Consider the following 144,179-nt stretch of genomic DNA (forward strand, 5'->3'; position numbering starts at 1 on the left):
AAATTTGAAGCATACATGCATACCCCGACATAAAATTCTAATATATACTAGAGCTGGAGTAGGATTTTCTCCATCTCTGATAATTGATCCATCGAGTAGGATCAGGAGTCAGAGAGCTGAACCATTATCTTCCCAGACCTCCTCTTTTAAGACCTTAGAGATTCCTTTCGATGAGGAGTAGTACCATAGGAGATATCTGCTTAGCAATCTGATGTATTAGGCTTATATCTATTTGTTTGGACTTATGTTTGTATTAGCTTATCTTTGTATTAGTGTGTGTTTGCTCACTTATATGACATTGTATATTGGTGCTATGACCTAGCACATTCATTTTGATGAATGCAATGTTATATTATTACTTTTTCTTATTTTTTGTGTTTTGGGGTATTCTAAAGTATTTTTATATTGCCCTTTTTGATTGATGGCAAAAAGGGGGAGTAGCAAAGAATATGAGCATATGAGCATTGCTTACTTTAATATGTGCCTCATGTGAATATGCCTCATGAATGTATCATGAATGTATTGATATGTGCCTCATGAATGAATCATAAATGCATTTATGTGCCATAAGTATCTATGTGTCTTATGAATGTAATTTTTGGCTTTAACATATAAGCATAACAATAGGCCTTAATGTGTATTATATGTATGTGCCTGATGTCTCATTTTCATATGAATGAAGAATATTGCATACATGGCACAATAAATGAAATTGAATGATGAACAATTCTTAAGAGAGCACATTTGTGAAAATCTTACAATTGTGATTGAAGAAACATACTGAAAATATAAGCACAAACTAAGGGGGAGAAAAGTCTAAACTTGTGGAAAAACTTACACCTTTATTGACTTAAGCATATCTCTTGAAATTTATGCATGCTTTATACCAATTGCTCATATACTTAAAGTTTTATCATCACCAAAAATGGAGAGATTGTTAACCTCAAGGATTGATTTTGATGAACAACAAAATGTTTGAATATATGTTTGGACTAATGAGCTCTTCAAGATCATATTTCAGGAGAAATTATAGAGCAACAAAAGAAAAATCCTACAATACAAATTGAGAACAAATAAGAGAAATTTAGAAGCTTTTAAAGTATGTTACAGATCTCAAACATGGCTGGAGGAAGATAGTAAAGATATGGAATTAAAGAAAATTCAATTGAAAAAAATCATAAAAAATTCGATGGAAGGACCTTTGAGTCGACTCAAGGCTATTTCGAGTCTATTCAAGCTAAGACGGTATGCAAAAAGTATTTTGACAAGTAAGAGTTTTAGTCGGTACACTCTCAAGTTGAATCAAGTTGGGCACAAGTCGACTCAAATAAATAGTGACAGAAAAAGTAAAACTTTAGAGTAGAAAAGTTTCAATCGAGCTGAGGAGTCGAGTTGACTTAAGTTGCTCGAGTCGAGGTCTCAGAGTGTGAACAGAGAGCTATATTTTCGAGATAAAAGACTCACAGACTAGTCAAGTTGATTTAAGGACAGTCGAGCCTACTCGAAGCTCAAATCGAGTCAACTCAAAGATCAGTCGAGTCAACTCGAATTACCATGGTTAGTTCTACAAAAATTTCAAAACTATGTAGAATTAAGTCTAACGGCTATAATTCAGATTCCAATAGCTTGAAATGACTTTTTGAGATTTCAAACGATGAGTTAAAGTCTCCAACAACCTTTTGAAGTGACAAAATAAGAGAATCAAAGTAAGGAAGCAAAATTCAAGAGCAAGAAATCCAAAAAGCATTGAAAAGAGAGCATTCATTTTCTAACTACTTGAATCATCAAGTCAAGATATTTTCTCTAGCAAGAAGACAAGTTCATCTGCTTAAAAACTTCCACAAAAGAAGATTCGAAAGCCTCATCGATATTTTTCTCATTAAAGAAGCTTTTTGTTTTCAATTATTGTTTTACTTTTGTCTTTATTGTAACTAGCTTCAATAGGGATTTGAAGCTAGGGGATGAGCTTATCCAAGCCTGGAGATTGGATTGTGAGTTAAGGGTTGGCTTGTTTATTGGTTGTGGTTAGTAATCTAGTGTAAAATCAATTAGATTTTGGATAGTGAATCTGAAAAACTATCTGGCTGTAATCTTGTACAGATTATAGTGAAATTCTCAAGTGGATCTTGGGGAGTGGACGTAAGTGCTAGGGCACCGAACCACTATATATCATGTGTATTTGTACTTATGTTTTTCTTTCTAGTTTTTCTTACATTTATATTTTTGCACATTTGAAGTCTGCACTTATCAACACTTCACTCGTTTTTAAAATAGTACATTACTTGTTTAAATTTTGAAAAATCCAATTCACCCCACCCCCCCTCTTGGGTTGTCTTACTGGGCAACAATTATACAACTGCTTATTTATTTACTGCTAAGCACTGCACAAATACTCTCAAATTTATTTTTAGGCACAAGTGTTTTGAATAATTTTTAAGAAATCCAATTCACCCTCCCTCTTGGGTTGCTACCTCTGGATAATAATGTGTATATGATTATTTATATCTATGGTCTCAAATTAAATATAGCCAATAATAGTGGGAGCTAGTTAATTTGATGAAAAAAGGGGTAAAATCTTCAATAGTTAATGCACATTTCTTTTTAAAAAATTTTTTGATTTGATTTTGCAAAATCCCTGATAGATAATACATTTGCTAATTTATACATTTGTGTGGATGATTATACCATTTGCAAAATCCCCAATGAATAATGCAAATTGTATAGTATATTAAGAATAATATATCTTTAGTAATTAATCACGTTCTTATATTTTTCAAGTGATTTTCATGAATCTCAATGGGTAAGTGAATTATTTTTTGGATGTATCATAAGATATATGAGTTTGTAATTTCATACATTTATGGATATTAGGAATTTATTTGTCTACACCTAGTGGTGGATCGGCATTTGATGATATTAAATCTAAGGTCTTAACTAGCACTAATTATGTAAACTAAAAGTAAAGGGTTGATATATTGAGATTTTATGGTTACAAGGATACTATCTTTGTTGATCAACTTCTTATCAAACCAAATCCAATAATTGATCAAGCTGAGATAGCCAAATATGAAGAAGAATTAAAGACTTATAATAATTGAAAGGTAGCTAATTATGTCACTAAATCTTGTGTCCTTGGTGGCCTTAGCAAAATTCTTCAAATAACTATATTCATACTGAGACAACCAATGAAATATTAGATAAATTGGAGGCAAAGTTTGAGAAAAAATCTGATTCTTATATGAATAACTTGCGAAAAAGTTTTCTATGGACCCAAATATAAAATAGGGGCTGATGTAAGGAAGCACATCAATGATATGGTTGCTATGGTAGATGAATTGGTATATCATAGCAGAACTCTAGATAAAAAACTGTTGTCTCTACTACTATTAACTTTTTGCCAAGATCCTATAAGTAAATTGAGGATTTCTATACTTTAGTCAAGACGGAGTAGAAGATTGAGAATCTTATCAATAAGATTGATCACCAAGAAGATAGAAGATATATGAAAATGTTTGAGAATGGTGGTACTTCAAACCCATTTGCAAGTAATGTGGAGTTAAATTCCAAGATCAAAAGGAACTTTAAGACGAAGGGGAAGAAGCCTCAATTCTAAGGCTATAAGCCAAAGACTTCCAATTAAAAAGTTGAAGTGAAAACTCAACAAAGTTTATGTTTCTTTTGCAGTAGGCTTGGTCATTTGAGGAAGGATTGGAAGGCTTATAAGAATTCACAAAGTTAGAAGTAAACCAAACCAAGTGAGCCTTTAATTATTGAATCTTATGTTTCTTACATTAAACTCTTTAGTTGGTGGGTTAATTCTGATGCAACTGTTCATGTGTCTAATGACTTACGAGGGTTTAAGGAAATTAGAAAAATCGAAGAAGGAAGGTCGAGCTTTGTTTACATGGGGAATGATAATAAAGCACCAGTGAAAGGAGTTGGGGCTTATCAGTTGAAGTTACTAGATAATAAAATCTTTGATGTAGTGCAAGGTTTTACTCAACAATATATGATGTATTATGATGAAATCTTTTCTTCATTTGCTTAGATCCAATTTATTGAGACAATTTTAGCTTTGGTGGCTTACAATGACTATAAGGTATTGCAAATAAATATGAAGATCACTTTTTTGAATGAAAGTATCAATGAAGATATTTACATGGAGTAACCTAAAGATTTCATTAAGAGAATGAGGATAAAGTGTGTAAGCTGAAGAAATCAATTTATGACTTAAAACAGGCATCTAAGTAGTAGAATATCAAATTTTATAAAGAAGTTGAAGAGTATGAGTTTGTTTAAAATTCAGAAACTCATTGTGTTTCCATTAAGATAGGGGGAGTCAATACTGTTTTTCTTATTTTATATGTTGATGATATTCTTTTGGTTGATGACAACATAGTTCTTTAGATAGATATTTAAGATTGGCTATTCCACACCTTCGAGATGAAAGATTTAGGTAAAGCTTCATATATTCTTGGCATTAAGATCGCTAGTGTGTAACCCGCACTTTGCTACGGATTTAACTTGAATCAAAATAAAAATTTAAAGTATTTTATCAATATATAAATTTTCGTACAATGTGACATAAAATATTTTCATTAGCTAATGAACGTATATCTATACTAATCTTCATCTATCTGAACCTCTTCATATAAACTAAAAATACGAATATCAAAAAATTTTATTAGAGTATCACTAAATTGAGTTCCATAATAAAATATAAATCAAAATGATTGAAGAAATAAGTCATAATTTTAAATATTCAATATTTGATATTTAAATATTGAATATTAAATCTTAAAATTAATCAATAAATATAATTCATAATTTTAAACTTATTTTTTAATTATTAATTTAAATATATACATGCATATATTGTAATTTCATAAAACTGAAACTATCAACTTTATTTATGTTGAACTTTGGATATTTTTCAAGTATATATAATAAATTTAAGTATAGGATTCTAAAATTAGTCTTAAAAAATTTAAAAAAAGTTGATGAATTAATGTCATCCAATTAATACCATCAAATTTTTTTAATCTTATAATTTTTTCCATCTGTATATAATAAATCTAAATATTTTATATCTTTGGATGTATAATCTTAAAATCAATCTTAAAAAATCCAAAAAAATCATGTTAAAACACAACATATGGGCCTAAAAATGCAATGAGCCAATCTTGCATCTACTGTTATAATGAGCTTAAGGATGATAATCGGATGAATTTTTTTGAATATTCAATCTATCTCAAACTCTAATAGGATCCATTTAACAATACCCAAATAGAAAAAGGATAGCTTAAGACAGAGAATATAGCCAATAGATATTATGTTCTGACTTCATCTATCTCTCTGTTTATAGCAAATGATAGATATATTTAGGCTGCATTCTAGGGTTAAGTTATAATGAAAGTTTCTTAACCCATCTATTCCATCTTTGCAACCAAACAATCATTCATGTAGCTAGAATATACCACTTCTTCTCAAAGGCAAAATAAGTTTTCTGAAAATTTAGTATACGATAAATGCTTCACTTTCTCTCCTCCTAGCCCACATAACCCACTTGACTGAGGAATAATCCTTCTTGAAAATTTAAAAAGGCAGAATAGTTGTAGCCTCTATTTATTCGTCCAACTTATTCCACTTAATTTAGCTAGCTTTGCTTTTTTGTTCTAAAACCTAAATACCAAATAAGTCCTTAAACATTTATTGAGATGAAATACTATAGTTATTCATCCTCTTTTTAGACATTTAACAAAGAGTCTTAGACTCTCAATCCATTAGTTCATAACTCAGCCTGAAATGCCAAGACTTTGGTGCAAGACCATAGTGAAAAATGGACTATTTATTTGACTTGGATTAAATTATAAATTAATTTAAGGGATTGTTAGATGGTTCCCCTTTCATGGTCAAAACTAATATAGGTTTCATGATCCATGTTATTATTTACAATAAGAAAATCCATGCACAAAAAGACTCAAAAACACAAATTTTTTCCAACCAAACATTATTTAAATAAAGAAAAACTAAACTTCAATTTTAGATAAGGTAACAATCTTATTAAAAGTTAAATCTCAATGAAACCAACATTTAATATTCAAGCTAGGCTCATGGAGAAATACCTGCAGAAAAATTAATATATTAAATCAAAATTATGTTCCCAAAGCAACCTCACTCGGATGTTCATGAAAGATGTGATGCTGGAATAAATATTAGAAAAAACAAACATCCTGTGTTCCTTTTGCTCTCCTATGTTGACATAGCTTGTGTTAAAAATATCTTCTTTAGCAGTGTCCATTTCATTAATATCCTACAAAATGCAAGATATCAAAAGTGCATTCATAGAAACACCATAAATTATATTTTCTATTTAGATAATGTAGCACTCACATATTAACATATTTACTCTAATATCAAATTTTTCAAAACCAATCAGCAAAAAAAATTATTCTACATTTCCACAATGATATTGAATTCAAAATTTCATTCTCCACTAACACATCAAAAACATTATTTTCTTTTGAGATATCTAACCATGCTCCTATCTCCTTGTTGATAAAAATATCTGCAACTCCACTATCATATGCTTAAAACTCACTAACCTATTCAAAAAGGGAGAAAAATCATCTTTGTTAGGAAGAACTACTTAGTTTGTTATGAAATCTCCTTCTATTAATATGCTTCCAGATATGCTCCTCCGTTTTATTTATTATCTTCTATCATCTTGCAAACATGTTGTGACTTACAATCAATCCACTTTCATAAATCAAAAATTTTTAGAAAGAGGCATCTATGTTTTTTTGTCATTTAGTCGAATAATTTTCATTAATTTCATTCTTAATGAGACAATATCCTTTTGTTTTTTGCTAGATTTATCAACAAATGTATCTTGGAAGTGGTTGTCATGTGGAGTTTTTCATCCGAAAATATACCCCACATTCATTAGTATAAAATGTTTGGTCTATAAAAATCTAATGGATAGCATTTGACTGTGCTTGTAGATAAAGAACATGAGGTTCATTTTTGAGGTCAATCAAAAAGCAGTGAGACAATATATTACTATCAGAGGGAGCAATCAAAAAAATAGAATATAAGAATGGAATGAACTCCAAGATAGAATCTATGAATGGATGTAGAGTGATTGGGAGTTTGTTGTAGCATTCCACCGTTTAAATCATGTGTTGTATCTTCTAGTTAAGAGATAGATTATATTATACCATATTCTATATCAAGTATGTGCTTTGAGATTTAAGCCCCCTTCACACACATAGATTAGCTAAAATTTCTCTTTTGATAAATATTGCACCATGGAAATACCCCACACAAAACCCCAGCTATCATCTAAGCTTCCCTTTCGGCAACTCTAAGCCTCCACTTGATTGAGACTCCTAAGGATGGGAAAATAGAGGAAAAACAGGAAAAATATAGAAAAAATCAATGAAAATGAAGCAAAGATGAAAAAAAATTAAGGGTTAGACCTTCCCTCACATACATAATCATTCTTTTTCCTTTTCGCTTATTTTTCTCTTCATTTCATTATCTTTTTCGAAAATCTATGGGAAAGGAGAGAACTTGTAAGAGATTAAAGGGGTTTCTTAGGTTCCGATTGGATTTTTTTTTTAAGCATATGGGATTTAGTGCGAGATGTGGCAAAGATTTGTAGGAAAGAGAGCATTTGAGAGGGGGATTCTTAGGTTTCGATTGGATTTTTTTCTCAAACACATGGGATTTTGTGTGAGTTGTGGTGGTGTGAGTTGGTCCCCTGACATTTTGAAGGCTTAATCTAACTAGAAGCATGATATTTTGTAGGGTTTGAGAATTTTTGGTCGAAAGGATTCTTCTTTAGTTACAAAATTTTTCAATTTATGGGGCTGTGTTCTCATGATAAAAATGGCTCTCCAGAAGGGTTCAAAGCCAAAAAAATAAAAAAAATATTGCCACTGCTTGGAAAAAAAACACCCGGAGGCTTAGATCAGCTAAATAGGAAGCCAAGACGATGGCTGGGGTTTTGTGTTGGGTATTTTTTTTCTTTTTTCTTTTCATTTCTTTCTCTTTTTTCGAGATATATGAGAAGAAACCTGAGGGAGATCGGAGGGGAAGGCCAATGCTAGTGATGATGGAGAGAAAGGTGATGATAGAGACTGATAGGATGTGATGGCAAGGAGAGCAGGGAAGAGGTCAACATCTCTCTTTCTCAGAAATCTGTGGAAAGAAAAGCACCCAAGGGAGATTGGAGTGGGAAGCCCAATGTCGGTGATGACGGGGAGGAAGATGACGGCAAAGACCGATGGGAGGTGGTAGTGAGGAGAGCGAGCAGGAGGTGGATATCTGCGAGGGGTCGGAAAGCTTCAAGAGGGGTCAGGGATGGTCCAAAGAAAGAAAAAAAAGCTATATCGGAGCAAAAAAAACTATCAGGGAGAGTTCAGAGCTCGACGCATGGCACGCAAGGGGAGCTCTCCACTCTCCTTTCATATATTGTATAGATTTGAGATAGATTATAAAGAAAACTTTGTTTGTCTCAGATGAAATCTATTGATTTGATACTCTCTTACATCAATTTAAAATAGATTATTGTTCAAAGTATTCAATTCCCTATGTGGAACAAAGTCATTGTCTTAGAAGGATTGTCCAACCTTATTAAAGGTTAACTTGATGAATCCAAATTTCCATATGCTTCGATTGTGGAAAGTCTCATATATGCTTTAATCTGTACAAGGCCTAATCTTGCTTATGTAGTAGAAGTCCTTAATAGATCTTAGTCTAACCCTTGGAAAAGTCTTTGGGAAGAGGTTAAAAGAGTATTTCACTATTTAAAGTGGACTAGGTCATATATTCTGATTGATCAAGTTGATGAGTTACAATTGTTTAGTTACTCTAATTTCGACTTTTAAGACTGTACAGCCACTAAAAAATCTACTTTTTATTTTGTTTTCACATTTGGTGGAAGCATAATTTTTTGAAAAAATAAGAAACAAGATTGTATAGAACAATCTACTATCAAGGCTGAATATGTAGCTATATATAAACTTAGCTGCAAAAAAAGATATGTGTCTTAAAAAAATTCTAAGAAGTCTTCAAGTGGTACCTTATGTGTAACGGCCTATAGTGATTTTGTGATAATACTTCAGCAAATACTATCATCAAAGATCCTATGTATTATTCCAAAGCAAAGCATATGGAAGAAAAATACTACACATTAGAGATATGCTGAAAAAGCAAGAAGTTTTTGTTGGAAAGGTGTCTTCTAAAGATAACCTAGCAAATCCATTTACTATGTATCTTGCTATAATAGTATTTAATAATCATGTTTAGAACATGAGTTTAATACTCTATTGATGTATTCTAAAGTTTAAATCGTAATAAATATTTTGAGCATTAATAATAATTTCATAAAATGGATACTTTGTGATATCTTTTATTTTGATTATTGTGACTAGTTACTAAATTGGTTTGGGTAAGCACTCACAATTATAACCTGAGATTCAACTTTCTTATTATTTGTATTTGTGGGTGTATACATAAATGGCTCGATGTGAAATAAGATTGAATCTGAAAGTGTTCAAGCTTATAGAATGTTTAGGGCATATCTCCTCAATGGCTAATACTCAAACTGGAATAATACTTTATCTGAGTTTTTAGGTTCTAAGTATGATATGAATGGTGGACCATTTAATTTTGATGTTCCTATTCCCTAATCCAAAAGCATATATATTGTGTAGGCCCGAGTTAACTATACAAGTAAAGATTTGAGATAATGCCTACTATTTTGGTCTCTATTGTACTAAATAATGGTACATATTTATTTTCAAAACAAATAAGAGATTGTTTGATTTATGATTTCAAAAATAGATTTTAAACTAAATTTATCATCTAATTTTATATTTAATTTTGAAACATGTTAGGCTATGGTTTTAGGTGTAGGAATTAAATCATATACAAATAAGAATCAATTCAATGCATGAATTCAATACAAAGAATTTATGGCCGGTGAGTTAACCTTGTGTGAGAGGTAGAAGGATATGATCCTTGGGATGTTGTCTCTTAGAATTTGTAATCTTCATTTGTCATCTTTATTTAGTTGTTGAATATGGTCTATGAAATTCAAAGACTCTTGGTAAAATATTAGATGTCTATAAATACTTCATTAGATCCTACAAGTGAAGGATACTAAAAAATCTAGTCTAACTAAAAGGAGGAAGCCAATCAATTATAGATATCTTTTATTGCTATGCAAAGAAGGATTTGGAGCTGAGTTCTTGTGGCATCATGATGGCATGTAGAATGAATTTTTATAATTTTTTTATGAAATTTTATGAAATTATATGTTTTACCTAACAATGTGGTCCATGATATATGATATATGTGTTGGGAATAGTGTCCCAAAGCCAATCATCAGCCTGTTGACGGTTGTGCTCCTTTTGTATTAGTACATGAATTATAAATAAATAAAAGTTATTTTGGTATTTTTTCATCACAAATGTTTCATCTTCTAATGAACTCCTGTGTTGTGGTGAAGTCCTTAGGACTATTTAGACTCGACAAAGGAGGATTTGTCGTTTAGTCCTTAAACATGTTCGCGACCAAATGATACGTTGTTACCAAAGACGACAATATTTATCGAGCATAGGTCGTTGTGTGCCATATGGGTTGGTTGTCCTCATAACCAAAGAGTGTGGAGACACTGGTATGGCATACAGGTGAGATTAATGGTACATCTGCACTGAACGTGACCAACTCCGGAGCTATTTCTGCTGTCAAGATTTGCTCCGATGGGATATGGGTATAAATGTCCCTCCGACCTGAGACCGCCATGGTGACTTGCAAGCAACTCACTGCACTTAGGCACTGGACTACCTGAATTTCTAATTCAGTGACGGAAGGTTGCTGGGTGTAGTCAAGTACTTGACTTGTCGGTGCGTATGTCAAGATGGGATTGACCACTCCAGTTTAGGAGCTGTGTACAGTCGTGTTTCAATTTAGCAAAACCTTGGCAGGGTAGTCCTAGTGAGAAGTCACAGGACTAATTGAGTTGAGCACGATTCGGATGATATCATCAGGGTTGACAGTTTAACCCTGAGTCATCCTAAACACAGGGGTCAAAAGGGAGAATTATACGGTAACCATATTCACGTAGGTTCTGAATGTTGCGATTGCGATTATTCGACCTATCCGGTCGTCGGGTACCATTGCTAGATGGTCACTTCGATTAGTACAAAAATTGGTTCCTGTGCTACCGGCTTAGGTTCGAACCTGCGGGGTCACACACGTTAGAGGTTCCTTTCTGATCTGATGGCTGATTATGAGTCTTATCTATCTGGGACTCTATGATTGAGAATTAGGATTCTCTAATCATGAGTTCCACACATTTTAGATACCGGGGTCAAAATTTTGAATTTCAAATTTTGAATTTGAAATTTGAACTCTTTGATCAGGGTTTCATATCGATGGTCTCTGATGCCTGATTGCCCATCGAATTTGGACTCAATATTTATGAGAGATTTAATTAGTGATTTAATCACTAATTAACTCAATTTGATTGAGTAATTATTTTTGGATCAAGTCCAATTGAATTGGATTCAGTTTGGATTGACCCGATTAGGTTAAATGTTGACCTAATCGCTAAGGTGGTTTAGTCTCTGATTTGATCAGAGTTAGGTTTAGTTAATTCCTGATTTGATAGATTTTATTAAGCCTAATTAAGCCTAATTATGTTAGGTTTAATTTGGTCTAATTGTGCTCAACCTATTTTAAACTAGGTTGGCTCAATTTGAATCAAACCACCTTGTTTTAAATTCCTTGCGTCACCCAACTTCCTTGCACCCATTTGAATTCACGAGAAGAAACTTCTCGTGAAATTTTTCTCACGCAAAACCCTTCCCCACGTCTTCATTTGTGCACCATATGGATGGATAAAATAATTAGTTAGCCATTCAAATTCAAAGCATGTTGAATTTGAATGGATAACTTATCACTTGCCCTTTCATCCTTATCCATTTTGTGCGCCACATTACTTACACGAGAAAAGGTTTCTCATGAAACTTTTTCCACACACAAAGAGCCATGCCCCTTCTCTTCTCATGCCCAAAAGGATAGGGATAAGTTGGTTTTCGTTTGAATTCAAATTTGATTTGAATTCAAATGTGTAACCTCTTGTCTTTATCCTCTCACGCGGATAAGACACGTTTGACGTTGTTTTAAAAAGAGGAGAAAGGTGGGACGTGCGTAGAAAAATTAGGAGAGAAACTTTGGGGCGTGAGGAAGGCTTCTGCGTAAGGTGAAGGTCCAAAACCTTTCGAAAGAAAAAGAAAGAAAAGAGAGAAAATTGGGCGCAGGGTTTTTGGTGTGTACCCTAGGGTTTCTACCTAGGGTTCGGGAAGTGAGTTTGGTGTGCCACGAGTGTCGTGAGTCCACCAAATTTTAGAGAGAGATCCATCAGCCTCTCAAGTAACTGTGCAGATGATCCAAGCATCCGAGAAGTCGGCACACATCGATCGAAGGAGTTCGATCAACATCTGCCATCAAAGGGTGAAATCACGAACTAGCATTCGTGAGGAGCTGATCAGATGGGAGCTTCGTGTGGACGATCCGCAGAGGCCAGACAGTTGGATGGCTGCGATGTGATGATCAGAGCTCTCCGATGATGATCAGATTGCGGTGATCGACTACCCGCAAAAGGTGATGTGTTCTGAACACAGTACTGTAAAACGTTTACTGATTCAAATTTGAATTTCAAATTTAAATGTATGCTGTTGTATCATATTTAGATCCTAGTGTAGGGTTAATTAGTATTAATTAATAGATTAATTAATAATTTGCTGTAAAATAGTAATTTTGAAAAAGTTTTAAAATTACCATTTTGCCCCTGCACTAAATTTTCGCTTCAATTGGTATCAGAGCAGGTTCTAGAATATGATATACATATGCATGCGTAGATTAAGGTGTAATCTATAAGTTTAAATTTGAAATTCAAAATTCAAAATTCGAAATTCAAAAAGATTTGAAATTTGAAATTTGAAATTTGTTAGAATTTCAAATTTGAAATTCAAAATTTGAAATTTGAAATTTGGTTGAAATCTCAAATTTGAAATTTGAAATTTGAAATTCGAAATTCGAAATTTGAAATTCAAAATTCAAAATTTGAAATTTGAAATTTGGTTGAAATCTCAAATTTGAAATTTGAAATTTGAAATTCAAAATTTGAAATTTGAAATTCAAAATTCAAAAATTTAAAATTCAAAGATTGAAAATTCGAAATTTGAAATTTGGTTGAAATCTCAAATTTAAAATTTAAAATTTGAAATTTAAAATTTAAAATTTAAAATTTAAATTTTAAAATTTGTATATTTAGATATACAGGATCCAAGTAGCAAGTAATCTAATTGGGTTGGTTGCCATGGCCGTCCGGTCATAGGAGAAAAGTAGGGTTTAAAGCCCTCTCTTCCCATTCGATGGGTCTCCTATGGCGGTAGGGGTGCCGATGCAATTATATCCCATGCCGATGAAGCAGCGAAAGGACTTAATTAAGAAATTTATCATGAATGTGTTAGATTAGATCTAAAAAAAAATTTATGATTTATTTTGAGTTATTTTCTGTTATGAAATGAGCAATAGAATTGCTGTTTATGAAATGTGCTGACCCGTTTGTGAAATGAGTTAACACATTTGGTGAACAGAAAATAAAATCTTTCAAATTTGAAAATTATTTTTGAAATGCCAAACCCTGACCCATCAGCCCAAGTACTTAATTAAAAGAATTAAGTGTTGTCTAGTAGGTCTAGAATTGTGAATTAAGACCTAAGATAATTGCATAAACTTTTGAGTCAATGGGTTAGATGAATTAGGTCCATAATTGGGTTAGACCTAAGGTTAGTTTAAAAAATAGACGAATTGGAGTAATTGGTCAAATCTAATCAAAAGTTGAATTAGATTAGGTCAAGGATACTCTAGACTCAACTTCAATAGTTGTAGTTGAATGGGTCCATATCTTTAACTAGACCAAGATGGACTTAATTCATGGCTACGCGGTGGAGCTCTATTTACTAAGTTGATCAAAATTAAAACTAATAAACCGGTTGGTGTCTAAGGTAAGTTCGGCAGTTTTGACCAGTGGTTCTTAAGCGGGAGCTACTCGCATTGATTCGATCATTGACGAGTTACTGGCAAATCCCCACCACTGATCTCACTTACCTGGCCAATCTGGTAAGTTAGATTTTGATTAGATCACTTGGTGATTAGAGCTCACCCATGTCATTAGGTAAATCAGTATGACTGATTTAGGTGCTCCTAATGCCAGCTTTAATTAAATCCTTTTTTAATCTGACTTAGTGAAGTCAGTGGGAGGATTGAAATTGGCTGGATGATTTTTTCTCTACTATTCTTTAATAAAATCCTCAAAATTATTAGGTCTCTAAAATGATTAAGTTATAATGATAACTAAGTCATAGCCTCCCATTAAGTGAATGATAATGAGTCCATTAGTTCAATGATCATTGGAGGCCCAAAGGCCTGGTGCTCATTGGCTAATGGAATTATTATTCATAATATGATAATTTGATTGAGTCTTTCTGATGGTGGTTAGGTTGGCCGGCCAAAGTCGGACCTGATCATTTATTGGTCCGATTCACTAAATTAAGTCATGTTAATGGTTGGACCTAACCAGATCTTTTCAGTGGAGGCCAAAGCCTACTGATTAGGTTCTGGGGCAAAATAAATTACTAGAAGTTGTTTAGAGAAACAACTGGTTAAGAACCTACCCATAGATGCACATGGGTTGACCAACCAAAGTTGGGCTCGTGTGTAGTCTGTGTGGATTCTAGTACCCATTAAGGAATTAAAGTAATTTCTCGAATTGGAGGATGAGGCTACCAGTTCGTAAAAATATTGGGAAAAATTTTAGACTAAAGTCCAAGTCTTGAGTATTAATTTATGTACTAATAGAGGTCTCGTTTTCCTTTAAGCAGCTATGGCCACTACCCTATCGCTCCGATCATTATTAGATAATGACAAGCTCATGGGACCCAATTTCGATAGCTGGTATCGAAAATTAAAAATCGTCCTTGAGCATGAGCGGATCCTTTATGTAGTAACGGATCCAGCACCTGAGGAGCCAGCTCCGAACGCTAGTAAAGCGATCCGAGACACTTACTTGAAGTGGCTCAATGACCGCACCACCGTTCGATGTATTATGCTAGCAGTAATGAATGACGAGTTCAGCCGAAGGTTTGAGAACGTCCAGCCACAGGAGATGCTTCAAATGTTGAACGACTCCTTTGGCACGCCTGACGATGTTGAAAGGCACAAAACTAGTTGTGCTATTTTCAATGCTCGGATGAGGGATGGGGCCTCAGTCACTGATCATGTACTGTATATGATCGAGATGATTGAGCGCCTAAGCAAATTGGGCTTTCCTCTGCATGAGCAGCTCGGTAAGGATGCGATCCTTAATTCCTTGCCCAAGTCCTTCCTCCCATTCCTTACTCATTTTCGAATGACAAAGCCTGCAGTAAACTACCACGGATTGTTGGGGTTGCTGCAGAACTTTGAGAAGGATCACCAACTCCATAAGGAGTCGGTGAATGTAGTGGGAGGGTCTTCTTCTCGTCGTCAACCCTTTGGGAAGGGGAAGAAGAAGAAGAAGAAGAAAAATAAGAAGGTGCAATCTCATGCTGGGACAGTAGCACGGGGTCAGACCAAGAAGTGCAAGCATGACCAGAGCCAGGCGGAGTGCTTCTTTTGCAAGAAGCACGGGCATTGGAAGAGGAACTGTCCTCAATACATTGCCTCCCTGGACCCGAACAGGCCAAAGAAGAAGCAAGGTAATTATATGATAACTCCTTGCAACTTTTCGATTTGTGATACTACTGCCTGGGTATTGGATACCGGAAGCCCTTATCATATTTGTAATTCGATGCAGGGTCTGCAGGTCAGTAGGAGATTTGATGAAGGCGAGAGGTTCCTGAATGTTGGAGATGGAAGTAAAGTTCCAGTTCTAGCTTTAGGAATCATGAGTCTTGTAATCAATTTTCGTAATGTAATTCTGAGTGAATGTCACTATTGTCCAAGTTTTTTATTAAATATTATTTCTGTAGGCCTTTTGGCCATGTACGGTTATGATTTTTTAATAAAAAGAAATATTTGCAATATCATTTTGAATGGTGTTACAATATTTGTTGGACAATTAAATAATGAAATTTACTTACTATCACAGCCTGTTAATGTGGTTCAAAAATTCGGTAAACGCTCTAGAATAGATAATGTGTCAGAAGTCTACCTTTGGCACTGTAGGCTAGGTCATATCAATAAGAACAGGATAAACAGGTTGGCTCAAGAAGGAATTCTTGAAGTTAGTGATTGTGAATCACTTTCAACCTGTGAGTCCTGTCTTCTTGGAAAGATGACCAAGTCACCTTTTACTGGAAAAGGTGAGCGAGCCAGTGAACTCTTAGGTCTGGTACATTCTGATGTATGTGGACCCATGAGCTCAAGTGCAAGAGGTGGATTTTTCTACTTCATAACCTTCACAGACGACCTATCTAGGTATGGGTATGTCTATTTAATGAAGCATAAGTCGGAATCATTTGAAATGTTCAAACTATTCTGAAATAAGGTAGAAAAACAAACTGAGAAGTATATTAAAACTCTTCGATCTGATCGAGGAGGTGAATACCTTTCCAATGAGTTTCTGACGTATCTAGGGGAGAATGGGATTCTCTCTCAGTGGACTCCTCCTGGAACACCACAGCATAATGGTGTGTCTGAAAGGAGGAATCGGACCCTGTTAGACATGGTTCGATCCATGATGGGGTTTGCTGGTCTGCCGATCTCTCTCTGGGGATATGCGCTCGAATCGGCTTGTTACCTTCTAAATAGAGTTCCGAGTAAGTCTGTAGCCAAAACGCTATATGAGATATGGATAGGACGTAAGCCAGTACTCTCGCACCTTAGGGTTTGGGGGTGTCCGGCTTATGTTAAACGTTTAATTACAGACAAGCTTGGACCTAGGTCTGACAAGTGTAATTTTATAGGGTACCCAAAAGAGACCAAAGGGTATTATTTCTACCTTGCTGATGAGCAAAAGGTGTTTGTCAGCCTTAAGGCAATCTTTTTAGAAAAGGAGTTCCTTAGTGAAGGAACTATTGCCTCTAAAGTCGAACTTGACGAAGTTCGACAGGTGGAAAAACCGACACATGTTACTGAACCTGAACCGGATTTGATTAGATCAGATCCGGAGCCCATTGATTATGCACCCTTAAGACGGTCTGGTAGAGTACCACATCAACCGGACAGATATTATGGTTTCTTGGTCCGGGATGGTGATCCTATCGAACTTGATGAAAACGATGAAGATCCGATCACCTACATGGATGCAATGCAGAGACCTGACTCTGAAAAATGGCTAGAGGCCATGAAATCCGAAATGGAGTCCATGAAGGTCAACGATGTGTGGACATTGGTTGACCCACCCGAAGGAGTAAAACCCATAGGGTGTAAGTGGGTCTTCAAAAGGAAGAGGGGCGCAGACGGAAAGGTGGAGACCTATAAAGCCCGTCTGGTTGCCAAGGGATATCGTCAACGTTATGGTATAGACTATGATGAGATTTTTCTCCTGTGGCAATGCTCAAATCCATTCGGATTATGCTTGCGATAGCTGCCCATCTGGACTATGAAATCTGGCAGATGGATGTGAAGACAGCTTTCCTAAACGGAGAGCTGGACGAAGAGGTGTATATGATACAACCTGAAGGGTTCACATCCACAGATGAGTCTAAGGTGTGCAAGCTACAGAGGTCCATTTATGGACTTAAGCAGGCATCTCGGAGTTGGAACATACGTTTTGATAGGACGATCAAAACGTATGGCTTCGTTAAGAACGGAGAAGAACCCTGCATTTATAAGTGGGCTAATGGTCCAGCAGTAGTATTTCTTGTATTGTATGTGGATGACATTCTCTTAATCGAGAATGATGTCCCTGCATTACAGGGAATAAAGATTTGGCTATCGTCACAGTTCTCCATGAAGGATTTGGGAGAAGCTTCCTACATCCTAGGGATGAGGATCTATAGGGATAGATCCAAAAGTTGCTTGGCTTATCCCAGTCCACGTACATTGATACTATGCTGAAAAGGTTCAGCATGAAAATTTCAAGAAAGGCTATCTACCGATAGGCCATGGAATTTCTCTCTCAAAGAGGGATTGTCCGACAACACCTCAAGAGAGAGAGCGTATGGGTAGGATTCCATATGCTTCGGCAGTGGGATCTATCATGTATGCCATGACATGTACACGACCAGATGTGGCATACTCACTAGGGGTAGTGAGTAGATACCAATCTGATCTAGGAGAGAATCACTGGAAGGTTGTTAAAACCATCCTGAAGTATTTGAGAAATACTAAGACCAGTGGCTTATATATGGTGAATCGGACTTGAGACTTATAGGGTTTACAGACTCTAGTTTCCAGTCTGATCGAGATGATAGCAAGAGTGTGTCAGGATTTATTTTTACCCTTAATGGTGGGGCTGTCTACTGGAAGAGTTCCAAGCAGCACACTGTGGCTGATTCAGTATGCGAGGCGGAGTATATTACTGCATCAGATGCTGCCAAAGAAGCGGTGTGGCTGAGAAAATTCATCACCGAGCTCGGAGTAGCACCCTCCTTGTTGGTCCAGTTCTGCTCTACTGCGACAGCTCTGGAGCCATTGCTCAGGCGAAGGAACCAAAGGCACACCAGCGGACGAAGCATATTCTGCGCCGCTACCATCTCATCCGGGAGATCGTGGATCGAGGTGATGTCGACCTTCAGAAGATCGACGGAAGGAGAACCTGGCCGACCCATTCACTAAAGCCATTGCGGTGAAGGAGTTCAACGACTACAAGTCGAAGATGGGTATTAGATACTGCACCGATAGGCTTTAGGCCAAGTGGGAGATTGTTGGGAATAGTGTCCCAAAGCCAATCGTCAGTCTGTTGACGGTTGTGCTCCTTTTGTATTAGTACATGAATTATAAATAAATAAAAGTTATTTTGGTATTTTTTCATCACAAATATTTCATCTTCTAATGAACTCCTGTGTTGTGGTGAAGTCCTTAGGACTATTTAGACTCGACAAAGGAGGATTTGTCGTTTAGTCCTTAAACATGTTCGCGACCAAATGATACGTTGTTACCAAGGATGACAATATTTATCGAGCATAGGTCGTTGTGTGCCATATGAGTTGGTTGTCCTCATAACCAAAGAGTGTGGAGACACTGGTATGGCATACAGGTGAGATGTAATGGTACATCTGCACTGAACGTGACCAACTCCGGAGCTATTTCTGCTGTCAAGATTTGCTCTGATGGGATATGGGTATAAATGTCCCTCCGACCTGAGACCGCCATGGTGACTTGCAAGCAACTCACTGCACTTAGGCACTGGACTACCTGAATTTCTAATTCAGTGACGGAAGGTTGCTGGGTGTAGTCAAGTACTTGACTTGTCGGTGCGTGTGTCAAGATGGGATTGACCACTCCAGTTTAGGAGCTGTGTACAGTCGTGTTTCAATTTAGCAAAATCTTGGTCAGGGTAGTCCTAGTGAGGAGTCACAGGACTAATTGAGTTGAGCACGGTTCGGATGATATCATCAGGGTTGACAGTTTAACCCTGAGTCATCCTAAACACAGGGGTCAAAAGGGATGAATTATATGGTAACCATATTCACGTAGGTTCTGAATGTTGCGATTGTGATTATTCGACCTATCCGGTCGTCGGGTACCATTGCTAGATGGTCACTTCGATTACTACAGAAATTGGTTCCTGTGCTACCGGCTTAGGTTCGAACTGTGGGGTCACACACATTAGAGGTTTCTTTCTGATCTGATGGCTGATTATGAGTCTTATCTATCTGGGACTCTATCATTGAGAATTAGGATTCTCTAATCATGAGTTCCACACATTTTGGGTATCGGGGTCAAAATTTTGAATTTCAAATTTTGAATTTGAAATTTGAACTCTTTGATCAGGGTTTCATATCTATGGTCTCTGATGCCTGATTGCCCATCGAATTTGGACTCAATATTTATGAGAGATTTAATTAGTGATTTAATTACTAATTAACTCAATTTGATTGAGTAATTATTTTTGGATCAAGTCCAATTGAATTGGATTCAGTTTGGATTGACCCGATTAGGTTAAATGTTGACCTAATCGCTAAGGTGGTTTAGTCCCTGATTTGATCAGGGGTTAGGTTTAGTTAATTCTGATTTGATTAGAATTTTATTAAGCCTAATTATGTTGGATTTAATTTGGTCTAATTGTGCTCAACCTATTTTAAACTAGGTTGGCTCAATTTGAATCAAACCACCTTGTTTTAAATTCCCTGCGTCACCCAACTTCCTTGCACCCATTTGAATTCACGAGAAGAAACTTCTCGTGAAATTTTTCTCACGCAAAACCCTTCCCCACGTCCTCATTTGTGCACCATATGGATGGATAAAATAATTAGTTAGCCATTCAAATTCAAAGCATGTTTGAATTTGAATGGATAACTTATCACTTGCCCTTTCATCCTTATCCATTTTGTGCGCCACATTACTTACACGAGAAAAGGTTTCTCATGAAACTTTTTTACACACAAAGAGCCACGCCCCTTCTCTTCTCATGCCCAAAAGGATAGGGATAAGTTGGTTTTCGTTTGAATTCAAATTTGATTTGAATTCAAATGTGTAACCTCTTGTCTTTATCCTCTCACGCGGATAAGACACGTTTGACATTGTTTTAAAAAGAGGAGAAAGGTGGGACGTGCGTAAAAAAATTAGGAGAGAAACTTTGGGGCGTGAGGAAGGCTTCTGTGCAAGGTGAAGGTCCAAAACCTTCCGAGAGAAAAAGAAAGAAAAGAGAAAAATTGGGCGCAGGGTTTTTGGTGTGTACCCTAGGGTTTCTACCTAGGGTTCGGGAAGTGAGTTTGGTGTGCCACGAGTGTCGTGAGTCCACCAAATTTCAGAGAGAGATCCATCAGCCTCTCAAGTAACTGTGCAGACGATCCGGAGCATCCGAGAAGTCGGCACACATCGATCAAAGGAGTTCGATCAACATCTGCCATCAAAGGGTGAAATCACGAACTAGCATTCGTGAGGAGCTGATCAGACGGGAGCTTCGTGTGGATGATCCGCAGAGGTCAGACAGTTGGGTGGCTGCGATGTAACGATCAGAGCCCTCCGATGGTGATCAGATTGTGGTGATCGACTACCCGCAAAAGGTGATGTGTTCTGAACACAGTACTGTAAAACGTTTACTGATTCAAATTTGAATTTCAAATTTAAATGTATGCTGTTGTATCATATTTAGATCCTAGTGTAGGGTTAATTAGTATTAATTAATGAGATTAATTAATAATTCCACTGTAAAATAATAATTTTAAAAAATTTTAAAATTACCATTTTGCCCCTGCACTAAATTTTCGCTTCAATATAATACAAGATATATGGTTCATCATACACATTATATGAAATATGAAACATAATAGATATATAACACACAATGCAAGGTTCGATTTGAAGATTAAAATTTTAATTTGAAGGAATGAAGAGCAAGAGTTAAAATTATTGGAATTTAGGATTTGAAGCATGCATATGTATTTCAAAAACTTAATTTTCTAAACACATTAAGAGAGAATAAGATTAAAATAATTTTAATCTAAATTTTGCATGCATAAAAATATAAAATCACATGGATCTATTTCATATGCTGAAATTGATATATGCTGAAATTTAAATTATGATCAAATCACATACTTTTTTCGCAATCTCTTTCTTCAAATCTTGATCTGAAAGAGACGAGGCTATCTGTTAACCGTACAAGTATCTGACCTCTATGAGTATCTACTCGAGATCAATCTGGAACAGTCCTCTAAGATCTGAATTTTGATGCTCCAAAATTTAGCCTGCTGAATCTGAACGAAGTCTGAATCGCGATTAACATTTGATCTTTCTCCTTGATCTTCTTCTTCTCTTCTCTAATCTTTTTTTCTTGCTTATGTGCTGCTACCAGCACTAGAAACCAGCAATCAATGGATGCCCAACACCTTGGGCATGTGCAAAACTTGGGACGCGCATCCCAAGTAGTATGGCGTGGGGATGCCTAAGGAGAAGAGAAAGAGGGAGGAAGAGAGGGCGTGGGAGGATCTCTTGGGGTGGAGAGGGGTTGGCTTGGATGATCTTAGGATCTTAGGGGAGGTCCCCTTTTATGGGCACAAAGATTGAATCCTATTCAATCATATAATACAAGTCCTACTTGCATTAGGATTCCTACTAACTTAAATTATCCAACTTACATTAAGAAGCCCATTAGGTGCCAACTATTAGAGCCCTTGCATCCATAATTAGACACTCTATTTTGTACCCAAGAGACACCCCATATGAGAACTAAAGGCCCTCTAATCAATGGACATGCCCAAATTGAACAATTCAAAGTGGCATCCCATAATAACTATCAAGAAGATTCATAAGGGACTTGCATCCTTAATTATTGTGATCCATAACCTTAGACACCCAACAATTGGAGTCTCATGAATCTTATTTATGTAGGTAATTAGCAGGTAATTAAGTTAGAATTAGCTTATCAAATAAGTAATCCCAACGGAAAGAGAAATTGAGACCAACCATGTGCTAGCAAGGTTACCATGAATCCAATAGATTTTTCTAAACCCAATTGATACTTTATAAGCTCAATTTCTTATTTCAGACCTAATCCCTTCATTGTGTGACCCATAGGTTCAATTCTATCTGGTAGTGAGATATACAATGATCTCTATCATTATATCATTAAAATTTTTTCAATAGGTCGGAATAATTTCACTCTAACTCAGTAAGGATTGTCGATCCGGAACAATCCTAGCGACTCTCACAATCCACCAATGACACTTAGCAGTATGTAGTGGCAACCTAGTAGAACTGAAATGAACCTTTAGATATAATTAACGTATGATTCAGTCCCTCTATCATGAGTCCCGACTAGATGGTAGGTCATGGATAAATCGTCAAACCTCAACATCAGTCATATGATAGATTCGATTAGCTCAAGTTCAGATGTGAAGTCTATGGAAACTCTTTTCCATCAGTCACTCTACTGTGGCCACAGATTCATGGACTTAGCTTCTCAAATCTCATAGGACTACTCCTCTCTATCAAAGTTGATAGATCCTATCATGATGCTCACCCTACTCCTATAGTGGATCAACTGTCGTCAATATCCACTATAAGGGCTCATTGAGACCCATATTTATATATCAATCAAACTCTAGCAGCCTCACTGCGAGCAGTAGTACCATCTCAAGTCAAAGAATCAGTCACATAACTACAGCATCGAGATAATCATTGATGATTGAATAGAAATCTAAGTGATCTCTCATATGGTCATGCTCAGTACTAGTTGTTCTTTAAAACCACCTATACTCATCGTCCTATGTCTCTACACAGTAGATTAAAGACCCATCTATCTCGAAGAAAGTAATTTATGTGCCAGTCTATCTGAATCTGTCACCATCCCCATGATGATCCTATGATCAGGAGCCTTTAGGAATTAAATACATATCTCTAATTCTCAACACTTTGAGAGTATGTATCGAAACTAATTTCATAGACGATTCAAGGACACATTACACTTGAATGAAAAAAATTTATCCTTTTATTGATCATATCAATATATTAAGTACAAAATTGTATCCTAGATTAATTATAATGTGTCAGCCATATTGGCTTCTAGGACATACATCTAACAATCTTCCACTTGGACTAAAGCCAATTGGCCATAAATCTAAGTCTCATCTTTTCAAGGTGGACTTCCATTTTCAGTTGGCTCAGCTACTTAGTCAATGGGTCTGCCATGTTATCCACAGAGTCTACTCTTCACACCTTGATATGAGGTAGTCATGTATATTGGTGCTCTATGTGTTTGGACTTCTGATGAGATCTTGGCTCCTTAGCAAGGGCTATGGTGCCATTGTCTTTACAGTACTGTATTATGGCATGACATTCAGTTTTACAACAAATATTACAATTAGAATTCGTCCTATACATCTATAGCACACTCAGCCTCCATTGATTGATTACTCAGAACCCTTCTAGTAAATCGAACAAAAATACACCCTCAAATCGCAACTCAGAATCAACTCCAAAAATCAAGAACAGATCCTTAGTCCTTCTTAAGTACTTAAGGATGTTCTTCACAGCTATCCAGTGCTCCTCATCTAGATTCGACTGATACTTACTCTTGATACTCACAGCAAAGACAATATTAGGTCGAGTACATAGCATGACATTCATGAGGCTTCCTATTATCGAAGCAAAAGAAATCCTACTCATGTGCTGAATCTTCTCAGATGTGGTCGGACACATCATCTTGAAAAGACGAATACCATACCTAAGAGGTAAAAGACCTCTCTTAGAGTTTTCATGCTGAACCTTTTTCGACACCTTCTCCATGTATGGCTTTTGTGATAGATCAAGCATCCATTTAGGTCTATCCCTATAAACCTTTATTCTGAGAATATAGGATGCTTTCTTTAGGTCTTTCATGGAGAATTTTTTGGACAACCATCTTTTGACCATAGTCAGTATGGGAATGTCGTTCCCAATAAGGAGAATATCATCCACGTATAATATGAGGAAGGTGATCGTGCTCCCACTGACCCTCTTGTATACACAAGGTTCCTCTTTATTTTTGATGAAATCAAATGATTTGATTGCCTCATCAAAATGATGGTTCCAACTTCGAGAAGCCTACTTTAATCTGTATATGGATCTTTGCAGCTTGTAGACTCTGTGATCACTATCACTGGACGTAAAATCCATAAGCTGCTCTATATAGATATCTTCTTCAAGATATCCATTCAGGAAGGCAGTTTTCACATCCATCTGTCAGATTTCATAATCATAATAAGCTGCAACAGCAAGCAGAGTGCGGATGGATTTCAGCATAGCTACGGGTGAGAAGATTTTCTGATAGTCAATGCTTTCACGCTGACTATAACCTTTAGCCACAAGCCTAGCTTTATAGGTCTCTACCTTATCATCGGTACCTATTTTCTTTTGTAGATCCATTTACACCCAATAGGTACAATGCCCTCAGGTGGATCCACTAAAGTTCAGATTTGGTTTGAGTATATTGAGTCAATTTTTGACTTCATTGCATCTAACCACTTCTCGGAATAGATGTCAGACATCGTCTCGTCAAAAGTATTAGGATCATCAGTATGACCCCTATCTACCATAAGGAATATTTTCTTCACTTTCTCTGTAAGCATACCTATATACCTTTCAGGAGGTCGGGAGACCCTGCTAGATCTATAAGATAGTAGAGGAACATCTTTTAGGAAAATTCAGTGCAGGGATAAAATGGTAATTTTAAAATTTTTTCAAAATCATGATTTTATAGTGAAAAAATATTAATTAATTTAATTAATTAACATGAATTTATCCTACACTAGGATCTAAATATGATATATAGCATGCATGCATTTAAATTTGAAATTCGAATTTGAACAATAAACACTTTATTGTAATGTTTCAGAACATAATACCTTTGTGCGGATAGTAGATCGCCGCAATCTGATCACCGTCGGGAGAGTCTGATCATCACGATGCAACCACATAACGTGTCTAGCCTCTGCGGATCATCCACATAAAGCTCTTGATCTGATCGACTCCTCACGAGTGCTAGCTCGTTGTAGAGCTCTTTTGACGATCGATGCTGATCGAACTCCTTCGATCGATGTCTGTCGATTCTTCAGATCCTTCGAATCATCAACAGACATATTTGAGAGGATGTTGAAAATTTTTTGAGATTTTGTGGGCTCACACACTCATAGCTCACTTTCTCACTTTCCGAACCCTAGGCTAAAACTCTAGGAAACTCACCGGAAACCTTGCACCCACTTTTCTTTCTTTTCTTTCTTTTTCTCTTGGAAGGATATGGACTTCCTTCTCACGCACAAGACTTCTCACACCCCAAAATTTTTCTTCAAAAACTTCTTCTTGCACATCCCACTCTTCTCCTCCTTTTATAACAACGTCAAAAGTCTTATCCAAAAGAAAGGATAAAGATGAGTAATTGCACATTTGAATTCAAATCAAATTTTGAATTCAAATGGATACCAACTCATCTCTTATCCACTTAAGGCATGAGGCGTGGCTTAAATTGTGCATGGAGTGATTTCATGAGAAACCTTTTCTCATGTAATAAATGGGACGTAAAAAAAAAGGGATAAGGTGCAAAGATTGATTGCCCATTCAAATTCAAACTTTATTTTGAATTTGAATGGCCAACCAATCATCCTTATCCATTCATTTGGCAATTAAAGTGGGGTGTGGAGAGGGCCTGGCATGAGAAAATAATTTATGAGAAGTTTCTTCTCATGAATTCAAATGGGTGCAATGGAAGTGAGGTGGTGCATGAAGATTGGGTCAAGGTGGTTTCATTATTTAAACCAACCTAATTGAACCAAATAAGTTAGATCCAATTAGACTAATTTAAACCTAACTTAATTAGACTTAATTAGACTAACAAAATCTTAATCAAATCAAAAATTGACTAAGCCCAACCCCTGATCAAATCAGGGACCAAACCATCTCGATGATTAGGTCAACTCTTAACCTAATCGGGTCAAACCAACTGAATCCAATTTAATTGAACTTGATCCAAAAATAATTACTCAATCAAATTGAGTTAATTAGCGATCAAATCACTAATTAAACCTCTTATAAATACTGAGTCCAAATCCGATGGGCAATCGGGCATCAGAATTCATCGATATATAACCCTGATCGAAAAGTCCCAACCAGTGGGACTCATGACCCCGGTGCCCATAATGTATGGAACTCGTGATCAAAAAATCCTGATTCTCGATCACTGAGTCCCAAACATGAAGGATTCTACACCAGCCATCAGATCAGATAGAAACCTCTAATGTGTGTGACCCCGCAGGTTCGAACCTAAGCCGGTAGCACAGGAACTAATTCCTGTACTAATCGAAGTGACCATCTAGCAATGGTACCCAACGTCCGGATAGATCGAAGAGTCGCAATCGCAACACTCAGAACCTACATGAATATGGTTACTATATAACTCATTCTTTTGACCCCTGTATTTAGGACGACTCAGGGTTAAACTGTCAACCCTGATCAGATCATCCGAATCGTGCTCAACTCAAACAGTCCTGTGACTCCTCACAAGGATTACCCTGGCCAAGGTTTTACTAAATTGAAACACGACTGTACACAGCTCCTAAACTGGAGTGGTCAATCCCATCTTGACACACGCATCGACAAGTCAAGTACTTGACTACACCCAGCAGCCTTCCGTCACTGAATTAGAAATTTAGGTAGTCCAGTGCCTAAGTGCAGTGAGTTGCTTGCAAGTCATCATGGCGGTCTCAGATTGGAGGGATATTTATATCCATATTCCATCGGAGTAAATCTTGACAGCAGAAATAGCTCCGGAGTCGGTCATGTTTAGTGCAGATGTACCCTTACATCTCACCTGTATGCCATACCAGTGTCTCCACACTCATTGGTTAAGAGGACAATCAACCTATATGGCACACAACGACCTATGCTTGATAAACGTTGTCATCCTTGGTAACAACGTATCATTTGGTCGTGAACAGATTTAAGGACTAAACGACAAATCCTTCTTTGTCGAGTCTAAATAGTCCTAAGGACTTCACCACAACATAGGAGTTTCATTAGAAGATGAAATATTTTGTGATGAAAAAATACCAAAATAATTTTTATTAATTCATAATTCATGTACATATACAAAAATGAGCGCAACCGTCAACAGACTGACGATTGGCTTTGAGACACTATTCCCAACAACATCAACTACTGGCTCATGAATTACAGGTTCCTGAGGATCTATAGCTCTGGACTCTTCAGAGACCTTCTCTTCGAGCTCTACTAACCTTCCACTACCGCCATCCTGGATAAACTATTTTTTAAGAATACGATATTTTGACTCACAATCATATTGTGATCTTATGGAAAGTAAAAATAGTATCCCATAGATTTTTTTGGATACCCTATAAAATGAGCTATAATAGATCTATCCTCTAATTTTTCTGCCATTTGTCTCTTGACATAGGCCAAACATCTCCAAGTCTTAAGAAACCCAGACTCAGCTTCTTACTTAACCATATTTCATATGGTGTGGTAGGAACGGACTTTAAAGGAATCCTATTCAACAAGTGAATGACAGTTAACAAGGCATATCCCAAAGAAATAAGGATAGATCAGTGAAGCTCATCATGAACCAGACCATATCTAATAGAGTCATATTCCTCCTTTCGGATACCCCATTGAGTTAAGATGTTCCAAGAGGGGTCCACTGAGAGACTATACCGTTGTCCTTAAGATATTCCAAAAATTTTTGACTAAAATATTTATCTCCTCGATCCGATCGAAGAACCTTAACGGATTTATTCATCTGCTTCTCTACTTCATGCCTGAATTTTTTGAACTTTTCAAAGGTCTCAGACTTGTGTTTCATTAGATACACATATCCGTACCTAGACAAATCATCGGTAAAGATAATGAAGTAAGTATAACCACCCCTGGCCTGCACATCAAATGGCCCACACACATCGGTGTGTACCAGGGCAAATAGCTCTGTGGCCCTTTTCCCATGTCCTACAAAGGGTAACTTAGCCATCTTTCCTCGAAGATAAGATTCACAAGATGAATATGGCTCGGGCAAAAAGAGCCAAGGATCCCATCTTTTTCTAGTTTGTTTATCCTATCTTCTCTAATATGGCCTAGTCTATGGTGCTACAAGTACTTCTGGTTAATTTCATCTCTGGATCTCTTTTGATCTATGACACTCACTATTTGCTCGTTTAGATTCACATTCGCATCAACATGCAAGTGATAAAGACTGTCAATTAAAAGACCTCATGCAACCAATTTATTTCGTAAATAAATGGAACAAAAGTCTTTATTGAAACTAATTTCAAAATCTTCCCATGCTAGCACAGACACTAAAATTAAATTTCGACTAGCTACAAGAACATAATAACAGTCTTTCAAATCTAATCTAACGCCAGACGGTAATCGAAGAAGATAAGTGCCAACGGCCTCTGCAGTAACTTTTACTTCATTATCGATCTGAAGGATCATGTCACCTTTCTTCAACCTCCTACTTTCTATCAGACCTTGCATTGAGGTACATATATGAGCACTCGAGCCAGAGTCTAATACCCAACTAAAAGTAGAAGAAATCGTAAGGTTAGATTCAATTACGAGCATACCTTCGAAAGGTTTATCACCCTTTTTGGTCTTTAGGCTCTCCAGGTATTTTGAAAACTTTCTCCTCCAGTGGCCTTCAGCATGATAGTGGAAACACTTTCCTTTTGTCTTAGCCATCTTTGGACTATCCTTTTTCGATTTGCTCTCTTTCTTCTGCTTCTTTACGGATTTAGCTTTCTTTCTTCCAACAAACTTTTTTTTGATAAAAGAAGTCCACTTTACAGCAAGAACAGAGCCCCTTGAACTCTTCAAGGTACCCTCCGTTGTGACCAACATGTTGACAAGTTCGGAAATAATGCAGTCAAGTTTGTTTATATGAAAATTCATAATGAATTGACTATATAAACTGGTAAGAGATTGAAGGATCAGATCTATCTAAATTTTTTTTGCATATCCAGCCTGAGCTTTTCAAGCTCCTCAATGTTCTTGATCACTGTTATACAGTACTCATGGACAGACTGTCCTTCGCACATCTTCAAGTTGAAGAGTCTCTTAGAGACTTCGAGGCGTGCAGTATGGCTCTGCTCACCATACAACTCTTGTAGATAAGTAATCATGGCCCGGGCAGTAGACATTTGCTCATGCTGGCTTTGCAATTCATTTGACATAAACATCCGCACATAGCACTTAACCTAACTATCTTCATCCATCTACTTCTCAAAAGCAGCTCTCTGCTCAACAGTAGGATGGTTTGACAACACAACAGGATCCTGATCGAGAACATAGCTTAACTTTTCTGAAGTCAGGACAATCCTGAGGTTTCTGAGCCAGTCTTTAAAATTATTATCGATCAAATGATTGGCTCAAAGATATGAGCTAGAGGGTTTAAGGCTGATATAATGGTTTAACTGCAAGAGTAGAGATTCAAGTTAAATTTTTGTACTTAATTTTTTAATTTGCTTCTAGAGACTTTAAGATGCAAATAATAACTTTCACTAATTTTTTGGATCCCTCCACTCTTCGAGAAGGAAACGAAAATCCTGACATGGCAAAAGATTCTTAATGGGTGCGGTCCCACCGATGACATGCACCTCACCTAACAGTTATTGGTAACATGTACATCGATGCGTAGGCAACTCCTTGCCCAGATGCTTCACTAAGCATGTTGCAACAACTTGGTCTCTAAGTTATGTGGGCTCACCTAACAGTTATTATCCACACTTCTTAGTTAAGCCCGACCCACCGTTCACAAGCAGATGCAAGACCGTCATTGGATCCCTCACCTAACAGTTATTGGGTCCAACCCCATCCTTACTCTGGACCAACTCTTTGCTAATAAAGTGGTTGCATGTTTCCAATACAACTGAACGACCAGTCGAGAACAATCAACGTCGGTAGCACGTCCGCATATCTACAATGGTGGAAGATCTATGGATTTAATATTTATGGGAAGATTAGAGTTTAAGTCTTATCTAATCAATCATCATATGACTGATCTAACTGGTATGGGCTAAACCAGATTGCTAAGCAACCTAATTCAAGATCCAATCTACCAAATTGGCTAGGTAAGTGGAGAACGGTGGGGGTCCTCCCGTTGCCTTCCTTAGAACCAATAAATTGGTCAGGTCGACTAATGGAACCACTTAAATAATCACGTCTCATTAATTTACCTTAGACACCAATAGGTCGATTGATCAGAATTGGTTAGCTCAAGTGAATCAGACTCAAACCAATGAGCCAAATTAGGTCCTTAGATTAATCGATTCTATATATAGGACTCAATCGATTTGAACAACAACTATTATATGATCATTAACTTAATTGATCTAATTTAATTCAACACTTGACTCGATTTGACCAATTACTTAATCGAATTAGATCCATATGACTCAAATCAAAAATCTTAGATGTAATCCTATTACATGATCTAATTTTTGATTTTTTTTATGACCAAAACTCTTATGCACAAATACAAATTTCAGATTCTAAAATCATATTTCAGATTTAAATTCTTTGCATTAATATAAGTTTTAAAATATGAAAATAATTTTTAATTTTAACATACAAACATATATCATATATATGCATGTATATTTAGATCTAAACAAAATTTCAGATCTAAGCATGATATCATATATCCATATACTAGTCATGAATAAGATTAAAAATAAATTTATGATCTAAATATGCTATCATATATCACATATATGAATTAAAATTCAGATCATAAAAAATTTCAGATTTCATGCATACATCTATATTTCACATGAACATTAACTGGAACTCTTTCTAGATCAAAATTTAGATCTATGTATGCAACAACATATCAACTATATGTTCTAAAACTAAATCCAAAATTAGATTTTAGATTTGAAGATCTATCCATACATCTTATGTATTAAAGAAAAAATTAATTTTGAAATTTTTTCAAAAATATGTATATCAAAATTCAGCATATGAAAACCCGTGGCTTTGATATTAGTATTAAAATTTGGGGTTTGAAGCATGCATATGTGTTTCAAAAATTTAATTTTCTAAACATCGCAGTGGAGAATAAGATTAAAATAATTTTAATCTAATTTTATATATATAAAAATATAAAACTACATGAATCTATTTCATATGCTGAAATTGATATATGCTAAAATTTAAATTATGATCAAATCATATACCTTTTTCGCAATCTCTTTCTTCAAATCTGAATTTGGAAGAGACGAGGTCCTCTGTTAGCTATACAAATATTCAGTCTCTATGAGTATCCACTTGGGATCAGCCTGAAATAACTCTCTAAAATCTAAATTTTGATTCTCCAAAATTCAGCCTGCTGAATCTGAACGAAGTCAGGATTGCGATCAATATTTGATCTTTCTCCTTGATTTTCTTTTTCTTCTCTTCTCTAATCTTTTTTCTTACTTATGTGCTACTACCAGTACTAAAAACCAGCAATCAGTGGATGCCCAATACCTTGGGCGTGTGCAAAACTTGGGACGCGCATCCCAAGTAGTATGGCGTGGGGACGCCTAAGGAGAAGAGAAAGAGGGAGGAAGAGAGGGCATGGGAGGTTCTCTTGGGGTGGAGAGGGGCTAACTTGGATGATCTTAGAACCTTAGGGAAGGTTTCTTTTTATGGACATAAAGATTGAATCATATTCAATCATATAATACAAGTCCTACTTGTATTAAGATTCCTATTAACTTAAGTTATCTAACTTACATTAGGAAGCCCATTAGGTGCCAACTATTGGAGCCCTTGCACCCATAATTAGACAAGCTATTTTACACCCAAGAGACACCCATATGAGAACTAAAGGTCTTCTAATCAATGGATACGTCCAAATTGAACAATTCAAAGTGGCGCCCCATAATAACTATCAAGGATTCATAAGGGACTTGCACTCTTAATTTATGTGATCCATAACTTTAGACACCCAATAATTGAGTCTCATGAATCTTATTCATGTAGATAATTAGTAGATAATTAAGTTAGAATTAATTAATCAAATAAGTAATCCCAATGGAAAGAAGAATTGGGTCCAACCATGTGTTAGCAAGGTTACCATAAACCCAATGAGTTTCTCTAAATTCAATTGACACTTCATAAGCTCAATTTCTTATTCTAGACCTAATCTCTTTGTTGTGTGACCCCATAGATTCAATTCTATCTGGTAGTGAGATATACAATGATCTCTATCATTATGTCATTGAAACTCTTTTCAATGGATCGGAACAATTTCACTCTAACTCAGCAAGGATTGTCAATCCGAAACAATCCTAGTGAGTTCTCACAATCCATCAATGACACCTAGCAATATGTAGTGGCAATCTAGTAGAACTAAAATAAACCTCTAGGTATAGTTAACATGTGATTCAATCTTTCTATCGTGAGTCCCGACTAGATGACAGATCATGAAAAATCGTCAAACTTCAACATCAGTCATATGATAGATTCGATTAGCTCAAGTCTAGATGTGATGTCTATGAAAATTCTTTTCCATCATCACTCTACTGTGGCCACAGATTTATGGACTTAGCTTCTTAAATTTTATAAGATTACTCTTCTCTATCAAGATTGATAGATCCTATCTTGATGCTCATTCTAGTCTGACAGTGGACCAACTATCGTCAATATCCACTACAAGGGCTCATTGAGATCCATATTCATGTATCAATCAAACTCCAGCAGTCTCACTGCGAGCAGTAGTACCATCTCAAGTCAAAGGACCAGTCACACAACTACTGCATCAAGACAATCATTGACAATTGAATAGAAATCTAAGTGATCTCTCGTATGGTCATGCTCAGTGCTAGTTGTTCTCTAACAACCACCCACACTCGTCGTCCTGTGTCTCTACACAGTAGATTAAAGACCTATCTATCCCGAAAGAAGCGATTTGTGTACTAGTCTATCTAGATCTGTCACCATTCTCATGATGATCCTATGATCAGGAGCTTTTAGGAATTAAATACATGTCTCTAATTTTCAACACATTGAGAGTATGTATCGAAACTAATTTCATGGATGATTCAAGGACATATTACACTCGAATGAAAAAGAATTTATCCTTTTATTGATCATATCAATATATTCGGTACAAAATTGTGTCCTAGATTAATTATAATGTATCAACCATATTGGCTTCTAGGATATAGATCTAACAAAAATAACTCTCATAAATATTATGATACATGATACACGATATATAACACATGATACATGATACATGTATATGATACATAATTTCATCAAGAAGCATTAGAGTTTCTATATAAAACAAATAAATCTAATTATCAAGAGTTTGTAACATATAAATTTGTTTCTATATCTCATGTAACCTTCGAGCTTGATGTGTGAGGAACCGACCGAGAGGATCATGCAGCTCTGCCAATATCAGAGTACATCTACCATATAAAGTAAGCAATATGATAAATCTTGTATAATTATTTAATTTATACTAAGAATATATAATAAAATTAATATAGATTATATACAACTTGTCCTCTCATGGAAAATCAGTATTATACAAATTCCCTACACTGATGAGGGTATACAATAGGAGGATAATTACGAGCAACCTTTTCCTTTGTCATACCCTCCCTCCTATTGTCTTTCTTCAACCTCTCCTTATATTTTGTTCATTTGCAATTAAGGGACTTTAGTACCTAATCACGGCTGTATGGGGGGAGCATAAATTTACTTAACAAAGTAAAGAAATTTACAAATGTTAGATCGAATTAAATACTTATGATCATCAGCAAGTTAACATATAATATTAGCTCTATTTTTTTACCCGTACAACTCGTAAAATCTCAACTTTATATAAAAAAATCATATCATTCGACCTAGCATAGTTGAGCAAACACATTTGATCCTTCTACGTAACTGGTCCTAGAAAACTTGCTAATAGGCTTCCCAACCTCTTAATGGTTGCCTCAAGTGTTGCATATAATAATGATCCTCTCACCCTCATAGAGTTGCCATACATCCCTATCTTGTATGGATCCCCATCTCATTTTCTCTCTCCTTTGACCGTCTAAAAAAAAAAAAAGAAGAAAAAGTTATTCAAAAGTATTAAATATACATCATACAAAATGAAATAGTTTTGAAATAAAATATAAAAATGAAATATGCATTGAATTTATTCAATTATATAATCCTGAATCTACAAGTCATCCTCAACAACCTTCTCTTGATCATCAGTAAGAGACTCATGTTGGGGCTAAGGCAGCCATGAAGATGAAGAAGATCTTATCCAAGAATGTTGAGATTGTTGGGACTTATGGTGCTGTTGTAGTATTGAAGGGCTAGCCTTGGATTGTTGAAGCTCATGGGGCTGACTAGAAGATAATCTAGCCTGAGAATGCGAGAACTTTATACCTTTGAAATGTGTCCAAGATATAATGTTCCTAATCTATACAAATTGAATTCAATATCAATTAATATAATAATAGATAAATTTCTAATAATATATACTATTTATTAAGTGAACATATATATCTTAAATGTTTCTTATCAATAGGAGTCAAGCATCATTTTCTTCTTGAATGTCCGTTCTACCCAATTTTGTTGAAGTATTTAGTTCATTAGTCAGCATAATATTATAAGACATACATTGAGTATAAGTCTTCTCATCTTCCAAAATTGTTTTTTTCTTCATATCATACAATCCATAGGTTTCATCTGATAATGGCAATCTATTTCCTATCTCTTGTTTATTGAATAAAAAAATACTTATTGAGCTTGAGATGAAAATATAAATAGATCATCTTTTAATAATACATAAGTATGTATCAATATTGAAAAATTTATAAATATATAGCTATTTATGTCTTGTTTCAAATATCTTGGTGAGTTTATATACATCTAATCACATCGAAATAATATTATCTTAAACTTTCCATAATAATCTAATTTATAAATATTCCTCTTTTTGGATGGTAAATATTTCTCAGAATATGGAGTGTGAATCAACAATGATAGTTAATTTTTCTGTCCGCTTCAATCAAAACTCTATTATTCCGAATTATTTTAAATTTTTTTTTACTTTTTAATATAAGATTTAGAACTATTGATGATAAAACTATTATATCTATTGATAATATTATTAGGACTTCGATCACTAGTTATCAGCTCATTTGAACAAATGTTCTCTATCATCATTGATACCTAAAAAATATGACACAATTAACTATTAATCAATGGATTGTAATATTTATCTAAATTAATGTACATCTTCTAGTTTGAAAAGTCATTCAAGGAATAAGTTCACTTTCTTTGTTCAATCCTTAAATTCGGATGAATATTATCATTGATTCATTGTTGAGCAACCAAGAATTCACTATATAAATATTAAATTATTGGTCAGGTAGTGTTTGGCAGCCATTTTGGTATCCTAGAATAGGAATACCAATTCTCCAGAATACCTATTCACCATTCCTATTCCAATTTTGTGTTTGATTGAAAATTTGTGAGGCCCATCGGAATTATGCATTGTTATTCCCTAAACTAGAATAAGGTGAAATTATTTCTTATCATTTTCCTAGAATAAGCTATTCCATGGATCCCTACGTCGTTACATTCTATTTAGGATTAGGAATAGGCATAATCGGATCTGCTTTTGATATATCTATCATTATTTAGATACCATATTCACTTCTTTAGGCTTCTATTGAATCGAAAAAAAAGTTTAATTGTACATCTTTTTGATATATAAGGTATCCTCCGAATAATTCAAATCGAAGCAATTTGAAGATAATTAAGGAGTCTTGATAGTCTTTCGTATAATCTTTTTTCAATCCTAGGAGCAAAAATAGAGTGTCCTTTAGGAATCTTTGGATACTAAGATTTCCGATCTCTTATTTTCGTAGTTCTGAATCCCAGAATTGACTCTCACTATTTATTTGATTCATTTGATATCATAAATCAAATAAATGTCCGAATCAATCATTAATTAATAAGTAAGGGTTACTTCATACCTATTGGTTTAGATCAGCAGAATAAAAAATTTCAAGTCTTTTGTTGATCAAGCGACACCCAGATTTGAATTAGAGATAAAGGATTTGCAGTCCCCCACCTTACTACTTGGCCATGCTGCTAAATTTGATCCAAAATGGATAATTTTGATGTATTGACTTGACTAGGAAGAAATAGTATTTACAACCTCTACTCGTGTCTTAGCTCATCTGAGAGCTAGATTCGCTTCAATTACTCGTCTCTTACCCTCAGCTCTACTCAAGTTAGCTTCAGCTATTTCAAGAGCTTGCTGAGCTTCTTGCGGGTCTTCAAAATTCGATGTCCTAGGTTCAAATCCTGCAGAGCGTGATTCCGTTTATATTATGTCGAATCATAATAAAAAAATTTTAAAAAAAAATTTAATTGAAACTTGAATTTGACCTTCCGCATTAATTGTATTTTATTCCCTTTTTAAGCTATTCCATGTTGAAGTTTAAGCTATTCCATATTTTAACATGGAATAATTTAAATTAGATAAAAAAAATAAAATAAAATAAATATATTTTTTATCAAAATTATAAAATTTATAAACTCTACTATCATTTTATAGTATATCGAAAAAATTAAGATAAAATAAGTTCTTATTCCACCTTATTTCGAGCAACTAAATCCTTTGCGAACAGGATACCATATTTTCGAGTAGGTCTTTTACTAGATTTTTGTAAAAATTAAATTAACAATATCTATATTTTAAATTAGAATATATGTACTCGCATGTGTCGGTAGCGAAGTGCAGCCTCGAAGCAAGGCAGCTACCGCCCCGTTCACAATTTGTCCCGCTCTGATAAAACGTTCCTTTTTCTCGCTCCTATCTCCTGCCTTGCGGAGCTCCGCCCCGGGGGGCCAGAGTCATCGATCGATCTCGACAGGCCGGAAACCCTAGGGTGGGGTGCGGCGATCCATGGCGGGTTGCATCTATATTCCGGTGCAGAACTCGGAGGAGGAGGTGAAAGTGCCTCTGGATTCGCTCCCGCAGGACGCCAACGACATCCTCGACATCCTTAAGGCCGAGCAGGCCCCCCTCGACCTCTGGCTAATCATCGCGGTCAGCCCCCTTTCTCCCTTCGTTCCTCTCCATCTCTAAATAACTCTATCTAATGATTTTTTTTAGGCTTCACTTCTTGGTCGGATTAGAGTGGTTTCGCTCGTCTGATTGATTGCATTAGAGTTCAGTCTTTTGAATTAGGGTTTCCAAGTTGATTACCCCTTTTAGGGTTCTGTAGCCGTAGCGTTTGTTGATTGAAGCATTCGAATTCGATGGTCCAACCTATATTGCGATCATCGAACAAGGAGTGCAAAGACGGGAGACGTTTTATTTTTAGGGGCATAATACAGAGATTGTTATCTTGTTTGATTATTCTTTAATAAGAATTCTCTCCTCTTATTGGAAGATCATCCACTTATTAGAAACTTTTAGTATGCTTTATAGTATCCATCTAAGTTTAGAAGTATCAGAAACGCCCATGTGATTGTTCAAGGCAAAATTGTAATTACTCTTGGAATGCAAAAAAAATTATTTGAATACTTGATTAAGTCTTCCATTTTCAGGTTTGCAGGCAAACACTGCATGAAACACATAAGCAATTATAATATTGACTTGCCCTTTTCTGATTCGGTAAATTGTTGTTTGGACTGACACTAATACGATCATGTGATGCTTGTTGGTAAGGTTTAGCTTCCTGTTATAGCCCGCAAAAAGCCTTTTGAACTTGTTTCTCGTTGTATGTTGCTTTTTTGTATTTGTCTACATCTTAGTTAATCCTTTTGGATGTCCACCTATTCCTGTGCCATCAACTGACTTCATTCCTCTTCTTTTTTTTCTTTGTTTTTTGATACAAAGATGGCAAGTCCATTGTCCAATATATTAAGAGAATGAAAAGGAGTACATCAAAATGGCATAGGGGCCAATGTCAACCCTCGTTTGTCTTCATGCTTCTTTTCTTTGTTTGGTCTCTTGTCTACAGAGTTTTACTTTTCATATACTTTATCATTGACATTTTGTAATTAAAGACATGAAACCTGAAACAATTAATTTTACTTCAGTAGTTCCAAAACAAATGCATTAAAAGACTGTAGGCAGTGGATGGGTGACTAAGGGATGCTGGAGCGCCTAGGTGCAAGGTCGCACCTAGAGGTCAAAGCTGTCCAAAAATAAAAAATAAAATATAAATAATAAATAAAGGGAAAACCTAAAAAGGGATAGTTAAACCCAACAAATGAAACATGACTAATCAAATAAGATTTAGGAAGTCCATGAGAACTATCAACTTGGCAACATCTGTTACCAGTTTATAAATTGTTCTCTTCCTCTGTACTTGAGCATCTTGCAAGGCACTGGAGTGGGTGCCTGCAACCCTGCCTGTGCAGACTGTCTATGTGGTTAAGATGGCTGTCTTAAAACATTGTCAAGTACATTGTTCCTGACTTTCAGTTGATTTATCTTAGTTTTTTGGCTTATGTTTTCTTTGAATTTAAAATTTGATTTCAGAGCATCTCTGTTATTTGTAGAAATATTTCTGTTTAAGATGGTTCCACTTGGGAAAATTATCTTTTTCTGAGAATCGATAAAACATGGAATTATTATAAATACAAAAAGAATCTTAGAAACTACAAAAAAAAAAAAAGCTTGAGAGATGGATGCAATGCAGACTACTATATTAAAACTAGTCCTGTAACAAATGTGCATGCTGCTGTTTGTACATGTGCTAACCAATCAGTAAGTATCATTCTTTATGTGCTGTTCATGACTGTATTATTAAATATTACTGTTGTTCGTGTGCAGGATACAGTTGTTATCTTTATATGTATCTTCGGCTTCATGCATGGATAGAGAGCATTAACAGACTTTAATCAAGAGAACAAAAACTTTAACCTGAAGGCATTTGTGTTCAAGTGTTTTAAGCTTGTGTCCTAGAAGCTAGAACTGGCAAGTGAATAGATGTCTTTGTTAACATTTAATCTTTTTAGCCACCAACAGTGCAATAGTTGTGGACATTTTTCCAGTATTTGTCCACTTCATAGGAAATAAGAAATCTTTTGAAAATGCAAAGCGTTTTCATGTTCATTGGTAACAATTTTTCATGTGGAGGTACTTACCTTGTTGGAAAATGTCATTGGAAGGTTTATTGCAAAACATAATCCACAATATGTTGAATCACGGGGTATTCATTTTCTATTTAATAGCTGAGTAACTGACTAGACTCTACAACAAGAATGGTGACCAGGTAATGTGAGGTTGAGATAATATTATGATCTGTTTAAATTCATGGACTAAGTTAGTAGACTCTTGATATGTTAATTATGCTGTCACTTGTCAGCAAAGTTTGTCATACCTGTCGGTCCCATGCCGTACGACGTGTATTAGACCATATTAGTATTGAATTGGTATGTAGTCTTGTATCATACCGATACTTGGTACACCTTGCCATCTCGTGCTGTACCATATTACCGACATTATAATAGGATGGTACTGGTACAATGTCCGGTCCCGAGATGGCGAATGTTGCTTATCAATGTTAATTATTATTTACCTAGGGTGTGTCTTCTTGTGTGACTTATACATATATTGAATCTTGAATCACTAGTCGTTTCATACTAGATGTGACAGAATCCATCCCTCCATCATCTTGTAGTTGCTTATTGCAATTCACTTTCATGAGCCTTTATGCTGTTCCCAATTTGAACATCACTGTTGGTGAAGTGTGAGATGAATCTCTTTTTATATCTGTTTGGTATCTCATAAGGTCACATTTTCAACCTAATGAAACAATAACACAATGCAGGTGTTACTTTTAAGCATTATTCTCCCATATTAGCATGCAAAATTTTATATAATTGCATGTGATGAAGAAATATATTTCTTTGTCAACATACTTTCATCAACCTGCAATGCTTAATACTAGAAGATTCATCACAGAACATTTGTGTGCTAGGTAACACATCATCAGCATTAGCTGAATTTGTGCCCACCTTTATGTTAAGTACTTCATCTTGAGTTTGAGGCTGGAGATTAACAGTTTTATGCCATTAGATCTGTGAGTTTGCTGCTTTCATTCCAGTTTTCCTTCTCATATGTTGTCTTTGCATGGTAGATTTAATTAACTTGCTTCTTCTACTCTTAACTTTGCAGAATTAGACTTTGAAGCTTGCTTGCTTTTTAGCCTTTCTCATGCTTCTTGAACGTAATATTATTCATTTAAAAAGCACAGAATTTGATTTCTGTTCTCATTTTGTATTCTGTGTATGGTGACCATGTAATATCTTGCTGAAGCTGTATTTCATTTGCAGTCCTGCTTGGAAATGATCAAATGAATGTTTGTCATATTCTACATCTTTTCTAACCTTCCATTTACCATTCATGTTGGGATGAAGTTACCTCTTGTTTTTAATTAATTTGTAAAAATCTGTGGACTAATAACTTCTACTAATTCTTTATTGTTATGTAATCAGAGAGAATACTTCAAGCAGAATAAAGTTGAACAGTTTCGGCAGGTTTTGCAGGAAGGGTCAAGTCCAGGTATTTTTGTTTTTGCTAATGTTATTCTTTATCTCAATTGGAGGAGGCTTTTTTTTTTTCTTTTTAAATGCACTAAGAAGAGCACAAAACTATCTCGAAACATCCAGCATGTTTTCCTTCATTTAACATTGTGATAGTTTAAGCCAAGGGTTTAAATCCCATTGGAATGGGATGGTAGTTTGGTATCCCACTGTTTTGATAGGAAAATGGAACGAATGCGAGACAGTAGCTTTCTCTTGAGCTGGGATGTCCTAATCGTGCTATTCCATCCCGACTATTCCAGTTGCATCTTGATGCTTGGGATGCACTGGGATGGATTTAGATTTTTTTCCCCAAATCTATCCTTTTTTGTTCTTGTTGTTTTAGTCTATCCCATCCCAATACTCTACCATCCTAGGAACAAACTGAGGTGGGGCCTGATATAGAGATTTAAACCCTTGGTTCAAGCTAATTTTTCATTCTTGTAGCATAATTAGATTTCTTGTTTATGTTGCAGAAATTGATGAGTACTATGCTGATGTCAAGTATGAACGAATTGCTATCCTAAATGCATTGGGAGCCTATTATACTTATTTGGGGAAGATGGAGACGAATAAAAGTAAAAAGGATGAGCATTTTATTTTAGCAACTCAATGCTACAATAGAGCGTCAAGGATTGATGTCCATGAACCATCTACATGGATTGGGAAAGGTGAAGATAATTTGCTTAAATCTTTTCTATTCATTTTGACATAGATTTTCTTACACTATACTGTGAAGAACTTGATATAGATCTTTTTCGCTTTTTCAGATGCTCTGTTAGATATCACTTGAAGTCATTAGATAGGAAATATGCAATAACTCTGGACTTCAATTGTTAGTATACATTTTGCATTGAAAGCAGATATATGTGATGCAAACTTCAGTTAATATGTTTTAATGTATCCTTCTTGCGCTTGAGAAAAACTGTGTTCTGAGGTATTTCTCAGCTAGCAGAAAGTCTTGACTAGTCATTTGAGTGCTTCCATGCAAACTTCATCTGAAGCTTATAAACAAACTAAGTGTTTCCATGCAAACTTCATCTGAAGTCTATAAACAAACTAAGTACCCACCTAACATACAGAAAATATAGATCAGAGAGAAATCTTGCAATTACATAAAAAAGGATAACTAAAAAATGTATAATATATGGAAAAGTTTCTTCTTTCATTACAAAGCATCAAAAACCCCCAAATTCTCATTAAATAAAAAAAAAAATTTAAGCACTCGCAGATACCAATCTAAGTATTAACTCTTAAAACCACTGCATTGACTAGATCGTTCATATGGGACACTAGATATTTCTTACCATTCGTTAAGCAACTTTTTGGGCAATATAATGTAAATTGCAATCTAAAACCACAGTGATATAAACCAACATCGAAGTAGCAGCTTTTTTGATTGACCATAACAAATTTTAGTTACTTATGCAAGAATAAATGTCAAGATTAAAAGCAAAACGCCAGATTTTCTTTCTTCTTTTTTTTTTGTGGGTATAACCAGATATGTATTGATAACTAGAGAAAAAACTCAAAAGGTTTCAGATCCCTACGAAAGCAGTTTGCCCTTTGCCAGTATTTATATCAACTAGCCATTATCTGCTTAGGAACAATTTCACTACAAAAAGCAGGTGTGTAGAAACAAGTTAAGACTTTGAAAAAAATCTTATTTTTTCTGGTTCCTTTTAAATATAAACAACTAATAAGATAGGAAAAAATAAGCATGTTGAAGTTGCCTCTTAAGTTTTTAAGTCATAAAATCTAGTGATGTTCATTTGAAGTTCTGGTTTTCTGAATTTGTATTGCCATGAATGGTAATTTTAATTCTGGTCCTAGTCAATGGCTGAATCAATAGTTGGATGGTCTAACATGTATTCAAAGTCAAAATGTCAGCTCCTAGATACGATGAATTGAATAAATCTTTATAGATCTACCCAGGATCTATCATTCTTTACTATGCAATTTGAGCAGTATGGGTCATAGAACAATAAAGTGGAATGCTTAACAAAGTATTATGGCTATGGACATATGCACCAAATCTAAGGAGGCCTAATTAAGTTGAGGGCTTCATTATTGGGCCATTAAGTTAGAACGGCCGAGAGAAGGCTTAAGAAGGAAGTTACAAAGAAGGATCCAAATATGCTGTTATGCTTATCTCTTTGTAGCTGATATTGTTGTATTATATGGAAATAGATGGCAAACGAACTCCTTATGCACTCAGCCAGCATCCACTTAGAAATTGTGGTTTTAGCATCATCTATTGGTGTCTTGCCAGTTCACAACATGCACCAGCACATGGTAGGCACGATCCTTTTACGCTTACTTTTGGCATGCAACTTTATGCTTTTGTTTTTTTCAAAAAACTAAGGGTACTTTTTAACTTCTCTCTAACAATGTATTGAGTTCTTTCATGCATTAGAGGTTTTATTTAGAAAATGTAAAGATACTTATGATGTTATAATCGATAGGAAAACATGCAGTCCAATGGAAGCTGTTTTATGTATGATTTAAACTAATATGACACCCTGGCAATGCACTATTACCACCAAATTAGTCTTTGATAAAAATACATTGTAGGTTTTGTTAAAACTTAAAATATCAATGCTTTTATCTCTTGAAATACTAAGATTTGCTTCTATTTTATGCTAGTAATGATGTATTAGATGTTTATAGTGTCAATGCTAATGCTAGCTAGTGAAATACATGTGCTGCACTCCTCACCTCAATTGAACATAAAATGCCCAATGAGCTTGTAAACATCCTTGATAGGGATTAAGTTCATTTTATGGGGTTAATTATCTTAGGAAACTAATGTACTGATAGTACCACTAATCTTATCATCTCATGTAATCCATGTACTATACCAAATTATGTGAACCTCAACAGTGTCTAGAGGAGGCATTGTTGGAACTTGGAACACTAGCTGCAACAGTGTCATGTTAAGGGGTGTGGCCTTTGCTCATTCACCAACCATAATGCTATCTATAACCATGATGGCTTGAGTCAAATGTTCTCTGAGTTGACTGTCTCATAACCATATGAACTGTATGTATAGCCCTTTACATGTTGTCAGAGACAGTAGAGGATGATTCATAGGCTGACCGTGAGTCAAACATGCTGATGCTATCATAACCTGCCATGCTGCTTTTGATGCAGAATCAATGAACCATGAAGGCTGATAATTATCGCTTCTCATGCTACTCTAAATCAGCTCAACTCTGTTATGTCCATCAGGAGCTTAAGGATGTCTCATAGAAGATCTAGCAATTTACAATGCCCCTTCTGGTCATTAGCAGCCTTCCTTTTCCATGTCCTTCCTTCTCTTGTATCTCTGAATGGGAGTTGGGCAACTACTTTAGGCACCATGATCGCATACACTGTGCAATAATCAGAGTCAGTCTTGCAAGTGAATGGACACAATTGTCACTTTGACTTTATTTGCATTGGCCCTGTGCCTACACTACCGTTTCTAGTAGTTTCCACCACAAGCATTGCTAGCAACCTTGTCAATAATGTCACTATCATCATCATGGTGCTGCTATCTCAGTTAGATTTCTGCAAGATACAGGCTAAGGGTATTGGGCTGTTGCTATTTTCATCTCACAGTGACATTTTTTGATGCCTCTAGAGGATTGATAGGTCCATCAAACTTTGCCTTGCCTTCAATGCTACCTTTGTTTCTTCTAGCCCTGTTGATGTGCACAGCCTCACTGCAATAGCAGGCTCTGGTGCCATGATTTGTCTTGCCCTGATTGTCATGCCTGCAGCCAAGAGATGGTCAAACTGAGTTCTCATGTTTGCCATCCAAAAGATGTCATGGTTGTTGAACCTCCGGTACAACTCTCATACCAGATGAGGATCGCCTTGCGTGGACCTAAGTGTTAATCCAGAAATTGAAGAAGAAATGCGGAAGCAAACCATGGAGACACTAGGAGACGCTAGGGTTTTTGGCGTTGGAACCACAGAGAAAGAGAGAGAGTTAGGGAGAAAAGATCCATTGTATTCCATTGTTTTCCAACCCTAATATAACCTATGTATATATATACACAGTTAATAGGCTTGCCAAAAACTCTCTTGGCTAACTCATACATGAAAGTACTCACTGAGCCCATGTATACCCATATCTCACGTGCTTTCATCCCATGAACTTAATTTCAGTCCAAATCTTGAATTAGCCCCCTTAAGACCTATCAAACTAGGCCTCCTAGGATCAAACCCGATCCTAAATCTACGCAAAAATCTCGTGCAGCTCTGCCCGCGCAATTGAGCCGACCCAGTCTGAGATTGAGTCGACTAATCTGGGACTGGATCGACTCAGACTGAGACTGAGTCGACTCACCTGCATACTGTGCCAGATTTCTCCAGACGCTGCCTTCTATTTGGCACCTCCTTTGAGACTTGGTCGACTCAGTCTCAGTCTGAGTCGACCCAGTACCCTGAAACTACTTTTCTTCCACAGTCTTCAGCCTTGGGTCTGGTTTTTTGCTCCACCTTGTGTCCCTAGGTATCCGGAGCCCCAACCAAGCCCCTCGAATTTCTGAACACCCGGACCTCAAGTCCGTGGAGGGCTACACACCACCTCCATCTTAGGATCACTCCTATCCTAGTCTTAGGACCTAAACCTGTCCTAGTCTCCAGAGCCAATACCCTGACTCCTGTAGTCTCCCAAAGCTTGGAGCATCACACCAACTCCTACAATGGTCCCTGTGTGAACATTATCCCATTCATCAACTTGTTCAAAGCCTCTACAAACCTATTATGATGCATATCTTGCCTCTCAAGGAGATCCATATGCTTACTAATGAGGGTTAAGAGAAATTTAATGCTATCAATATCTTCGTGGCCAATATGTATGCCCAACAAGTAGGCATTTGGTGTATTCAGCAAAATTTTCTTATTCGAAGTATGGGCAACTTCTCATGCTAGGCCACCCACCATCAGTTTAGTACCATCTATTAGTAGCCAGCTTTTGCCAAAAAGGAACCATTTGGACTGTCTTTGTTGCATTCTCGTAACAATGAACAACCAGCATGTATTACTGCTTACAACACACTATTCTGGGATTGTGAAATTGAATTTTGTATCAGTATCAGCATCTTTTTGATGCAGAATTCATTATGGTAGGATTTTCAGATTGTTAATTGGACAATTTCTTTTGCCTAAGGGTATGCATTGTACCGTATCACACCCTAGGTCTGTGTAAGGCTAGTTTCTGTTTATTTGTTTAATTCCAGCTTTCCAGCTTCCAAGTCCTAGTGCTTATTATTTTGATTTGTCATGGCTGGTACGTGCACAAGCTTATTTGTCAATCAAGATTTCTATTTATATTTCTAATTTTTGGTTTTCTTGGTTGTGCATCATTTCATTAATATCATTTGTTAAGACTTTGCTAATTTGTACGCAGATATTAGTGGACAAAAGTCAAAGTATCCATTATTTGTTCTTCATTTTCTCATACAGGTCAACTTTGTGTGGCAAAAGGTGAACTACAGAATGCAGCTAGTGCATTTCAAATTGTTTTGGGTGATGATCCTAATAATGTTCCTGCGCTTCTTGGTCAGGTAAAGATGCAGTATTATGAATGAATTCCATACTTGGAAAGAATTAACTATACGCAGATTGATGAGTTCCGGAATTCTCTTATGCCACATCAATCTTGATAATAATAACCTCTTGCTTTTGCAACATTGTTGTGTTTCTGTAAGGAATGCTGTAACAAATCTGCTGAGTTTCAATGTTTCAAGGCATATGGTCATATTCTTTTATCAGCATTCAAGTTTGTGCTTTCCCACGACTAACTATAATCATCAAGCCTTAAGGCAACCATATGGTCTTGGCATTACCTCAACTAATTGCTTTTCTTTTTCTTTTTTGTAGCATGACCATAGCTATGACTGATAGCAATCCTCTTTATTTGGAATGGTTCTACAGAATCTTTGCTCTGTACCACAATTTTTTCTGTTACATTTGTCATAACTTGTTCTAATGGCAGTTTCTAGGTTGGTGACTGTTAGAAGATTCTGCTCATTAGTTTGTAAATAAACAATTAAAAAATTTTTATGTAATCTATTTTAAGTTTTGAATTTTATAGGCAGAGGCATATCCTATCTGAACCATTTTATAGTATTTCACTCTAATAAAGTAACAGATAATATATGAAGAAAAATGTTTCTATTGCACAATGTTCTTACACCAGGATTCTGAGGATGTTCTTAGGATGTTAGGCTAAATAAAACCTTATGCAATCACATTACAGATGTTGTTGTGTCACATCATTGACCCAAGACAGGCACTGTTCAAAGGCATTCTTTTAGAGCTCAGTGTTCTCTAAGCCAAGCGACAGTCTACATGTCTATCTTTTCAATGTTTATTACATGGTCTTTGTCCGACGATATAACTTGTGTATTCATATTTACATGTAAATAGCATCAGGAAAGCATACCTAGATATGCATGTCCTCAACCTGACCTTGATGTGCCGGGATCTTAAAGGACTGAAATGCTAACAACTAGATCTGTTTTCTACTAGGATTTTTTTTTTTTGTTTTCCAGTAACACAACCAAATGCCAGGCTTGAGTGATTTTGTGACTTCTGTTTTTGACTAAAGAAAATCTAAGATAAGAGGCATGAAATGGCAGTAACTTCAGTTTAGCATGTCATAAATCATAAGCTTCATTTGACATTCCCTTAATTTCAAATACTGTGTTTGCTTTCTTTTTCTGTTTCTATTTTTTTGTCATTTTTTCAGGTTAAAGTCAGAATGTTAGATTAGTAGCTTCGCTTTGAGTAGTGCCTAACTTCTGGGCTGCTAATAAAAACTGTCCAAAAAGCTTCCCAGAGAAGGTTATATTGTCGGATCAGTGCACTTTCTCAGTTATGGTCAATGTAAGAAACCGATTGCTCAGGGTTTGTAATTTGTGGACTGTGTATCACAGTAAGACCCATGGGTTGTGGTTAGGTGTGCAAAAGAATCTATCCTACCTGCGTATCAGACTGTTTGGGGTTGGTTCGGTCTGTAAGGTAGCTGGACGAGCTTGAGCCAAGCTTGACACTTCTTGTTCAGGCTCGGCTCATATAAGCCCTACCCCAAGCTTCTAATGAGCCACGCTGTGCTTCCTTTTAGTTCTGCAACTCATCCCTGTTTAGGCTTGGCATGTTTAGAAGGCCAGCTCCAAACCCTGTTTGAGCTCTGCTCATTTTGTGAATGAGCTGAGCCTGAACTGAGCTGTAGTTGAGCCGACCCCCCACTGCTTATGAACAGCTCAGATCCTTTGTGACCCTAATCACTGTGGTTAATAAATTTAAGTTATTTTATAGTCACATGAAAAAATGCAAATTGTTATCATTATTCTTAATTCATTCTAATATATCAATATTTGTGAATTTTTTAACTTGTTTCAATAAATTCAGTTAGGATTGTATTTAGTGATTATTCAAGAAGGCTGAAATAAAAGGATAAGAATGGTGAAGAAAATGGACTCTAGTAAAACAATGATGTGTCCAGTTCAATTATATATTTATGTTAACAATAGTAGAATGATGTAAACAAAGTTATAGACCTACTTGTATCTTACATTAAACATATTATATCACTGCATTTTTTGGGAAATTGGCTTAAATTACTAATATTTATGGTGCAGGCTTGTGTTGATTTTAACACTGCAGAGAATGAAGAACAATATAAAAAAGCTATGGACTTATATAAGAGCTCTTTAGAGTTATACAAGGTTTGATTGTCTTCCTATTGTTTTCAAGGAAACAATTTCCATATGTATTTCCTCACTTGGCTTTGCAATCAATTTGCTTTGATATTGTTCAGCGAGCATTGCTAGCAAACCCGAACTGCCCTGCTGCTGTGAGGCTTGGTGTAGGTCTCTGCCGCTACAGACTTGGTCAGTTTGAAAAAGCTCGACAGGCTTTTGAGCGAGTTTTACAGGCAAGTCTATCATTCACCAGTCATGTACATCTAACTACGTGATTATACCTCCTCTTTTGCCCTAATTCCTTGTTTTTTTAATTAAATTATGCAGTTAGATCCAGAAAATGTCGAGGCTCTAGTGGCTCTTGGAATCATGGATTTGCAAACGAATGAAGGTAGAAGCACCCATTCAGTAGTGTAAATCAATATTTCAATATATTCTCCATGAGAAGTAAATGTATTCTTTGGAAAACTCTGCATCTGAAGCATCTTATTACCCTTATTTCTTTAATGCCTACAGATCATGGAGTTCGAGGTGGAATGGAGGATATGCGAAGGGCTTTTGAAATACACCCCTATTGTTCAATGGCATTGAATCATTTAGCAAATCACTATTTCTTCACCGGTCAGCATTTTTTGGTGGAGCAGTTAACTGAGGCTGCTCTCGCTGCGACCAATCATGGGTTGATGAAATCTCATTCTTACTATAACCTGGCAAGATCATACCATAGCAAGGTGAATATCATTATATGAGATCAAGGTTTTAAACACCGGTACCAGACCCTGTGCTGGTTGCCGATCGGTATCGTACCGTACCATACCGTACCGATAATAAGAATCAGAAAAATCTCACCCTCTAGCACCAAAAAAAAAAAAAAAAAGAAAACCGGTCCGAACCGGACCGAACTGTATCGAACCGGGCGGTTTGGGCCGAAACAGTATCAAACCAACCAGTTCGGGCTATTTTCAAAAATCCGGCTGAAACCGTCCCGGTTCTCCGTTGGTCCGGTTCGGCACGCCCTGAACCGTCTGGTTCGGGATGGTTCTGAAAACCATATATGAGACAACGTTTTAATTTAGATGTTGATTTTTGTACCTTTGTCATGTTCTTGTGCCTTCAATTGTAATTTTATATTTTGGTTTGTATAAGGTAATTACAATTTTTTTTTTTTTTGCTATGCTATGTTATTACAATTTTAAAATGTACAACTGTAGGGAGATTTTGAGAAGGCTGCACGGTATTATATGGCATCTGTCAAAGAAATCAAGAAGCCACAAGACTTCATTTTACCCTACTATGGTGTGTGTTTTGGCTCCTTTTTCTGTGGCAATTATTTTTTGTAAATAAATAGCTTGTTATGCTGCCTGTTTGCTGCTATACTTTAACATTAGCTGCCATGTTTTGTTAAGCATTACTATAACCTTTTTTTACCTTCAGAAATCACTTTGTTCTTTCTTGGTGATAGTATTTATATTTTTAGCCATTAATTTCATATTTCATTCAAGCGCTACTGACAACTTTTTTGTTCTCAAACTGTTGGTGGACATACTTACTAACAGAAGGGTCAAAGGCTACATGCTGTAGTTTATCGTGCTGGTTCTGTTCTTGTCCATCTTTAATGATTTTGTTAATTAAGATGCACGCCATGGGTCAAGGGTAGCAAACATGCATACCTTGGCAATTTGTTTAAACTGTGTCCTTAAAGCATCTTGCCACATGATAAGTAAAACAACATCATGTTGCAGATATTGAAGTAGGAATTTATATTCTTCTAGATAAATTTAGTGTTCCTAGCTAAGGATGAGTAATTGCAAGTATATGATCAATGTCAAGGGGGCTAATTATGCATAGTCGAGGATATGGTTCCGGTGGGTTGCAAGCATTATGCTTTGACTATGTTACTTGGAATTGTTTTTAGAATGAGCATGTTTGATCCTTGCTATGTCTTAACGGTGCTATTGTACCCGTAAACTGTTTGATCATATCTTGCTTGGCCATTGGTGTGATGACCATCATATAAAACTAGCTTGGCAATAAAGTGTTATAGATTTATTAGTTTGCCATACTAAAAGAACAAAGCTGAATCTTTCATACTTGAGAGAATGGATACTTCCCTATAGAATTACAGTTTAGCCTCAAACATGTGGTGCTTGTTCCTCATTTCAGTATGACCATCTTATAACTTTTACCTTATAATGGAGTCACTTCTATTTTGATCCCCTTACATTGGATTATTCACTACCATGCCTTTGTTTTAAAGTTGTTTCAAAGTTTCCACTTATTGGTTAGGTTTTGTTGGTTTCAAAGGGTTTTGGTCTATTCTAATAGTTTCTTCAAGAAGTTTTTATTGTATGTGGATCTAAATTAATTATGCTATGACATCTTTGTAATTCTTATATTATCATATCTAAGGTTTTAAATCCTGTGGGATGGAGCTATCCCGATACTCCCATGGAACGGGACGTGCTGTCGTCCCTTCCCGTCCCGACATTTGGGATAGGAGATGTTCCGAGATGTTCCAATCGGGATACCGGGATGCTGGTGGGACGGTTCGGTCTCGACACATGGGATAGTATCCTATTCCGATATCTCGCGGGACGTCTCGCCGGGACTTGAATCCTTGATCATATCTTTTGAGTCTCTCTTCTCTCACATTTTTGGGAGTTATATATATATATATATATAGATAGATAGATAGATACATGTATGTATGTATGTATGTATGTATGTATATATATATGTAGATATATACATACATACATACATACATGTATATATATATATATATAGATATATATATACATACATACATGCATATATATATGTTGCAAAAGTTTGGGGATATAGAAGTGGGCTTAATAATGTTGGTTGCATCCATATTCCTTAAATATGAAGATCATCAGGAGCAGCTTAAGAATACAATGTTCCTACAACAACTTTGTATATTGAGGGTATTCTTTGGGGACCTTACTTTCATGATTAATGCCTCAAAAGGCTTCTGCATTATGGGCACAAAACTTTAAGCAAGTTAAGTGCGGTCATGTTTACTGTTGATGTCATGTGCACACCTTTCACAGCATCTGTTAATCCTGCATCTTCACCTTGATATTTATGTTATCTTATCAATGGATTATGATGTTTGTTGCTGCTGCTATACCATGGAGTAGGACTCGGACAAGTCCAACTGAAGTTAGGGGATTTCAGAAGTTCTCTTTCAAGCTTTGAAAAGGTCTTGGAGGTTCAGCCTGAAAATTGTGAAAGTCTAAAGGTGGGTGAAGTTACAGATGAACGATACATAGCTTCCTATTTTTATGATCTTTGTTTGAAATTGACAGTTTGGCTACTTATGTGATTGATTTATTATTTATTTCTTAAAGGCTGTTGGACATATTTATGCTCAGCTTGGTCAGCATGATAAGGCCATAGAAACCTTTCGGAAAGCTACACGAATCGACCCAAAAGATGCTGAGGTAATCCATGTTCTCTTTTGTGTGTTCTGTTTTGGTTGATTGCAATTTTTATCATGATTTAGGCCAATTTTATAATCACCACTGCTTGCTAGACCACTTATAGCTATTCGAATAGGGGTCAGTTCTTTGTCACTAAAGTGAAAACAGTATACTGAGCGCTCTGGCAGAATAGTTGATGGTGCAATTTGATGCATCAAATTTACATGCTTGCTGAAGACCTCAACTTTAGAGTAGGTTTCCGAACCGAGCTTTGGGAATAAAAATATTGAGAGATATTATTAGTAAATTCTGCTCAAAGATCAAGTTAACTTAGATTACCAAAGTTCATGCATTTTAACATGGACTCTACAGCACCTATTTACAACTAATCAAAAATGATCGAAATGTTTCTCGCAAACATTAGAAGCCTAATTGTAAAAATTAAATTAAGAAGAAAATAACAAACGTCACATCAATTACATAAGGTATGATGAAAGGGAGGTTGCGCTAACAGTGCCAATGATGCTCAATGCCTCTAAGAAATAGTTTATCTTGCGGAGTTCTTTGATTGCCATGCAAGCATACACAATGCATCTATTTTGTGCTTTCTGTAGTATGTCAGTCAGCCATTATTTGGTCTTTCTTTGTATTTGAAACTTCTGCTTATTGATTAGTGTCAGTAGTTATCTTGTGGTTAGTGATTTAATCATGTCCATGCTTAATATTTTTCTTGTTTTATTCTTTATTTATTATGGGGTGTTGGTGAGCTAAAAGGGGAAGGAATAATGAAGGTAATACTAACCAAATACCAAATGAGTTGTGGAAACATCAATTGTTTGGTGCACAGCATTTGGATTTGGTAGTATTTTGTGTGACACTGTAGGTTTGAATTTGGATCCTCTCCAATTCAGGATGGAACCGGAAAGGTCCAGTTCTTACTCACCAATCCTGTGTGTATTATGAAGTAGCTGGTATTGAGTGGAATTGGGACAACATAGGGCATGTATTGCGTAGGCCCCGCTCAATCATGGCGGCTCTGCAATATATGAAGATTTGGTGATTTGGAAACCAGATCTCTCTAGTTTAGTCCTGCACTGGAGACGATTTTGACTCGTAGTTTATCAGGCCATATAATCATTTTTTTTCCCTTATGATTAGTTCGGAATTTGAGGCATCGTTTTAAATCTGTCAGCATCTATGACATGTTTCAGACACTTAGGTTGTGTTTGGTAGCTAGCAATCTATCCAGATTGCTAGCAATTTAATGTGGTAATCTAGATTATTGCGTTTGGTATGTTTTTTGGGTGGCAATCCAGATTGTTTTGGCAATCTAGATTGTCTCATGGGAGGCGATTTGGATTGTCATGGGGAGAGGTGGCTATCCAAATTACCAAAGAATAGATTGCTAGCAATTTAATGTGATAATTTAGATTACTACATTTGGTACGCTTTTTGGGTGGCAATCTTGGCAATCTCGATTGTCTTATGGGAGGCGATCTAGATTGCCATTGTAGAGGGATGGCTATCTAGATTACCACTTCTTTGGCAATGTCGCAATAAAAATTTTGAACAAACTTATCCCTCAAAAAAATCACACAAAACCCATTGCCCAACCCTTTTCCTCCCCCCACCCCCCTTCGCGTGCGTCCTAGGCTTGCGGCTCCTCCATCTCCCTTTGCCTGTCTGCGGCTTCTCCGTCCTTGTCCCCCACCCCCCCCCGTGGCTTCTCCATGCCTGTCCCCACCACCCCCACGGCTCCACACGCGCTCGTCCTCTCGCCACCCCCCCAGTGTCTGTGATTCCCTACACCCTTCGGTCCGCCACTTCTCTGCGCCACCACCACACCCACATCACTCTCGTTACTTCTCACCAGGAAAAAAGAAGAGCACTAGGATAAAATTATTGGGGGTATTTTGAAAATTTGATTTCACATTACCGGTAATTTGATTGTTATACCAAACATGTCAATTAAGATTTTCAATAATTTTACTGCAACATTACCTGTGTGTACCAAATACGGTAATCAATATTACTGGCAATTTGATTATGGCAATCTATTCTGAAGGCAATCCACATTATCTTCCAAGATTGCTTGACGATGCACCAAACACAATCTTAGTTTTTTTTATTCTTAGGCTCTTTTTTACCCTTTCTGTTATGAAGTGATAGATTTCTTCTCCATTGAGGGCACTAACTCTTTTAGATGCACCGTGCCAGTTGGTATTTATGAGAAAAATTCTAAGTTCCTACTAATCAGTCAAATCTGCTTGTTTTATTTCTGGTTTTGTTTGGATTTCTTTCACATTAATTACCACAAGCAAGTAACCCATGCTACGCAGGCAGAATTTAATTAAATAATAAAAAAATCAGTAAGAAGTTAAGAATAAGCAAAATTTATAGTTGTATCGAACATTATATGATGCATAAGCTGCCGATAAATTTATTTGAAAATGGTCATTCCATAATAAGTTGTTATTATATCTAGTTGTAGATGATATCTAGATATAAAAGATATTTTTTCTTGCAAAAATATAATTATAATTAACACTTTTATTTAGATGTAGATGATATTTATATGATATCTAGTTTGTTTGAAATGGTCATTCAATGAAAAAATTGTTGTTATATCTGGATGTAGATGGTATATAGATACAAAAGTTGTTTTTTTCTTCGTGTATAGTTCTAAACTATGGAAACTACATCATTTTGATATTTAAATAAACACCTGTTTAGCATTTATATGAGCATCGATATGAATAAATGCAATAAATTCACAATGATAATCCAAAACAAAGTATAGAAGAAATTCCTTAGCAAATTTTTCCTATTGTGATGAACAATTTTGTTCCCTATAAGTTAAATAAAATAATTCAGCACACTTAGGATTGTTGGTTTAAATCTATCCATGAGATCATTAACCATGAACTCATCTCCTGCAAAGCACTGAAACAACATATTGATTTATTAAAGATATATAGATAAACTACAACTTCTCTTTATCAAATATATCTGTTTAACAAACCATTGACCAAGAAAAAAATGGACTTCCACAAATCTAGTAATCCACTGCAGCAAACTGTGTGTGAGAGAGAGAGAGAGAGAAGAAAAGAAACATATCAGTATTCTACAAAATACTGATAAGTTTGTTTGAGATGATCATGAAAAAGCTAATATTATATCTAGTTGTAGATGGTATCTAGTAAGTTCATATATCTAGGATGCTTCTCTCATGTTTTGGATAGCTCTGAAAGTCTTGCTTAGCTTTTTCTTTAGAAAAATTAAGGATACATTCAATTAGTAAAGTATTTTAACACAAATCTGCAATGCAATTCTTGGTTACTTTATCTTTGATCATTATGATATGTGTTCACTTCTTTATCTTTGCAAGGTTTTCACATTCTTCCTAGGGAAAGTTTAGTCTCTTCTTCTTTATCACTTCCATGTTATACAGACTTTTCTACCCTAAAGTAATGTGTCTTATCTCTTTGGATCACCCAAATATCACGTTTGTTTTGCTAACCACTAACAAAAAACACATGGTTAAACTATACAAATTCAAAGGCCCAAACAAATCCAAATAAAAAAGAACTTCACATCATATAAAAAACAAAGCTAGAAAACCACAACTCAAGAGACTGCGATTCTTGACAGAATTCATCAAGAATCCAAGAAGTCATCAAAGAGAACCCCATTCTCGACAATAAATAATGAAAAGAAAGAAAGGGTGGGAAAGAGCAAACACTTGGGACTCCTTTGCTGAAATTGTGTGGTTGGAGGTGGGAGCAAATGATGGCAAAGCATAGCTCTGCCATTAGCAAAGAAAAGCCATCGAAAAATCAGCAAGAAAAGCCCAGAAAAATACCACCAGTCACTATATTTCATGATGCTACCCTCCTCGTCTGCTCCTTCCGCCAATCCCATGACTCCCTCAAGGCTGCCTTCCTCCGTTCCTGCTCCACCTTCATCTATTCCCACCTCCCTCGCCATTTTCCTCCTCCCCGCCATGTGGGCTGGCTCGGTGGCGTTTCCCTCTCCAGCTCGATGCTTTCCCTTTTCTTCCCTTCATCACATTTGAGCGATACACGATCCTCCCCTCTACGGTCCTCTTCATCTTCATGTGTCGATTTGACTCGAAGGTACCCTCCTCTTCTTCCCTTCGTCACATTCAAGTGAGAGCCGGCCATTCATTAAATGGGAAGCGCGAAGAGGAATGTAGCGAAGCTAGAGTAGAAAGAATAGGTATGCATACACTATACACACACATATTTATATATGTATATGAGCATATACATTTATATCATGTCATGTGAAATTAAGACTGCTTTAGTGTGTATGAAAGCAAGGTCCAAGGAACCAGAACTGGAACCCCTGTCGGTTGGTCGGTAGTACGAGTTGGAATGGATTTGGCGTGAATCGACACAGAAGCAAAGGAACTGGGGAGGAGGAAAAGAGAGAAAGAGGGGAGGTGGAGGGAGAAAGGGGAAGGAAGGGAGAGGCTGGCCAGAGGAGACATCAACGGTAGCCACAGGTGGACCACGGGCATGCTTGGAGGGTTGCCAAGGCCTCCACTTCGGCCAAATCACGATCGAGAGAGAGAGAGATAGAGAGAAGGGGGAGAAAAATAAAAGAAGGGGAAACCGACGGAGAGGCTGTCAGAGGGCCTCCAATTGGCCTCCGTGACCGTCGGATGATGAAATCGCAGCTCGCGGCTTTGTGGGCATGAAACAAGGGTGATCGCCCTTGTTTCATGGGATTTTGTTTTTAAAAAATTTCGACCACAATGAAATCGATAATAGGTGTGCCGGCTTAACTCACTGTGTCGATAATGGGTGTGCCGGCTTAACTCATGATGTCGGTAATGGGTGTGTCGGCTTCACTATTTCTTTGATTTTTTAAAAAAATTCTGAAACAGTGAAGTAGGCAAACCTATTGCTGGCTTTACTATTCATCCATTATTTTTTTAAAAAAAATATGATGAATAGGGACGATTGCTCTTGTTCTGTGGCCCGACTCTGTCTGTGCCTTTCTGGTCGCTCAGTGACTACGATGGCTATCCAGCGCTCTTTGGTGGCCTCTCCATTGGCTGTCTCCCTCTGGTATCCTTGCTTCTCTCTATCTCTTTCGATTAAACGTCCTATCGGATGACATGGAGCCACGGAGGTCTCCGTCTGCCCTCCGGCGACATCTCCTCTTTCCCTCTCCTCCTCTCTCTCTCTTCCCTCTCTTTCTCTCGCTTTCATCTGGTGTTCCGATTCGAAAGGTCAAACCTTCCAGTTTGTGGTCAGTACGGCTTGGAATGCCTTGAACCGTCCGATTGGAGATAGTTCGGCAAATCATGTATGAAGGTGATAAGATTCTCTCATTCCAATGCCACTGTATTTTGACTGGCCAGCACATCATAATTTATTGTTTAAACTTCAAACTATATCTCAGAAAAAAAGAAAAAACCCTTAAACCATGTGATATCGCACTCATTTTAGTTATATGCCCACTTGTTGAGGATGACAGAATATTGCCGCCTTTTGTTAATTGACTTCTCCTTTATGCTAGTGAAAAGTATTCCATTCTTTTTCATCAAAGAAGGAAAATATTCCATTCTAGAAGTCTAGCGTAAGACTTGGAGCCCCAATTTGTGATCTCACTTCCATTTACTTCAAGGCTTGTCCTTTTCTTTGACCATAAATTCGGTTTAGTGCTGCATATATCCTTCCATGGCTTGATCGGGTGTCAGCCCTCCATAATATTTGAAGATTGATATTTTTTTGGGGGAATTTTATTATTTTAGTATTTTTTATTCTCCTAACAATCGGGCAAATCCATTCTGCTAGCGGGTTGTGGGATGTTTTCTTTTTCTTTGTAGCTCGGTCTCCGTAGTGCATTCCTCTCTCTATTAATCTTTTCTCGATCTTTTCATTTTCTCTATCGCATTCTCTCTCCTTTTGTAGACAATAAACACTGAAATAGAAGAAATTATTGAAATTTATCAAGTTTGGTGGTGTTTTATCTTGATGCTCTCTACTGTGCCAGTTGAGGCTGAGAACGGTGGTGATCAAGTGGATGGAGATGGCTTCGCAGAGGAGGGCAGTGAGCAAGAAGGCCAAAGAGGCAAGGGGAGCATCGCATAGATCTTCTAGACCATTGTCGGTAGAAGGGGGTTTGGGCTAATGTGGCGAGGCTAGCATCTCCTAGAGCACCAGCTGGAGGCGTTCATGCCACTGGGGGGGAGGGATGTGTACGAAGAGATAAAGAAGGGTGGGGGAGTGGGGAAGCTATCTGGAGGGATAGGGGGATGGATGGGAGATGCGTACGGTAAGAGAAGGCCAATATAGCCTGTTTCGCTCGAGTTTGAAGAAAAAAAGAATACGTGTGACATGTGGTATAGCTAATACCTAACATTTGGCGGCCTATGAGAGCTTTGGACTCTCCTTTAATGTAGTGCATAGATTTGTAGTTTACATTTACATTTTGTTTGACTTTTGATGAGAAAAATTTTCCATCACCATTTAATTTGGCTTCAAAATTTGTCCTGCAATTAATTTTATTTTAAAAGAAAGAAACCACTTTCGTAGGTGGAACGAATAGAGATCGAAATGGAGGAACATCTTCGTGAAAATTCACTTCAATTTTAGAAATGCTTGTGAAAAAGCATTGCCTCTTGCAAAAGTTTAGCACTACCATCTTCAGACTATATACTAAGGACCGCTGTGCTGGTATCGGGGCCTATACTAATTGCCCAACGACATGGTATGGTATTATGCCTTTTTGTGTCAAGCCCTTACTAACATAGTAGAGCTAGGGGAGGGCGGGGTAGAGGGAGATGGGAGAGGAAAAGCGAGAGAGAGAAGGGAAGGGAGGGAGAAGGCTGGTGGAGGGGTGGAGGAAAAGCTCCACCCTCCATTTCCTTGTTTCTTTTGAAATAGGGGTACGAAATAGGGTCTTGGAGGGGGCCCCTTTTTTTATTTTGAAAAAATTAAGTGAAGCTGACAATCCTCTTGCTGATTATATTTAATTTTGTCAAAATAAAAAAAAGATTGAAAATTAAGTGAAGTCGGCAACCTCCTTGCTGACTTCACTTAATTTTTTCAAAATAAAAAGGGGGGCCCCCTTTGGGATTCTTGTTTCAAACAAAACAAACTAGAGGATGAAGCCGTTCCTTCGCCCTGTTGCATTCCTTCATTGGTCTTCTCCCTCCCTCTCTCTCTCCCTTGCTTCCTCTCCTTCTCTCTCTCTCTTCCTCTCTTTGATTCTCCCTCTCCTCTGCCCTCATTGGTATCTTGAATGGAGGCGAAGAACCATGTCGGTCTACATCCAATATAGCTTGGTATGCCCTGAACCAGATGGTTCAGGGCGGTAAGGTGAACCTTGCTCATATAAATTATTCTTCATGATTAAATATCATGCTATAGTCTCAACATCAAAATTTTGATTATCAGCATTGCAGTGGATACCGCATCAACGTATATTAACTGGTAATTATAATTGAGTTATTTAGTATGTAAGCTAAGTAATATCTGAAATTAGGAGTTACTTAGCCTGGTTCTTTTTATGCATTGTGACATACTTGTGTAAGCTTTGGATCAAGGTTTATGGGTGCGGTGTTGGAGCTCGTGCCGATCGATTGGCGGTACAAATTGGTACGGATCCATATTGGATTGGATCGGCACGACTGACGTAGAGGAGAAGAGGTGAACCAGGAGGAGGAAAAGAAAGAAAGAGGAGAGGGGTAAGGAGAAAGGGGGAAGGTAGTGGCTGGAGGAGATGCCGGTGGTGGCCACAGGTGGACCGTTGGTGCGCTCGAAGGGCTGCGAAGGCCTTTGCTTCATCCACCACTCGGCCGAGAGAGAGAGATAGAGAGAGGGGGGAGGAAAAGAAAAAAAAGAAGGGAAAACTGTTGGAGAGGCCGTTGGAGGGCCTTCGATTGGCCTCTATGGCCTTCGGATGGTGCAATCGCGGCCTCCGACGCTGCGAGCATGAAATAGGGGCGATCATCCCTGTTTCACAGTTTTTTTTAAAAAAAATCCTGATTACAGTGGAGTCGACAATGGGTTTGCTGGCTTAACTGTTTCTTAGTTTTTTTTAAAAAAATATCAAAACAATGATACATTGCCGGCTTAGCTATTTATCTTCATTTAAAAAAAAAGCCGACGTGTGAACAAGGGCAGTTGGTGGCCACCTGGCAAACTCCGGTAGCCCCTCTGCTGGCTGTGCCTCCCTTTGGTTTGTCGCTCCCCCTCTCTCTCTTTCTTGTTCAATTAAGTGCTTTATCGGGCGACACCAAGCTGTGGAGGCCTCTACGGTCTTTCGATGGCCTCAGTGGGCCACTGCTGGCCTCCGACGGTGTCATGCCGTGTCTCCCTCCCCTCTCTTTCTTCCTCTCATTTCCTCTCTTTCCCTCTCCCTCCTCCGGTGTACCGTTTTTCTCGGCCGAACCATCCCAGTTCCCCGCCGATCCGGCTCAGTACAGGGTGTTCCGGCCAGTACGGAATTTCATGCTTTGGATATTAGAATACATACATATTAGGTGCACATTGTTAATTAATTAATTAATTTATAAACTTATATTTTATATATATTTATTTTGTGTTTGTATGTGTTGAACGCTCTCGAAAGATGAGGTTCACCATTTCTTTAAGCTGTTTAACTGTTCTTGCTTCTTTTCAACACCTTTATCATTCATTTTGCTCATAGTAAATGTTTTTTTTTTAAACCTTTGAGGGTCATTTTGTTAGTTAAAACTTGATGCAGGCATTTGTGGAGCTTGGGGAATTGCAAATATCATCTGATGCAGGGGCTGCCTTGGATGCCTTCAAAACTGTATGAATGTTTCTATTCTGATTTTTTAATCTCCTATAATTCTTGCATTGCTTTAACAATGTGAGTGATAAAATATAGGTTTGCACGTGCATTATATTATTGGAATGTTTAGACATGTTTGGTACTTTTCATTCTTTGTCCAACATTTACAGTTGATTCAATAGTTATGGTGCTATGTTATGTCTTAATGGTGGTTTTGACTGTTCTCATGTCTTAATTGAATTTTATAAATTGTTCTAATCTTTTGATGCTTGTAGCTAAAAGAACATGCTTTGAGTTGTTTGTGGGCCTTGTTGCAGGTGTTTAGCTACCTAGAGGTCACTATTTATATGCATCTGACTTCTAAGAGTCCGCTTGCAACCATTAGTTGTAAGTGGTTTTGGGACTTGGTTGAACCCCTTTTATTGTTATATCACCTGTTCCTCTCTTTGAATGTCCCATCACAACTGAGAGCAGGGGGTGCTTGGTTGCCCTCTCTGGATGCTTGATCACCTTTAATGATTCTTTATGAAATTCTCTCTCATCCTTTTATAAAGGGATGGCCCTCCCTCCACTCTCCTCTTCCTTTTTCTTTCATTCCCTCTCTTTAGCAATAACTATATTTAGCTAGATTTTGATAGATTTAACTGAATCTATCCATCTTTCACTCTTATCTTTTCCCTCCTGGTTAAGGCCAGTTTTCACTTCCTTGATGGCCGAGGCGATTGCCTACCCTCCTTCATCTCTTTCACCCTGTGTCTTTCCCTCACCTTCTCCTCACTCTTATTGTCATCTCCCCCCCCTCGTCTGTGGAAAGCTATCTTCTGCTTGTCCTCCCTTATCTAGGCAACCATCACTCACATCCTCTCTCTTTCTCCCTCTTCTTGTCTATGGATAGGCACCTACCTTTGGTGCCTCCCTTGTCTCCACCACACATCTATTGGTCTGTTGTTCCCAACACCCACCTTTTTGTCCCTTTCTTTGGTCTTATCCTTTCTGCCTCTCTTTCCTTAATCTTCTTTGGAGGGTCACTCACCATCAGCCCCTCCCTTGTATCCGCCACCAACCCTTGCTTCTCCTTGTCTCAATGCACATTCCCCTCTCTTTGACTCCCATACCCTCTCTCCTGTAGTTCAACTTTGGAGAGCCAATCGTCACAACACGACATAGGCAATCAAATTACCCCTAAGTGATACTTAATCATCCTTGAATGATATATGGCCTTATCATAAATGTACTTTTTGACAAGTTTAACAAATAAGGATTCAAGGCAACCCATTACGCATGTTGATAATACGGTAACTACTAGTATGTTCTATTCAGCTAATTATTGTTCTTGCATGGTCTTTGTCAATACAGTCTTAATTTAAGCATTACATACTGAATTTTCTTGTTTATTGGCCATTAAATTAATTCAGAAATTTCATATCTCATTCTAGTTTTATTACTCATTGCTTGGTACATTAGCATAGCAAGTTGATTGGTTGAGAGAGAGGGAAAATTAGGGGATGAACCAAAATTCACTAGCAAAGCACCAAATGATTACTAAAAAGAAAAATAGTTCTTTTTTAAATTATTTTGGTGGATGACCTCGCCCCTTAATCTTTTGTTCTTTTCAAAAAAAGGTTGTTAAGAAACATATATAAAGCTGGATTCCTGATCTAATTTGAACTAGTTTAAATTTCTTGGCATAAATGATCTAACACTATTCTAACATAGCCTTGAGATGGCCTAAATACATAAAGGTATCATCATGTTGTAAAGATTGTTTTCCAGATAGTTAACAACCCTAATTTTATAACTTTTTGAAGCAGAATCTTCTTCAAAAAAAAAACTTGTGGAAGCACAATCTTGGAAGTTGCAACTATTTTCTTATGTTAGTCTATTTTTCTTGATCCTTTGACCTTAATGCCAGATGATCCTTGATGGTTTAGTGTGGCAATGTAGTTGCTGAAAAACAAGAAAATAATTAAGAGATGAATAAGGAAGAAACGGATAATCTGGTAACTGCTAAAGAAGGGGAATATTTGGGACCCAGTAGGCCAAACAATTAATTCTATTCAAAATATATATTGCTCTTTAGGTTTTGCCAAGTCCTTTGTGTATGAGCAGCTTCAACCCTGAAAATGTCAAAGCAAACTAAACCTTTGATTTTTTACCAAAAAAAAAAAAAAAAGAAACCTTTGATGCAGGGAGACTGATGCTTTATTTTAATGCAAAAGCAACCACTTTTCCAACATAATCTTCACAACTTAGACTTATCCTTGGAGTATAACCAAATTTTTTTTTCACGAATAAACTGAATTAGAAAAAAGTTGAAGCTTTCTCCTAAGAAGTGGTCACATGCATCAAACAAAATTGTATTCTAGTGAGTCACATCTACAAAGGTACCAAATGCAAGAAACCAGAAAATAGCAAATGTTGTTATAGTATATGTCATGAACCTTCAAGCTTATTTGGGACTTATGATAGCATCCTTGGATCCCCTATTTTTTCAATATTTGACCAGTACCGCTAGTGCATCGCACATGCTAAAATCTAGTGCTAATTATAAATACCATTTTAATGCACATGGTATGTATTTGATAACATTTTACCAAATCTAAATTGGAGTTGCATTATTAAGGAAAGTATTGTGTCTTTTGTCAAATTGCTGCATCTGGAGTGTATTGACCATAATTATGGCATATTTCAAAATTTGCTCAAGAAAATGTATGACAAGCTTCTTTGGCAACAAGATTGGCTTTTTTTCTTCTTTTCTAGTGCACAGCCTGTTGATATTATCCTTTCTATAAAGGACTATCCTTGTAAGTAAGTATCAACAAAAACTCACAAAGAAAGGAATTTATGTACATGCGAAATTGCGAAGTGAACACACTTATATTTTAGTCTAGGAAATAGTATTCCTGGGATAGATTAGCTAGCATTAACTAGTATTATTTTATAATATGGAGTGTTATCAAGTCATTGGGTTGAGTCCTTATCTCTATCAATGCAGAACTTAGTCCCTTTGGAATTTAGAGTCTAGTTTTACTAGTGCACTATCCATCCATCATTCAGGTTTAGGTGTGGGTCCAGAATAGTGAAAATTTGTATGACCCATTGGATCTATGGGTTGGGATTGGGCATGTTAAGACTCATACATTGCCCAACTCTTAGCTGTGTTTGGACTAGGTACATATTGAGTTTAAGTCCAAACCAAGGTTTGTGCCACTATGTTAGAACAAGGGGCATATCAAAAGAATAAAAGAATGGTAACTTTGCTTTAGGATGGCCATGTATTGGAATTGGGAGCTTGAAGCTGATCATTATTACAAAACAGGAGTGAGAAGGTTTCTGTGTATGCTTAAGGTATGCCAAGTCTTGAGGATTGAGTTCTTGATGCTAAACTTGCACAAATTTGTCCTACTGGGTTTGGGCCATTGGTGCTTAGAGGTAAGCGATTGTGCAGTCTTTAGTTGAAGTGTTAAAGGTGGTGTTGTGTGAGGGTGAGGCTTATGTGGGGGGAGGGGGGGGGGGGTGGCGCAAAACTGGTGGTTGGAGCTTAGAAGTAGCGTGCATGCAGGGGCAAGGGCCCGATTGTGGGAGAGGTTATAAAAGGGATTTTTCATTTAGAGATTAGGGAGTTGATTTGGTGGAGCTTTAGGAATGGTGGGTGCAAGGTGTGAAAAAGGGACGAGAAAATTCTCATCTTGAAGGTTTTAGATTTGGTTATGGAAACTGGAAAAAGTTTATGGGGCATAGATAATGATGATCTTTTTATATAGTATGAGCCTTGGGTTATATACATACTAATTTGTTGTACATCTGTCAGCATAGTGCAAGAAAGATTAATTTTTTTGATTGTGAACCAAGGTTTGCTGAACCGGTGGTATCAGGAGTCGTACCGGCCAACAACTGGTTTGGTATGATATTGGTACGTACTGTATTGAACAGCGATGTATCGGAACCAGAGGGGGGGGGTGAGGGAGAAGGAGTGGGAGGGAGAGAGGTAGGGCCCTTCGCATCCGATGGTAGGGATGGAGAGAGAGGACTCAATTAGTTGGGATGTTATCATCATTATCTGACATGGACGAGATGACATGGACGAGATGCTGTTGGACAATATTGTCAGATGCTAGAGACTAGAGGAGGCAGGAGAGGGAGACGAGGGCTTCACAAGGGCTTCAAGGGCTTCGAGCCATCTGATAGTCTGGATCCAATTGGGGGAAGAGAGAGAGAGAGAGAGAGAGAGAGCTCACCTGGTTGGGATGTTATCTTCAATGTTGGACGTGGATGAAATGCTGTTAGACAGCGTTCTTCAGAGGAAAGAGGCTTGAGGAGGTGGGAAGGGGAGACGGCAGGTGAGGCTTTGACCTTCGAGAGTGTCGGGAGAGCTGGAGGGCTTTGAGGAGGGATTTAATAAAAACGGTATGCCCTCAAGCAGCTGGTTCGGTACTATTCGCCGATACTTGTTGTGAACCCTAGAGCATGTTTGATATAGCATGTATTATATTGTACTGTGCCAATGCAGGACTGCAACAAGTGTGGTACATGGTGCTTTAATCCTTCTTTGGCACAATCCATGGGATTGTTGACGTCAACTTGGTAACAGGTCATTACCTTTTTTCTTCTGAAAGCCTTTGCATTAGAGTTCTGCTGCATAGCTGACCTGATGTTGGTAGGATGCAGGTTGGTTCCTGTCGTACCTTCCAGCTAATAATGAACAATGTTGAATATACGTATTGCGTGAACTTTATGTATTCCTTGGAATCATGTGTAATTTTTGGATTACTTGATCATGGCTTGTTTATGTTGCATGTTGATTCTCATGATTAGTTTTACTAAAATTTTCTATACATTGTGCTCTTTCAGACAATCAACCCACTAATTTCAATTTTGGTGGAGCTATATTGATTTTTCACACTGATTTGCATGTTTAGTTCCTTACTTTCATGCTTTATTTTCTTGAGACTGGTTTTAAAACATTGTTATATGACAGGCTCGCAATCTTCTCAGTAAAAGAGGTGAAGAAGTACCGATTCAATTGCTCAACAATATCGGGGTTCTCTACTTTGAAAAGGGAGACTTTCAGGTTTGTAAAAGCAAGCTATAGTATAACTTGTATAATTTGCAGAAAAAGCCAATTATTTGTAGTTGTGCTTAAGAGTTAGCTGGTTTATGAATTTTTTTATGTAAAGGGATAAACTCATGCAAACAACAACTTATAGTGTAGGCTTAGAGCTAATGCATAGCTGTATCTTTTATCTGATTTTTCAGTTGGCTGAACAAACTTTTAAGGAGGCATTGGGTGAAGGCATCTGGCTTTCAGTTTTGGATGGGAGAATAGGCAGTTCCAAGGTTGATTGTAGTGCCTATTCTGTGCAGTACAGGGATTTCAGCTTGTTCCAGCAGCTTGAGGCAGAGGGTACATCTTTAGATTTGCCTTGGGATAACGTCACTACACTATATAATCTGGCCAGATTACTCGAGCAGTTACAAGAAACCGGAAAAGCAAGCATTTTGTACCACCTGATCTTGTTCAAGGTATCATCCACTCTCCCTCTTCCTCTCTCTCTTTCTTTCTCTTTGCATGCATGCATGCGCGCGCGCGCATGTGCCTGTGTGCACATGTGCTCATCTCTTGCCTTTTTGCGTATAATTATGTTCACATTTGCATACACTCGAGGTTGCATGCTAGCATAGTATTCTATACCAGTCCGAACCGGTCGTTACACCCTATACCGTACTGCACCGGCGGGGAACCGGTCCGATTCAAGCTGGTTTTTTTGAAAAATAGCCTGAACTGGTTGGTTCGGTACGGTATCGGCCCGAACCACATGATACCGGGCGGTTTGGTCCGGTATGGTATCAGTTCGGTCTGGTTCTGCTTGGTTTTTTTACTTTTTTTTTTTTTTTGCCATTGGGTGGGATTTTTTTTTATTTTTTATTGTCGGTATGGTTCGGTATGGTATGGTACGATACCGGCCGGTAACCGGCACAGCTTCCGGTACCGAGTCTGCAAACTTTGCATGCTGGCAAGTATGCACAAGTTGTCAAGTGAAATGCTAATAAAAACCAGTTGTTAATCTTATGGTATTTTATATGTTCTTTTTTTATATAAAGGGCATACGGCACGGTTTGCTCACGGTGATGGATGACTAAACTGACTTTGTTGTAGTTTACACGATAATCAATTGGGTGCTGCATGTCTATATAAGGGGCACATAGTGCAGATATGGAGTGCAATATTTTGTTTAAAATTTTGGTATGCTCTCTTTTCAGATCCAATCATTTGCTTTCCACAGAGTCAGTCTTGTCTAAGTATTTACTTTTAAGAGCCCATGAATATTAATATGACCATCTCTTTTCTTCATTTGTTGCCTCTGCATGTTATATGAACTTTATGTTGTTGTTCTCCTGCTTTCTTCTTTATCCATTGTGGCTTGTTTTTTCAATATGTGCAACTGTTCTTACTTTCTAGTGACAGATTTTGAGATTTAGTCCTTTTGTGCATGAACTAAGTGATTACCATATCTGGGCTTATTGTCAAGTTATTGCATTTCTCTGTATTTATTAAATATGAAAATAAGTTGAACTCTAGAAGGTATTTCACATGTATGATTGAGTGATGTTGTTAAAGGATGTATGCTTTGTGTAATTTATAACGTATTCATTCATGTGCTTGTTTGCTTGTGTGCATGCATGTGTATGTTGCTGCTGGAAGATGAAGCCTGTAACATGTTCGGCCTTTTCTTTTCTTTTTTAACTTTTATTTATTAGTTGCTACGGAGTATGTGTTTAAAATGCATGCTCACAACGTGCATTGCATTATGAATGTGAAGAAGGGCATAATCTTTTGGCAGTTCTAACCTGGATTGCATGTGTGGGGAATATCTTTTTTAGGTGGGCCTGTACTGCAGCAAGTTAGAGAATCCACATTTTTTTCTTTAATCTGAGCATCTTCTTCAATATTAGTTATTTCGTTCACAATGGCTCGGACATGCTTCTACTTTGCCTACTTATCATCTCCACATATGATGGTGTTGTGTGCATGCATTATCTCAGCCTCTTTTCAGTTATGGTATTTCAATCATGACACTAATGTCTTATGCATCCATTATGGCTGAAGAAAAAAGGAAAATAACAATATTTTGGGTTAAATGAAGTTACCATATCTCATGTCTGCATCACTATCTGCTGATTTTCTTCTGAACCTTGGCATGTCTCAACCAAATTCTGTTTATGGTTTTCCTATTTCATGATTTCAAGTTTTTTGGACCTTTCAGTTTCTTCTTTTTGGTCCTCTCCAACTGTGTTCTGAGCTGCTTCTCTTAGAAAACATGCCATTTGGTCATACATTATATTTGATTTTTTTAAAGGGATTACTGTTACTCTGTAAGTAATAAATAACAGAAGGATGTCAGTGTCCCTATTTCACTTGTTTGGGTATACCTTTTCCTTCCAGCATCTTATTTCCAAATGAAGTCACAAAACCTCCATTAGTATCATTTTTTTTTTCAGATTTATATTTGAACTTTACTTTTCTCATACCTTTTTTTAAACTGCTCATGATGCTTACAGTTGTTACTAACGTCCTGGGAGATCTCCCATTGGAAATCTGGACAATGTGCAAGTGTTTGTTCTCATTATTATATGAAAAATTTATTCATTTATAAATTTATCAAAACATTCTTGAAATTCTAGTGTTTCTATTTATATATATTACTTGAAACAAGTGAATATCTACCATGATGCCTTAGGAAGTCTATCAGTAGTCATTCTCCTGACGCACACAATGGAGCAAATGTTAACCTCTATTTTGAAGCTGATATGGTTTCTATGAAAGTCTTTGTAGCTATTTCTTCTTTGGCTTGCATGGTTAACATTTACGTATTTGGGTAGAACTTTAAGTATAGGAACCAGTGGTTATAGTTGAAACCAAATTAATTAGGTACGATTACTGCTTATGTTGACTTATGATTTTATATATGGCTTCTGAATGATTTTATTTGACATCCTGATATATTCTGTTTTCCGTACAGTATCCAGACTATGTTGATGCTTATCTGAGGCTTGCTGCCATGGCCAAATCGCGGAATGATATTCAATTAGGCATCCAATTGGTATCTATTTATATTTGATGATTGATTACTTGGTTTATTAGGTTATGCCACAAAACTGATCCTTTTTATAGATTGGCGATGCTCTCAAAGTGGACGACAAGTACCCCAATGCTTTGTCTATGCTTGGTACTCTGGAACTTTTGAATGATGACTGGGTTAAAGCTAAAGATACCTTCCGTGCTGCTAAAGATGCAACTGATGGGAAAGATTCTTATTCCCTTCTTTCCCTGGTGCGTGTCATTCTCATGACACTTAATGTTTCCCTTGCCTTGCTTTCTAAGGTTTTCTATGCAGTGATCTGTGGATACATCTACATAAACCTAAAATCGCTATTTTGTGGGCATTTGTCAGAGCCTTAATTCATGTCCTTGTGATAGCATGGGTTTTTTGAAATTTGCTTGTGATTAATCTCTCCTTTGTATATTCCTCACAAATCTAGTGATTCTCCTTTTTTGATCCTGTAGGCAAATTGGAACTATTTTGCAGCTTTACGTTCTGAGAAAAGAGGTCCAAAATTAGAAGCTACACATCTCGAGAAGGCGAAGGAACTTTACACCAAAGTATGTGCTGTTTTCTCTTATTTCTAATACAGTTTATGTCCTTTGGTAGCAATGAGTCATTTTAGTATTTTCTATTGTGTTATCTCTTTTAGCTTACTGCATGGTTTTAAAATTTGCTAGTTTGCTTGCAATTAATTGCATATCATCGTATCCTGATATGCCAAGCATAATCCTTTGCCCATCATGAACTGCCAGTTAAATGATCTGTCTTATGAAAACTATACTTTTTGTATCCCTAGATCTACATTGAGCCTGCATATAGGCACACAATGTTGACAGCACTGGCCGGCTTTTTGGATGTCTTTCCACATTAGGTGGTTGTGATAGATGCTAAATGCGCTTTTATTTGTATGAATGTGTGTTTTGTAATGGCTATTTTCTTCCTATTATTGGACAATTTTTTTTATCTTCATAGCAAGAGAAACAACAGCATTTCTTGCGATCCTTAAGTAGGAGAGCTTTCTCTGGCTTCCGGTTTTGGACCATGTATTACACACATAGTTATTTTATATTGTCTAAGATCAGTAACTTTTCTGTTTTTGATTTTATGAAGGCTGAAGTTGAAGCTCTTTCTAGAATTAGAATTCTGTCTTCTATCGTACTTAAGTGGTTCTTGAAAGTGTCACCTGCTACACTGCTGGATTTACATTTCATGACCTGGTCCAACCATTGACTCTCTTCTTGTACTAGAAGCTTTACCTAGTTTAGAGAATTCTAAGAGAGTGTTTCTACATGCACTATCTTTATCATACAATACCAAACGTGTCTTCAACATTTTCAACATTTACTTGCTTTTAGTATTATTATCAATTTGTGCTTATTTCCTATGCCACCAAATGTTATACTACTTTTCTGAAGCGAATTATCAAGGACTGTTTGTTCAATTTTGTTCGACATGAAGACTGCTTTGGAAAGAAAAACATTGACTACCTGTCATCTAGGTGCTCATTACCTTATGTGTGAGAGATCTTTGACATGTCAACTTCTTTAATTTTTGCTCTTTTTTTTTCCTTCTAGTTATGTTTATGCCTCTGAAGAACCAAGGGGTTCTTATTTGCCGGACAACTTGTTGTCATAGGGCAGTCAACAAGCTATACTTTGATCAGATAATGGGCTTCTCAAAGAGTGCATCTCATTACAGTTCGATATTTTCAACCAGCCTAAAGGCATAATGTTTAAGATTTTCTGAAGCCTGATCTAATCAAGTTCAAGTTAGGGAAGTGGAGTGGCACTAGCATGTTTCAATCTGCCCCATGCTATCATAGTTCCCAAATAACATAGTAAGGAAAACACATTAGATAGACCTAGAGAATTACTATTTGATGATAAAGCTACCATTCATATTAGCCATGTGCTAACGGTAGGTGAAGACTTATATTGGAGTCTTACCATGTTCTCTTTATCATGTTTTCATAGTTTCGTTACCTTTTTCATGGCTTACTGGAAATTCCGTCTTTCCTGAACTTTTCTCACTCCTTTTCTGTTGTCTACTGCATGTTGGTCCACCCCAGGATAATATCCATCTCCCTTTTTTCTTCTTTAATTTTTTGCAAAGGAAGATCCTTAAGTTGTTCCGTGAATTGGGAAAACTTAGATTGGTTATGAATTGAAAATTATAGATATGTTCATGAGAATCTGCCTTCCATATTTGTTCTATTGTCAGAAGTTCCTTTTCACTTTTTGCAATCTTTGGTTCTTGTATCATATATTGCTTACATGCCTGATGCAAAATCATACTTCAACTGTATGCGATCATTTAATCTTCCATGTTCAGGTTTTGATGCTGCATCCTGGAAACTTATATGCTGCCAATGGCGCTGGTATTGTGTTGGCTGAAAAAGGTCATTTTGATGTTGCAAAGGATATATTTACACAGGTCAGTAAAGGCTACTTATCAGTTTACATCCTCATCTGGTAGTAAGTTGTTTACATAAGCATGGTGTTTGAAGTATAGGTGCAAGAAGCAGCATCTGGAAGTGTCTTTGTTCAGATGCCAGATGTCTGGGTAAATCTGGCACATGTTTATTTTGCTCAAGGTCATTTTGCCTTGGCTGTGAAAATGGTAAGTATATTACTCAAGTTTTCTTTTCTTTTCAGGTGACTCTCTTATGCATTCAAGTTGACATGCTTTTTTGCAGTATCAAAACTGCTTGCGGAAGTTCTACCATGACACAGATACACAAATTCTCCTATATTTAGCCCGTACTTATTATGAGGCTGAACAATGGCAAGACTGCAAGAAAACTTTACTAAGAGCCATCCATTTGGCACCCTGGAATTATACACTTCGGTTTGATGCAGGAGTTGCAATGCAAAAATTTTCAGCATCAACTCTACAGAAGACAAAAAGGACTGCTGATGAGGTCAGTTATGATTTTTTTTCATTATTGAGCATTCTCATTTATCTGGTTGCTATTTTTTAATTATCTAACCCTCAAGTTTCACCTGCTTAACTATGAGTTAATATTAGGAAACACCTACCAATAGCTGCTATGCTGAGCAAAATGTGGGGACCCTCCCCCACCTTCAAAGAAATCTGAATTCTTGAGTCTCTTCTTTTGTGACATATCTTACTTTTTTGTTCTCTTAGAGAACCTGAAATCTCCATATCCCATAAATAGCATTGCAGTGGTGTCCGTCCTCCACACCCTTTCAAATCCATTCTCCCAAACAACTGTTAAAATGTCTCAGGTGATGTGGATTAATGGACAGAATATTAATGGAAATAAAAAGGAACGTGGTGGAGCTTGCTTTTTTGGTGTGAACCAGCAATAACCTTACAATGACTTTCCGATGAGGCTGTGTACAGATCCATGGACCTTAGTGTCATACATCACATGGTTGCCAGTTTGCAAGACCTTGACTTAAATCCTTCAAAGAATCATATTTATACAATTGGTTTATTTCATCGATGTCAGCTCATGATGGCTGTTGGAGATGGTCGACAGCCCACATTGTGTGCATTATATGGTTGACAACAACTTGCCAGCTGAAATGCCTCCATCACTTTGGGGCTGTCTGATTGGATTTGCTATTTCGTATGGTATGTTAAATATGTCCATCTCAGAGCAAAATTTGTCTTTCAAAAAAACACCAATATCCTTTGTCAAGAAGAATTGAAAAACTTCATGCTCCTGTGAGACAAGATATGAGGAAGATGGACTATCCAAACTTCGATACCCTTCTTGTTGCTGTTCCAAAATATATATTTTTTTAATTTTATTATTTTGATTGTTATAAACAGTTTCATAGATCATTAGTTACTATGCCACCAAGATTAATAATCTGGCTTCTTGACTGTACTTTTTACTGTCCAATACAAAAACATGGAATAGAAGGCATTTGGAGCAATATCAGTGTAATCAGCTTTTTGCTAGATTAAATAACACTTATGCTTAAAAAAAGCCACATGCAGTACATGAGATGACAAACTGATTTCTGGAAATAAGAAGCTTCAATAACAACAAGCAAGTGAATATTCTTAATAAAACTGCATGGTTAAAATTTTGCAATGTATCACGTTACTCATTGAAGGCATACTATGTGGGCCAGTGACAGGATTTGTCAGATGTATATGGCTTATTGTTTTTAATATCATTCTTATTCCTTAGGTTTATAATATGACAATTTTCCCTGTCCGAGAACTTGAATATATGCACTTACACATTTGCTATCTCAATATCTTGGATGTCATTATATTTCTAAAATAATGTTTTGACCAACTTATTTTATTATTTGTCACTTCTATACTGTTCATTTCATGTTATTTAAATTTATGCCATAGGTACGTTCAACAGTCACAGAGTTGAAAAATGCAGTCCGTGTGTTCAGTCAGTTGTCTGCGGCTTCTAGCTACCACTCGCATGGGTTCGATGAGAAGAAAATAGAGACTCATGTTGAATATTGCAAACATTTGCTTGATGCTGCTAAGGTTCATTGTGAGGCAGCTGAGCGTGAAGAGCAACAGAACCGCCAGAGATTAGAAGTTGCTCGTCAGGTTTCTTTGGCTGAGGAAGCTCGACGCAAGGCGGAAGAGCAGAGGAAAATTCAGGCACGCTACTAAAATATGTCATGCTTGCTGTTATTGTAAGATCTGAATGTTCGTCTTCTGCAAAATTGGAGACTGACATTTTCTCATTTGTGGGAAACCAGCTGGAAAGGAGAAAGCAAGAGGATGAGTTAAAACAACTCATGCAACAGGAACGGAATTTTGAGCGTATAAAGGTCAAGGATCTAAACTTAGTATTTACATTTCTTTATTTTTTTCCTTTTTTAAAATAATGTTGAAAGATAGGGAATTTTGCATGCTATATGAAATTGTATGCTGAAAGCCATTACATATCAGTTGTGATATTGGAATTTACTCTTTGAAGAAAACTTTGATGTGCTTGCAAACTATTTTCTATTTACTTTTGTTCTTTTTTTATGTTTTCTTCTAGATCGAATTATGGTACTGTCTCGATAACCAGTTTTAGATTGATATCATTTGCAGTTCATCAATAAGCAGGAAAAAGGTAATACACGTTTGTTGATGGAGAATGTGACCTTGCACAAATGCCGATTAGCTTATATGCTTTCAAAACCTCACTCAAAGCTTCTTAGATTGTTGGCAAGAAAACAAAAATTTTGGGATGTGCTTTAGCTGGTCTTTTTTGGTGTGTTACTGATCAGACTTGCTATGTTGTGCTTTAGATGTCTTGGATTAAAAATATTTGGATAGATTAGAACCCATTATTTGATGCAAACTGCTACCAAGTTCAAGATGTCATCCTTTTGTGCACTCTTTTTTTGAGCTGCACTACACCTTTATGACTGCAAAGCTGTGCTGAGATACAACTAAGACTTATAATGAGATTTTTTCCCTTAAATTTCTTTGCTTAACTTTTTTGGGATTTGTGATCTTTGTTTTGATAAGTTCCAAAGTAGCCCCTAAGAATTGGAGAATGCCTTTAACTTGAGTGGTTGATTGACATAACAGCAAGCTTTTCTCTCTTATTATTATCTTAATGCATACGACAAGTTAGAAATAAAAACTATAACTAATGTTAAAGGAATGCAAGGTGGAGTATTTACCAGTTTATACTTGAGCTTGACACTAAGGTGGGAAAATGAAAAAGGCACCAAAAGCTTTGGTAGATGGCTTGAGAAGGTCAACCTGTAATCTATGCTAGTTAAATTTTGATATTTGATCTTTCAATGTTTTACAGATGACTCTAGCCGTTACTAGCTAAAGTTATGTATCGGAATTGGTTTCGATGCAGTGTTTTGTGTGCTTAAGCTTCATACTAAGGTTTGGAAAATGCAAAAGGTACTAAAACATTAGGGAGATGATTCTAGGAGGTAAAACCATAGATGTACTATGTAAAACCATAGACGTGCTTGTGGAACTATGATGTTGATCGTCAATGCATTGTCCTAATAATTATTGTGATTTCAGGCTTGAATTGCCTTGCCATGACATTTCAGTCAGGAACAATGCAGGCTATAAATTAGGTTCTAGCATGCTATGGTATCCTCTATTATTTTTCATATAATAGACACACCCTGTTAAAGTGATCTGGATAAGTTTCTAAGAACATGGTCAATTGATATGGTGCAATTAAGCCTGGTTTGGTCATTTAGAAGGGAGGGATCCGGCTTAGAACGGGACTATTTGAGCTCTAGCCAACAGAAAGGAAGAGTTTTCCTTTTTTTTCCCCCTTTTTTTTTTTTGTTGGGGGCGGGGGGGTGTTTGTGAAGGGGGGAAGGGGGGGGGGGGTGGGGGAGGAGAAAGAAAGGTGGAGCCCTTACTACCAGAGCTCCATGGTTGCATCAATGTGGATGCCATTCAGAGTTTGCATAGATAATTTTTTTTTTTGCCCTCTATTTCTTTTTTTCTTTTTGTTTTCCTCATGCCTTTTCTTTTCTTCTTCTTCTTCTTCTCGTCTTTCCTTAGTTCGGTGCCCTCAGCATTATTGTTAGGCATTGCCACTAGTTGATCGTCCCTCCTTTTTCCTTACCTCCTGTTCTCTTTCCCTCATCTCTTCCCTTTCCTCTCTCCAGCTCTGTGAGTATATTGTGATTAGGTGACAATAGTGCACTAACCATCTTATTCTCCTTCACCTTTTTGTCTCCTCTCACCTCCTTTTTCCCTTCCTTCACAAAGGATATTCACTCTTTTTCTGCTTTGATTTTTCTCCTCTTGTTTTAGTTCCCACCCCCCATCTTCGCACTGCCAACTTCATCTTATTTCCTTTCTTCCCTGGTTGCAGATTCCAACAACCAGTGGACCTGTCCACATGTTGGCAACCAGTGAGTTGAAGGAGGGAAAGAAAGATGAAATAAAAAGGAGACAAAGTACTTTACCATTGCTCTTTACCTTTGTTAGGCCTTCAGCATTTAGCATTGCTCTATGTCAAGTTTATGGTTTCCTTGTTGCTTTCTGTTGTAGCTCTGGAAGGAATGCAATGAACAATTAATAACGCTTAATAACAAGATGAAAAAATAAATACCAACAAGATCATTTTTTATTTTTATCATGTATTCATGTTCATAATTTGGTTCTCATTTATTAGTTATTAACTATTTGATACATGCTAGGAAAAAGTATTTATATTTCTTAGCAGCCTGCCTTGGGTACATGATGCTCACCATCTGCTACATGCTATTTAACCCCCAGGCTATTATATCAACTCTCAGGACATTGGCCCGAACTATGATTTGGGAGTAACGAGAAGAATTTCCTTTGGATTATCAAAATGAAGATTTCAGGGAACACTATTAAAATGGCTTTCATCTAATCAATTAGTTGTAATAAAGATTAATGGCTAAAGTGGCTTAGGGTTGAGGGAGCTAGAGAATGCAAGTAGCATGCTTCATTAGTATTAGGACGGGGGATGAAAGCAGAGCACATCGTTATATTTTTGTTAGGTTTGCAGTATGAGAAGTTGAAAACAATTGAGACTATTTGATTAAGTCCTTGCAGAACTTGGGATAAGTTGACTTCCGCGAGTTTGGTGCTTGTTTTAGTCCAAGCTTATTGCATGGGGAGTGCTTTGGTCTTTAGATTCCCAAAGCTCTTCAATATTGCTATTTACTTGTTGGCTTTGTAGGAAGGCTACTTGATTGTTAAGAGAGTACATTAGGGGCCTAGGTCCAGATGAACATGAGAAACCTAATATGAGGAAGTTGAAGATATGAACCAACTCTTCGCCATGCTTATCATGGTTATATCTATCGGAAGCTTCTAAAGACATTAGAATTTTTAAAATAGAAAGCTAGCACATATCTAATTTTCATTTCAACTTTTGTCTTTGCGAAGATACTTAGATGGAATAACTCTGTCTGAAAGGGTAACACTGATTGCATATGAGCCCTTAATTTTGGAGGATGAGTAATGCCTTAGTTGCTAGTATATTATGATTTCACCTAGCATACAGGGGATTGATTACCAGTCAAAAGGTAGTTTCTTTTCTTGATATTGTTGAATAGTGGCTCCTTATGTGGGATTTCATCACATAGTTAGATATGTGGAGCATCGTCTATCCTACAACTAGAGCTTGAGAGTTTTTCAAGAGAAAATATTGGTGTTTGGTGAGTTTTGGAGGAACATCAAATATTACATTTAGCTTTGGGTTGAGTAATCTGCTTTTATGTTTGCCAGTCAGTTTTTTAGCCTTAAGTCTTCAAGTACAGATTTCTCTCTCATATCTTTGATTTTCTTTTTATCCTTTTGTTGTCTTGTTTGTCCTTTCCATCTTGTTAAACATAGTAGGTAAGACCTCTCTTTATATAGTTTTCCTAAAATGACTGTAATTATTATATAGATGCTAGGGAAAATCGTGAGAGCTATATAAAACACAACATCCTATTGGCAAAGACTTAGCTAACAAACCAAAATGTGACATGGAAATCTTCTCTATCAAGATGCTGCGAGTAAGGTATATACCGTATTATTGCCTCCCCTCCTTTACTCTCTATTAGATTTGTATAGCAGGACATCAAGATTGAAGTAAGAGAATGCATTCTTGGAAAAGTAAGAAGTAAGATCCTATTTTTGAAATTCCCATCAATATAATTTTTAAGGATATAAATTAAATAAACTGTTGTTCATGTGAAAGTATCAATTTTAGCTCCATCAAAAATCATTCGTCTAAATTACTTTTTGACCTAACCTCCTGCTCACCTGCTTATTCTATGTTTGTAGGGTATCTTTTGCCTTTCCAATTTTACCTGCAACAATTTGATACTAGAAATAAGAAACTACAAAATAATACAGAAAATATTACAGAATTAGGAACTAGATGACTAAGATTAAAAGAGTAAACCAGAGTAAATAATAGAGAAAATACATAATAAGAAAATACAACATAACATCAGCAGAAAATTATAGTGAGAGTTATTTGCAAATTGAAACTGTAACTTTCTCATTCGGAGAAGAGTGAAATATTTATGTTGGAATGTTTTTATTTCGGAATTTCCCTGTTAAAATAAAGCTTTGTATTGATAATAACTAGCCTGCCATGATTAAAGGTCATTAATACGAGGCAATTAGGAAAGGGTGTTTAAGAGATTAAAGTGAAACAAGAGTGGAAGAAAGGGAAAGTATTAGGTGGACCAGGGGTGAGGGAGTGACCATGGGTGAGTCGGATTTTAGTGAGACAAGTTAGATATGAGTTAGATATGGAAAGAGAGGGAGAGAGATATAAGCTTCCATCCCTAATAAAAGATATCTACATGATAATTCAAGTTGAAGAGAGACAACTGGGGATTAGCAAGAAGATAATGAATTGAGATATGGCATGTGGATAATGATTTTGGATTCAAGGTAAATTGGAAATAAAATCAAAAAAATTACTAGGACATTCCTAAAATAAAAAAAAAATCTTTTTGTCATAATATAGATTTGAGGCTTGAAAGTTGGAAAAATCTTTAGGGGAGTGTTGATTTAGATGTCGAAATCTTGATTAGGAAATCCTTTTAATTATGGAAGTCACTATTTTAGTTGATCTTGAACTCAGCATGTGCAACCTAGTTGGAAACAAATATAATAATGAAGCACCTAGTGGATGGCCATTATCCCATGTAATGCTGAAAGAAAGGAGAGAAGGGATATCAAAATTTCGGAAGAGATAAGATGACTTGTTAGATTATGGCATTTCAATTTTTTTCAGAAAATAAGGCCATGAATCATGGGATAACCAATCAAAAAAGGCTATCCTGAGTCACAAGTTTTGCTAGCTAGGATTTGGGTACATTTAGATTTAGTACAACCTATATCAGCTGGTACATACTGACCTGTGTATGTTGTAGAGTATTGGTCCTGCTAATGACCATCCACTTGCAAGTGGAGCAGAGAAAGACCCAATATTAAAAATCTACAAAAATTTGATACTGCTAATGGAGTCAAAAAATCTTGTGTCCTATACGATTGAAGGTTAAGTAGTTGATAATGGTTTGGTTGAGGCTTTGGTGGATGTATCTCTTCTTGAAAATTAGGTCATTCAATTGTAAGAGTACTCATTGCAATATCCAAGCAATATCTGACCATCAAGGAACAAATTGAGATCAAGTATATTTATGATGTACCATTGCAAGATCTAACTGTTAAGCCGGTGCTCAGGATTAAAGATATATTAGATGATAATCCATTAATTTTCAGTATAATATTTTACTTCAACCGATCTTTGATCAAATGCATTCAAAATATAGATGTAGACTATCTGAGGCCAAGATCTAACAATTTGATTGCAAAATGGATTCAAAGTGGTTGCCATCATCCAGTTTTAGAAATGCAAGGGTAGAGTCTGGTATTTTAATTCATTATGATGATGAGCAACACAAGTTATGATCTAAATTACTCTTCAGATTATTATATATTACTTGTATGCATTTTTATCTTTATTTAGGGGATGAAGATTAGGAATGTGTTAATAGAGTTTTGGTTGGTTCAAGCTCCTTGAAATTTGGAATTTGAGCTTTAATTGGTCAGGAAATTATCTTGATTTGAAAGACTCTATTTCTATTCCTTTGAACTCTTATTTTTGGTAAACTAGCAAAGCGGCATATTCAATGTACATAGAGGAAAACATCATCAATATAATTTATATCAAATGATTGAATTGCAGATTTATTTTAATTATAACCATCAACAAAATGAAGGCAGCAAAGATCAGCATTAGGTGTTAGGTGATTCTTTCTTCACAAATTCATTTTGCTTTAGAATGACATAGGACAAGTAAAACAAAGTGTACTGTTCCTGGAAGAAATTTTTTATTGCCATAACCAACTATATCTTATCAAATCGATCGGCCTAATAAACTATTTCTATAAGTTACCATTGAATTAGCCATCCAACAAATTGGTCCCAAACCTTTAAATTCTGCATCCAGTATATCCATATAACTAGATATTGTTTAGTGTGATATATATTGATCTGGTTCCTTTCGGCTAAGTTTTGAGGTCAGTGGGTTATAACATGGTATCAAAGAGCAGGTTTGTTGGAGATTATGAGTTCAAATCCCCTCCATGCTGTGTTGTTTTGGCGCCTACCAGCAAAGGGAAACTGTCAAGGGGGAGGAAGAGGGAGAAGAAGAGAGGAGAGGAGGGGAGGGGGTGGGGGGGTGATAGAGAGAGAGAGGGCAGCAGAGGGAGGAGGAGAGAGAAGGAAAGAGAGGAAAAGAGTGAAAGAGGGGGGGGGGGGAGGGAGAGGGCAGCGCAGATCGAGAGAGGTGGATGGAGTGGAGAAGAGAGGACTCCATTCCTCTCTCTCCCTCCCCCCCTCTCTTCCTCATTTGCCTTCTTTCTCTCCCACTCGCTTGCCAGTTTTTTGAACCGAGGGGTGGAACCATGCCGGTCTGCCCCTAGTATGGTATGACACGCCTATACCGCCTGGTTCAAGGTGGGATGGTGTACCTTGCTGGTTATTATCTTGAGTTATTCAAGTTATTATGTTAGTTATGTTGACTCATATCAGCTATAGTGGTCCATTCACATGGATGGTTTGGGTTACGTGTGAGGGGTATTAAGCTTGATATACATTGTTGACCCTTTCTCTTTCAGTTTAACCTTTGGGCATCAATTGGTTAGTAAACATACATAAACTTGAATGTTTGAGTTTGACCCAAGAGTCCCAACCAAGAAGGCATTCATGTTCTTCTTTTTCTTCTTTTCTTCTCTTTTTATTCCTCTCTTCTGCTTCTATCTAATTTTTCCTTTTTCCCTTCTCTATTCCCTCTTTCTCATTTCTATTCTCTTGTGAAAGATCTCCTATTCATCTCTTTTTCATCATTTTCCATTCTGTTTTGGTCTCTGTCTTTTTGGTTTTTACTTTGTTTCTTTATTTTTTTCTTTGAATCCCCATGTTAACATTGCTTTTCTTTTCTTTTTCTTTTTTCATAATAATTCTTCTTGTTTATTGCAAATTGTAATAGTTATTGCTTGTTAATCAAGTCATTAGTGTATAGTTGATACTTGTTAAATTGTTTTAACTTTAGGTGCATTAATTTTTTACCACTTATATTTGACTTTTGTGATTAAATCTTTCTTTTCTTCTGATTAATGCCTATTTTACTATAATGGTCTATTTGGTTATTTCTATGTATAGCTTGAGAAAATTGAATTGTTTTTGACTTTATGGTTTGTATTTTTATTTTTTAAAGATGGGTTAAGTCATTGAGAGGTTTTCCTAGGTCCCTAGGTGGCCAGGGGCCCTTGACAACTAGGGACCAATTTTATAAAATATTCACTATTTTTTTATAATAAAAGTTGCCAGTATGATTTGAAAGTAGATTATCAAATATTCCCATTTTGATGGATCACAACCATCAATCATCATTGCTCTATCACATGCATGGCACATGCTATTCAAATTGCTAACCAAGTTAATTGTGCTTCAACTGAAGAATGCAAGGACCCTAGTGGGCTTTCCTATTTCCTATCCCAAAGAAAAAGAAAGAATTTCTAACTTTTTCATCATGAGTTCACTAGTTGGCGATGACATCTAAAGCAATTTATCATCTCAAAGAAATTCATCAGAGTCTAGCAACATCAAGTCATCTTGACCACCATTTCTAGGCCTTCATTTTGAGGGACCAATTTTAAAATTAGGAAAAAGGTTTCTCATGGAACAGATGACATAAAACTCATGTTTTGTGGTTTTATAAAGCTTTACGAAATGAAGCCACATGAATTCCATGGGGTAAGTCTTTGGATATGGAATCTTGAATGGGATTTACTGCATTTTAGGAACCAAAAGTGACAGATGGAAGGTTTCTGAAATTTCAACACTCATAGGAAATTCCTCAAATATTCTGAAAAATTCAATATTCATTCTTTAAAATTGTGTAGATTTTTGTCAAAGGAGTCCTAATTAATGTTAGGTTGGATTAGGAAGGTTTTGGAGCTGCTGCAATTTATCTTGGTGTCATTAGGCATCATTTTATGGAAGACTAAAGGGATATATTGTGACATGATAACTGATATTTGGATGTAGGTAGATTTGTCTTATGATGCTTTCAACCAAGGATCACCGACTCGAAATCGGATCCTGTGTTGGCCGGCCGGCGGTACAACTCGATACACCCATGTAACGAATCATATCGGGTCTGAATTGACATAAAAATGAGCGATGAACTGGGGAGGAAAAGAGAGAAAGAGAGGAGGGAGGGAAGGAAAGAGATTTCGATAGAGATGCTGACGGTGGCCACTGGAGGGCCACGGAGAGCCGCTGAGACCTCTCGGGCTCCGCGGTCCTCCGCAAGAGAAAATGAGAGCAGAGAGATAGAGAGGGGAAGGGAGAGAAGAGGAGGGAGGGGAAGGTGGCGGGATGGCCGACACATTCGTCCTTGTTTCAAATCCGCGGCGGCTATGCGGTTTTTTTGGGCTGTTCGACGGCCATCCAATGGTCCTTCAGTGGCCTCCCCGCCACTTTTCCCTTTCTCCTCTTCTCTCCTTTCCCCTCTCTCTCTTTATCTCTGTTCTTGGATCTCATGGAGGATTGTGGAGCCTCGTCGGCCTTGGCAACCCTCTGCGGAATTAGGGGCCATTACTGGCATTTCCCTTTCCTTCCCTCCCCTCCCCTCTCTCTTTCTTTCTCTCTTTCCTTCCCCTCGCTCCATTTTTGCCAGCATTCCAAATCGAATGCTCTAACCACCCAGTTCGGGGTGGTTTGGGGATGTTCGGTGAACCATGCTTTCAACTACCCTATGTGCCTTCTCTTATTCATGTTTGTCCTCTTTTTCTCGCAAGTTTAATTTTTATAGCCTTGTCCTTGGGTTGCATCACTAAAGGGGCATTGTGTTGTAATAATCTTGGAGTAACATAGTTGTACAAGGAGATAAGCCTCCAGAAAGATGAGAGGTAAGTTCAAGATTTCGAGACAATTCTCTGAACACCATGGTGGGATACCTGCCCCAAGCTATTAAAGCAGTGGACTTGGCAATGCCTGGTGTTGTAACTAATGTCAATGTCCGGTATGTCCTGTGATTCTCTTCTAGTGACCTCCCATTCGTACTTATGCATACTTGTGAGGATAGTCCTTGCACCCTTTCATTTTGATAACCTCTGCACTAGGGTTCAAGTGTAGTAGAATGCAGTTCATAATTCTTGGTAATTTATAATGTTTAGCTTTTTAAATTGCCTATTTCACTACTAAGATCTAATAAAATTGCTCTTCATGGATGGATTTTGAAAGACATGGCTACATCTTCAAGCATACTGTAGCTTGAGTGTGGCATTCTTGAACTTCAATTAAAGGAGGCTGACATATGAGGCCATTCTTCCCTAGATCTCTAGAAACCTAATGATCTTCTATTTCAGTTTCATAATATTTTGCAGCTTCAAGAAATCCACTAGAGAAAATTTTAGTGTTGTATCGAGGGAGGGTGATGAGAGCACTCATTAGTACCATCTTACAAAGACAACAAAACTATCGGGCAAGTAAATTATGTCATTCTTTGCCAATAGATCGGGCAACTTGAATTTAGCTTGTCCAACTATTTAGCGTACCAAGGTTGTCATCATAGAAAGGCTTGCTAAAATGGTACTAATGAGTGATTAAAGACCATATCCTCTCCAACTTGTAGCAAAGCCCTAAGCTTGGGCAGTTTCTTTCTGCCTTTCCTCATAGCTTATAGTTATGAAGAGGGCTTTTGTGAAGCCTTTGAGCTTGTTTTAATATACATGCACATATGTATATATATGTATATGAGCATTCATATGGCTTGGTTGGTGGTCATTACTTGCATATGCTTAACACCCTTAGATTCTATATATCTTTGCAGTTCTTAGTAGCTATAGTAGTCTACATCAAAAAATGAAAAACAAAAGCAAAAAAATGATAGGTTTTCAAGCAACCACAAATCCTTAAAGAGGATAAACGATTTGCAGCATGCTTTTATCTATCGGATTGTATTGACTGGTACAAGATAGACCATACCAGCTAGTATGGTGCATACAATACTGTACCGATAGGGAACTAGTACCCAATACATCCCTAATACTGAGCTTCATTATTAGAGGGATGTACCATACTGACACTTGGTGCAGGTTGTATTGGTATAAAATCAATTTAAAACTATTGCCCAGAAATATAGCAACCCAAGGGGGGGTGAAATGGTTTTAAAAATTTTAACCAAATTAACAATCTAAGCAAGTATGTGCTTCAAATTAAACTTATTTGAGTGTTTGTGAAGAGTAAACAATGTGTAGGAATAAGCAAAATTGTGCAAGAATTAAAATAATATAAGGTATGCAAAGTAAGAGACCAAAAGACACAACACAAACACAATAATTTATAGTGGTTTAGTGCAACTCCGCACCTACGTCCACTCACCAAGAATTCTTTAAGAATTTCACTATAATCCTCTTGATTACAGCATGTTTGTTTTATTCGGGATCACAAACAAACCTAGTTAGTTTTCTGAGATCACCAACCACAATCTATAACCAATTATTTTTTGGGCTCACAATCAACCCAGTTGGTTTTACGGGCTCATCAATCAAAATCTAACAAGTTTAATTTTGGGCTTGGATGAGCTTAATTCCTAAGTTTCTTTCTTCCAAAGAAATTTATAAAGAAAACAAAATACAATGTATAGAAATTCAGCACAAAATAAAAACTAAAAAATGAACTCTTTGAAGGACGGAGAAGAGGTTGATGAATTGTTCTTTGGATGCTTCACTTCTCTTCTTTGATACTTGAGAGGGTGTAGTAGTTGATGAAGATGATCTCTCTTAAAAGCCCTTTGAAATCTGTGCATAAATCTTTCTCTTTTCTTCTTTTTCAATGATATTCAATATTTCCTCAATAGATGAAGTATTTCTCTCTTGCATTCCTCAAATCTTGCTTCTCAAATGATTCTCTAGCTTTTTAATAGGTTTGGAAGTGACTGGAGAATGATTTTGACCGTTGGAGGAGCTGGAATAGTCGTTAGAAGCAAAAACTAGCCATTAAAAATGGTACAGAAAACTAGCCGTTAGTGCTGTCTCAAGTTAGAGGTCGACTTCAATTTCTCAAAGGTCGACTTCACTGTAGTTATAAAAATACAGTCTTCTGTCTTCTTTGAGAGAGTCGGCTCGGATTGACCTCAAGTCAACTCGAATCTGTGCCAGTCTTCTTTCAACATAACAGAGTCGACTCGAAACCTTTCGGAGTCAACTCTAAACCTTCTGCAGTTGATTTTTCATGAAAAATCTGTCTAATCATCCTTTTTTGCTTTCAAAATATTTCAAATACTTCTTTAACTTTAGGATTTATCCGTTTACGCTTCTCCATGCTTCTTTAAATGTTCAAGCTCATTGTGCTTTTTATAAAACAAATTAATTCCTCCAAAACACGTATTTGTTAGTATCATACTCAAAAAGTTTTGTACTTATCAAAAACAATCCTAGGGTTAAAATCTCTCTTTTTTTTATGATGACAAAATTTTGAGTATATGCAAAATAAAATATAGTGTGGTTCTAAGATTTATGTCAATTTATGCATAATTCACATGAAGTAAAAAATAGATATATTGAGAACATACTTGAATAAATCATAAAATATTCAAATTAGCTCAAGGATATACTCATCTTATCCTCTCTCCCTTTTTGACCACATCAAAAAGCGTAAGAGAAAAGATTTAGAAAATATCATCAAAATCAATTCAATTTCAAATATTCACACATTCAAATTTCAAAAATAGATTCGAGTGTTCCCCTTTTTAAAATTAGCTTGAATTCAACTATCAAATTCAGATTTTCTTCCTCGCTTTTTGAATTTAATTTCGAAACAATATAAATTCAAAGACATTTCTACCCCTTTTTGAATAAAATGGATGCATCAAATAATTTCTCAAATTTAGTTATAAAATAGCTTTGAGATTTAAAGCATATCACAAGAATTTGTCTCAAACGATGAAATAGCGAAAATATAGAAATAAAAATTTAGTTTGAGACATAGCATACTTTTTTTTTGCCAAAAGATAAAGCAATTGAATTTATGGCAAGAATAAACTATTTGATATCAATTATGAGAATTATGATACTAATTGTGTTAATATTCTTGAAAAATTCTGCTTGATACCAATATAAAGAAGTTTTGAGTTTATTTTTTTGAAAAACAATCAATTTAAAATAGGAAACAATCAATTTAATTCATCTTGATACCAAATATATTGATATTCATCATCATCATTATAGCATGAGTGCTGGCACTAATATCCTTGATACCCACAACATCATCTCGATCCAATATAAATCTTAATCTGATAGATCGTTGCTCGAGATGGTCTGAGGTGCTCCCATTGGTCTGTATATGTAGTGTGCATCCAATGCTATCAACATCTATCTCAATCTACATGTCTTTCATTTTAGAAACTAGACTTCCAACTTCCACTTTTATGTTATCATGTTACCATAAAATTTTCTTACTAATCCAAGTTAAGCGGACAAATTTTTTTCTTGCATGGAAGAACAACTTGAAGAAGCCTTAAATTTTTGAATTTTTGCACAAAATTCCTCTTTCTTTAGGCAAATTGCTTGCGAGATACCATTGGAGAATAAGGACCATAAGAATAGGATAGAAATGGAGAGAGGAGGTCCAATTTTGAAGAGAGAGGGGTTTGGAAATGGTTTCAGCTTGAAAAAAATGAGAAAGTATGAATAGAGCCTCATGATGTCTTCAAGGAGTTTCAAATGTATTGAGGGAACAATGAATATAGGTCGACTCCTCGTAGAACTATTTTTCTTCAAGAAGTCTCGAGTCGATTCCTCGATTTCAACAGTCGACTTCTTAATACAGAAAATAGTTTAAGTTTAGATCCAAGAGGAATTGGCTCAAATTGAATAAGGATCAAAAAGTAATCAAATCAAATATTAAGAAAGATATTCAAATCAATTTGGGAGATCAAGAAATAATCAATTGGGGGTTAAAAAATTAATCAAATCAAATTAAGAGGAAGTTAAGGGGAAACTAGATGAAGGCTCTAAAAGATTTAGGTTCAACTAGGGATTTTCAAATCCTTAAGGAGTCAAACTATAATGCAATACAAATCAATAACATTAAGCATTTGATCTTTTATGATTTGATGATTTATCTTGATGTTTTTCAAATGAAGCAATTTTTAGAAATATTTCAATAGTTATATGTCTTATGAGAATGTCAAAAATTAATTGAGAGTTTTGCATTTAAATATTTTCATATGCCATCAAGCTTATTTTAATTTAAGTTTCACAAGTAATATCATGTTATGAAGGGTTTGGGAGCATGCTGAATTTAAAATGAAACTTATGCTTCTTATAATCAATGTGAACTAATATTAAGAGAACACATTCAATCGAGCAATGAAAGATCATCATAATATCATGTATATGTATGAAGCATCAAAATCAATCATTCAACCAAAGTAATATCAGAAAATAGTGATGATATGATGCGAGAAAGTTGAGTTTTTTTCAAACATCATCACCCATTCACTTTAAGTCCTAAGCATTCAATTTCAAGAGTTTTGCTCCTTTCATACCCTTGGATGCTTGGCATACCTACAAAATCACTTCTTAGTTTTTGGTATCAAAGTCATCTTGGATCCAATGGAGTTAGTGCACATAGTTTTTTTTTTGGAATCCAAATTTGTTTAATAAATGTATGACCATTTCTATTAATATTGCATTTTGAAATTTCTGGTTTACTTTGTTACATTTAAAACAAACTATAGAATGATTTTTGTGGATAGTTTTACCAAACATATTTTTGCTAAATTTTTGTTTTCTTGAAGGATTGAAACCAATTCCAGCTTTATCGAAAATAGCCTTTTGATTATTCAATATTAATTGAAGTTTTTGAGAGCTAAATGTGAACTTTTTTACTATAGGTTTCAAAATTTCAATCTTTTTTCTTAATTTTTCATTTTTTTCCACGAAATACTTTTCATATTTTAGAAATTTTTCTTTTTCATCAGCCAAGGATTTCTTTTCCTTTAAAAGTTCATCATTTTCTATTAAGAGTTTACTCTTTTCTTCAGCTAAAAATTGATTTGACTTTTTAAGCTCTTTACTTTTCAGCTTTATCTTTTTGTATTCATTCATTAACTCATTGAAGACTTCAAATAATTCTTCAAGTGTAAAGCCAGAAGAATCTTGAAGGTTTATCTCATTGTTGTGAGCCATGAGGCAAGGATTTGCTATACCTTCTTTCGCTTTCTCATTTTGCTTTTCGTTGCCTTGCTTCCCCTTAATCATTGCTTTCTCTCTCTTTTGTTTCTTCTTTTTTTTTTTTTTTCATCCTCATGAGCCATAAGGCATATGTTGGTGAGAACTTTCTTATCTTCTTGGGAGCTTGATTCTTTTTTTTAATTTGATCTCTCATAAGTTGTTTCCAATATCTCCCAAACATTTTTTTGAAATGTAAGAAATTAGATTGAATTCATTTATATCCAATGAACAATAAAGCATATTTATGGTCATAGCATTTAGTTGGATCATTTTTTTATCCTGCTCAATTAATGCATTGGGTGTGTGTGGGCCATCGACTATAATTTTTCATAAATTATAATCATGTGAATGTATAAAAATTTTCATTCTAGCTTTTCAATACATATAATTAGAATCATTAAAAAGAGGGGGTCTATCTGTAGAATGGCCTTCAATAAGAAAAGATTCAATTTGGGTTGCCATGATCTTTGGCTTAAGACTGCTAGATCAACAATAAATAACAGAGCATCCACTTTGATACCAATTGTTGCCCAAAAAAGTAGCAAACCAAGAGGGGGGTTGAATTAGGCTCTTTAAAAATTTTAACCAAATTAACAATTTAAGCAAGTATGTGCTTCAAATTAAACTTATTTGAGTGTTTGTGAAGAGTAAACAATATGTAGCAGTGGAATAAGTAAAAACTATACAAGAATTAAATTGAGACAAGGCATGCAAAGCAAGAGCAAAAGGCACAACACAAACACAATAATTTAGTGGTTCGATGCAACTTTGCACTTATATCCACTCTCCAAGTACTCCTTGGGAATTTCACTATAATTCTTTTGATTACAGTGTGTTTGTTTTATCCGGGATCACAAACAAATTCAGTTGATTTTTTGAGATCACCAACCACAACTTATACACTGATTGTTTTTTGGGCTCACAATTAATCCAGTTGGTTTTACGGCTCACCAACCAAAATCTAACAAGTTTAATTTCAGGTTTAGACGAGCCTAATCTCCAAGTTTCTTTCCTCCAAAGAAATTTGTAAAGAAAATAAAATACAATGTATAGAAATTCAGTACAAAATAAAAAGTAAAAAATGAACTCTTTGAAGCGCGGAGAAGAGGTTGATGAATTACTTCGTTGATGCTTTACTTCTCTTCTTTGATACTTGAGAGGATGTAGAATTTGATGGAGATGATCTCTCTAGAAAGTCCTTTGAAATCTGTGCATAAATCTGTCTTTTCTTTTTTTTCCAATGATATTCAATATTTCCTCAATAGATGAAGTGTTTCTCTCTTGAATTTCTCAAATCTTGCTTTTCAAATGATTCTCTAGATTTTAATAGGCTTAGAAATGGGTGGATAATGAGTTTTGATCATTGGAGGAGCTGGAATAACCGTTAGAAGAAAAAACTAGCCGTAGTGCAGAAAATTAGCCCTTAGTGCTGTCTCAGGCTAGGGTTTGACTCCAATTTCTCAGGGGTCGACTCCAACTATCTTGGGGTCGATTTCAGATTTTCAAGGATCGACTCCAGCTGCAGTTCTGAAAATACAGGCTTCTGTCTTCTCTGAGAGAGTCGGCTCGGATTGACTTTGAGTCAACTCGGGCCTGTGTCTATTTTCTTCTAAAGTGTTAGAGTCGACTCGAAACCTTCCGAAGTCGATTCTAAACCTTCTTGACATGATTTTTTATGAAAAATCTGTCTAATCATCTTCTTTTGCTTCCAAAATACTTCAAATACTTCTTTTAACTTTAGAATTTATCCGTTTAAGTTTTTTCATGTTGCTTTAAATGTTCAAACTCATTGTGCTTCCTATAAAATAAATTAATTTCTTCAAAACATGCATTCGTTAGTATCATACTCAAAAAATTTTGTACTCATCAAAATCAATTCTAGGGTCAACAAAAATCAATAACTAAAACAAGATTCGCTAAGCTGGTATTGGAGCCTGGACCGGTTGGCTGGTTGTATAGTTCAATACATGCCTCCATGGCATTCCATACCAGGCCCAAACCGACATAGAGTGGGCGGAGGGAGAACATGAGAGGAAGAGAGAGAGTGGTGAGGGAAGGAGAGGGAGAAGAGGCTTTCGGAGGCTGTTGGAGGGCCCAAGCTCTTGGTGCTTTCATGGAGCTCAGTGGAAGGAGGGAGGAGGGAGGGAAGGAGAGGGAGAGGAGGCCCTCGGAGACCTTCAGAGGGCTGGTGAGGCTGCTACATCACCATTGAGGTTGGTGAAGGTTGGAGGAAATACAAAGCCCTTATTTTGATCAGGAGAAGGGCGGAAACCCTCCTCCGGCATTCATCGGCCTCAACAACAATGCGACGGCCTCGTCGGCCTTCTGGGAGCCTCTCCCTCTCCTCTGTCCCTCCCTTTACACTCCTCCGGCATCCATCGAGCTTGGTAGCGGCGCAGTGAGTTTGGCTGCCCTTGGTGGCTCCAGAGGCCTCTCTTCCTCTCCTTCTCCCTCTACCCCTCATTGGTTTCCCATTTCAAACACTGGAACTATTCCGATTGGCTGCCGAAATGGTTCGACAGGCCTCAAATTGAGTCACATACTTTTCTTCTACGCTAGTAGTTATGTTTAAAGCAATAACAATGGATGCATCTTGTGAGATATATGTATTTGGAAGGTTACTCTTTCTATGAAAAACATTATTTGCTTAAACCCAAATTCAGGCTAAAATTCAGTTCATTTTCAATCAATTAGCATAAAGTGGGTTTTTTTTAATTTAACTTGATTGTTTTATGTGTTTTATAGCTATTATTTGTTAAGTAGCTCATGTTTTCCTTCTAGTTAGGTAACAACAAATCTTTTAAATAGTTTTCCTTAAAAAATTATATATTTTTATACCTTTTTTTTAGTTTATTGCCCCTATGGAAAAATGAAGTATCCGAGTTTGAAATATGGGTGTATAGACCGAGGTCTTGCCGAATTGGTAGTGTTATGTATGGTACTAGTCTGAGGCATATTGATGGAGAGGGGGGAGAGAGGAGAGAGGTGAGCGAGCGAGAGAGCTGAGGGCTTCCCTGAAAGGAGAGGGGGGAAAGAGAGAGGTGGGCATAATATAGTGGAGAGCTTCCTTTAACGGAGAGATGAGAGAGAGGAGAGGGAGATGAGCAAGCAAGAGAGTAGAGGGTTATCATCGTTGGCTAGCGATAAAGCAGAGAGAAGGGAGTGCGAGAGAGAGATAGAGGGATGTGTATTGGTTCGCTATCCTCATCATTGTCATCATTGGAGGTGCAACAATGATGAAACCCTAACCCTAGCATGAGAGAGGCAAGCGAGTTGTGATTCCACATTAGGAGGCAACCAAAGGTCGAGCAGAGTTGTGGAGGGATATATAAAGCCCAAACCAACCTTATTTGCATGATTCCACTTAGTTCGAGCCAATTTGGCCCATTTCGAGGCCCAAATCAAATGGGAATGGCAACTGGCCTATTTGGGTCAGTATGCCGTGAATTGGGTGGTACAAGATGGTTTGGCCATCCTTGGTATAGACTCAAATGGTAGGGTAGTTTGCTATGTAGAGGACCTATTTATTCTTGCATAGGTTTCATGATAGCTCCTTGTTGCTGACTGGAAATTTGTAGTTGGTTTTGAGTTTTTAGTAGGTGCAAGTGTTGGTCTGTGAGGGATCTTTGGCAAGTTTATCTGGCATGTTAACACTTCCATATCCTTTGGAATATAATGCTGCAATACTTTCCAATCCTCTGAACTCCTATAATATCTCATTTTTTGATCTAGACAAAATACTTATTGACATTTAAATAAATTGAGAAATAGTGAGATCTTAGCATGGATATAATGTATCTAAATTATGTTTTGCCCCATTTTTTGTCAAAACAATACAATTTAGTTTCTTAGTTTTGAAAGACTTTGGAATATGATTAACAAGTCTCTGAGTTGTCATTCAATTTGTTTTAGGTCTCCGAATGATTGAGTCATGCATGCTTCTATTTTAAGTGCTTAAATTTTATACAACTATGTGATAAACTCTGTAAATAAATTGTTTATTGATTTGGTTTTTTCTACATCAGGAGCAATGGAAGAACTCCAGCAACATTGCTAGCAATAAGCGGAAAGAGAGATCCCATGGTGAACAAGATGAAGAGGGTGGACATGGTGAGAGGAGGAGGAGGAAAGGCACTAAAAGGAGAAAGAAGGATAAGAAGACCAAGGCACAATATGAAGAGGAAGAAGCTGACATGGACGATGAGCCTGAAGAAGTGGATGAAGATGCAAGCATGAATGATCATGAAGATGCAGCAGAAAAGGCGCAGGATCATCTTCTTGCTGCTGGTCTTGAAGATTCTGATGCTGAAGATGACATGGTAAGAACACTTGTGGGACAAAGATCTCCTCTTGCTAGTTTCTATTTGACTCTATTGATGCTGTCTTCATTTCAAATACAATTGTCTTTTTAACTAACTTCCACACACAGCATAATGCACTGGGAAAATCTGTGATCATGGGATCCAGGACACTTGGATGTGGCGTATGAATAGATGGACCTAAATGGTTAGGAAAACAAGAGTTCATTCCAAGAAATGACCTTGCTTTTGTTACAGAAACAGGCTAGAAAGAAATGTTATTCCATGATAATATAATTTTGAGGGTCAAAAGAATTATATCTTAGGCTTTTAGAGGATGTAGGATTAATAACAGCAATTTTTTAAAGGTAAGTCAGTGGTGGTCTGGTCATAGTGGTCTTGCAAGAGACACCGAGTCGCAGAATTACACTGATGCAAACCACTTAGAGAAAAAATAAAGGTTTAAGATGGTGAAAACAGAGATGATAAAATATAATCGGTGGAGAGGGGTAGGGGGAACTGGCCAACTGAAATCCTTTTATTCTCAAAATAAACTATGTGGTACATACAGTGCATCCTGCTGCTGGCCTTTTATTCCCCTTTTATGACTTGTTTAAAAGCAATCGAGGGCTCTTAATAATCAAGCAATCAATCTCCATCCATATGGTCAAATTTTATCATAAAATGATAAATACGAATTGTCCTAGAAATTTATATTAGAAAGAGAGCTGAAATTTCTCAATACTGAATCCTAATAGCTTAAAGACTTTCAGAAGCCAATAGTAACCTAAAATAGAGCCTTTATCCATCAATCCTACTTAATATAAGACTCTGACTAACAATAAGAAAATATCTGAATAAAAGTTTCATGAAATTCAAAAATATCTCAATCATATCTGAAGTAATAAAGTTACTTCTCTATTCGCTTTAGCAATGTGTATGTTGTTCGAGATCATTTGGATTAGTTTTGTTCTCATTCTTCTCAATTGGTTCTTCAAAATTTGTAGATCGAGACCAATATAGGACTTACGATCAATTGACAGATTGGATAGTTATAGCAAGTCTTAATTCTATAGTCATGTGCCACTCCATTGATTGTTGGATGACTCTAATCATAGGATTTTTCAACTCTAGAGAAAATTGATCTTTGAACCTAAGCATTATTATGATTGTTGACTTTAAAGTGACCAAATATTTTGATGCATGCTCACGTGAATCTTTGTTGTTCTAATCATTAAGGAATGAGTTCGTCAGATTCTCAACTATAGGGTTCTTGGAAGATTTTCAATGGTGAAATCTTTTCATAATAAATCCTCAATCTTGGGCCTTGTACATGTCTAATCATCAATGATGGATTCATCATGTGAAGAATATCTGTTGGCAGATCTTCAATGGGCAAATCTTCAGTTGTAGTATTCTTGTCGGATGGATTGTTGTGTACATCAATGGATTGTCCAGTTCCTAGTTAGTGATTGCTTGCAAATGCTTCTACAATTGATGCCAAATCATTCTTGAGAGATGTCATATCATCATGCAGCTGCCCTAAGTTTGTCAATTTGACATGTTGATGAAAACTTCAACTGGAATCTTAGCTTGTTATTTGATAACATTATGAAAAGATAAGGAGACAAATGACTGAATAGAAAGATCAAGGAAAAGGATCGAAGAAGAATGTTGGATCCTTTATCTCATACTAAATTTGATCAACACCACCTGACAATAGCTTAATTTTTGATAGATGGGCCTAAAGGTTAAGAAAAATGTGGTTTGGATGAAAAATCAACATTTTATCATGTCATAGAAAAGAGGGTGGAAAAGTTACGTTTTTTACAATCACGAAAGCTATAAGTGTGCATGGAATTTAGTTTAGTGAAGCTTTAGAGGAGGTATGAGTCCTGGGAACAAGTTTCTAAGTATAGCCTGCCAATTGCTGGTGCTTCATTGTGGTTTTATAACAGAAGTTCATATTGCAAAAATTACAGTTATTTGGAAACTAAGAGGAAGTTGGGGTTTAGAAAGCTGTAAATGGGGATGCTTGTACTGTTATAAAAAATGACAATTTTGAAATTGGAGAACATTCCCTCCAGATATTGTTATTTTTTTTCTGATGTATGGAAAATGTATGTTTATTTTCTCAGAATACCTAGATAATCCCAGTAGTAAAGTAGCAGGAGAAAAAAAAAAAAAGGAAATCCTGACATTAAATAAATAGAAGATTAAAAATATCTCAGTTGGAAACAAATAAAGAAACAATTTCAATTCTAATGTGAACAAATAAGGAAAATATCCTGATTCGAAGATTTCCTTTTCTAGATGGATATGATCATTACCAAAAATCTGTGACATTAGTTAGACAAATAAGGAAAAAGTTAAAATGTACTGGCAGCAAACAAATGAGAAAAAAGCTGATCATATCAAAAATATATGAGTAAATAAATACAAGAAAAAATAAAAGAAATACCAGCTCTTAGATCATTCTTTCAGATCATTGATGTGTGGCTGCTAAAATTTAGAATACAAATTTAATAATATTGTTAGCCTATTAGTTCATGAACCATGTGTCACTCAGTCTTATTTCAAAATTAGCGCCATATATTCAGGAGGTAGTGGTGATAGTAGGTAGTAGGTAGTATCTACATATTTAGCCTTATACAATCCATTCTACACAATAATACTTTTCACACAAACTCTATCATTTTTCTAATTTGTATAATATAATTTAAAATTTTATTTTTAGGAGGGTGGGGGCGAGGGGAGAGACAAGCTAAAGCTGACTAATACAAATCTTTTCATCCTCAAAAAATTGAAGTGACCTGGCATCAGGCCCTTTTATAGCTCTTAAACGATCTTTATTATCTGTAACTTAGAACTCTTAATAAGGTCCAATGTCTTCCCTAAAACTGCAATATCTGATTTGCTGCAGGATGTTTATGGAAGGACATCTAAATCTACTCAAAATCAAATACCAATGACCTATAGATTTTCCTATACCTAACATACGACCTTTGCAAGCCAGCCCTACTAAATGTACGACTCTACAACCAACTTCAGAAATTTTCTAGTAGAAGATCCAGAACTACTTCAAAATCCAAAGTTGGTTAATTTCTTCTCCATCATCAAGCTATACATCAGCTAGCTTGACACAATGGCTTTGTTTGATCTTAGTGTAACAGCTCACAAATTCTTGTGTTTTCTTACTGGTTTGTTCAGGGTGAACCATCATCAACAATAAATCGCAAGAGACGGGCCTGGTCAGAATCAGATGATGATGACGTGCCACTAGACAAACTTCCTGAGTCCAGCCCAAGTGGATATAAAGAGAATTCAGCTGAAAGTGATGAGGAAATGAGAGGAAACAAGGTGAGACGCAATGCTGTTGATGAGGAGGAAGATGATGAGTAAGCATTGGACTGTAAAACTTGTGACAAGATTGCAAGCACTGATGGATAAAATGTTGCTTTTGAAATCAATTTTGTATAGAGATTGAAAAATCTTCGAACTAGGAACAGATTTTCTGATAAATTATGTAAAAAAGTTGAATCCCATCCTAGTTTCTGTTGTGGATGTTTTAAAACAAGGGGAAAAGCTATGTACTCCACTATGGCACCAAGCTACTTACTGGGATTCCATCAGTCAGTTTTAGCATATTTTCTGTGTTGGCAATTTTGTGGCTGTATCTGCACATTCCAGAAGGCTTTTTTTGGGTTATAGGTCTGGTAATTACCGTGCTCACCACAAAATTTGTTAAGAAAAAGTGAAAGACTCGAGCAGATCAGTTCTTGTAGCAGTTTATGACCAAAAACTTTCTGTTGTCATCCTTTGATGCAGCCAGATATCTTGTTTTTCTTATCATGCCATGCTGGTGTTCATCAACAATATGCTAGTGTCATCTTGGAGCTTCTCATCCTGTAGCAAAATCCTCTATAACGCAAATTATTCATAGGAATTCGGATTCTTTTTCTGTTTTTTTGGTTGTCTGATATTTGTGTTATCTGTGATTAAAACTTCTATCTTCAGCGAGTCAAGTATTGATTATGATATCTTGCTGGATACATATCTTATTCAACCATGTTTTGGATGATATGTGGTGAACAATGATAGAAGGTTTGGATATTTAACGAGCATATGCGTGTAATTTTTTTCTGAAATCATCAAGTTAAACAGAAGTTCAGCGCTATGCAGAATGATGATTGGATGATCTTTGGGCACAGGAGAATTGCCGCTGATATGTTCAAGCAGAAGGTCTCCTGCCCTGCATAGGCGCTATCTCTGCTGATGATAAGCTCAACATATCGATTCTAATTCTCAGCAAGTTATGCAGAGCGAGAGGTCATTGGTTGATGTTTCCCTAGGATGTTTCTTTCAGGGTACACTAATGTAGCGGATGTATTTTAATATTATGCTTGTTTTCTTTTCTTATATTAAAAAGAAGCATTTGCACGCTCTCTCTCCATGGGAAGAGGACAACGATCCTGGTGTGAGCTAGAATGGGAAAACGAAAAATGTTATTAACTCTGTGAACCGTGGTTTTCTTAACTGCATTACTCTGTATCAGAATATACAGCAAGATGATTCTGAGGCTATAGTTAATGCGGTCTGTGTTTGGAAGCTGAAAATGGGGTCTAGAGCATTCTGGTGGAATATGTGTTGGGCTTGGCTTACTTGCAAAGATCTACTGAACAGGGGTCGTCTTCATCATTACAATCCAATATGTGATCTGTGCAACGAAGGCATTGAGGATGTTCGGCACTCTTTATGTTTACTGTTCTCATGCGGCTGAATTTTGGACAATATTGAAGGTAAGGATTCCATTGATTCCTTCCTTTGATGGTTTACAAAGCATTATTGAATTTTGTTCACATCACAGGACGAGTGAGTTCCATAAGGTGTTGATCTGGTATCTTGCTTGGACCATCTGGAATTAAAGAAATGAACAGCTATTTCAGAGGAAACAGTGCAATCCTTCTAAAACATTCTCTTTGCTTATCGTCTTGCTGAAGAGTTCTATTACTTAACATGGGAATCTGCTGGAGCTGTTGGTTCGCAGCTCTGAGGTATCGGCAGCTTTATGAGCTCTCCTAACCTACCATTAAGGCTAGTCTATTGGGTACCCACACTTTGTCTGGAGAGGGAGTGTGGCTGGGATTCATTATTTGTGATCACCATGACATCGTGCTATATGCTGGTTCTTTCAAATCTTAGACTACTTCGGTCTTGCAAAAGGAGCTTCCGGTTGCTTGGAAAGGTTTGCTCGTTGCCACTCAACAACTTGGCTATAGGAGAATTTGGTTGGAGGGTGATTCCTTTACAGTGATTAAATGGATTGTTCAACGTCAGCAAAGATTGTTCATGTTGCCAATTACATACTCTTACAGTCAACTCCACCTTCATGGTTACCCATGCCTTTAGAGAAGTGAATCGGTGTGCTGATGCTTTAGCTTGATTTTTGGAAACTGTGATTTTTCAGTCTGCATCTTCCTTATCTCCAGAAGTAAGATCTTTAGCTATGGCTGATATAGCCGATGTGCTCTACATTTACCCTAGCCTCACTGGCTATAAAACTAGGCTATCATGGAAGCAATTGTGTCTAATCAAGCTTTGGCTCTTATTGCTGGCCCACAAGTTATCTGATCATAAGATCATCCTCACCCTGACAAGAAGTATTGTGGATTGGATCTATATAATTCAGCTCCACATCTTTTTGAATGTATTTCAGCTTCTTGTAGTGAACATATATGAGGTTAAAGAGGTGCCTTTGTGTCAACAGATTTCTCTTCTTGTTATAGATGAGGGTAACGGTGGATCGTCATAGCCATTCAAGAAGACCATCTTGGAGAGGATCCAGATGGCTAGCTGCTTAAGATTTTTCACTGATAAAGTAAAATAAATTCATTATTCAACTGCAAAAGTATTGAAGAAAATTATATGAGATAGTATTATATTAGTAATTATCTAACATCAAGTGATAGTTATAGTTAATATCTAATACATTTGGATTTATATTTTTCTTATTTATGATAGCTGCCAAGATTCTAAAGTTGTTAGTGCCCTCCTTAAATAACTTTGTTCATAAAAAGAATACGTGTTATAATATATTAATGATAGAAGATAGAGTTAAGTTAATAAAAGTATGCCACTTAAGTTAACTTATCTCTTATAGACATAAAGTCGTGATTTTTGGATCAGGCACAATATTATATATCATATCACATAGGGTAGCTCGAAACTCCTCATCCATATTGATTTTAGGTATAGTGTACTGGAACCTCAGGTTCAAGTAGTAAGCTATAGATAGAGTTCTAATTATTTTAGTAAAATTGTATAAGTATAGAAACAATCAAATTATCAATGGTTTTTGACTTCTTGCTTACCTGCTAGATACAAGTTCTATTCAATGATGTTGATGTACTCCTAGGCATGCTTCAGATTTGCCTCCGTGATCTGATTCTTATCTCTCCATTATGAAATATGGTAAGCCTATCTAAGGGTACCTCTCCTTGTCCATGGTCTGAAGTACTTTGTATAACAGCTTGATAGTCTCCATGATCATCTTAGTCCACTGCTAGAATATCTATCTCGTCACCAAGTTCTCTACATGATTTTTCTCAGTGTCGACCCTCATAAATCTACTCTTTTGCTACTTAGTACTCACAAAACATCTGATGCAGGCATGCTTTTCTCTCAAGGAGGCTATCAAGTGCAATGTATTTAGTAGCAAACCATATCATATCTAGTCTTAAGATCTCTACTGTGTATATCTCCTCACTAGTGGTAGGACCTACATATGGTTATAAATAATCAGTGATGGATTAGGCCATCTCCATTGTCTATTGCACCCTATGAATCTTCCTAATCTCCTTCAATATGAGGTCGATATAATATCTAGCGCATAAGATCTAGAAAATATATTGCCACCACTCTATTAAGATCTCTATGGTGGCCTTATATTGTGGTCCATTATCAATGATGACCTATATGATATTTTTCTCTTCTACATAATAAATCACTCGTCCATCAATATGAGAATATAAAATAACATTGTGCATCCGATCGAAAGCATTAATTGACCTTTGGAAAAAGTTATCATGTCATAGTATATCAAGAAGTTGATAATATTTCTCCTGATAGAACTGGTCTAACCATCACATAATACCATAAGTTCATATGTGAGCTAATTACTTTGCTGGAGGTAATTCACTTTTGCAGCTCCTCCTTAATGATGTCAAGAAGTTCAATATAGATGTCTTTCGATCCCACATGATCGATGCCCACACAAGTAGCTTGTATGGAGGAAATGGTAGACCTATAGTATATATTGCCTGTTGTATTCACTAGGATGTGGTTGAAATGGAATTAGGATCTAGTAGCTTGATCGCTATATATCCTTCTTCTGATCCTTCTTCAACATGATGTCAACCTCCAATTGCTTCAAATCTCTATTAGGAAAGGCATGTAAAATTAAATCATGGATGGTGGCTCATGCTTTAGAGGACTTTTTCCTACAGTCAAAAGACTCTAACATAGATGCAATATGGTCACCACCTCTATTAACAACATCCCTGATTGAGAAGGTCTTTCTGAACTCTGGATTTGCCCCACTGATCTTAGAACCAGAGCTCAACTCATAGTATGATGAACCAAATCAAGCCTTATGCATAGCCACCTCATCCTACTACCATTAGTTTGCTAGACTTGCCTAAATGGTAGACTATATCTCTACTTTCTTGTCATTTAGATCGGAGGTCTCCTCTAACTCGCTGTAATGATAGGAATGTGGCTTTGCTGCTTGGTGGTCCACTCCACCTTCTTTTTGGTAACCTTATCTTTCGCTACTCTAAAATTAGTGAAATACTTCTACATCAGCTGTTGAATCTTTTGTAGACATTTCCAGCACATAGATATATCAGGATAGCTACTAGCTAGGTGCTACTTTAATATGGCTATTCCTCTTTCTTTGAACTTTATATTACACTAGTTGCACTTTTAGTGCTATTGATCTGAGAGTATGTGCCCATGATCCTAATCAATGTTATACTCTAGATCTTTATTTTTTCTTGATGGATCTATTCTTATAAATTTATCAAGCATGCCAGTTCATTGATTATTTAAAAATAGTAAAGTTTCATTATCATGACAAAAATATTTTATACTTCAGAAAATCTTCTAAATAGTACTAATTTTTCATATTATTTATATATTTTTAATAATTTTATAATTTAAAAATAATTTTTAATATTATAAATTTAAAAAAATATATTGTCTACATCAGAAAATATTTGTGAGTTATCTAATACATAGTAATATTTTTTATTTTTTTATTTATTATATTTTTAATAATTTTTTATATTTAAAAATTTTAAAAAATTAATTTAGCCTTAGATTTATATAGAATCCTACCATAGATACTACATATATTTTTGTAAGCCAATGGGCATGCATCAAAGACTACTTATTTTTTAGTTTTATTTAAATTTATGTTTAGACTATTGTGCATATGATTATGTCCAAACTTTAATAAATATACATTAAATTTAGGTCTAGAGTAGCATGCCTTTAAATAAGCTTCTAATTTACAATTATTTTTTAGATTTTATTTTTTTGAAGATATCCTAATAAAAAATATTTTTAATTTAAAAATATAGATTTATAATAATTGAAGATTTTAGTCTCATTACGTAAATCATCCATAAATCTTCAACATATCATGAAATCAAGCCAAAATAAAAAATTTTGGTATGACCTCTTTTTTTAATTTTTTGCCCATTTTTGGCCCAAAAAAATAAAACAAAGAAATAGAGATAGTGAGAGTGCGAATATTTTCAAAATGGCTTAGATTTTGTATTTTCTTTTTGAAATCAATATTTATTTGGGGAAATTTTTTGGATTTTGAAGTTGGTGAATTATCCCAATTTCCAAGCGGTTAAGTTTAGTATGGCCTTAAGGCTACAAATGGGTCGGGTTGACTCATGACTCAACCTGACCCGACCCACGAAGATCCAATCTGAACTATTTAAAAGGACTCATGGATTCAGATCAGATTCTAAAATTGGATCCATTCTATTTTTTGGATCGAGTCTGGATTTACTGAATTTGGATCCAACTCGACTCGACCCACTTGAATTTTTGGGTTTATATGGATCTTATACTCAATGATCCAATTTGACATAACCCATTATATGACCCAAACCTATTATATGCTAGCATGGGCTAGGCATAAATTACTACACAATATTATCTTCTTTCCTTTCCACATCAACAATTGAGTGGCACCCATTAGTTCAAGCTGATGGAGTCCTCAACAAACATTATCTTTTTTTCTTTCCACCTCTATAAGAAATCCTTCACATCAAACTTATATAACCTTTCCAACTTAAAAAATTTAGAGGATTAGTAAGAAATAAATATTTCACTTCTAGTTGTATCCACGACCGGCTTCCATATGTACATGAGGTATATCTTGGCAGTTTCCTGGGATGTAATTGTCACATGTTGATGATCGCTTCAAAAATTGTGTTGTGAGTATTATTGGATAGTAAACTTGTAAGATCAACTTCAACTCCAATCATAGAAATTGATTGAACAGCTATAGTTGATGCTTATTGGTTAATTTGGCCCATGGTCTAACCCAAACCCAATTCAGACTCGAATTGGACCTGTATTTCATGGATTAGAGTCAGATTATGCATGGATCCGATCTGATCCAAATGACCTGTTGGATCAAAAAATTTGATCATGGATCCGATCTGATATTGGGTTGGATCTGGATCCAATATCAAGATCCAATCAATGAATCGGATCGAATTGGGGTTACTCATGATCCAGTCCGATTCGACCCATTTGCATCTCTATATGGCCCAAACTAGATGGGACTATTCAAAATGCCATGGGTGTAGTACTAGGCTACAATAGAGATGTATAGTACTGAGCTATTATGGGGTATAGCATTGGGCTACGACAGTAAAGCTAAATCACTTAATTTCTATAGGAGAAATTATGGCAAATTAAGATAAGATAAAATGCATTGGATCCATTATCAAAGGGTCCATATAAAATACAATTTTCACTTACAGAATAATAATTTCATGCTTTGATGGTTGCTTCAATGTTTAGCCTCCATCATAGCAGTTCTCGTATTGACTCTAGTTATCCTCTACTATGCATGTTCATCAGCATTGTTGCTCTTCAATTATCTAATTGATGATCATATCTTTTTGCTCTTAGCCTATTCAAATGTCTTACATTGGCTATCTTTCTTTGCTTTGGTCATCTACACTTTGAAAATGTCTTGGAGATAGATTTATGCACCTTAGCCTACTCCTACTAGCCATTTGACTTCATATGCTTTGTATAGTGATCAATCTATCTAAATGCTCATTAGCACCATGACCGAATTTTACCTCTTCAGTCTATACTATTGTAGATAAGACTTTGTATGGTTGGATCCTTTCTAGCATAGAAAGGGTCAAATGATTTCTATTTATCTTACTCTATCCATGTGGCACTTATGCTCCAACTAGGTTGTTGAGATGGGATGTAAATAATAGTTCACTTATTTATATACATAACAATATTTATAATACAATTGTTGATTCATTTAACTATCCATGTTGCCTTGATCTTCAGCGGTATTGGAGGTTCACTTCTAGGATGCCATGTATGGCATAACCACTAGCTAGATCACGATCCAACTAAAATTGATATCCTTCAGCATGTGATTCATTCCCATGTGTCATAGTTGGCCAGTTGAGTTTGGTTCTTTTGGCCTACTCATAATGGTCAATATCATGGTTGAACTCTATCTCTTCGGCTTGTGCCTCTACACACTTAGTTGGATTTACCATGGCTGAACCTTATTAAAATTAGCATGTGTCATGTGACTTTCACCTACTCTGACTCCCCCTAATCTTGTTTACATGGTGCTTACTCACAACTATCAGCTAGGCTATTAAGATGAGGTGTAAATAATGCTCTCCACATCTCATTTGTTGATAATCAAGAGGCTAACATGATGTCACACCCTAAATCTAGGATATAACATGGCCATGCTACCGACGGGTATTGTCCTCAATAACACAAAGTCTATTGATCATAATCAGCTAAAATCCATCACAAACAAAATATAATACAAGATTCAATTCTATCATTCATCAAGTAAATAAATCAAAATTGGTCCAGAGCATCTAAATCCAATATTAAATATCAAAATCTATATCTCAAAATTTATAAAAGTAATTAACTATAAATCCATAATTATCCAATAATTTTTAAGCTTGTTAGCATAGACTCCCAAACTTGGATCATCCATCATTTTTATCCTATTCTTTTATAAAAAAAAGATAAATAAAAAGATATGAGCTCCACCAGCTCAGTAAGTAAACTTACACTATCTTACTGGATCAAGCATAAGTTTATACATGTATCAATAAATCTTTTAGAGAAGATGATTATTATTAGAAGATAAAACTTTCATAATAATAGTATATAATAAATCAATCATGCTCTTGCGTATGCATAAATTATGCCATTTACGTAAACATAGTTTTCAATATACAATATAAATAAATTCATAAATCATGTTAACTTTATTAAAAAAATCATAAATCATCTATCATTTTGTTATATCATAATTTTTAATAATTTTTTCAAACTAAATGCTAAAGTCACTATTATATCCATGATAGGACCATAATCGATAAAATACCAACTACTATTATCTATTGGTAGGATTGTGTACCAACTACTATTATCTATTGACAAGATCATATACCAACTATTATTATCCATTAGCAAGATCATGTACCAACTACTATTATCTACTGATAGGGTCAAACAGATGCTAACTTCGGATGTCGATCTTTTCTCACTTTTTGAGGCCATAGATAGCTATCTAAGAATCTTTTGCTATATTTATTAAAATAAATATTCTTAAATCATATTTCATCAAATCATATTTTCTTAAATCATATATAAATAAGATACTAGATAATTTATAGAGCTCATGGACCATAAATATTTTTTGATAGTAAAACAATCATGATATTATTCTTTTCATAACAAAATATAAATTTTATAAATATAAAGTTCATATCTTATAAACAAGTCATTCATATTAAAATATTCATAGGATCATTATTTTATGATAAATCATGAGTTTCATAATATATATGCTTGATCCTTATTTTATGAAAAATAATTTTTTTTGTTAGAGGGTGATACTACCTCAACCATTATCCTTAGGACTCATCCTTAGACATCCTCTTTGGATTGGTTGAGGTATCGAGGTAAACTCCAATGATGAATGACATTTGGACATGCTGATAAGCAGACTTCATCAGACTTGTTCCTTGAACATCATCCTCAACCATACATTAAGGACATCAGTGTGCCACCATTGGTCCAATGGTCAGACTTGCACCGATGACTCAAGCCGACAATTCATCAAGACTGCCAAGGAGAGTCAAGTCAAAATGACTTCATCGACCTATGTCTGACCCTTGGCTCAAGCACCTACTACCCCTAAGGTCTGGATCTTTCCGACCATGTGTAATGAGGTTCCGCAACCTGCACCAATATGGGTACATCCATGATGAGGCCTTGATTGTGTGTCAACCTCAGGCCACTGACCTATTCAGACACATAGTCAATCAATTGAAATCTCCTACCAAACTATTAGAATGTGGCCACCACCTATGATTAACAACTTCTAATTTATGGGTTAGTAGGCAGACTCCTTATCCTAATGGCCTGACAGATCGCAACCTATCCTAATGATCTATTGGTTCAGACATAGTGGCCTATGACTCAACCTTTATATAAAGAGATAATAAAGGGACCCTGAGGGTAAGATCTACTCTACAAAAAGAACACCCTCCACACTCTCTCCCTTTCCTCTCTTATTTTACTATTCTCAAGCTTGACTGATTTAGACATCGGAGGGTCCTGTAGGGAAAACAAATAGTTCAAAGTATGTATTTTCAAAATTTTACGGTGAAAAGTAAAAGATTAAACACTTTAATCTTCTAAACATGCATTGGATCAGATCTAAACTATCAATTAAAGATCTATGATATAAAAAATTTATATATAAAATTTGATATAAAATAAAAAACTACATTGATCACATAGATACTCTGAATCTGATCTAACTTTTAGATCACATCAGTTGAGTTCAGAACTCATCATCTTTCTATAGGTCGATGATCTCCACTGCTGCTAGACATGGTATGAAGCTCTTTTTGATGTCGAGCAGCCACATAGGTCATCCGACCTCTATAGATCATCTACTCGAAGTTCTGATCAGATCTTCCTTGTAGGAGTGCTAGCTCTCATCGAAGGCTCTGGATGGCTGATCCAAGCTTCTTTCTTCAGATATTTCAAACTCTTTTGGATCAGAAGATGAAGCTTTATGAGGAGGTGGCAATATGAAAGATTGGACAAGACTCACTCTTATATTTTTCTTCTCACAAAATCTAGAGTTGAAACCCTAGAATCCACACCTCACGCCCGAGAGGAAGAACACTTCCTCTGTTTCTCATGCACAGAAGCCCAACTCACTCTCAACCTTTTATGCCCTAACTCTCAAGTTTCTCACACTAAAAATCACTTCTAATCTTGTACAAAACTGATCCCTTCTTAAGGATGGCATCCCATGGAAGATAAGGATAAGGAAAAGGTAGTTTCGATTCAATTTCAAATCTTGGTTGATTCTTATCACCAAGTCAAATCAAATTTGAATTAAATTTTAAACTAAACTTTATCCTTATCTTATAAACTTAGAGAGGGGTCAACTAATATCAGATTGGTATAAAATATCTCATGCAAAAATACTTTATGCATGAAAAAAGGTGATGGCGTGAAGAGAAGAGTCCAACTCAATTTGGACTCTAGATTTTCATTCAAATTCAAACTTATTTGAACTCAAATTTAAACTAACTAATTTTTAATTCAAAAAGAATTAGATGTGGATATGAAAAAGCTTTTGGGTATGAGAAAAATTTATATAAAAAATTTTTCTCATGTGAAGAATAAGAGGACGCAGAGAAAGGAGGTGCAAGAGATTTGAATTCGAATTATTTTCTCATCTAATTGGATTCTTAACCCAATCAAATTAAGTTAGACCCAATTAGATCACTAAATCTAATCTAATTAGATAGTAAATAGCTTCAATTAAATTTTAATCAAATAAAAAATTAATTGAGCTCAAATTCTGATCAAATCAGGAATTGAACATCTTTAGCGATTAGGTCATCTCATAAGCTAATTGGATCAAATCAAATTAAATTTAATTCAATTAGATTTGATTCAAACCTTAATACTCAATTAAATTAAGCTAATTAGTAATCTAATTACTAATCAATTCTCTTACAATTCATCAATAATTAGCAAATTGATTTATTATAATTTTTGCACAGGGTTAATTATCAATCGAATTGACTGTTTTATCCTAGAACGATTCTTAATCGTCGATTAGCCATATGATCAGTCAGAAACTTCTTTTGAATATGACCCCATAGATTCAAACTTAAGCTGATAGTATAGGAACAATCTTTCTATACCAATTAAAGTGACCATCTAGCAATGATACCCGATGTCTAGATAGATTGAAAGATTGTGAAGCATCATTCAAGAACCTATTGGCATATGGTTACCGTATAATTCATTCCTTTGATCCAAATGTTCAAAGTGACCTAAAATTTAACTGTCAACTTTGATATGATCATCCATATTATATTTTAATTTTTAAAATCCATCACATGGATTACCCCGATTGAGGTTTTACTAAATTGAAACACACTGATATATTAACTCCTACTTATTCGGAGGGGTCAATTCCATTTTGACTCGCACACTGACTTCTCAAGTACTTGACTGTATCCAAAAATCTTTCATCACTGAATTAAAAATTCAAATAGTTCAGCACCAAAGCATAATAAGTTACTTGCAAGTCACCGTGGTGATCTCAGATCGGAGGGACACTTATACCCATATCCTTCATGAGCTACTCTTGACAGTAGAGTACTCAACAGTTGGTCACGTTCAGTGAGATATACTCCTACATCTCATTTGCATGCCATATCAGTGTCTCCACACTCCTTGGTTAAGAAGACAACCAATGTACATGGCACACAATGACCTATACTTGATATAGCTATCATCTTAATAATAGTATATCATTTGATCGTGAACTTAAGGTTTAAAGACTAAACGATATATCCTCCTATATCGAATCAAATAGTTCTAAGGACTTCATCACATAATAGGAGTTCAAAATAAGATGTACACAGTAATGAGAAAACTATATAATATTTATTAATTCAATAATTCATATACAATTATAATAATAAGCTCAACCATCAACAGACTGATGATTGATTTTAGGACATAATTTCCAACAGATCCTCCATCGGAGAATCCCTAAAGTGTGTGGACCTATTTTGTAGGTCTCTCTTGGCATCTCGATTTTTGGATCGGCATTCATTCTTGACCACATCAGCTTCGATCAGAGTCTTATAGCAACAATTTGGTGCTAAAGGAAGGATCCAGCAATCCAATTAAAGAGAGAGAATGGCAAGGCATAGCTATTCTACCACTTCTTACTGATAGTCCACCCAACGAAGTCAAGGTGGAGCCACCCAACCATCCGCTCCGAACAGGCTTGTGCAGCCACCTATGACAGCAAACCTATAGCAGTTCGACGATCTAGTCCATCAAGTCTAGGCATTGACCAATGTCGTCTAGCACCTGCAGCAGACCATGGGGCAGCAGACTATGCGGTAGCAGCAATTGCCTCAGCTTGCTCCTCGGGCTGTGCCATCTGGGCATAGCCATCAGGATCAATGCCCAGCCATGGAGAGCCCCCTCAAAGAACCTACCAATCCACCTCGGTCGATCGATGGTCACCATCTTATCATGGGTCTGGCCACGGTAGATGACATCAATGTTCCTCTACCACTTCCAGCAAAGACTCTACTTCGGGCTACTTCCCATGCCTTGAAAGATCTCATCGGAAGAATGATCTTGAGTCGAAAGTCCTTGAGATCGAATGCCGCTTGAACGACATCCAGGTGGGCAGCTAGAGGAATGACGACATTGGATTTACTACTCTGCCGCCCTTCTCCCACTCCATTCTCCAAGAACCAATCCCACATCAGTTCAAGATGTTATTGGTAGAGCCATACGATGGTTTGATTGATCCATTGGATCATCTGGAGGGCTATAGGGCCCTCATGATGCCCTAAGAAGCCTCGAACACCCTCCTTTTCCTCACCTTTCCAGCAACATTGAAGAAGATAGCTTGAATTTGATACTCTGGACTCCAGTCAGAGTCCATTTTCTCCTTTGAGCAACTTGACTATCAGTTTGTTGCCCATTTCGACAACAATCGAATCCAATCAAAGACCATTGACAGCCTCTTCTCTATCCATCAAGAAAAAGGTGAATATCTATGGGACTACATAGTATGTTCAATTTCGTCATGTTAGAAGTAGTATGCAACTTGAATGAGGCCGTCGCCATATCGGCCCTTAAATGAGGCCTCCGTAATGAGTGCATCATCTACTCTCTCGACAAGACCTTTCTGAGAGATTCTGCCAATCTTTTGACCTAAGCTCGCCAGTACATACAGATCGAAGAAGGCTGAGTCACACATCAGTGCGAGAGAGGCCAGGCTCCCAACAAAAAATAGCATGCATGGGAGGACACATGCCCAAACCAGCTTGAAGCCAGATCTTCCCAACCAACTAAAGCTCCTCAGCTGAGGAGTCCATGAAAGAATAATACCCTACAAGCCAATCGCATATGTGATGCGATGAGATATTTTTCTATATTTTATCTTCTAAATTTATGTATTTGACATTATTTATTGATAAAGTTAGACATCTTTGATTGATTATATGCTACATCTTATATTTGTTTAAGATTATAATGAATCTCATAGATTAGGATAATAGTTTTAAGATCATAATGGGATCATGCCAATGAGATCTAAACTCTTGATAACCCTGATCTAAAATATTTTCAATCATTGGTTCATTGAGTCGAGGATCAATGATAATGGAAAGACTGACATATCCTATATATGCTCAATGGAGAGGGTGGTTGATCTTACAACTATTTATGTGTGATACTAATACAAGAATGTAGGTGCTCATTAGAGAATGAGTTCACTGAATTAACCTGCAAGAGAATATCTGATGGAGCCTTATTTACATGTCAGCAGGTTATTCTTTAGTGGGTGATCCTTAGACCTAAGATTCACCATGGTACCTCGTGTACATGAATCCATATTTTAATTTATTTTCTAGCTTGATTCTCTGATCCTTATATGGAGTATTCTGGATATGATGAAGTATGAATGAAAGTTGTGAGTGATCAATAAGGGATCGATCACTCTTAAAAAGTGGAGCGAACATCTTATGTGATCTCACAGGATGATGATTTGAAAAGTCTTTAATCAAAACAGGATGATAATTAGAAAAAATTTTTAATATATCATCAACTGAATCATCACCTTCTGATCGAGATATATATATAGATGAGTATTTAATTTTGACATGATTTCATATCCATTGCTCATTTGGGATGTTGTATGACTAAAGGATTGAATTGTATGGTAACTTACCACTAAAGAATAATTTTGATATTTTTATCAAATTTTATCTCTTTCGGATAGTCGTGATATATTGTTAGATATCAATCTTGACTTGTAGACTCATAAGAATTAAAGAAGTTTAATTCAAAAATTAATTAGAAAGAGTTCTGATTAATTGGTGTAATTGGAGTGACCTAATCTAATCGGATTAAGATTAGGTCAAGAGCCTAGGTCCACTGTCGGTTAGATTTGAAACCCAATGGGTCACACACTTTAAAATTTGATCTTGATCTAATTTTATTTAAACTTATTGTAAGTTCTAAGGATTAATTTGATATGCTAGCACATTGTGTTAACCCAAATTCTCAATTTGGTTAGTTCAAAATGTTTGAGCTAGACTTAACTCGTTGTCTTGAATGTAATTAGATTAGGTCCATATTTAATTGATTTCTTGCCTTTACATGAATGTATTTCATGTGTGAAATAGGTTCACCATACCACCCACCTGAATTCAATACGAAAATTTATGGATGTGGTAAAAGAAGTCTTTTTTTTAATACATCTTTTTATTTCCCACTCCATTTATTTCTTTCACACACCATTAATATATGATATTTATAAGTGTGGAAGAGGAGAAGTTTTTCTATACTTGAGACTCCTCCACACCATTTATTCTTGCATGAGGATTCATTTCTCCATGTGAGAAGGTGGAGCACCAAGAGTTGGCATCCCTTGAGAGACCCATGCACCTCTTCATTTCTTATATATAGGGGATGCCCCTTATGAATTTTGAAGCAGATATCCTAACATTTAGGAATGGGATAAGTGATGATTAAGAAGTAAAATTTTGAAAAAAATGAAAAAAAAAGAGAGAAAAAAATAGAAAGAGAGAGGAGAGAGAAAAAGGCAAGTGAGGGCTGCTTGACCTAGGATTTGATTTTTTCATATGTTGGAGTACAAAATCAAACTCTAGATGGTGAGATCTGTTGAGAAGAGGTTCTTGGCATGGTCCTAGTGGAGGAATCAAAGATAAATGATAGTGCTACGATTCATTCTTGAAAAAGAATCTTGATTATCTTCCATGTGGATCACCATTGGAGGGCTTCTATTTTGGAGCCTTATGGAGATCATTTTATCATCTGGTCATCTTCTTTAGAAAGTATAATTTCTATCCTATTGCATACTTGAATGGTTTGATTGGAGTCTACAAGGTGATTCTAGAGTTTGAGTTTCGATATGCTGGTTTTAAGTGTTAAAACTCTTTCTATGCATGTTAAAAATTTTTAAAATTTATATTCTATAGTGTGATCGAAACCCAATAGTGGTATCAGGGCTACCTTTATCAAATTCAATCAAACAGGTGCTATTGTTGTAGTATAGATGTGATCTGATTCATATGATGTCGAAATATTCTATCAATTTCTTACATCGATCTTAAAATAAAAAATTATTTTTGATCATGATTCAAGTATGACTTTAAATTTTAGTTATTAAATTTTAAAATTATCATAATTTAAAATTTTATGATTCATGGTTGATTGATATTTGAATCGATTTTATTAGGATGTATTGTTTCTAGCCTATTATTGACTTGGTCAAGCCTAATATTATTAGGGTTTGGATGTTGATTCAATTTATTGACTCAAGTCAAATTTGACATGTGAATTGGATCAAAAGATTTGAGTTCAGAGCATAGTTAAATGGTATTGGCTTAAGTGTTGAACCAAAGTACACCCTTGCATGATTCTAGTAATCATAATTTTTGGCATAGTTATATGAATGATATTACAACTTGAATAGCATGTTATATAGCATGATATGATACATGAAAATTATTTTTATTTTTTTATATACATATTACATATGATGTAAGTGTTAGGATGTGTTAGAGATCAATTTAAAATCTTCATTAAAAATTATATTAAGTTGTAGTGTCAGAAATCACTTGCTAACCGAATGTTGGATTCATTGATCAGTTGGTGTCTAGAAAAGTGTTAAAGGTGGTTATTTAATTAGGTCCGTTTGCTTATCTGGCCAAATTATTGGTGTCTAAGGAATACATCGGGGAGCTTCCCACCTACTTACCTGGCCAATCTGGTCTATTAAGTTTTGAGTTTGGATTGCTTAGTGATGTAGATACTACATGTGCCTTCCTTCATGCTAAGCCAATATCATGTTAAGAACTATAGTGAGTTTGTTGTGCAATCACAAGGCTTATTATAAAAATTGATGTGGGATTGTCTTAGTGCATATTTGATGCTTACAGTATTTTAGATATGTTATTTTTATTGGGTTTTGACCATGCAGTAGAAAGTAATTTTTAAAATTTTAAAACAAGCAAATCAATAGCCTTATCAAATAAAACTATCGAGCTGAATCCAAAACCCTAGAATCACTTTGTCGATCACAATCAAAGCAAATTCAAGCATGCAAAGAGATAGAAAATTATACTTTAATCAATATAAAAAAATGATATGTTGGTGTTCTCCACAAGACCCCAAGGTAGAAGTCCTCCAACGGTGAGCCACATAGAAGTTGGCCAAAGTCTTTCCCAACCAGTGCGCTGTCGCAGCCTTGTCTTCTCAAGAATACTGCTGGCTTTGAACTTGCGTCACGATTGCACTAAAGCCCAGTTGCTTTCGATCTCATCAGTAGAATGATACCAAGAAGAGATTCTTCAGATGTCATACAATCTAGGATTTGATTTTTGGCTCTAACATATGGAAAAATCAAATCCTAAGACACTTAAGCAACATTTGCTGAAAATCTCACCACCCTAGTAGCAACTTTTGCCACTCAAAATTCTCTCTTTTTTGTCTCAATTTTTTTTAAAATTTTTTTATATTTACCACATCCCTCCTCTTAGTCTCAACCAAAAATCACCATAAGAAACCATCTGGGGCATCCCGTATAAATAGTGGACCAAGGGACATCCATGAGACCATGGGGTGCCAACCTTTGGCACTCCAACTTCTCACATGCCAAATAAATTTACTGAGTAAATTTTTGATAATTAGATACTTGGAGTAGAAGAACTCTCAGTCTTCTATGTGTCATAAAAATCTAAATTAAATTTGGTATGAAATCATAGGAGAACTGATTAGAAATTTAAAGTAACATGTAATAGTTAAGAGCCTTCATTAAGAAGGACTCTCCACTTCTCATGCCAATTTATGATGGGTGGCATTTATTTTTTATTGTGACTTCTGGTGGACGTGGAGGGCTCCTTCTCCACTTGAAACTCTTTCAAGTTGGATAAGGATCCAACCCAAATTGACCCAATCCCATTAGGTCAAAGCCAATTGGTCTAGATTAGCTCAAATAATTTGATCTAAACCAATTTGGAAACTTGGGTTAATACAATATGCTAGCATATCAAATTAACCCATAAAATTTATATTAAACTCTAATTAGATTAGAGCAAGAACAAATTCCAAAGTGTGTGATCCATTGGGTTTCAAATCTAGACAGCAGTGGACCAAGACTTTCGATGTCACCCTAATCCGATAAGATTAGGTCACCTGAAGAGTCCCAATCAATTTGGACTCTTCCAAATTGACTCCAGAATTAAACTCTTTTAATTTTGATGAATCTATAAATTAAGATTGATGTCTAGCAATATGTCATGACTATCTGAAAGATTTAAAATTTTGATAAAAAATTATCAAAATATCCTTCAGTGATAAGTTCTTGTGTAATTCAATCATTCAGTCAAACAACATCCCAGATGAGCTGTGGATATGAAAATATATCAAACTCAATCATTTATCATTATGTATCTTGATCAGAAGATGATGATTCAGTTGATGATATATTAAAAATTTTTTTCTAATTATCATCCTACTTTGATCAAAGACTTTCAGAATCACTGACCTATGAGATCACATAGGATGTTCGCTCCCCATATTAGGAGTGATTGATCCCTTATTGATCACTCACAACCTCCATGCACTTTTCACCATATCTAAAATACCCCACACAAAGATCAAAGAATTAAGTTAGGTAGTGAACCAAAATATGGATCCAAGTACACAAGGTACCATGGTGACCTCAAGTCTAAGGATCACTTACACAACTTCCACTAGAGAATCATCAGTTTACATGTAAATAAGACTCCATTTGATATTCTCTCGTAGGTCAATTCAGTGAACTCATTCTCTAATGAGCACCCATATCTTTGTATTAGTATCACCACACAAGTGGTTGTGAGATCAACCACCCTCATTTCTGAGCATACATAGGACATGCCAGTCTTACTGGTATCATTGATCCCTGACTCAATATACCAATGACTAGAAATATTTTAGATCAGGGCTATCGAAAAATTAGATCTCATTGGCATGATCTCATTATGGTCCTAAAATCATTGCCCAGACCTGGGTTCATTATAATCTTAAAATTAATAAGATGCAGCATATAATGAATCAAAAATATCTATTTTATTAATAATATAAATATTAATTTATATGAGTTTGAAAGATAAATTATAAAAATATCCTATCGCATCTCATTTACGATTGACTTGTAGGGCATTATTCTTTCAATCTCCCACTTGCACTTAAAGCCAATCGCCCCTATACTTGATGCCCATGCTATCAAGATAGTGGTCAAACTGCTGCATTGATAAGGTCTTAGTGAACGGGTCCACTAATTGTTCTTGGTGTCAATTCGCTCCACAATCACATCACGTCTTTCGATAATCTTTCGAACGAGGTAGAACCATCTTAGGATGTGCTTAAATTTATGGTGAGATCTTGGTTCTTTGGCTTGAGCAACTGTCCCAGTATTATTACAATAAAGTGACACTGGTTGTTCAATCCTTAGAACCACATCCAATTCTATGATAAATTTTTTCATCCAGGCGACCTCCTTAGCAGCCTCACTTGTAGCAATATACTCAGCCTCAGTGATCGAGTCAACAACAGTTTACTGTTTGAAATTTTTTTAACTTACTACATCATTATACAAGGTGAACACATATCCAGATATCGATTTGCTATCATCAAGATCAGATTGAAAACTAAAATCGGTATAACCTTTCAATTTTAAATCAGATCCATCATATATAAGAAAAACATCTCTAGTCCTTCTCAAGTATTTGAGTATATTTTTCACAGCTTTCCAATGATTCTTCTCGGGATCAGCCTGAAATCTGCTTACAATGCCCAAGGCATAAGCAACATCAGGTCTAGTACATAACATAGCATACATTATTGATCCTACAGTTGAAAAATAAGAAATAGAACTCATTCTATTTTTTTCTTTAGGTATCTTAGGAGACATCTTTTTAGAGAGTTGTATGCCATGACGTATGGGCAAGTAACCTCTTTTACTTTTCTCCATGTTGAACCCCTTCAATACAAGGTCAATGTACCTAGACTGGGACAAACCTAGCATCCTATTCGATCTATCCCTATAGATCTTAATACCAAGTATATAGGATGCCTCATCAGAGTCATTCATGAAAAACTTTTATGATAGCCAAGTTTTGATCGATTGCAACATCGGAATATCATTCCTAATGAGCAATATGTCATCCACATACAAAATTATGAAGATAATAGCACTCCCACTAGTCTTCTTATACACATAAGATTCATCCACATTTTTGATGAAACCAAACGATTTGACTGTCTCATCAAAATGGATGTCCAACTCCTCGATGCTTGCTTCAATCTATAAATGAATCTATTCAGCTTGTATACTTATTTTGCTCTCCCACTAGAGACAAATCCCTCTGGCTGAGTCATATAGACTTCTTTCTCAAGATTTTTATTGCGGAAGACAGACTTGACATCCATTTACCAGATCTAATAGTCATGGTATGCTGCAATAGCAAGCATTATCCGAATAGACTTGAGCATGGCTATCGATGAAAAGATTTCTTCATAATCAATACCTTATTTTTGTCTGAAACCTTTTGCCACAAGCTTGGCCTTATAGGTCTCTACTTGGCCAGCTGCTCCAATCTTCTTTTTGAAAACCCATTTGCAGCCTATTGGGGTCACACCCTTAGGCGCATCAACCAAAGTCCATACTTGGTTGGCATACATGGAGTCCATTTTGGATTTCCTGGCATTTAGCTATTTTTCAGAGTCACTACTCATGACAGCTTTCGAATAGGTCGTAGGATCATCATTCTCAATGATGTGGGTTGTATTGTCATTCTCAATGATAAATTCATACTTGAGTGGTACACTACGCACTTTACTTGACCTTCGAAGAGGAGGTGTGTGTAGTGATTGTGTTGGATTCTGATGATGCAATGAAATATAGATTTTAAAATTTTTAACATGCATACAATAATGAAAACAAAGTTTAATATTTAAAACACAACCATTGGAACTCAAAAATCCTGAGAATCCTTTGATGATTACAATCAAATCACAAAATCAAGCATACGAGGAGAAGATCAGAAGTCATATACCACCATGAAGACCATAAACTAGTAATTTTGAGAACTCCATGAGACTCTAAAGTAAAAGCCCTCCAACGGTGATCCACACAGGATTGATCAGGGCCCTTCCCAACTCATCATGGTCCATCTTCACAAGTGCACTGCCGACCGTCCTTCATAAGAGCGGGTTGCACCATTGCTTGTATGCCTTCTTGACATCTACTAGAATCACTCTAGAAACTCTTTCTAAAAATTTCACACCACAGAAAAATAAGTCAGATATTCAACACTTGAACAATCTGATTTTTGGACAAGCATCACATGCTTTTCAATTTTCTTCTCCCTTTCTTTCCATTTTCTCTCCCTCTTTTCTTACATTTTTTTTTAGACTTTTTCTGATCTTTTTCCCTCTCATTCTCATGCCAAAACATCAAAAATATAAGATGTGGAATAAGGTGTAGCGCCCCTTTTTTATAGGTTACAAAGGGGCACCATCTAATTCCATGGGACGCAAACTTTTGGCAACCCAACTTCTCCACATGGTGAAATAAATTACCACCATCATAAGTGGCATGGAGAAGTCAAGAAGCAAAAGGACTCTTCCTTCTGATGTCCCATAAAAATTGGCATGTAAGAATTATGAGGTAATTAGGGAGAGAAAATAATATTTGGCGCAACAATATCCCAAGCGACGTCCCATTACTTCCCATAAAGATAAAATTTTTTATATAGAAGTTTTGGGTATGGAAGATCCTTCAAGTAGAAGGACTCCTCCACTTCTACACTAATAATTTTTCAGAAGCCATCATATGGCCGATGGAGGGAAGAAAATGCATGGAAATAAAGGAGAATTAAGAGTCCCAAGTGAAGTGGACTCTTCAACTTCAACGACCATAATAAAGGAGGCATCCCAAAATTATTTGGCATGGAGTCCCTTCCAAGAGAAGGACTCCACCTCATCTCCCATGTCCACATTATCCCAAGGCATCATCACATGGCACACAAAATTAAGGGACAAGTGGAACATATAATAAAATTAAGAGGAGTAGGTGAGAAGGACTCTTCCTTTTCATCATAATTTATTTTGGGTGTGACACTTAAATTATGTGTGGCTTTTGGCATGGAGGAGGTTGGTTCCATGTGAAACTCTTCTACAAAATTAGATAAAATCAATTAATAAATCTATTGGTTCAAACTTAATCACATTAGGTCAAGGCAACAAGACTAGATTAGCACAAATACCTTTGCACTGAATCCAATTGAGAACTTGGATTAATTCATGTACTAGCAATTTAATTAACCCATTAAATTTATAATAAATTTAAATTGATAAGACCAAGATCAAATTTTTATTATGTGTGATCCATTGGGTTCCAAATCTAACTAGCAGTGGACTCAAACTCTCGATAAAACCCTAATCCAATTGGATTAGGTCAACTCAAGAGTCTCAATCAACTAAGACTCTTCCTAATTGATTCTAGAATTAAACTTTTTTAATTCTATCTAGTCCACAAGTCAAGATTGATATCTAGCAATGTATCATGATTATCCAAAAGATTTTAAATTTGATAAAAATATCAAAATTATCCTTCCATGGTGAGTTACCGTGCAATTCAATCTTTCGATCATAGAACATCCCGAAAAGGCTATGGATATAAAAATATATCAAACTCAAATTTCTAACCATATGTATCTCGATCAGATGATGATGACTCAGTTGATGAACTAGTAGAAATCATTTTTACTATTCATCCCTGCTCTGGTCAGAGACTTCTAGAGTCACCATCCCATGAGATCACATAGGATGTTCTCTCCTCTTACAAGGAGTGACCGATTCCTTGTTGACCACTCATAATCTCTATGCTACTTTGTCATACCCAGAATATCCCACACACATTTCAAAATGGTGTGCTAGAAAATAAACCAAAGTAAGGGTCCATGCACACAAGGTACTATGGTGATCTTAGATCAAAAGATCACATGCACGACTCCCACTAAAAAACTATCTGTTGACAAGCTGTAAGGCTCCATCAGATATTTTTTCTATTGGTCTGTTCAGTGAACTCATTCTCTAATGAGCATCTACATCCTTGTATTAGTATCACCACACAAGTGCTTATGAGATCAACCACCCTCTTCGTCGAGCATACATAGGATGTACCAGTCTTATCAGAATCATCGATCTCCGACTCGATGATCCAACGACTGAAAATATTTTAGATTGAGACTGTCAAAATTTTAGATCTCACTAGCATGATCTCATCATGGTCCTAAAATCATTATCCTAATCTATGAGATGTATCATAATCATATAAAAATGATGCAGCAAATGATAAAATATAATACCTCATATAAATAAAATAACTCATACTATGCAAAGGAGCAAGAAGATAATAAAGAAAAGTCCCATCGCATCCCCATGCGATTGGCTTGTAGGGCACTATTCTTTCAATCTCTCATTTGCACTAAAGCCAATCACCTCCGTACTTGATGCCCATGCAATCAGGATGGTGCTTATATTACTGCTGTATATGGCTTAGTGAACCGGTCCTATTATACTATTTTTTAAAATTAGCTCATTTTATGATCATATCATGAATGAGGTGAAAGTGCCTAGGATATGCGTGGGTACTTGGTGAGACCAGACCTAACTTAATGATGAACCCTTCATCAGGCACTTTTCTTAAGCAATCTTTACTAACAACATTTAACTGAAACAAATACAGTATGCTGTTTGGAATTTTTTCAATTCACTACTCCTCTAGTACTTCTCAAGTACTTTGAGTATGCTTTTCACAATTTTCATAAGATTCTATCATGTATCTACCTGAAATCAATGATTATGCACAAGGCATAATTCACATCAGGCTTGGTACATTGAATGTATGGATAAGTAAATACCTTTACACCCATTCATGTTAAACCCTTTCAACATTAAATTCTATATATCTAGACTGGGACAAGCCCTGCATCCACTTACACCTATACTTATAGATGCCAAGTATATTGGATGCTTAACCCAAGTCTATTTTCATGAAAATTCCTGTGATAAGCAAATTATTGATCGAGTGCAATATCGGAACTACCTTCCCAATATGCTGTATGTCCCCACATACATAACCAAGAAGTTAGTAAAACTTTCACTTATCTTCTTGCACAAATACATGGTTCATTTATTTTTGATAAAGTCAAATATTTTGACTATTCTATCAAAAAATAGAAGTATCCACTCATAAACTGTCTGAATTTATAAAAATATTTGCTCTCCCACTACAGACAACTTCTGTAGATGGTGTGCAGCAATAGCAAGAATTCAAATAGACATTTTTGACAGCAACCTATTGGATCATACCCATAGGTGCTTCAACCATAGTCCACACTTGGTTGATGTATAGGGAGTCCATTTCGGATGTCAAGGTTTTAGACCGACTGTTAGAGTCTCTACTCATAACAATCTTTGAATGGGTCAAGTAAAACATCATTCACAATGATGTATGGTGTACTGTCATTCACAATGACAAACTCATATTTTAAGTGGTACATTACACACTCAAAATGACCTTTCGGTGAGGAGGTGTGTATCATGGTTGTGCCTCATCAATGGGCACATTTGGTTGAGGATTAACTTGTGGACACTCTACAGGTTAAGATAGGATAGTTTATAAGTCTTGAACTTCTCAAGTTTAATTATCCTCCCACTTTCTCCTTTTAGAAAAATTTCTTTCCCTAAAAGGTGGCGTACCTATTGATAAAATACTTTTTGTCAAGTAGGGTGGTAGAAACAGTATCACATACTATTCTTTTAGGATAACCTATAAACTAATAAAAATCTATTCTAGCACAAACTTATGTACATCAACTCTTTTCACATAAGTTGGACAACCTGCTTTTTGCCTTTTGCATATCTGATATGGAGTGCTTGTAACAGATTTATAGTGTCTAATTCATACAGTAATTTTTAGAATATTTTTCAGAAAGAGACAATAATATTTGTGAAGTATTTTAGAAAACACATCATATCACATATGAAGTGTAAATCTCTGGGTTGAGATATTATTAGCCTTCGAACATCCATATGTTCAAGACTTAATATCTTGCTTGTTCTGAGATATATGACCATCACATATCTATTTTTTGTTCTCATCAACAAGAAGAACAACATTATTGAGTGATAGAAATATAAGACCATAACCATAGCCATAATGTTTACCAGATGTAGAGTAACTTTTACTTTTAACATTAATTTCAAAACTTTGCTACAGTAGCAAAAGATTTGAAATAATATTTTGATAAATTTAGGCTCATTATCAATGGTCTATTAGTCTTTAAACCTTGCTAGAAAGTTATATAGGTTCCTACAGCCTCAACATGAATGGACTATCCATTAGTGCTAAAGGGCAAGTAGTCACCTCACTTCAGTTTTATAGGTCCAGCAATATTTTGCATAAGAGGAACCTATATAAGGTATCACATATCTAAAATTTTGAAGTTAAAATACTCAATGATAATTATTAATTTGCATTACATATAATCTATTAGCAGATGCAACTTTTGCATCCTGCTATTGCTTCACACGTGCAAGATAATTCTTGTAATTTATTGCTCATCAATCCTGTATCGATATTAGATACCTATAGTGAAGATATTCTTCATCTTTTATTCCTCAACTATTCTATGATACTCGATCGATTTAAAAAATATCCTAAGCAATGAAAGTAAAAATGCAAATTTGTATATTAGAACATAATAAGACTACTCATGATGACATGCACAAGTTAGACGAGAATTTTTATCTAATTATGTCTTTCACTATTTTTAACAAATTTCATATCCCTCAAGTATGAAATTCAAAAATCTTATCATGAAGTTTTTTAGTGGGGTTGAGATCTTAATTTTTCATAAAAAGCCTTATGGATAGCACAACAAGCTCCATGAGTTCAAAGATAAGTAACTCTTTACTAATTATATCCCATGCAACTCTCAACAAACTTTTATTTCTAAAATATTTATAGCCTTGTGGATAGCACAATAAACTATAGTATTTTAGTTAAGTCATATCCTTTAATCCTATATGGTCATACCTGAGTAATACTATCCTTGTGGATAGCATAATAAGGCAGCACTATCAAATATACCATAAGCATCACTAGGTCAACATCATACCAATCACTATAGCAAGCCTTGTGGATAGCACAACAAACTCACTACAGTTCTTGATATATTCTATTGACTTAGTATGAGCTAAATGCAATTAGCTTCATAATGCACCAAGTGAAGTGAATTTCTAGTGCAGGGGTAAAATGATAATTTTAAAATTTTTTTAAAATTATTATTTTACAGTAAAAATTATTAATTAATCTAATTAATTAATATGTGTTTATCCTACACTAGGATCTAAATATGATATATAGCATGCATGCATTTAAATTTGAAATTCAAACTTCTAGAGTAAACAATTTACTGCTATGCGTTCAAAACACATTACCTTTGTGCGGGTAGTTGATCGCCGTAATCTGATCACCGTCGGGAGGTCTGATCATCGTAATACAGTCACACAGTATGTCTGATCTCTACGGATCATCCACATGAAGCTTCCGGTCTGATCGGCTCCTCACGAATGCTAGTTCGTGACTGCACCTTTTTGATGGCCGATGTTGATCGAACTCCTTCGATCGATGTCTGTCGACTCCTCGGATGCTCTGGATTGTCAGCAAAGATGATAGAGAGATTGATGATGCTCTCCCTGAAGTTTGGTGGGCTCATGATACTCGTAGCTCATGTTCTCACTTCCCGAACCCTAAGCCAAAATCCTAGGGTACACTCCGAAGAAACTAGCGCCCACTTGTTTCTTTCTTTTCTCTCCTTTTCTTTTCTTTTCTCATGCAAGAAACCTCTCTCACGCCACCCTTTTTTCTTAGATATCCCATGCACACGCCCTCTCTTATCTCCTTTTTAAAATGATGCAAGACCGCATCTTTGCAGCATTTTTACCGCATGAGAGGATAAAGATAAGTGGTTGCTCATTTGAATTTAAATCGAATTTGAATTCAAATGCCAACCAACTCATTCCTATCCACTTTACATGTGAGAAGAGAGGGACGTGAGCTCTCTTGTGCGTGGAGAGTTTACACGAGAAACTCTTTCTCGTGTAAAGAAAATGGCGCACAAAAGGATAATGACATGGCGCATGGGATTAGTTATCCATTTAAATTCAAACACCCTTTGAATTTGAATGGCTAACAAATCATGTTTATCCAAATAATTGGTGCACAAGTGTGGGCGTGGGAAGGCCTTTGCATGGGAAAAAAATCATGAGAAGTTATTTCTCATGAATTCAAATGGGCGCAGAAGAAGTGAGGTGAAGCAGGGAGTTGAGGTCAAGGTAGTTTCTAATTTTAAATCAACCTAATTGAACCAACTTAATTAAAATAAGTTAGGTCCAATTAGACTAATTTAAATCTAACACAATTAGGCTTAATTAGGCTCAATAAAATTCTAATCAAATCAGAAATTGACTAAGCCCAACCCCTGATCAAATCAGGGACCAAACCACTTCGACGATTAGGTCAACACTTAACCTAATCGGGTCAAACCCAACTGAATCCAATACAATTGGACTTGATCCAGAAATAATTACTCAATAAAATTGAGTTAATTAGTGATCAAATCACTAATTAAACCTCTCATAAATACTGAGTCCAAATCTGATGGGCAATCGGGTATCAAAGTCCATCGATATGAAACTTTGATCGAAGAGTCCCAAACCAGTGGGACTCTTGATCCCGATACCCAAAATGTGTGGGACTCATGATCAAAGAATCTTGATTCTCGATCACAGAGTTTTAGACACATAGGACTCATAGTCTACGAGCATTAGGACTCTTCATCAACCAAAAAATCAGATAGGAACCTCTAATGTGTGTGACCCTACAAGTTTGAACCTAAGCCGGTAGTATAGAAATCAATTTCTATACTAATCGAAGTGACCATCTAGCAATGGTACCCGACGTCCAGATAGGTCGAATAGTCGCAATCATAATATTCAAAATCTACGTGAATATGATTACTGTATAATTCATCCCTTTTGACCCTTGTGTATAGGATGACTCAGGGTTAAACTGTTAACCTTGATTAGATCATCCGAATTGTGCTCAACTCAAACAGTCCTGTGACTCCTCACTAGGACTACCCTGGTCAAGATTTTGTTAAATTGAAACATGACTGTACACAGCTCCTGAACTGGAGTGGTCAATCCCATCTTGACACACGCACCGACAAGTCAAGTACTTGACTACACCCAGTAGCCTTCTGTCATTGAATTAGAAATTCAGGTAGTCCAGTGCCTAAGTGCAGTGAGTTGCTTACAAGTCACCGTAGTGGTCTCAGGTCGGAGGGACAGTTATACTTATATCCCATCGGAGCAAATCTTGACAGTAGAAAAGGCTTCGGAGTCGATCACGTTCAGTGCAGATATACCCTACATCTCACCTGTATGCCATACCAGTGTCTCCACACTCCTTGGTTAAGAGGATAACCAACCCATATGGCACACAATGACCTACGCTTGATAAACGTTATTGTCCTTGGTAACAACGTATTATTTGGTCGCGAACAGGTTTAAGGACTAAACGACAAATCTCCTTTGTCGAGCCTAAATAGTCCTAAGGACTTCACCACAACATAGGAGTTCATTAGAAGATGAAAAATTTGTGATGAAAAATATCAAAATAATTTTTATTAATTTATAATTTATATACTAATATAAAAAGGAGCACAACCGTCAACAGGCTGACGATTGGCTTTGGGACACTATTCCCAATAATCTCCACTTGGCCTAAAGCCAATCGGTGCAGTATCTAATACCCATCTTCGACTTGAAGTCGTCGAACTCCTTCACCGTAATGGCTTTAGTGAATAGGTCAGTCAGGTTCTCCTTCCCATCGATCTTCTGAAGGTCGACGTCATCTCGATCTACGATTTTTCAGATGAGATGGTAGCAACACAGAATATGCTTCGTCCGCTGGTGTGCCTTTGGTTCCTTCGCCTGAGCAATGGCTCCAGAGCTGTCACAGTAGAGCAGACTGGAACAACAAGGAGGGTGCTACTCCGAGCTCGATGATGAATTTTCTCTGCCACACCGCTTCTTTGGCAGCATCTGATGCAGCGACATACTCTACCTCGCAAACTGAATCAGTTACAGTATGCTGCTTGAAACTCTTCCAGCAGACAGCCCCACCATTAAGGGTAAAAATAAATCCTGACACACTTTTGCTGTCATCGTGATCAGATTGAAAATTAGAGTCTGTAAATCCTATAAGTCTCAAGTCCGATTCACTATAAACAAGCCACTGGTCTTTAGTATTTCTTAAATACTTCAGGATGGTTTTAACAACCTTCCAGTGATTCTCCCATGGATCAGATTGGTATCTACTCACTACCCCTAGTGAGTATGCCACATCTAGTCGTGTACATTTCATGGCGTACATGATAGATCCCACTGTCGAAGCATATGGAATTCTACCCATACGCTCTCTCTCTTGAGGTGTTGTCGGACAATCCCTCTTCGAGAGAAAAATTCCATGGCCTATCGGTAGATAGCCTTTCTTGGAATTCTCCATGTTGAACCTCTTCAGCATAGTATCAATGTACATGGACTAGGATAAGCCAAGCAATCTTTTAGATGTATCCCTATAAATCTTCATCCCTAGGATGTAAGAAGCTTCTCCCAAATCCTTCATGGAGAACTATGATGACAGCCAAAATAATTTTTATTCCCTATAATGCAGGGACATCAATTTTGATTAAGAGAATGTCATCCACATACAATACAAGAAATACCACTACTGGACCATTAGCCCACTTATAAATGCAAGGCTCTTCTTCATTCTTAACGAAGCCATACGTTTTGATCGTCCTATCAAAATGTATGTTCCAACTCCGGGATGCCTGCTTAAGTTCATAAATGGACCTCTGTAGCCTGCACACTTTAGACTCATCTGTGGATGTGAATCCTTCAGATTGTATCATATACACCTCTTCATCTAGCTCTCTATTTAGGAAAGCTGTCTTCACATCCATCTGTCAGATTTCATAGTCCAGATGGGCAGCTATTGCAAGCATAATCTGAATGGATTTGAGCATTGCCACAGGAGAAAATATCTCGTCATAGTCTATACCATAACATTGACGATATCCCTTGGCAATAAGATGGACTTTATAGGTCTCCACCTTTTCGTCTGTGCCTCTCTTCCTTTTGAAGACCCACTTACACCCTATGGGTTTTACTCCTTCGGGTGGGTCAACTAATGTCCACACATCGTTGACATTCATGGACTCCATTTCAGGTTTCATGGCCTCTAGCCATTTCTCAGAGTTAGGTCTTTGCATTGCATCAATGTAGGTGATTGGATCCTCATCATTTTCATCAAGTTCGATAGGATCACCGTCTTGGACCAAGAAACCATAGTATCTGTCTGGTTGACATGGTACTCTACCAGACCGCCTTAAGGGTGCATTAATAATGGGCTCTGAATCTGATCTAACCAAATCCAGTTCAGGTTTAGCTACTTGTGTCGGTTTTTTCACCTGCCAAACTTCCTCAAGTTCGACCTTAGAGGCAACAGTCCCTTCACCAAGGAACTCCTTTTCCAAAAAGATTGCCTTAAGGCTGACAAACACCTTTTGCTCATCAGCTAGGTAGAAATAATATCCTTTGGTCTCTTTTGGGTACCCTATGAAATAACACTTGTCAGACCTAGGTCCAAGCTTATCCGTAATTAAACATTTAACATAAGCCGGATACCCTCAAACCCTAAGGTGCAAGAGTACTGGCTTACGTCCTATCCATATTTCATATGGCGTTTTGGTTACAGACTTACTCGGAACCCTATTTAGAAGGTAACAAGCCGATTCGAGCACATATCCCCAGAGGGAGATCGGCAGACCAGCAAACCCCATCATGGATCGAACCATGTCCAACAAGATCCGATTCCTCCCTTCAGATATACCATTATGCTGTGGTGTTCCAGGAGGAGTCCACTGAGAGAGAATCCCATTCTCCCCAAGATATGTCAGAAACTCATTGGAAAGGTATTCACCTCCTCGATCAGATCGAAGAGTTTTAATACACTTCCCAGTTTATTTTTCTACCTCATTTCGGAATAGTTTGAATATTTCAAACGACTCCAACTTATGCTTCATTAAGTAGACATACCCATATCTCGATAGGTCGTCTGTGAAGGTTATGAAGTAGAAATATCCACCTCTTGCACTTGAACTCATGGGTCTACATACATCAGAATGTACCAGACCCAAGAGTTCACTGGCTTGCTCACCTTTTCCAGTAAAAGGTGACTTGGTCATCTTTCCAAGAAGACAGAACTCACAGGTTGGAAGTGATTTACAATCACATACTTCAAGAATTCCTTCTTGAGCCAACCTGTTTATCCTGTTCTTATTGATATGACCTAGCCTACAGTGCCAAAGATAGACTTCTGATACATTATCTATTCTAGGGTGTTTACCGGAGGTTTGAACCACATTAACAGGCTGTGATAGTAAGTAAATTCCATTATTTAGTTATCCAACAAATATTGTAATACCATTCAAAATGATATTGCAAATATTTTTTTTTATTAAAAATTCATAATCGTACATGGTCAAAAAGCCTACAGAAATAATATTTAATAAAAAATTGGACAATAGTGACATTCACTCAGAATTATATTACGAGAATTGATTACAAGGTTCATGATTCCTAAAGCTAGAACTGAAACTTTGCTTCCATCTCTAACGTTCAGGAACCTCTCGCCTTCATCAAATCTCCTACTGACCTGCAGACACTGCATCGAATTGCAAATATGATAAGGGCTTCCAGTATCTAATACTCAGGCAGTAGTATCACAAATGAAAAAATTGCAAGGTGTTATCATATAATTATCTTGCTTCTTTTTTGGCCTGTTCGGGTCTAGGGAGGCAATGTATAGAGGATAGTTCCTCTTTCAGTGCCCCTGCTTCTTGCAAAAGAAGCACTCCACCTGGCTCTGGTCAGGCTTGCGCTTCTTGGTCTGACCCTGTGCAGACGTCCTAGCATGCAACTGTACCTTCTTATTCTTCTTCTTCTTGTTCTTCTTCCCTTTCTTAAAGGGTCGACGATCAGAAGAAGACCCTCCCACAATATTCACCGACTCCTTATGGAGTTGGTGGTCCTTCTCAAAGTTCTGCAGCAACCCCAACAAGCCGTGGTAGTTCACTGCAGGCTTTGTCATTCGAAAATAAGTAAGGAAGGAGAAGAAGGACCTGGGCAAAGAATTAAGGATCGCATCCTTAGCGAGCTGCTCGTGCAAGGGAAAGCCCAGTTTACTTAGGTGCTCAATCATTTCGATCATGTACAGTACATGATCGATGACTGAGGCCCCATCTCTCATCTGAGTATTGAAAATGGCATAACTAGTTTTGTGCCTTTCAACGTCGTCAGGCGTGCCAAAGGAGTCGTTCAACATTTGAAGCATCTCCTGTGGCTGGGCATTCTCTAACCTACGGATGAACTCATCATTCATTGCCGCCAGCATTATGCACCGAACGGTGGTGCGGTCATTGAGCCACTTCTGGTAAGTATCTCGGATCGTCTCTCTAGCATTCGGGGCTGGCTCCTCAGGTGCCGGATCCGTTACTACATAAAGGATCCGCTCATGCTCAAGGATGATTTTCAATTTTCAATACCAGCTATCGAAATTAGGTCCCATGAGCTTGTCATTATCTAATAATGACTGGAGCGACAGGGTAGTGGCCAAAGCTGCATAAAGAAAAATTAGACCTCTATTAGTATATAAATTATTAATACTAAAGACTTAAACTTTAGTCTAAAGTTTCTCCCAGTATTTTTATGAACTGGTAGCCTCAACTTCTAATTCGAGAAATTACTTTAATTCCTTAGTGGGTACAAGAATCCACACAGACTACACACAAGTCCAACTTTGGTTGGTCAACCCATGTGCATCTATGGGTTGGTTCATAACCAGTTGTTTCTCTAAACAACTTCTAGTAATTAATTTTGCCCAGAACCTAATCAGTAGGCTTTGGCCTCCACTGAAAAGATCTGGTTAGGTCCAACCATTAACATGATTTTATTTGGTGAATCAGACCAATAAATGATCAGGCCCGACTTTGGTCGGCCAACCTGACCACCATTAGAAAGACTCAACCAAATTATCATACTATGAATGATAATTCCATTAGTCAATAAGCACCAGGCCTTTGGGCTTCCAATGATTATTAAACTAATGGACTCATTATCACTCACTTAATGGGAGGCTATGACTTAGTTATCAATATAACTTAATCATTTTAGCGACCTAATAATTTTTGAGGATTTTTATGAAAGGATAGAAGAGAAGAAATTAACCAGCTAATTTCAATCCTCCCACTGACTTCACCAAGTCAAATTAAAAAGGATTTAATTAAAGTCGGCATTAGGAGCACCTAAATCAGTCACACTGATTTATCTAATGACATGGGTGAGCCCTAATCACCATGTGATCTAATCAAAACCTAGCTCCCCAGGTTGGCCAGGTAAGTGAGATCAGTGGTGGGGATATGCCATTAACTCATCAGAGATCGAATCAATGCGATTAGCTCCCACTTAAGAACCACTGGTCAAACTGCCGAACTTACTTTAGATACCAATCGGTTCATTAGTTTTAATTTGATCAACTTAGTAAATAGGGTTCCACCGCATAGCCATGAATTAAGTCCATCTTGGTCTAGTTAAAGATATGGACTCATTCAACTACAACTATTGGAGTTGAGTCTAGAGTGTCCTTGACCTAATCTAATTCAACTTTTGATTAGATTTGACCAATTATTCTAATTTAGTCCATTTCTTTAAGCTAACCTTAGGTCTAACCCAATTATGGACCTAATCCATCTAACCCATTGACTCACAAGTTTATGCAATTATCTTAGATCTTAATTCATAATTCTAGACCAACGTGACAACACTTAATTATTTTAATTAAGTATTTGGACTGATGGGTCAGGATTTGGCTTTTCAAAAATAATTTTCAAATATGAAAGATTTTATTTTTTGTTCACCAAATATGTTGACTCATTTCACAAATAAATCAGCATATTTCATAAACAGCAATCCTATTGCTAATTACATAACAGAAAATAACTCAATCAAAATAAATCATGAATATTCTTTTAGATCTAATCTAACACATTCATGATAAATTTTATAATTGAACTTTTACAATTAAGTCCTTTCGCTGCTTCATCTGTATGGGATATAATTGCAGCGGCACCCCTACCGCCATAGGTGAACCCCATCGAATGAGAGGAGAGGGCCTTTAAATCTTACTTTTCTCCTATGACTGGATGACCATGGCAACCAACCCAATTAGACTACTTGCTACTTGGATCAAGTATATCTTTGTATACCAATTTCAAAATTTAAATTTTAAATTTCAAATTTAAATTTTAAATTTTAAATTTCAAAATTCAAATAAATTTCAAATTTCAAATTTTAAATTTTTGAATTTCAAATTTTGAATTTCAAATTTGAAATTTCAACCAAATTTCAAATTTTAAATTTTGAATTTTGAATTTTGAATTTCAAATTTCAAAATTCAAATTTTAAATTTCAAATTTTTGAATTTTGAATTTCGAATAAATTTCAAAATTTAAATTTTAAATTTTAAATTTTAAATTTTAAATTTAAATTTTTAGATTACAACTTAATCTATGCATGCAAATCAATATATCATATTTTAGAACTCGCTCTGATACCATTTGAAGTGAATTTCTAGTGCAGGGGTAAAATGGTAATTTTAAAACTTTTTTCAAAATCACTATTTTACATTAGAACTTATTAATTAATCTAATTAATTAATATATATTTATCCTATACTAGGATCTAAATATGATATATAGCATGCATGTATTTAAATTTAAAATTCAAACTTCTACAGTAAATAATTTACTGCTATGTGTTCAGAACACATTACCTTTGTGCGGGTAGTTGATCACCGCAACCTGATCAACGTCGAAAGGATCTGATCATCACAATGTAGTCACACAGTTTGTCTGGTCTCTGTGGATCATCCATACGAAGCTTTCGGTCTGATCGACTCCTCACGAATGCTAGTTCATGACTGCACCTTTTTGATGGCTGATGTTGATCGAACTCCTTCAATCGATGTCTGTCGACTCCTTGTATACTCCAGATCATCAACAAAGATGATAGAGAGGTTGATGATGCTCTCCTTGAAGTTTGGTGGGCTCACGATACTCGTAGCTCATGTTCTCACTTCTCGAACCCTAAGTCAAAACCCTAGGGTACACTCCGAAGAAACTAGCGCCCACTTGTTTCTTTCTTTTCACTCCTTTTCTTTTCTTTTCTCATGCAAGAAATCTCTCTCATGCCACCCTTTTTTCTTAGATATCCCGTGTGCACGCCCTCTCTTATCTCCTTTTTAAAATGACGCAAGATCGTGTCTTTGCAGCATTTTTACTGTGTGAGAGGATAAAGATAAGTGGTTGCTCATTTGAATTCAAATTGAATTTGAATTCAAATGCCAACCAACTCATTCCTATCCACTTTACGTGTGAGAAGAGAGAGGCATGAGCTCTCTTGTGCGTGGAGAGTTTACATGAGAAACTCTTTCTCATGTAAAGAAAATGATGCACAAAAGGATAAGGACATGGTGCATGGGATTAGTTATCCATTTAAATTCAAACATCCTTTGAATTTGAATGGCTAACAAATCATGTTTATCCAAATAATTGGTGCACAAGTGTGGGCGTGGGAAGGCCTTTGTGTGGGAGAAAATTCACAAGAAGTTATTTCTTGTGAATTCAAATGGGCGCAGAAGAAGTGTGGTGGCGCAGGGAGTTGAGGTCAAGGTGGTTTCTAATTTTAAATCAACCTAATTGAACCAACTTAATTAAAATAAGTTAGGTCCAATTAGACTAATTTAAACCCAACATAATTAGGCTTAAATAGGCTCAATAAAATCCTAATCAAATCAAAAATTGACTAAGCCCAACCCCTGATCAAATCAGGGACCAAACCACTTCGATGATTAGGTCAACACTTAACCTAATCGGGTCAAACCCAACTGAGTCCAATTCAATTAGACTTGATCCAAAAATAATTACTCAATCAAATTGAGTTAATTAATGATCAAATCACTAATTAAATCTCTCATAAATACTGTGTCCAAATCCGATGGGCAATCAGGTATCAAAGTCCATCGATATGAAATCTTGATTGAAGAGTCCCAAACCAGTGGAACTCTTGACCCCGGTACCCAAAATGTGTGGGACTCATGGTCAGAGAATCCTAATTCTTGATCACAGAGTCTCAGACATGTAGGACTCATAGTCCACGAGCATTAGAACTCTTCATCAGCTATCAGATCAGATAGAAACCTCTAATGTGTGTGACCCCGCAGGTTCGAACCTAAGCCGGTAGCATAGGAACCAATTTCTGCACTAATCGAAGTGACCATCTAGTAATGGTACCCGACATCCAGATAGGTCGAATAGTCCAATCGCAACATTCAGAACCTACGTAAATATGGTTACTGTATAATTCATCCCTTTTGACCCCTGTGTATAGGACGACTCAGGGTTAAACTGTCAACTCTGATTAGATCATCCGAATTATGCTCAACTCAAACAGTCCTGTGACTCCTCACTAGGACTACCCTAGTCAAGGTTTTGCTAAATTGAAATACAATTGTACACAGCTCCTGAACTGGAGTGGTCAATCTCATCTTGACACACGCACCGACAAGTCAATACTTGACTACACTCAATAGCCTTCCGTCACTGAATTAGAAATTCAGGTAGTCCAGTGCCTAAATACAGTGAGTTGCTTGCAAGTCACAGTGGTGGTCTCAGGTTGGAGGGACAGTTATACCCATATCCCATCGAAGCAAATCTTGACAGTAGAAAAGGCTCTGGAGTGGTCACGTTTAGTGCAGATGTACCCTTACATCTCACCTGTATGCCATATCAGTATCTCCACACTCTTTGGTTAAGAGGACAACCAACCCATATGGCACACAACGATCTATACTTGATAAACGTTATTGTCCTTGGTAACAACGTATCATTTGATCACGAACAGATTTAAGGACTAAACGATAAATCCTCCTTTGTCGAGTCTAAATAGTCCTAAGAACTTCACCACAACATAGGAGTTCATTAGAAGATAAAATAATTTGTGATAAAAAATATTAAAATAATTTTTATTAATTTATAATTCATATACTAATACAAAAAAGAGCACAACCATCAACAGGCTGACGATTGACTTTGGGATACTATTCCCAACACCAAGACAGCATTAAGCTAGTCCACATAGCAAGCCTTATAGATAGCACAACAAGCCTACTATTGTTCTTGACATAATAGTGACTTAGCATGAAGGAAGTCATGGGTAGTGTTCTTAACACTTCACCATTAAGACTTAATATAATTTAACTAAGGGACTTAGGTCTCATGCACATCTTAAACATTTACAACATGCATCATATGCTTTGAAAATTAAAAAACTAACTACCAGCATATAAGAGCATATATCAAGGAATATAAATAGTTATAGACTATAAAAATCATTCGAGCCACAGGATGATCTAAGGGTCTAATCCTAGGTGCATTATAGATTGAATCATCTCATGGTCAATCTTAATGCGCCTTTGCTCTTCAAAAATATGATAGTACAGTCTTTATCACCATGAAGACAACCATGAATGTTTGATCTTTTATTTAAAAATAGAATGAAATAATTTCAATCTATTCTCAAATATATTTTTTTTATAATTTTATATTATTATGTAAAAATCTCAATCAATAATTAAAAATATAGAAAAGAGAGGTACAACTGATAATATAATACATCAGGGACACCCAATCTCTATTGCAACTCTTGCAAATGCATTATATAATCAACTAGCAAGTAAACATTTATTCATATATCCATCACATAGATGTTCCATAGTCTATAACAAATCAACATAATATTTCATAACAATTATAAAACATTATAACAAATGACCCATATTATTTTATTACGATATCATTCAAACATGTGTCAATAAAGATGTTTAAATATATGGATATTGGACCCATCTAGGGTTTTCGATTCGGGTTCAACACTTGACCCAAAGTTCAATATTAGATCAATCATTTATCATCCATATGAGTTAGGTTGATAAATTCTTAGTTAAACCTAATTCAATTAGGTTGACTCAGATTCAGTCACCCATAACTCAAACTCTAATCTAATTATGTAAATGATAAAATTTGATTAACCAAAATTAAACATAGCTTCTAATCAAATTAGAACAAAGATTTTGATTTAATCTATAATCATTAAACTCTAATCACATTAGAACAATAAAATTATAGTAAAATCAATCCATCAGCAAAAATCCTAATCGATGTCTGATGCATCTTTTTCATGATCAAAATTTTTCAGCCCCACGCATACCTCAAGCAACAACCAAGATGGTCGATCTACTATGGTGAGTGCTCCATAACATGGTGGTCAGCCCTTAGATTTTATGTAAATGCATCAAATGTAAAAAAAATCTTAAGTCTTGGCAATGTACATCCATATGTAACATTCCAAGATCCCTGCATATCACATGCACTGGATTTCAATTCCATCAAACATAGATCATAGGATCTAAATTAAACTTGTCACACAAGTCTATAAACCATGAAATTTTATATCCAAGGTTCGATCATGGATCGATAATACTTTATCATTAATAAAACATGCATCAAAATTATCAACTAAACATTAATCAGAAAAATCGATTTTGACATAGTTCGAACTGGATCTAATCCATATCACAAGAATAACATGCTATTTGACTGAATCTATCAAGGGTGGCTCTGATACCACTGTTGGGTTCTGATGACACAGTGGAATATAGATTTCAAAATTTTTAACATGCATACAATAATGAAAATAAAGTTTAACATTTAAAACACAACCACTGAAACTCAAAAACCCTAGGAACCCCTTGATGATTACAATCAAATCACAAAATCAAGCATATGAGGAGAAGACCAGAAGTCATATACCACCATGAAGATCATGAACTGGTGATTTTTAGATCTCCATGAGACTCCAAAGCAAAAGCCCTCTAATGGTGATCCACATAGGATTGATTAGGGCCCTTTCCAACTCATCATGGTGCTGCAACCATCTTCACAAGTGCACTGCTGACTGTTCTTTGCAAGAGCGGGTTGCACCATTGCTTGTATGCCTTTATGATCTCCACTAGAACCACTCTAGGAACTCTTTTCCAAAGTTTCATACCACACAAAAATAAGTCAGATGTTCAACACTTGAATAACCTAGTTTTTGGACAAGCATCACATGCTTTCCAATTTCCTTCTCCCTTTCTTTCTATTTTCTCTCCCTCTTTTCTTACATTTTTTTTTCAAACTTTTTCTGCTCTTTTTCCCTCTCATTCTCATATCAAAACACCCAAAATATAGGATGTGGAACAAGGTGTAGCACCCCCTTTTTTATAGGTTACAAAGGGGCGCCATCTAATTCCATGGGATGCCAACTTTTGGCATCCCAACTTCTCCACACGATGAAATAAATCACCACCATCATAAGTGGCATGGAGAAGTCAAGGAGTAGAAGGACTCTTCCTTCTGATGTCTCATAAAAATTGGCATGTAAATATTATGAGGTAATTAGGGAGAGGAAACAATATTTGGCGCAACAATATCCCAAGCGACGTCCCATTACTTCCCATAAAGATAAAATTCTTTATATAGAAGTTTTGGGTGTGGAAGAGCCTTCAAGCAGAAGGACTCCTCCACTTCTGTGCCTACAATTTTCCAAAAGCCATCATATGGCCGGTGGAGGAAAGCAAATGCATAGAAATAAAAGAGAATTAAGAGTCCCAAGTGAAGTGGACTCTTCCACTTCAATGCCCATAATAACGGAGGAATCCCAAAATTATTTGGTGTGGAGTCCCTTCCAAGAGAAGGACTCCACCTCATCTCCCACATCCACATTATCCCAAGGCATCATCACATGGCACACAAAATTAAGGGACAAGTGGAACATGTAATAAAATTAAGAGGAGTAGGTGAGAAGGACTCTTCCTTCTCATCACAATTTATTTTAGGCGTGACACTTAAATTATGCATGGCTTTTGGCATGAAGGAGGTTGGTTCCACGTGAACTCTTCCACAAAACCAGATAAAATCAATGAATAAATTAATTGGTTCAAATCTAATCACATTAGGTCAAGGTAACAAGACTAGGTTAGCACAAACACCTTTGCACTAAACCCAATTGAGAACTTGGGTTAATTCTTGTGCTAGCAATTTAATTAACCTATTGAATTTATAATAAATTTAAATTGATTAGACCAAGACTAAATTTCTATTGTGTGTGACCCATTGGGTTTCAAATCTAACCAGCAATGGATCCAAACTCTCGACAAAATTTTAATCTGATTGGATTAGGTCAACTCAAGAGTCCCAATCAACTAGGACTCTTCCTAATTGATTCTAAAATTAAAATTTTTTAATTCTGTTGAGTCCACAAGTCAAAATTGACATCTAACAATATGTCATGACTATCCGAAAGATTTAAAATTTGATAAAAATATTAAAATTATCCTTCCGTGGTGAGTTACCATGCAATTTAATCCTTCGATCATACAATATCTCGGAAAGGCTATGGGTATGAAAATATGTCAAATCTAAATATCTAACAATATTTATCTCGATCAGATGATGATGAGTCGATTGAAACCAGTAGAAGCCATTTCTATTGTTCATCCCTGCTCTAGCCAGAGACTTTTAGAGTCACCATCTCATGAGATCACATAGAATATTCTCTTCTCTTACAATAAGTAATCGATTCTTTATTGCCCACTGACAACCTTCATGCACACTTTGCTATACCCAAAATATTCTACATACATCTCAAAGTGGTGTGCTAGGGAATAAACCAAAGGATCCATGCACACAAGGTACCATGGTGATCTTAGATCAAAGAATTACATGCACCACTCCCACTAAAGAACCATCTGTTGATAAGTTATAAGGCTTCATCAGATGTTCTTTCTGCTGGTCTGTTCAGTGAACTCATTCTCTAATGAGTACCTATATCCTTGTATTAGTGTCACCACACAAGTGGTTGTGAGATCAACCATCCTCTTCATCGAGCATACATAGGATGTACCAGTCTTATAGGAGTCATCGATCTCTGACTCGATGATCCAACGACTGTAAATATTTTAGATTGGGGCTATCAAAATTTTAGGTCTCACTAGCATAATCTCATAATAGCCCTAAAATTATTGTCCTAATCTATGTGGTTTATCATAATCATATAAAAATATAGTAAATAATAAAACATAATACCTCATATAAATAAAATAACTCATGTCATCTAAATGAGTAAGAAGATAATAAAGAAAAATCCCATCGTATCTCCATATGATTGGCTTGTAGGGTACTATTCTTTCAGGTTGTGTCTCAACAATAGGCACATCTGGTTGAGAACTATTTGATGAATTCTGGATGGGTTGTAGGTTTTGAACTTCCTCAAGTTCAATAGACCTCCCACTGCCTCCTTGGATAAACTCTTTCTCCAGAAAAATGAGATGCCTACCAACAAACACCTTTTGTTGAGTAGGATTATAGAAGTAGTATCCTATACTCTCCTTGAGATAACTTACAAATCTATATTTTTTTGATCTACCATCCAGCTTATGTCCATCAATATTTTTCACATAAGCCGGGCAACCTCAAATCTTAAGATGCTTAAGATTGGATCTTTTACCTTTTCATATTTCATATGGAGTGCTAGAAACAGATTTTGAAGGTACTTTATTTAAAATATACGCTGCCACCTTGAGGGTGTATCCTAAAAAGGATAATGAAAGATCTGTAAAATATATCATGGACCGCACCATATCTAATAAGGTGCGATTCTTCTTTTCTGTAATTTCATTTAATTATGGAGTATAAAGAGGTATCCATTGAAAGAGTATTCCATTTTATTTCAAATAATCGAAAAACTCACTGGATAAGTATTCTTCTCCTCGATCCGATCGAAGAGTTTTAATATTTTTATCAGTTTATTTTTTGATCATTCTTTGATATTCTTTAAATTTGTCAAAGACTTTGAATTTATATTTCATCAAATATACATATCCAAATCTTGACCTATCATCAGTAAACGTGATGAAGTAAGAGTATCCACCTCTGGCTTGAGTCAACATTGGACCATATACATCAGTATGTACAAGATCCAAAATGTTACTCACCCTTTCTCCATGTCTAGTAAATAAAGTCTTGGTCATTTTTTTCATGAGAAAAGATTCACAATTTTCATATGATTCATAATCATGAGAATCAAAAAAATTATCTTTATATAACTTGTTAATCCTTAACTCATTTATATGGTCAAGTCGGTAGTGCCAGAGGTATGTGACATTCACATCTTCTCTCTTTCTTTTCTTTATATTATCAATATGAAGCACATTATCATTAAGTGAAAGAAACATAAGACCATTATTAATAAAAGCACTTCCACAATATTCATTAGAAAAATAAATAGAACAACTATTATTCTTTGCAATTATTTCAAAACTTTGTTCCAATAATAATGGTACAAAATAATATTTCTAACAATATCAAAAATATAATAACAGATCTTTAGTTTCAAACTTTGTCCAAAGGCAACTTTAAAATCTTTGTTCCTACGGCTTCAGCCTGAATAGACTCTCCACTAGTGCCAAACAGCTCGAAGTCACCTTTATTCAGATTTCTTATTTCCTGTAGATCTTACAACGATTTGCAAAGGTGTGAACCACAGGCAGTATCCAATACCCAAAAATCTAAAAATGAAGTACTTAATGATAAATTAGTTTGTATCATATACAAATCTTTAGCAATGCTTGCCGATTTTACGGTTGCAAGGTAGTCCTTGCAATTTCTCTTCCGGTGGCCCTCCTTGCCACAATGCTAACAAGTAGCTTTGGTGGAGATCTTCTTCGCCTTCTTCTTGGAGATGCTAGCCTTAGGGTTCATCTTTTTCTTAGAGCCCTTCTTTGTCTTCTTCTTGTTGATCTTATCAACATGAAGAACCTAAGCCTTTTCACCCTTGAAATGACTCTCTGTTGTTTTCAGCATGTTCAACAATTCTGACAAGCTGATATTCAATTTGTTTATGTGATAATTAATGACAAACTGAGAAAAAGAGTCAGGGAGAGACTGCAGGATCAAATCCTGGATCAGTTCACCATCCATGGCAAAATCTAGTTATCCCAGATGAGTGATCAAATCAATCATCTTTAGGACATGCATTTGCATGGAAGAACCTTCAGTCATACAGGCATGAAATAATTGCTTCGATATCTCATATTGAGCAGTCTGACTTTATTCCTCATATAGCTTCTTAAGATTAAAGAGAATAGAGGGAACGTCCATGTCCTCATGCTATCTCTGGAGCTCGTTGCTCATTGAGGCAAGTATGATACATTTGACAATCACACTGTCATCTTTTCACATCTTGTATGCGGCCCTATCCTCCTCGAAAGCATCTTCCCTAAGAGAATCTAGAGTAGGTATATCTAGAATGTAGGAGACTTTCTCCTGAGTGAGAATAATTCTCAAGTTTCTTAACCAATCGACGTAGTTAGGTCCAGTCAACTTATTTGCATCTAGGATATCTCTAAGTGAAAGTGAGGATGTTATGTGGTAGTTAATATACAACAACAAGAACATAATATAAGCGGATAACTCATGATGACATGCACAACTAGACTAGAACTTTTATCTAATTGTATCTTCCACTATTTTATCGAACTTCATAGCCCTCAAGTATGAAAATCGAGAAACATTCTAATATTTCTTAGTGGGATTGAGATCTTTATTCCTCACAAATATTTTATGGATAGTACAACAAGCATTCATGAATTCAAGAGTAGGTAACTCTTTACCAATTGTACCTTTACAATTCTCAACATCATTTTCTCTGGCCTTTAGATTACATGTAGTCTTATGGATAACACAACAAACTATAGTATTTTAGTTAAGTTGACCCTTCAATCCTATATGGTCATACTTAAACAATGTTGTCCTTATGGATAGCACAACAAAGCAACACTATTCAAATATGCCATAAGCATCAATATGCACTTGATCAACATCATGTCAATTTCTATAGTAAGTCTTGTGGATAGTACAACAAGCTCACTAAGATCTTGACATACTCTATCGATCAAGTTTGGAGGAAGGCCCTTATAATATCTTCATCACTAATCAATCTAAGTCCAAAAATCAACAAGATCAAATTGGCCAAGTAAGTAGGTGGGAGGCTCCCTGTTAGGGATGGCAAAATTAATCCGACCCGATGGGTATACACCCTACCCGAACCCGGTCAAACCTGAAAAATAGGGTTTGACTGGGTTTGGATTCGGGTTTGGGTAAAACCCGAAAACTATAGTACGAGTATGGGTAGGGTATGGGTAGTGCTATTTTCTACCCGAACCTAGGGTATGGGTAATACCCGAACCCATATCCGAATATATATATATATATATATATATATATATATATATATATATATATATATATATATATATATATATACATACATACATATATATATATACATATCCGAATATATATATACATATACATATATATATATATACATATATATATATATATATATATATATATATATATATATATATACATATACATATACATATACATATATATATATACATACATATACATATACACACACACACACATATACACACACACATATATATGATCTCTCTCTCTTTCTCTCTCTCTCTCTCTATATATATATATATAATTATATATATGTATGTATGTATATGTATGCATGCATATATGTATGCATGTATGTATATGTGTGTGTGTTAGAAGTGTGTATGTGCGTATGTATGTATGTATATATATATAATTGGTAATTCTATTTTTGATTGATAATATGTATAAAATTATTTTACTTTTTTTTTGGGTATAGAATGGACGGGTATGGGTTGGGTATGGGGCGGGTATGGATTGGGTATAGGGAAATGGGTTACCCACGGGTATCCCCGAACCCGTTGGGTATGGGGATGGGTATCTCTTTTCTTATCCGATTGGGTATCGGGTAGGGTTTGGGTATAGAGTATTAAGTTCGAATTTGGGGATGGGTAGTATACTACCCGACCCAAACCCTACCCATTGCCATCCCTACTCCCTGTAGCTTTTCTAGACACCAACAGAGTTGATCAGGCTAGCATACGGACCTAATTAGAAAATTACTTTTGATATTTTTTTTGACATCAATTGATCTTAAGAATTTGATTTTTGATTAATAAAATGAATTCTGACATTACAACTTAATATAATTTTTTATGAGAAATTTTTAACTGGTCTCAGCATATTCTAACTACAACCACATAAAATATACACTATAAATTATGCAATTTGATATGCTTCTACTATTCTAAATAGCAATCATATGACATACTAAAATCATATAAGGGTGCAATAGAAATCAAAACATATATCAAGCATATCGAAGAAAAATAGCAAACCCTAATCACATTAGGCATGCTTTGCACCCTTAACAATGCATCAATTTGAGCTACAACCATGATAATACAAATTTTTAAATTATCATAAATTAATAATTTAATAACTAAAATTATGTATCATGGCATATATAAAGTCAAAAATAATTTTTGAGTTTAAAGGATTGATTCTATAAATCAATGCAAAAATTTTTGGCAAGATATGCATAAAAATGATTCTATGCACAACTATTGCACTTGTTTAATCAAATCAGACAAAGGTGGCTTTGATACCGCTGTTGGATTCTAGCTACATAGTGGAAAGTAATTTTTAAAATTTTAAAATAAGCAAATCAATAGCCTTATCAAATAAAACTATCGAGACGAACCCAAAACCCTAGAATCACTTTGTCGATCGCGATCAAAGTAAATTTAAGCATGCAAGGAGATAGAAAATTATACTTTAACCAATATAAAAAAATGACATGTTGGTGTTCTCCAAAATACCCCAAGGTAGAAGTCCTCCAATGGTGATCCACACGAAAGTTGACCAAAGTCCTTACCAACTGGTGCGCTATCGCAGCCTTATCTTCTCAAGAACACTGCCGGCTTCGGACTTGCATCATGATTGCACCAAAGCCTAGTTGCTTTTAATCTCACCATCAAAATGATACCAAGAAGACACTCTTCAAATATCATACAATCTAAAATTTGATTTTTAGCTCCAACATATGAAAAAACCAAATCATAGGGCACTCAAGCAATACTTGCTGAAAATCTCACCACCTTAGTAGCAATGTTTTGCCACTCAAAATTCTCTCTTTTTTTCTTAATTTTTTTTATATATTTTTTTTATATTTAACATATTCCTCCTCTTAGTTTTAGCCAAAAATTATCACATAAAACCATCTGGGGTGTCCCCTATAAATAGGAGACCAAGGGATGTCACATGAGACCATGGGGCACCAACCTTTGGTGCTCCAACTTTCCACATGCCAAATAAATTCATCGAGTAAATTTTTGGTGATTTAGACACTTTGATTAGAAAGACTCTTAGTCTTCTATATTTCATAAAAATTTAAATTAAATTTGACATCAAATCATAGGAGAACTGATCAGGAATTTAAGGTAATGCGTAATAGTTAAGAGCCTTCATTAAGAAGGACTCTCCACTTCTCATGCCAATTTAAGGGGGGCGGCATTTATTTTTTGCTATGACTTCTAGTGGATGTGGAGGACTCCTTCTTCACTCAAAACTCTTTCAAGTTAGATAAGGATCCAATCCAAATTGATCCAATTCCATTAGGTTAGCTCAAACAATTTGATGTAAACCAATTTGAGAACTTGGGTTAATACAATGTGTTAGCATATCAAATTAACTCATAGAATTTATATTAAACTCTAATTAGACTAGATCAAGACCAAATATCAGAGTGTGTGACCCATTGGATTTCAAATCTAGCCAGCAGTGGATCAAGACTTTCGACGTAATCCTAATCTGATAAGATTAGGTCATCCGAAGAGTCCCAATCAATTTGAACTCTTTCAAATTGACTCCAAAATTAAACTCTTTTAATTCTGATGAATCCACAAATTAAGATTGATGTCTAGCAATATGTCATGACTACCTGAAAGATTTAAATTTTTGATAAAAAATTACCAAAATATCCTTCAATGGCAAGTTCTTGTGTAATTCAATCCTTTAGTCAAATAGCATCCCAGATGAGCTGTGGGCATGAAAATATGTTAAACCTAATTACTTATCATTATGTATCTCGATTAGAAGATGATGATTTAGTTGATGATATATTAGAAATCTTTTTCTAATTATCATCCTCCTTTGGTCAAAGACTTCTAGAATCACTGACCCATGAGATCACATAGGATGTTCGCTCTCCTTATTAAGAGTAACTGATCTCTTATTGATCACTCACAATCTCTATGTACTTTTCACCATATCTAGAACACCCCACATAAGGATCAGAGAATCAAGTTGTTAGATGTGTGCCCTAGATGCCAGATTGGCTGACACATTCCTGTACAAATCTAAGGGCAAATTTATAATTTTGACTATAAATCAATAAATAGGTTATTCTTCCATCACATTGTGTACATTACGCCTGTGATACATCTTTTGAGTTAGTAGGAATGTCAATTCATATTTTCAAGAGTTGAAAATTTAAGGCATGAATTTACATAACTACCTCATAAACAGCTCCTGATCATAGGATCATCACGAGGATGGTGATCGATCCGAAAGGTTGGTGTACGATCGCTTCCTTAGGATAGATGTGTCTTGAGTCTTCGGTGTGGAGATACCAAAGTAAGAGTACAGGTATTCATTGAGAATGAGAGTACTGAGCGTGATCATATCGAGCAGTCATAAGGAAGTCTACCTTCTTGTTGATGACTAGCTCGATGCTGTAGTTGTGTGTCTAGTTCTTTGATCTGAGATGCATCGACAGTTCACCTTAGTGTGTTATAGTTTGACTACACCATAACTCGGTCTCCTAGCCATTCAAAATTCTGAGGTGTATGTTGGCTGAAGCATATTCATTGTAGGAACTAGATCGCACCAAGATGGGATCTATCAACCTTGGTAGATGAGAGGAGTAGTCCTATGATGATCGAAAGATCGAGTCCTTAATCCCATGGCCATGGCAGAGTAAAGTAATGAAAAAAAGTTTTCCATTGAGGTTTCACATCGGACTCAGATCGATCGATTGATTCATATGACTGATGTTGGGTTTGACGAGT

At 36.1% G+C, this 144,179-nt stretch overlaps 1 protein-coding gene across 2 annotated transcripts; it reads left to right on the forward strand.

Moving 5' to 3' along the window:
• Positions 1-37,477: 37,477 nt before the first annotated feature.
• On the forward strand, positions 37,478-96,478 carry LOC105035129 (protein CTR9 homolog). Of its 2 annotated transcripts, none has more exons than XM_073245417.1 (24): positions 37,478-37,771; positions 41,176-41,242; positions 41,739-41,933; positions 46,720-46,820; positions 48,900-48,986; positions 49,079-49,199; positions 49,294-49,353; positions 49,479-49,693; positions 50,174-50,258; positions 52,127-52,227; positions 52,337-52,429; positions 61,154-61,222; positions 66,183-66,275; positions 66,461-66,727; positions 69,226-69,306; positions 69,378-69,536; positions 69,771-69,866; positions 71,641-71,742; positions 71,821-71,928; positions 72,005-72,229; positions 73,651-73,917; positions 74,019-74,090; positions 92,561-92,854; positions 96,044-96,478. In XM_073245417.1, the coding sequence occupies exons 1-24, from the start codon at positions 37,628-37,630 to the stop codon at positions 96,233-96,235; spliced, it is 3,294 nt and encodes a 1,097-aa protein (XP_073101518.1). In that variant the 5' UTR covers positions 37,478-37,627; the 3' UTR covers positions 96,236-96,478. The 2 variants fall into 2 exon arrangements, with proteins under 2 accessions (XP_073101518.1, XP_073101519.1); XM_073245418.1 differs by lacking the exon at positions 96,044-96,478 and adding an exon at positions 95,757-95,898.
• The last annotated feature ends 47,701 nt before the right edge of the window (positions 96,479-144,179 follow it).

Source organism: Elaeis guineensis, chromosome 11, assembly GCF_000442705.2.
Source record: "Elaeis guineensis isolate ETL-2024a chromosome 11, EG11, whole genome shotgun sequence".
Classification (NCBI taxonomy): domain Eukaryota; kingdom Viridiplantae; phylum Streptophyta; class Magnoliopsida; order Arecales; family Arecaceae; genus Elaeis; species Elaeis guineensis.

Excerpts from the sequence above, each read along its gene's own strand:
- LOC105035129 (XM_073245417.1), top strand. The coding sequence starts at position 37,628 with ATGGCGGGTTGCATCTATATTCCGGTGCAGAACTCGGAGGAGGAGGTG. Across the intron at positions 52,228-52,336 it reads AAAATTGTGAAAGTCTAAAG|GCTGTTGGACATATTTATGC; the intron begins GTGGGTGAAGTT and ends TATTTCTTAAAG. Across the intron at positions 52,430-61,153 it reads TCGACCCAAAAGATGCTGAG|GCATTTGTGGAGCTTGGGGA; the intron begins GTAATCCATGTT and ends AACTTGATGCAG.